Raw genomic sequence first — 144,179 nt, 5'->3', positions numbered from 1 at the left:
CTGACAAGCAACCCCCTTGCTCAGGCGTCTACCCATTGCAAAAAGTGCCAATGAGTTCCCGATTACAAGAACGCGCGCATCCTGTTCCGACATAATAAATTAACACGCGAGGTAATGGAGGCTTTTTATATTCACCACAACGGCACTAAATGTATCAGCAGCCCTTCTATAACGTTATCCGAGAGGGAATTGAGCTATCTGACCTCCCACGTGCCTTCCAGATAACTTTTGTTGATTGATAAGTGGTTCACTGTTTGTATTTATACGCTTTTCGTTCTTCAATAAAAAAACCAGTTGATAGCCAGCGCCTGTTTGTGCTAGTCCTTCGTCTTGTGTCCCGTTCGTGTGGCGCTGAGAGCGAAAATGAACACTTACCAACTCGCCCAAGTTTCCACCTTGCCACCATGTGGAGCCACTTTAGGCAGTCTCAAACTGTTCCGCCTCGTTCGGGCCATCTTTCGGAGTCGCACGGGGCCACATATACGCGGCCCGAGGGATACAGACGCCCACAATTGGCGTACACTTCCCTTCTTTTGTTAAGCTCTCAGCACGTTTTTTTTGCTTTCCTCTTTTTCGTTGCTTTTATTTCTCTCTCTCTTATTTTTTCTTCTGGCAGTAGCAGCGTGCGCACCTAGCCAACACCCTCTAAAGAACGTAAGGCCTGCTGGCTCACCCCCCCCCCCCCACCCCCCTGAGCTACGTCACGCAAAAGAGGCCTACATAGAAGTTCCGTGCAGCACATTTCGAAGCTACGAGCGATGTAGGGGTGTTGCAGATGAGGCCAGCAAGGTATACAATGGTGAACGACACCTTTTAGAAGAAGTCGGAGTGGGGGACGGCGGCGACGACAATGAGATCGGTTCCGCAAACACGTGACACTCCTTTGATTGCCTCGGGGAAAGCCATGTCGCGACATGCTTCCGAACGCACTTTTTTTCTGTACGCTGACCGTGCATGCAGTCTACGCCTTATGCTGCGCTTGCGGTTGTGTGTCCGTCGAGGTGATGTGCTAGTGCCCTCATTGGAGAGGAATGTGGATTATCCTCCTGCCAGGATATGCCTAACACGTGCTGCTTGCCCAATTGACGGATTAATTGCAAATCGGGGCCCGAAAACCACGTTTTGAAGTTTCCCCGGGTTGAAGAACAGGATGCCTGGATTAGGGCTATACCACGAGCAAATTTCGTTGTGTCATCGCGCTCCAAGGTAACATGTTTGGAACGTCTCTAAATAACAGTCTCTTCTGAAAAATAGGATAGACTGTAAACCGGAAAGCTTGTTACAGTTGTAAGCAGCAAATCCAGAACTTCAAGAGATAGCTCTATTGCATATTTACTGCTGCTATTTAAACAAAATTGAACTTCCCTCTAGATTTGCGAACTTCACCCGTGCGAGAGGCCTGCCACATCGACCAGCTTACAGAGAGCATCACAATACGCCGCTTTTGCACAGCCACAATCCCAACAATGTTTCCAGAATACCCGTCTGCAAGGGATGTCCTCGACTCAAAGCGAATGCGTCTTGAGTCTGCTGCTTTGAAAAAACGCTTGAAGAGTCTGCCGAAGTATTCCGAAAAGAATAGTAAGTGGATAAGATTATTAACTTGACAGATTATGTAACCAGCGAGATACATTCCGGCATATTATGTACGGAAATGAGCGCCTTATGCACTGCACATATTGAAGACCAGGCTCCAGGCATCAAACATCCAGTTGCAGTAAAAGCTAACATTACCATCACAGTTTACTTTGTAAGGACGCCGATAATGAAAATGGGCACCAATTTCTCCATTCCATCTGCAGCAAAACAGCAAGAAATCGGCGCCGGAGCTATTGCGAGCATTGAGAACAGCTGCGTCGACCTCAGTCGAAATCCCAAATCTGCAAACGAAGACATCTGCTTGCTATGCTGTAATTAAGTGGACGGAAGAATTAAGTGATATTTGTCTTGAGAGCAAAATTATAATAAATACATGTGTCCCAAAAAGCTACATACGAAGCTGTGAAGCTAATCAAGTGTGTTTCATTTTTCATTATAAATGCGCTCCAAAACATTGTAAGTACAGAAATAAGAAAGGTAAAGGTTTTAGAACCGAGGTAAATTTGGAAAAATGAACAAAGATAAATGTTTACTGAGAAAGACGAGAACGCGAGAGAGTTGCTGATATTATTACCTATAAACAACCATTACAAAGCTGGTTAATGGCTGTTGCCTCTAAATAAATGCCTCGTAAAGTGCCGGCTTTTTATTCTAGCGTTTAGCAGAATAAAAAGCGTGCATTGACCAACGAAAGATAATTTCTGCTAGGTGATCCCAGCCGCGATTCCACAAAGTACACCGTAAGTGGCGGCGACTGTGGGCCTCTTTTCGTAACGTCACGGGAGGAGTACTGAGGCCTTCTCAAATTCTCTAGAGGGTTTAGACCCAACGCGGCCTCCCTATTTCACCTGGTGTGTGCGTGTGGGTGTGTTTGTGTATTTGTGCAGGGAGTTCACAGGTACGCGACGATCCGCCTTTGCTTCCCTGATATGCCATAGGTGTCTGTTGTGTTCCGTTCTCCCGGCCCCCTCTTTTTTCTTTTCTTTATTTTTCTTTATTTCTGTTCTCTTTAAGCCTTCTGTGTGTCAAGTCCCATGCTATAAGAACGCTCGCCCATGCACTGTATGATAATTCTTGAAAAACGTCGGTCCTCCGATCGAAACGTTGAGAAAAATAAAAATGTTTTTATATATATATATATATATATATATATATATATATATATATATATATATATATATATATATATATATATATATATATATATATATATATATTGTGACGTAGTGGTGACGACAGTCGAAGCAGCGATGAAGACCGAAAAAAGATCTTCTAAAAGAAAACTGTTTATTGGGCTGACTTGCGCCGAAAATGAACTGAATCACTCGGCGGCGGCGAAGCGACAAGCGTGCTCGGCGGTCGTCGAACAGAATGCCCGCCGCTGTCGGCTGTGCTCAATTTAAATCTGATAGCGAACTTTCGAGATAAAGCCTGGAAAGTTACTGGAACATTCCGGAACAACGTAGAATCAGCTCTGCCTGGCTGCGATAAATCGAGATAAATCTATTCGCGTCTTGCATCGCAAACAAAGCTATAAAGTGGTGTGGCGGCAGATTTGAAGATTGAAGAAACACTGTAAATATTCGCGGCATAACTCCCCTCTCAAAGAAGCATCGACCCGATGCATTAAAACAATGCGACTAGTAAGAGATAAAACGGATCTTGCGAAAGTAGAGTATGGAAATGCAGCGTCTTTTAGCGCGCATAATACGGCTTCAGACGGACTACATGCTGAGCTTCTGGTCGTACGCGGCGTCGCTGGGATGCAGTCATTGCGTCATTGACGCCTTATAAATCCAGTTCACCTAGCCGACGAGAAATCTTGTACGGGCCGACATAGCGGCGCAAAAGTTTTTCACTCAATCCACGGCGGCGAATGGGCGTCCAAACCCCGACTTGGTTTGCTGGCTTGTAATTATTTATTTATTTATTTTTATTTATTCAATACTGCTAGCCACCTTTTGGTGGCCAAGACAGGAGTGGGGATACAATTGCACAGTGCTTTGTCAACAAAAAAAGGGGGGGGGGGGGGGAAGGCCTGCAGGCAGGCAGCGAAATTTCTGTGCACAACTCAAATAATGGACGAGTAACAAACACTCTACATTAAAATTAAAAACAAAGCACGACAAGAGCAACACTCCAGAATCGAACCAAACACCCTAACTTGACCGGCTGGGGTTGATTGGAGATAAAAATGTTTCGGCTGAAGATAAAGTGACCACTTCGCTAGGCAACGCATTCCAATCGGCTATCAATCTTGGGAAAAACGACAGCTTGTATGCATTGGTTCTGCATTTGGGCACTACAGTTGTTTTATCGTGTTTGTGCCGAGTTTGCCGTGTTCTGTTGCACTGCATATAATTGTCAAGAGGACCGGGGTTCAAATCCTGGTGCCGCGCAATTCTCCACCGGGTTTAAAAAAAAAAAAAACCGCGTGTCGATGGAATTGCATAACTAGGCCTGGAGTGCGGCCTTATCTCGGTGACCAGAACCGACAACGCACTCTCTCACCAGAACAGGATTTGGCCACCCTGGTGTAGTACTTGGCCACAACCTTCTATGATCAAACCAATTAACCCTCGGCCCTCAGTCCCCAGCGGCTGCAGAGCAACTGACCACGGCGGCGGTCAGACCTGTGACGCAGCGGAGGGTGCTAAGAATCTCTGGCTCCGGACAGGCCGCCATTGGAATCTGAACCTGGCAACGTTTAACGCTAGAACTTTAGCTAGTGAGGCTAGCCTAGCAGTGCTGTTCGAGGAACTAGCGGGAATTAAATGGGATGTGATAGGGCTTAGCGAAGTTAGGAGGACAGGTGAGGCGTATACAGTACTAAAGGACGGACACATACTGTGCTATCGCGGGTTAGAGGATAGACGAGAACTAGGTGTGGGTTTCCTCATTAATAAGGATATAGCTGGCAACGTAGAGGAGCTCTACAGTATTAACGAGAGGGTAGCAGCTATAGTAATTAGGCTGAATAGGAGGTACAAGCTGAAAGTGGTGCAGGCCTACGCACCCACATCCAGCCATGATGACCAGGCCGTTGAAAGCTTCTATGAGGACGTAGAATCAGCAATGAATAAAGTAAAATCGCAGTACACTGTACTGATGGGTGACTTCAATGCGAAGGTGGGCAAGAAGCAGGCTGACGACCACGCGGTAGGTGACTATGGGATAGGCTCTAGAAATAGCAGGGGAGAGTTATTAGTCGAATTCGCGGATAGAAATAATTTACGGATCATGAATACCTTCTTCCGCAAACGAGAAAACAGGAAGTGGACCTGGAAGAGCCCCAATGGTGAGATTAAAAATGAAATCGACTTCATACTATGCGCTAAACCTGGCATCATTAAGGATGTGGCCGTCCTCGGAAGGGTGCGTTGCAGCGACCATAGAATGGTAAGGTCTAGAATTAGCTTAGACCTGAAGAGGGAACGGAAGAAGCTAGCGAAGAAGAAGACCATTAACGAGTTAGCCGTAAGAGGGAAAGCACAGGAGTTTAGGATAGCGCTGCAAAACAGATACTCCGCTTTAACTGAGGAAGATGATCTTGATGTTCATTCAATGCACGATAACCTGACATCAATAATTACGGAGTGCGCAGTAGAAGTAGGCGGTAGGACAGTTCGAAAAGATACCGGGAAGCTATCTCAGGTGACGAAAGATCTGATTAAGAAGCGCCAAAACATAAAGGCATCTAACACTACCGATATTATAGAACTAACGGAGCTATCAAAGTTAATAAATAAGCGCAAGGTAGCCGACATAAGGAAGTTTAATATGGAGAGAATCGAGCATGCTATAAAGAACGGAGGTAGCCTAAAAACAGTGAAGAGGAAACTAGGCATAGGTAAAAACCAGATGTATGCATTAAGAGACAAGCAGGGCAATGCCATTAGCAATATGGATAAGATAGTTAACGTAGCCGAAGAGTTCTACACAGACCTGTACAGTAGCCAATGTAATCAGAGCACTAATGAGAAAGACAGCAGTGCACAGCAATGCGTCATCCCGCCAGTAACGAAAGATGAAGTAAAGAAAGCCTTAGAAGCAATGAAAAGAGTAAAAGCAGCTGGGGAGGATCAGGTAACAGCAGATCTGTTGAAGGATGGAGGGGACATCGTGCTAGAGAAACTAGCCACCCTGTATACGCAATGCCTTATGACCTCGACTGTACCAGAAGCTTGGAAGAATGCAAACATTATCTTAATTCATAAGAAGGGAGACGCCAAGGACTTGAAAAATTACAGGCCGATCAGCTTACTATCCGTTGCCTACAAAGTATTTACTAAGGTAATCGCTAATAGAGTGAGGGCAACGTTAGACTTTAATCAACCAAATGATCAGGCAGGCTTTCGTAAAGGATATTCCACAATAGATCATATTCACACTATCAATCAGGTGATAGAGAAATGCGCAGAATTTAATCAACCTCTATATATAGCTTTCATTGATTACGAGAAAGCATTCGACTCAGTGGAAACCTCAGCAGTCATACAGGCATTGCGTAATCAGGGGGTAGAAGAGCCTTATGTCAAAATACTGGAAGATATATATAGCAACTGCACAGCTACTATAGTCCTCCATAAAGTCAGCAATAAAATTCCAATAAGGAAGGGCGTCAGGCAAGGAGACACGATCTCGCCAATGCTGTTCACCGCATGTTTGCAGGAGGTATTTCGAGGCCTGAATTGGGAAGAGTTGGGAATAAGAATAAATGGAGAATACCTAAATAATCTGAGATTTGCTGATGACATTGCCTTGCTGAGTCACTCAGGAGGTGAACTGCAAATCATGATCAACGAGTTAGACAGGCAGAGCAGATCGATGGGTCTAAAAATTAACATGCAGAAAACCAAGGTAATGTTCAACAGCCTAGCAAGGGAACAACAGTTCACAATTGGCAGCGAGAGCCTAGAAATGGTGCCGGAATACGTCTACTTAGGGCAGGTAGTGACTGCTGATCCGGATCATGAGAGGGAGTAACTAGAAGGATAAGAATGGGGTGGAGCGCATATGGCAAATTCTCGCAGATCATGAGTGGCAGTTTACCAATTTCCCTCAAGAGGAAAGTGTACAACAGCATAATCTTACCGGTACTCACCTACGGGGCAGAAACGTGGAGGCTAACGAAAAGAGTTCAGCTTAAGTTAAGGACAACGCAGCGAGCCATGGAAAGAAAAATGATAGGTGTAACGTTAAGAGATCGGAAGCGGGCAGAGTGGGTGAGGGAGCAAACACGGGTTAATGACATCCTAGTCGAAATCAAGAGAAAGAAATGGGCTTGGGCTGGGCATGTAATGCGAAGGCAAGATAACCGCTGGTCTTTAAGGGTAACAGAGTGGGTTCCAAGAGAAAGTAAGCGTAGCAGGGAGCGGCAGAAGGTTAGATGGGCGGATGAGATTAAGAAGTTTGCAGGCAAAGGGTGGATGCAGCTGGCAAAGGATAGGGTTAATTGGAGAGACATGGGAGAGGCCTTTGCCCTGCAGTGGGTGTAGTAGGGCTGATGATGATGATGATGATGATGATTTTGGTGTGATTATTGACGATGACGAATAACATTTTAAGCGATTCATTTTGCGACGAGATTCCAAGGTGGTCTAAGAACGGCTAAGAAGATCAGATATCGATAATTGTCTTCCGTAGGCGCTGAAAATAAAACGTTCTGCTCTTTTTTGGAGACGCTCTATACATTTGGCATCCATTTTTGTATGCGGGTCCCGTACTACGTCAGCATATTCGAATAATGGACGCACTAAGGAAGTATACACTACAAGCTTTGTTTTAGTGGAAGCATGTTTTAGCCGGTATTTTAAAAGCCGTAGTCTTTTAGATGCTACTGAGGTTATGTTATTAATGTGTGGGCTCCAACTTGGATTCGAACTGATCGTTACGCTAAAGTACTTAAATTAATCTACCTGTTCAAGAAAGACGCTGTTAATCAATCAATCAATCAATCAATACTTTATTCAACATCATCAGGATGTTGGGTGCGCCGGCAAAAAGCCAGTGATGAGGCTTGACGAGGCCGACGCACCCTACAGAGGCAGTTTGGTAGTGACACACATAAATAACAAAAGAAAGAAAGAAACCAAGTTGATACAGAGAAGATCATGGATTAACATTCGAACATTTAGGGCATGAGGTAGTACAGTTATCAATCAGTTGTTCGTCAACTCTGATTCATCATTTAATAAATGTGGGAGAGTGAAGCGCAACATTTGACAGCCATAATTTGTGCGCGTCCTAGGTAACAACCATTTCAAACTTGTTCTAGTTGAATACATAGAATGTTTACACTGTAATCTTGACAGCTGTAACATAAAACAGTTGTTTTTAATGACGCTTGCCCTGTATCGTTTGCGAAGTAATGTTTTGTATAACTGAGGAAGTGGGATGATGCCTAGTTCTTCACAAATTGGTGCAGAATGTTCGAGTCGAGGAGCGTTCACAATATTTCTAACAGCTTTCTTTTGTAAACGATGCAAGCGGTTGATGTTAGTGAAAGATGTGGTACCCCAGACCAGTAAACAGTAATCAACAACAGAAGAAAAAAGTGCGTTATACAGCATTTGCTTTATATGCTTTGGCATAAAATATCGCAGTCGACATAAAATGCCAACGGCCTTAGACAGTTTGTTCGCCACAAGGTCAACGTGATCGTTCCAAGTCAAATTTTCATTAAAAAGAACACCAAGACTTTTGACAGTTGGAACTAACTGAATGGATGATGATCCCATCCTAAGAAAAAGTGGTGGCAATAAAGTCAGTTTATTGCGAGGTCTAAAAAGCACTGCTTTTGTTTTTTCAGTGTTTATGTTTAAGGAGTTAATTTTGGACCATTCATGTAGAGAGTGTAAGCAATCTGCTGCTTGTTGCTCAAGATCTACCAAGTTTGCGGCTCTGAAAAATAAGGAAGTGTCGTCTGCGTAAATGACATAACTTGGATGATTGCTTATGCAGACGATGTCATTGATGTAAAGGAGGAAAAGCAGGGGCCCCAGTATACTACCTTGTGGAACGCCTGAAAAGATATGCAAGGCGTCTGATAAACAGTTGTTTATTATCACCTGTTGCACACGAAAGCCTAGATAAGATTGAATTATTTGAAGAAACTTGCCGCGGAAACCATAGTGCTCGAGCTTAGCTAACATTATTTTATGATTGATGCGATCGAAAGCTTTAGAAAAATCGACGAAAATTCCTAGCGTAAGTAGTTTCAGCTCAAATGATTCTAAAATAAGTTCTTTTTGGGTTAAGAGCGCGGTTTCAGTAGAAAAATGTTTTCGAAAGCCATGCTGGCTGGGATTAATAATGATATGTTTGCTGCAAAAACCGTTTATTCGTTTAAACAGTATCTTTTCTAAACACTTTGAGAAAACAGGTAGAATAGAAATAGGTCGATAGTTTGACAGATGATGTTTGTCTCCACCTTTATGAATAACCGCAACTTTCGCAATCTGCATTCCTTTGTAAGAGCGCATCAGTGAAACTTTTTTCCTGATTATTGTCATTTGTTTGCACTTACTAGCATTTAACGACATTTTCCCGTTGTTGCACCAATTACTAACAGAACCTAAATAGTTATCTATAATTAGTTGGTCGCATTCGGAGAGAATTGTGTGATAAATTATGCAGTCTGCAAAAAACGAGCCTGCACAGGAGAATCGAACTTGAGGTCATTTAAGTATATAAGAAAAAGAAATGGCCTGAGGACTGAGCCCTACGGCACTCGTGAGAGCACTGGAGTGATCGACGAACTTGAACCAGAGATCTGCACGTACTGCTGCCGGTGGGATAAGTATGAACCAAGCCATTGCAGAATTTGTTTATTTTCTAAGATGTGCTTAAGTTTAAGTAAAAGTTTACAGTACAGTACTCGGTCGAACGCTTTTTCAAAATCCAGAAAAATGGCGTCAATTTGCCCTGCTGTATCAAGAGCTGAGAAGAAGTCGTTGGTAGTATGTAATAACTGTGTCGTAGTCGATAACCGACGGCGAAAACTATATCGGGACTCAGCTAAAAAGTTGTTTTCCTCCAAGAACGTTGTGATGTGCTTAGAAATGAAGTGTTCCAATATTTTACCTGCAGTGCACCGCAAACTTTTTGGCCTGTAGTTTGTGACGCGTAGCCTATTACCATATTTATGGACTGGGACAACTTTAGCTAGTTTCCTATCACTGGGGACCTCACCTCTATGGAGACTAGCATTGAAAATAATAAATAGGTATTTCACTCACCATTCCGCATACCTGTAAAGAAACGTATACGGAATGTCATCTGGCCCAGATGATTTCTTTATATTCAGGTGAAAATAGCGGAGAAAATGCCTGCTTCACTTATAGTAAGATCGGGTACATGAAGATTGCTTGATGTGAAATCAATTGTCCGGCCATCACCTATCAGAAACACAGAAGAGAAATAGTCATGAAACGTTGCAGCGTTTTTTTTTGGTTATCACTAACGTCCCCACCATTTATTGTCAGTTTGTTTACTGCGTCTTTTTTTTCTGTTAGGTGAGCTCAGAATTTACGCGGGTCGTTAACCAGAAATTTGTGCAGTTTAACATTAAAGTATTGAAATTTTGATGCTTTTATTTTGTTTCTTAAGTGTCTGCGAAGTGATGCCAGAGTACTGTGTCCGACTTTTGACATATTGTAGGAAAGGCGTTATACGCCATTCTCACAAGGTCAAAAGTATATATCAAAATATGTATTTTTTTCTTGTACATATGATATGTTTCCCTTGCGGTTTCACGCTGCTACCAGTCTCACATGACTTTCCTTTTCGTTCCTGCGCATGCCCGCTGCACTCTATATGTACTCGCTGCGCGCAGCAATCAACGTTGTTGAAGTCGGCGCTTCGTGGTGTCTCCCCTCGTGTCCGTGTTCGTCTTTGCGCTATGAATATAAGCGTTTTATACGGCGCTTTAAATGAAGTATTTCACGTGTAATCCAAGGGCTCTCACTGGATTTTTTTATTCCTCAGCGGGACGTACCGATGTACACACCTGTGCACCGTATTTTTAATGTCCAACCACAAGTCATTCGGACTCATGTCGGTGTCAATGTGCGCAGCAGAAAATTTGTCGTAGTCTTGTTCAAGAAGATCTAGAATACGTTCATTCTCAGCGTTATTAGTCATAAAATTGGTTCGTTGTTCTGCGTGTAATTCGACGTGCCATTTTGGTTTTGAAGAGCACCAGATCGTGGTCGGATATACCAGGCATAATAACCGTAAACTCGAGCCTTTCAAAAACATCAGATACAAACACAAGATCCAAAAGAGAACTCGTGGTCGCGGTGACCCGCGAAGGTTCAACCATGACCAGCTTCAAATTAAATGAAAAAGCAAAATCAAGTAGCAAATCAGAATGCCGGCATGAAGACGAGACGCTCAATGATTCCCAGTTTATCGTTGGCAAGTTAAGATCACCGCACAAAATGACATGCACATATCGCTCTTTGTGTTCATGCAGAAAATCATACAGTGTATCAAGTGTACTCAAATCTGAATTTGGTGGCCTGTAAACGGCGCCAACGAGAATTCTGTGTTTGGAAGTATGAAGCAGAAGCCAGACCATTTATGCACTACTGTCATGTGGTAGAAGTGTATAATCCGTTTCTTTCTTTATCACAATGGCTACGCCACCCCCCCCCCCCCCCCCTGGAGTTGCGGTCGTGGCGGACAATTTCGTGCAAAGCAGGTATCACGTCTTTATCAGGGATGTTACCATGCAGCCAGGTTTCAGTGAGCACTGAAACATCTGGCTCATACGTAAAAAGAACACTTTCCAGTTCCTTAGTTTTATTCAGAATGCTGCGAGCATTATTATTCAAAACATGAAATTCCAGTTTAACTGCATCAGTGCGGCTGTGTTTTCGATTTACACGACCATCTTTCCTTCTGTAGTTGTATTGAGTGTCATATTAAACCAAATGGAACTAAGTTATCTTGTGCTTCATTCCGCCGGAGCAGCTTACCATTTATTTTGATTTTATCGAACGACAGCATGAATTTGTCTCCCTTGGTTCTATTTTCAGCAGTAGCAATCCATAGTTTTTCCCAGATTGATTGTACCCGCTGTGAGAAGTCCTCCGATATACTTTATTCTGTGCCTTTCAGCTTTCTGCAATTCATGAGGATGTTAGCCTTGTTTCTGCCGTCCACAAGCTTAAAAATGACAGGTCGGCACTTGTCTTCAGCCGGGCCACCGATTCTATGAATACGCTCAATAGCCACATTTGGAACCTTCAGTGTGTCCGCCTGAATGGTTTCACAAATTATCTTCTCGCGGCTCTGATGGTTTCTTCTGTATCTTCTTTTATGCCATAAACAATCAGGTTGTTTCTTCTACTCCTATTCTCCAAATCATCTACCTTCAAAGGAACTTTCTCGACAGTTTACTGAAGTTCATCTACATTGAATGTGTAATCAGTCACGGTGACCGAAATCTCATCAATCTTGTGATCAATTGAAGACAGCTTATTACACGTATCGGTAAACTTGCTGTTAGTGTCTTTCAAAGTTTGTTTGAGTTCACGAACGTCCTCAATTAAAGTTAAAAGCATCTCCTCAGTATATGGTCCTGGATTCAGCTCTACATCACCGCAAGAACGCAGCAGGTTTACAAAGCAATGGTAAATCATAGTAGGCACATCACTCAAAGACCGTGGGCACGGCAGAAGCAAAAGGCAGACATTGTTACTGCGATAGACGTACGCAAGGCTATCGTCTCTCACCTGGACAAAAAACAGGAAAGGATTCGTGAGCGACATTGTCGCTATACCTCTGCCTCGCGCACTGGCCGGGATCCGTGAAGCGGTCGCTCTTTTACACTGCCAGGACGGTGACGTAAGCGATGTCAGCAAGGAATGTATGGCAGGTAGTGATGCCCAAGTGCACATCCTCAGGAACATGTCATTGATGTCGCATTTTTGAGGACTGGTAGGCTTGTCCATGCAGTAATGCTTCTCCGCTGTCGCAAGGGCTGCAGCGTGCCTAAGCGGTTGAAGGTGTCAAGCAGGTGAAAAGCACGGCCAGGACAAAAAACAGGAAAGGACTCGCGAGCGACATTGTCGCTATGCCTCCGCCGCACCCACGTTGCACCCTACGAAGACGCGTTGCGTCTTCGTAGTTTGTAGCATCTGGTGTCAGACCGCTGCTGATCTTTGATCCGTAATCGGGCAAGCCTTCGAGCTTCTCCTGCGCGTTGAAGGTAGGCGGAAACGTCGACGTTCTCTTCTTCTGTAACGTTGGGCAGCATGGCGTCTAGCGTGGTCGTAGCCTCCCTGCCATAGTCGAGTCTAAAAGGCGTCATCTGGGTGGTATCCTGCACTGCGGTGTTGTAGGCGAAGACGACGTAAGGCAGGATGACACCTCAGGTTTTGTTTTCGGCATCGACATACATGGCGAGCATATTGGTGATGGTTTTGTTCAGGCGCTCGGTCAGTCCGTTTGTCTGCGATGGTATGCAGTTGTCCTCCGGTGGTTGGTTCGGCTGTAACACAGGATAGCTTGCATTAGTTCCGCCGTGAATGCTGTTCCTTTGTCCGTGATGAGCACATCGGGGGCGCCCTGTCGAAGAAGAATGCACTCCACGAAAAATTTGACTTCTCCTGCTTTTCCTTTCGGCAGGGCTTTCGCATCGGCGTAGCGGGTCAGCGAGTCGGTCGCTATTATGATCCACTTATTTCCAGACGTTGACGTTGGAAAAGGGCCAAGCAAGCCCATGCCCATATGCAGAAAGGGCCTTGAGGGAGATTCAGTGGGGTTCAGAAATTCTGCTGGTCGTGTGGGAGGGGCCTTTCGTCGCTGACAATCTCGGCAGGTTTTCACATATTGTGCTACATCGCCAGACAGTCGGGGCCAGTAGTACTTGTCTTGAATGCGGCGGAGGGTGCGAGTAAACCCGAGATGTCCACCTGTGGGCTCGTCGTGTGAAGTGTGTAGAACTTCGCGGAGACAAGCAGGCACAACAAGGAGGTTGGCTGTTTAGCTCGCAGCAAAGTTCTTCACAAGGAAGTCAGTATGCACACAGAAGGAAGAGTGTCCTCGCTTGACTGAAGCAGGAGGGGTGAAGAAACCTTGCCTTCCATGTACTCGATGAGGCGTTTTAGGTCGGGGTCCGAGCGTTGCTGCTGAGCTAAAGAGCTGGGGCTGATGGGTCCCAGGAAGGCGTCTTCGTTGTCGTCCGGCGGTGGTGTATCTACAGAGGTTCGTGAGATACAATCGGCGTCAGAGTGCTTGCGTCCGGATTTGTACACGACGGTGACGTCAAACTCCTGGAGACGGAGACTATCGAACAAGCCGGCCAGAGGGGTCCTTCAAATTGGCAAGCAAGCTCAGCGCGTTGTGATCGCTGACCACATTGAACGGCCGTCCGTACAGGTAGGGGCGGAATTTTGACGAAGCCCATATGATGGCAAGGCACTCCTTCTCAGTTGTCGAATAGTTAGCCTCGGCCTTGGAAAGGGAACGGCTAGCGTATGCGATGACTTTCTCCAGCCCGTCGCGTTTTTGAATGAGGACGGCGCCTAGGCCCACGCTGCTTGCGTCAGTACGAAATTCAGTATAGGCGTTTTCATCAAAATCCGCGAGGATCGGTGGGGACTGTAAACGACGCTGAAGTTCCTTGAAGGCTTCCGCTTGCGGCTCTCCTCATTTAAACGGCACGACTGCATTCGTCAGTTGGGTTAGGGGCTCGGCGATGCGCGAAAAGTTTTTCACAAAAAGTCGGTAATATGCGCACAGTCCGAGAAATCTGCGCACTGCTTTCTTATAATAATAATAATAATTGGTTTTTGGGGAAAGGAAATGGCGCAATACCTGTCTCCAATATCGTTGGACACCTGAACCGCGCCGTAAGGTAAGGGATAAAGGAGGGAGCAAAAGAGGAAAGGAAGAAAGAGGTGCCCGTAGTGGAGGGCTCCGGAATAATTTCGACCACCTGGGGATCTTTCCCGTGGCTTTCTTATCGGCCGGCGGTGGAAACTGTTCAATAGCAGCTGTTTTCTGCGGGACTGGGCGTACTCCCTCCTTGCTAACGATGTGGCCTAGAAACAGCATCTCTTCGTAGGCAAAGTGGAACTTCTCTGCTTTCAAGGTTAGGCCAGACGACTTGATGACGTCTAGTACTGTTCGAAGTTATTTGAGGTACTGTTCAAAGTTCGAGGCGAAGACAACGACGTCACCTAAATATACCAGACAAATGTGCCACTTCAGGCCTGCCAGCACTGTATCCTTTACTCGCTGAAACGTCGCTGGTGCGGAACAGAGACCAAATAGCATGATCTTGAACTCCAATAGCCTATCAGGAGTGATGAATTCTGTCTTCTCGCGATCTCTTTCGTCGACCTCAATTTGCCAGTGCCGCTCTTGAGGTCCATTGATGAGAAATATTTGGCGTTGCAGAGGCGGTTCAGTTTGTCGTCGATGCGGGGGAGGCGGTAGACGTCCTTCTTTGCTATGTTGTTCAAGCGGCGGTAATCAACGCAGAATCGAAGTGTGCCGTCTTTCTTTCTCACTAGAACAACCGGTGCCGCCCATGGGCTCTTTGAAGGCTGGATGACGTCGTCGCGAAGCATTTCTCCGACTTGGCTTTGATTTTGGCTTTCTGGGGGTTTAACGTCCCAAGGCGACTCAGGCTATGAGGGACGCCGTAGTGAATGTCTCCGGAAATTTCGTCCACCTGGGGTTCTTTAACTTGCACTGACATCTAACAGTACACGGGCCTCTAGAATTTCGTCTCCACCGAAATTCGACCACCGCGGCCGGGATCGAACCCGCGTCTTTCGGGCCAGCAGCCGAGCGCCGTAACCACTCAGCCACAGCGGCGGCTTCTCCGACTTGGTCCCGGATGGCTTGTCGTTCTCGCGGTAACACACGGTAGGGGCTTTGACGGAGAGATCGGACGTGTTTTTCCGTTATAATGAGATGCTTGGCAATTGGCGTTTGTCGGACCTTCGCCGATGTCGAAAAACACTCACTGCAGCTTCGAAGCAGATTGCTGATTTGGTCTGGTCTGTTCCGGGGCAGGTCTGGGTTGATGCCGAAAGTGGGCGAGTTCTTTCGGTCAGGTGAATCTTCAGCGGAGGGGTCGGAGAGGGCGAAGGAGTCTCGCGCGTCGGATATTTCGTCGAAGAAAGCAACCGTCGTTATTCTGTTAATGCGCCGGTATTCTTCGCTGAAGTTAGTCAGCAGTACTTCGGCCTGGCCATTGCGGAAATGTGCAATGCCTCTTGCGATGCTGATTCCTCTGTCTAGAAGAAACTGCATGTTTCCCTCGATGATGGCTTTAGCGATAATGGTTTTCGTGGCGCCCACTGTCAAGATATCGCTTGAACGGGGCGGGACGCTCACTTCTTCCTCCAGGACACTCAGGGCAACATGATTTTCCAGAGTTTTCATCAAAGCGATGGCTTCGTTCGTTGAAAGCATGATCAGCTTGGATCGCAGGTCGATTATCGCCTGATGCTCATTAAGGAAATCCCTACCCAAGATCACTTCGCGGGAGCATTGCGGTAGCACAACAAATGTCGCAGGATAGGTATGTCCTTAGTCACTTGCGCTGTGCATCGTCCTGATGGCGTAATGAGGTGACCCCCTGCGGTGCGAACTTGGGGGCCATCCCAAGCCGTTGTGACTTTTCTCAGCTGCGCAGCGAATGTTCCATTCATCAACGAGTAATCGGCTCCTGTGTCGACTAGAGTGGTAACTTTCCATCCGTCGATAGTCACTTCTAAGTCGGAGGTCCTGGCTCTTGTACTGCATGTCATTCCCGACGTCGAGTCACGGCTTCGTCGCGTATGCGAGTCGTGGGTGGGGCGTGTGGTCGAAGCTTTCCTGGGTGACGGCGTCGTTTTGAAGGCAGTTTGTGTCATGGTCGAGGTTGTCATTTTGTCATTTTGTGCGGCGTCGGTGCAGCGAGTGTACGTTCTTCATGCGGCGTCGCGGGTGCAGCGTCTTCATGGCGCGTGGTAGGTGGAGGATCTTCGGCGTTTCTGTCGTGAGCAACCTAATCTCCAGAGGTTGCTGTCTTTAGTTTCCGCTACGGGGGCTGGGAGACCTTCCTCATACCGCGGCTGCGTAGCTGCGGCGTGGCGACGCAAAGCGCGAGGTTGACGGCGATGGTGAGCGCGAAAAGCGTTCGGCGTGTACTCCTCTCGACGCAGGTACTCGTCGATTTCCTGCGCTCTTTGGCCGAAGCCTGGTCGTTGGGCGTTAATGGCAAATTCTTGAAGACCGATACGCCGGTATGGGCAGTGACGAAGAATATGGCCGGCCTTACCGCAATGGAAGCACAACGGGCGGTTGTCGAAAGACCTCCAGGCGTCTCATTTCCTGGGGCTTGAGCGTTGCGCGTAGGCTGGGCGGGCGGGGGCAGAGAGGCGGCGTTCGGGAAGTAATGGTTCATGTCGGAGAGGACGTAGGGGTTGTCGTTGGGGCTGAGGAGTGCGTACTGCAGCGGCGTAGGTCATGGCCTGGGGTTCTGTGGCCGTCGGGGTGCCAAGTGCCTGTTGCACTTCTTCCCGTACCACATCCATCAGAGTCGCTGCTTGTGGCTGTGGGGAGGATGGCAGTAATCGGCGTAGCTCCTCTCGGATGATTTCGCGGATAACTTCCCGCAAGCTGTCGCTGGTGGTGGCCGTCATGTCCGAACGGATTGCACAGGCAAAGGAAGGGCGATTGTACTGCCGAGCTCGGACGTCTAGGGTCTTCTCAATCGTGCAGGCTTCTTGCATAAATTCCTCGACTGTTTTTGGCGGCTGTCGGATGAGGCTGCCAAAGAGTTGTTCTTTTACGCCGAACATTAAAAACTGAACTTTCTTTTCCTCGGTCATCTGGGGGTCGGTGTGGCGAAATGGGCGCTTCATCTCGACGTAACCACGGACTGGTTCATAGGGAAGCTGGATCCTGGACTCGGGGAGTCGTTCGGCTCTTTCTTTCCTCACGACACTGGTGAATACCTTCAATAGTTCTCTCTTGAATAGCTCCCGTGTCGTAAGGGACGAGTCGTGGTTTTCGTACCACGTGCGTGCAGAGCCATCCAATGGGAAAAGCACGAGCACAATTTTTGCCGCATCATCCCACTTGTTGAAGGCGAAACACGCTCAAATTGGTCCAACCATTCTTCGGTGTCTTCGCGGAGAAATTGAAATTTGGCGGCACCCGCGACTGCTGCAGTATGGTCGGTGTCGACATCTTCGGCAAGGTTGCGGTGCTCGTAGCACCGTCTTTTCGCTGTCTGGTGCGGTCTGGCAGGGTCCCCAACTCAGTCTCCTCTCCCTGGAGACGTCGGCTGGCTCGCTGAGCTGCTGGCTCGTCTTCGGGTGCGAAGCGCTGAGGACTGACGTCACGACTTGAAGGGGGCTTCCGGAACATTGAAGGCTACCCAGCACCTCCACCAGATGTCACGCAGTGGTGACGACAGTCAAAGCAGCGATGAAGACGGACAAAAAATCTTTTAAAAGAAAGCTGTTTATTGGGCTGACTCGCGCCCAAAATGGACTGAATCACTCGGCGGCGGCGAAGCGACAAGAGTGCTTGGCGGTCGTCGAACAGGGTGCCCGCAGCTGTAGGTCGTGCTCAATTTAAAGCTGATAGCGAACTTTCGAGATAAAGCGTGCAAAGTAACTAGAACATTCCGGAACACGTAGAATCAGCTCTGCCTGGCTGCGATCAATCGAGATAAATCTAGTCGCGTCTTGCGTCGCGAACAAAGCGATAAAGTGGTGTGGCGGCAGATTTGAAGATTGAACAAACACTGCAAATATTCGCTGCAAGATATATATATATATATATATATATATATATATATATATATATATATATATATATATATATATATATATATATATATATATATATATATATATATATATATATATATATATTGTAAACGTAGAGCGACGTTCGAAACGATTTATTGACGTTTCGACCGTGGATGCGAGACTTTGTCTCAGGAAGCGGCATCCTCGAAAGGTTGTTCTCGTCGGCGTGCCAGTGACCATTCTTCTAGGCGAATGGCTCATTATGCCCCTTGTGGCCGGAGAAAGCCGCCACGGTCGCTCAGTGGCTATGGCGCTCGGCTGCTGACCCGAAAGATGTGGGTTCGATCCTAGCCGCGGCGGTCAAATTTCGGCGGAGGCAAAATTCTAGAGGCCTGTGTACTGTGCGATATCAGTGCACGTTAAAGAACCCCAGATGGTCGAACTTTCTATAGCCCTGCACTATGGCGTCCCTCATAGCTTGAGTCGCTTTAGGGCGTTAAACCCCCATAAACGAAACCATTCTTGTAGCCAAGGATGGTTAACGAGCCAACAGAGGGCCTGATGGTCGGTGACGACGGTGAACGGGCGTCCGTATACATATTAATGAGAATGCTGCGTGGCAAAGACGGCGGCGAGGCATTCCTTCTCGGTGACCTCAGTAAGCCCTCCGGATTACTGAGGGAGCGGCTTGTATACGCAACAACGTGCATTTTGTTTTCGCAGCGCTCTGCGAGAAGAGCTCCAATTCTATCACCGCTTGTGTTGGTATCAGTGGTCGGTTTCAATCTCTGTGGGGGCGGGTGGATCACAGTGGTGACGTACAGGGTGCGATGTGAAAGGGAATTTTGGTTGCCGAAAGGCGGAGGCACCCTCTGGGGTCCACTCGAAAGTCACATCTTTCTAAAGCAGGCCTGTAAGGGGGTACGCGATGTCCGCAAAGTGATGAATAAAGCGGCGAAAGTATGAGCATAAGCCCAAGAAACTCCGCAGCTCATTGATAGACAGGGGTGGCTTCGACAACTCGACGGCTGCAGTCTTGGCTAGATCAGGTCTGGTCATCTTTGTCAACAGTGTCCAAGCCCTAACAACTGATGTTCACCGAAGTAGCACTTTATAGAGTTAAGTTCCAGGTCAGCTTTGCGTATACATACCAGTACGAGAGCTAAACAGTCGTTGGGCTCATTATATTTCTACCCGAAAATGACCACATCGTTTAGGTAGCACATGCACATTTCCCATTTCAAACAGCGGAGTACATAGTCCGCCAATCTCGCTGAGGTTGCGGACGCATTGTAAAGGCCGAACGGCATTATATTAAAGTCAAAAAGACCATCAGGTGCAATAAACGCAGTTTTCGCTTTGTCCGCTGGATGCATAGCGACTTGCCAATACCCCGGCTGAAAGTAAACAAAAGGAGGATGCCGAAAAAAGGCAGTATATGGCATCGTCGATTCGAGGTAGGGTGTATACGCCTATTGCTGTGACGGCATTCTGACGACGGCAATCAACGCAAAAACGCCATGATACATCGTTCTTCTGGCCAAGAATTACAGGAACAATACAGGGACTTGATAACTCTTGTATAACACATTTGGTTAACATCTCCTTCACTTGCTCAATGATTACACTGCGTTCAATCGGTGGCACTCGGTAAAGCTTTTGTTGGCTTGGATGCGAGGCGCCAGAGTCAACCCTGTGAAGGGTCCGAGACGAGGGGATGGAGGATGGGCCGCCAGGCTGTGAAAAGTCAAACACGGAGGATTGTCACAGGAGGATGGCCAACAGAGCACGACGCTCATGTTTGGAGAGCGAGTTGTCAATCTTGCGAAGTAACTGCGACTCGTCATGAAACTCTGGTGCTGTCGCGTCCAAGGCGACGGTAACCAAGGCTACAGATACTGGTGAGTCCTGGCTGCATGACGCTAGCTGCAATTCTTCAGGCAGAACTACTGATTATGTCGAATAATTCACTGTCCACAGTTCAGTGCGAACTTTGGTGACGAAAACCATGGCATGGGGAACCAAGATATTCTTCTTCATGCAGGTCAAATGGTTCGGCTCCACAGTCGCATCAAACACGTCAAGAGCGGTATCGGGGCAGGAAAACGGCATGCATAGAGCCTAAGAAGGAGGCACGACGGTACCGCGGTAACACAGAGCACACTCTCTCCGCTGCACCAGCCTTCCACAAGGCCAGGGGTGATGCGTTTGCAGACGCTGACTCACCGGTGTGACAGTCGACGTTAGGGCCACATATCTGCAAAACGCAGAGCCCAAGAATGATGCCGTGCGTCGATCGGGCGAGCACCGATATTTCCGTGCTGAGAACTGCCCCTCCAAAGAAACCTTAACACTAGAAACTCTAGTCGCAGGCAACGGTTCGCCACTCAGACAGCAAAACGACGTTTTTGTCTTACCGAAACAAAACCCGAGCCCTTCCACCAAGATGTTACGAGCAGCCGTTTAGACTAGGATGTTGAAACCAGAAAGGGCTACTGAAGCCAACTGGGTCCGCTTGCCAAGCAAAAGGGGCATCTACCGACTTCTCTTCATCTTTTGTGTAGTCAGCGATGCCAACCACGCAGAAGAGGCATCACAGCACCTTCCATAGAAGGGAAGTGACGCATCGATTGACCGCTGCACCACTGATCCAATAGTGTATGAGGGCGGCCATGGATCTTCGAATGTAAAAAAAAGGCCAATTCCGCATATATGTACATTAACCCATTATTTTTTTTGCGACAGTGTGGTTGCTGGCATAAAGCGTTATCTACAAATACAGATCGCTATCCGAACTACTGTCAACCGTTTATAATAAACTGCACATCTCCAAACAAAATTTTAACTTTAACCCAACGTTTCGAAGCCGACTCGGCTCTTTCATCTTTTCACCCCCCTCCCCCCTCCCCTCCATACTTAAAAGACGCTAGCTACTGCCCTCAGTCAGCTCTGATGAAGGAGCCGAGTCGGCTTCGAAACGTTGGGATAAAGTTAAAATTTTGGTTGGAGATGTGCAGTTTATTATGTCTTCAAACCCAACCAGACAGGCAAATCTGTCAAAATGTTTAGTTTTCATACTGTCAACCGTGAACACCGGATTTAAAAACTCGAACTGAGTTGAAAACCGAAGCGCTAGTGCGCCTATTTCGCATTTGGCCTAACTATTGAAATTAGCTGAAGAGCCGTAAACTACCGAAGCGCCGTAAAAGTGTTTCAATTCCAATGCTCAAAGCTGAAGCTAAAAAGCTCTGTGAAATCTTAATCTTGATAAAATGGCAAAAAGTATTGATGATAGTAAGCGCCTCTTCCTAGAAGTATTTTTTCAGCGCAAAGACTCATAAGGTTGGCGTACCATTTAGAGTCATCATATCTGAACAGGACCCTTGGCAGAAGTCAATCGCTGTGTTTTTTAAAGAAAAGCTAAATGTATTATCCGTTAATGACCCATTTCTTGCAAGTTCAGAAGAGGTCGTTAATGCTGTGAAATCATTTTATGACAGGAGCCTTCTCAGGTTTTCCATTGATGTCAAAGACTTATATTGCTGCTTGCCCTACGATAACCCACTCAGCATTGTTAAAGAATCCATCCATCATCACGGTGCAGTTGCTTTTCAAAATGAATCTGGGCTGTTTGTCGATAGATCATTGGAATTGCTACTGTTTTATCTCCGCTCGGCCTTCATTAATTGGCAGGGTACTCCTCATATTAAAAAACAGGGAGTGTGTATTGGGTCCTGCTTGGGCCCTGTACTACGTGACCTTGCACACTTAGATAGGATTCTTCAAGATCGACTTGCCACTTCATGTATGGTAAATGTTCTTAGATATGTTGATGATTTTTTATTCCTTAACGACTGTACACCTTCGCTCCTTGAGCAAGTCACAGCGGACCTCTTTGGCATTGTACATGGGTGTTTTCTCCCGCTAACTTTGACTATTGAAATTGCCAGTGACTCAGAGATCCGGTTTCTCGATATGCACCTCAAGCTCAAAGACAACCACGTTTGGTGGTGCTATTCACCTCGCGCTAACAGACCACTTCTGCCATACATGTCAGCTCATTCTAAAGTCGTAAAACTAGGCATCATTAACCTGTGCATGCAAAATAGTCTCGAAAAGTAATGCCCCTATCTTAGCAGCTACAGATTTTAAGAACAAGTTAGAAGATTCCTCGAAGCAGGGTATCCAAATGATATCAGTATTTCAGTGGTTGAAAGCTTGCTTAAGAAGAAACTTCAGGAAGAAGGAACAGTGACAGATAAAACGCAATGCAAGACAGCTGTCATCCCTTATATCCATGGTCTGTAGCACAATCTAATTAAGATAGGAAAAAAGCAATTGTTCACGTGGTTTTTTCAGCCCCACATAAACTAAGTGTCATGTGCAAAAAAACCTTAACCGCCGAACAACGTCCCCAAAATCTTGAGTGTAACATCCGCCACCAGAAAATATTTGTTAAATGCACAAAGGGCATCATGTACAGCATCCCGCTGTCCTGTGGGAAGCAGTATGTGGGACAGTTCGGTAGGAGCCTCAACGAAAGGCTTCGTGAACACAGCAACAACGTGACGTCGTTAACGGGCTGCAATCTGGCCGTGCATTGCAAGGAGTGCGGGTGCGTGCCATTTCTGGATAAATGCTCTGTCGTAGCCAGAAGCAGACATAAACTGACAATAGAAATCGTTGAAGCTACCCAGATAGCTACTTTGCGTGATCTCTGTGTCAGCGAGCCTACCATATTGTTTTTGAAACGAGAATTTAGATTCCTAGGTTTGCAACAACCTTCATCCTCTTTTGGTTATTTTTTCTTTTGATTTCTTCGGTTCCCAGCTTTGGCGCATGCGCTCAGTCGTTTGTCTCAGGTCCCGGTCGACACGGTCTTGTGTTTTTCCTTTAGGCGGAAGTTGGCGCTCGTGCTGTGTGTTCTCTCTTCGTCCGTTGTCTAGTTTTCGCGCTCCTTCTCTCATGGACGCTAACCGGCCAACTTACTTTTTGTCTTCATTTTATTCTTGCATTACAGGCACCTCTCAGCTGAAGTTACAAAAGATAGTCTAGGAATATTCACATCTCGTTGCAAAAATTACTCGGACATCCCTGTTGGCTACGATAGGGAGGCGCCCGGTCGCCGATGAGCCAGTGATAAGTCGCTTCCATCTGAGGCTTGAAAGCCGCGGCAACGTTACCGAACAGTAACCGATGTCAGAGGAAGAAGGTGATCCAAAATAGAAAACGGATCCTTTTAGAATACTGGTCATTGTAGCATCTGTTGTCAGAAATGAAGTGATGCAGCCGCGTGGCGTTGGTATTTAGCTCGAACATATAAACACCATTAAGCATTTCGGCATTACACACTCTTAGGGCCCGTTCATACTTGTCCAAAAATCCGGCTAGCAAAGCGGATTTGGTCGCCGGGAAAGGTTAGGACCTGTTCTCAGAAGTACTTGCTGTTGGGCTAGTTGGTTCATCATAAAGTTGAATGGCGCAAGGGAACGAACACAGGAAGACACAGACACACATAGACAAGGCGCTCTTTCTGTCTCTGTGTTTTCTTTTGTTCGTTCCCTTGCGCCATTCAACGTTATGACCTGTTCTCGTTGGTTGGCGCCCGGGGGGAGCAGATTCGCTGCTTCGCTGCTGTTTTGTCGATTTTCCACACACTTCCTGGCCATCACGCCACCGCTCGCAGTGATGATGTGTACAGTCTTTGCCAAAAGTAACCAGGCTGCATGGTTTGCTTCTCCTTCGTATAGGCGCCGTGCGCATCTAACTCCGGAGCGACACGCGGGCCGCTATCGGCGTCACGCGCGTCCACAGTGGGAAGGCGGTGCTTTCACTGAGATAGCAAGGCAAAATCGGCGGAGCGACATTGAGAAAGCAGAATTTTTTTGGTAGGCCAGCGAGGTTATTTCAGGCACCAATGAACATTGCAAAGAGTGCAAGAAATTGTTGCTCTGTTGGCTGCAACAGCACTTACCAGAATTAACATAAAACCAAGTTTTACGTGCCTCCTTCCAACCAAAAAGTGACAAGGAAACGTCGTTTTGATTCTAGAACGCAAGTCGAGTTTTTGCTTCCATTGAGATTCTGTATCGCACGGCTGGCCTGGTGAAATGTCTCTCGAAGATAAGAGATCTTTCTCTGTCTCAAAAATTTGTGGTCAGCAGGTAAGTGTGCCTGAAAAAAATGAAGACATTGTCTACTGCGCTAGGCAAGCGCTTCTGCCGAGCACAATCTGCGTCCCTTGCCTTGCGGCTGCTGAGAAACAGATACTTTCTCTTTTTGTCTTTACTACTTATATTAGCCCCGCCGCGGTGGCTCAGTGGTTAGGGCGCTCGACTACTGATCCGGAGTTCCCGGGCTCGAACCCGACCGCGGCGGCTGCGTTTTTATGGAGGAAAAACGCTAAGGCGCCCGTGTGCTGTGCGTTGTCAGTGCACGTTAAAGATCCCCAGGTGGTCGAAATTATTCCGGAGCCCTCCACTACGGACCTATTCGTTCCTATCTTCTTTCACTCCCTCCTTTATCCCTTCCCTTACGGCGCGGTTCAGGTGTCCAACGATATATGAGACAGATACTGCGCCATTTCCATTCCACCAAAAACCAATTAAAAAATTAAAAAAACTTATATTAGCTTTTGTGTTTATACTTTATATTTATGTGCTTACTATTTTCGGATTTCAGATAAAAGCGAAAGAGGGGCGTGGGATGTTTGTAGTCGCGGGACATGCTGCTAGCCTTTACGTCACAGCACACCACATCTCTGATTGATTCTTAGTTTAAGACTGCCCACCTTAGTTCCCGTTATGCGCGGAATCGTTTCTTCTTTCCACTGAACTTTGTTCTGTGTGCGCATGGAAAGGTCGGCAAGGTTCTCCGGAGTTACTACGACAAGTTTTTGATATATTTCTCCTTCTGGATCTCAGAGATAGGCTCAGACATATTCAGCAGACAAATTACACAATCTTACACAAAGTACACAAACCTTGCGGGAAAGTCCTATTTCTTCGTTATCAAAGTTGCGCCGTTCGGCATTCGAGCCACGATCGCTTGCCTCATTAAAATTGTTCTGTTATGGTTTCTTGATTGTTTTCGGTTGTAGGAAGGTTTTCGCACTCTCCGAATTGTTCGGCTCGCAAAAGCCATTCAGGCCGTAATTAATGCCTCCAAATTGTTGAGCACATACTCAACCTTCACTGGCCGCAGTCCCCAGAAATCACGAACATAGAACGTACCGCCCTAAAAAATATCTTAGACCCATCGCTGTCTGCCTTTTGTCGTAGCACGCAATGTACAATACCATGAGATAACATAACCTCAGACACATGAAATGTAAAAGCTTATTATTGTTCGCAAGAAAACGATTTCATAAGAGCTTTTAATACATTCTATTTAGTCTGATATAGCCACCTTTAAAATTTTTGGGTACACTTTCTTGCAGCTCAGTATTCTCTATGCTTGAGAGTTACTGGTTTTTAACAGTGTGTCGCTCCTCTCCAAAAAGCTCCCACAACAGCTGCATGTTTGTATTTTGCTGCAACGCCTGCCTTGCAGCTGTATGTTGCATCGACCAGGTGCCTGCTCTGTGACAGTTGTGTAAGAAAGAGGAACCGTCAAAACTTGCCAAAGCGAACAAACGAATATTCCCTCAAGTTTATTGATTTCGAGGGCGGGGGTCGCATGTCTGCGCAATGCATCGGGCCGACACTACCCGCCCGTTTCCGCCAAAATTTCTTTCAAATCGTGAACATGGCACGATTAAAAAAGACTGGCGACTTTAGCCAAGTTTCCTCCTCAAAAAACAAACTTCTCAGCCCAAAGGCAGACGGAACCCGGGTTCATTAAGCAGAAGCGCGCAGGTGCCTGCTGCTATATGGTCACGAAAAATCGCCTGCTACGGCGCGCAGCTACCTCACTCGGTACGCCAAACTGGCCGATGGTGGTGCTGAACGCAGCGCTGCCGGTGGAGGCGCCGGGCGGGTGCACGGTGCCTATAGTAGAGCCCTTACGGCTTCCCTACAGATGAAAAAGGTCTGGGAAGATTTCTTTTACATTACGACTGCTCTATGATCACTATGATATAAGATATCTATGATATTGGATAATTTTCCACTTGGAGTAGCATTCAATTTTAGCCTGGCGTTTTTTGCTGACGACGCTGACGGCACGAAAGTATCCATGGACGATAGACGTATAGAACTTTACTGTAAAAACCAATCGCCACGCAACCCATTGCCCCAGAAGGCAATGCCCCCTAACAAGAATGACTTTCCTCCGCTTCAAACGACCTTCCCGTCTACTGCGACATTGGCCTCCAAGGCTGCCGGGACGAGCACCGGGACTTCCCAGGACCCGGACGTGAAGACTCCGCGGGAAGAGATAAAGCAGCTCAGAGCAGCCCTTTCTACCACCACCTCTGTTCTATCTCCCCATCCACAACCCGCATCCCCTTCACCCACCCAGCCCGCTCAACCCGCCCAACCTCCCCCCAATAAAAGGAGACACGATGAGAGCCCAGTCCAGCCAGTAGACCTAGAAGCCAAATTTCAGGACTTCGCCCAAAACATGGAAGCCAGGCTTACAGAGCGCATCACTGCGCAGGTCGCTGCACAGTGCCAGATTATCATTGAAGCTACCATTAGCCGTCAAATGGATAGTGTCATCTCTAGCATCATGACCAAGGTAGAGGATCGCTTAATTCGCCTCACACATGGATTTTCAACGAACTATCCTCCCACAGTTCCACGCTCCACACCCCTCCTTCTCCTCACTACCCTATAACATGGCTCCTCCAACGGGCCATAATTCTTTACAGATTATTCAATGGAATTGCAGGGGATTTCGGCGAAAGCGCGATCCTCTGCAGCAAATTATCGCAAGTTCGTCATACCCAACAGACATCATCGCCATTCAGGGCGCCAATGTTTGCAGGAAACTGCCAGAATACGCTTTTATCCCCTCATACCTCATTGATCTTCCTCGGGTGGTCACATACTTCTGTAAATCCTTGCATTACGTGGAGCACTTAACTCCCCTATCGCTCACAGCCTTATTGAAATTGTACCGCCCACGCCTGCAAAATCACCCCTGTTGTTATTTAACTGCTACCTTCTCCCACGCCAGCCAATTAACCTACTCCCCTCAATTCTCAAATCCGCAACCCAATTGGCCGGATCAAACCCCGTACTTATTGCCGGCAATTTTAATTGCGCTCACGTGGACTGTGGCTATCGGCGCACCAACCACAGAGGAACAGATTTATACAATGAAACGCTGGCGCTCCACCTGACCATCTTTAATGACTTCAGCTTACCTACGCGGATTGGTAACAGTGTTACTGCCGATACTAGTCCAGACCTAACACTTGGTAGAAACTTGACCCACCCGCCGTGGGAAAGAATGCTTTCCACACTAGGCAGCGATCACCGCCTAATTCGCATAACGCTAAACTACCGCCGATCTCAGCGCAAATTTACCGTTAAGCACACTAATTAGGACAAGCTCCGCAAATTAAGCAGCGCAGCGAACACAGGCCCCCTTCAGCCTAGACATCTGAATTATTCAGTTGCAGAAAGACAATCGCCAACACACTCAAAAGCTAGACTCTACCCCAGACACCCCTGTTATTGACAGTAAGCTCACCCGCCTCCTCCAAGCACAGGACAACATTCAAAGGTGGAAAGCTCAGAACCACAGAAGGAGACCAAAACTCAAACTTGCCTAGATTCAATTCCAAATAGAACACTGTAGTGCCACTCTTTGCAAAGCTAACTTGGCTCAGGTTTGTGACGGCCTCCACGGCCATCTCTCCACAACCCGCGCTTGGCACCTGTTAGGCACATGCTAGATCCCACGCAATCGATATCCCAGACACGCCTTAGCATTCGCCGCCTCGCTCACTGCCATCGACAGGACACCGACGCCTTCCTCGCTCAAGTGAAATGCACCTATACCACCCCCTGTCTCCCTTGCAAGTACCACGATTACGCGGGCCCACCCCAGCCCGGGCTTGACGTAATTAATATAGATTCAGAATTTCGCGCCGCCCTATTAAATTTACGGAATACCGCTCCCAGAGACGATCAAATTACCAACGCAGCTATCCTATATCTTGACGATGCTTCTACCTCTGACTTAGTCAACTACTTTAACGAATGTTGGAAGGCAGGTACTCTCCCTGCCTGGTGGAACCATGGAAAAATCATCTTTATTCCAAACCCCCACAAGCCTGTCACCTTAGAAAACATCCGCCCCATTTCTCTTACACCCTTTCTAGGCAATAAGGCCTTCGAACACATAATTTTATTTTATTTTTTATTTAAAACATACTGCAGTCGTTGAAGACCAAGCAGGAAGGGCAATACAGGTCACAAAAAATGCAATTCAGCGCCACCATTCGGAAGCAATCAAAAAATATAAAACGAACAGGGTGCAGTGCAAACACATAATATAAAGTAGAAAAGGGGAAAATGAATCGGCAGCCAATAAAGCAAAAAAAGGAAAAAATCAGCACAGGGTTTTTCGTACACTTGCTTGAAAAACTATTACATTATCAGCGGAAAAAACATCTTTTGGAAGAGCATTCCACTGGGTGACAGTGCGTAGAAAAAAAGAATTTTTAAATCTGTTAGTACGTGCAAAGATTGGTTCCAGGTTGTGACGGTGTGAGTGCCGAGTTTGGCGACTCACACGTGGATGAATGAACAATTGTGGATTGATGCCAAGTTGGTGATTGTTGAGCAGACACAGAAACCGCAGCCTGGAAATCATTCGTCGGCTTTCTAACGTCAAAATGTTGTTAGCACTCATCAGAGACGATGGTGAATCTAATCGGCCATATGAATTGAATATGAAATGGACGGCTTTTCTCTGTACCATTTCTAGTTTGGTTACGTTTTTCTTCAAGTAAGGGTCCCATACTACACAAGCATACTCCAGCTGAGGTCTGATTAGGGTAGTGAACGCAAGCAGCTTAACATGGGAAGGGGCTGATCTTAACTTAAAATGAAAAAAACCTTGTTTCTTAAAGGCTGATGCACAGTTTTTATTAATGTGGCTCGTCCAATTCAAGTGATTAGTTATCGTCACACCTAGATATTTATACTCGTCGACCTGAACTATTGGATATTCGTTGATTTTGTACAAAAACTGAAACGGGGTTTTCTTATTAGTTACCTGAAGAAGGACGGAATTTTCTCGGTTTAATTCCATAGACCAAAGGCTACACCACTGGTGTACAGCATTAAGGTTATTGTTCAAAGCAATTTGGTCATAAGTACAACGAATAGTTTTGAACAGAACGCAGTCATCTGCAAATAGCCTGATACTGATTCTTGCTGGGCTAACAACCACCTTTTCCCCCAACAATACTCTCGGCTATCCTGCGCATCTATCTGCGCAGGATGGCCTACTTCAAATTACGCATGACGTGTTTGATGATACCATCCCCCGCCACGCTAAAGCTATCCTGTCAGTTGACCTCACCAAGCGTTCGACACGATGCCATCTTACGGGAATAATTGCAGGCTCTACAGGCAGGCCCTAAAACCTGCGACTATGCTCGCGCCTTTCTCTCGGGCTGCACTTCCTCCCTGCACATAGATCAGATTACCACACCCCCTTATACACTCGCAGAGCTCAGAACCCATCAAAGGGTGGTCCTTTCTCTCCTTTTCTTTAACATTGCTGTCATCCTCTTAGCTCACAAACTGGCTCTATTCCCACACCTAAAGTATACCCGGTACGCTGATGATATTACCACATGGACCACTCATGGCTCTAAAGGGGAAATTGAGGAAACTCTTCAGTTAGCAGCAGACACCATATCCTATCACGCGTCATCCATAAGCTCGAATGTCCCCCCCCCCCCCCAAGTCCGCGCTCTTCTTATTAGGCCAAAACCTGGTGCTAAGTCGCCCTTCCAAATCGCTTTAAAAGGATCCCCTATCCAAAATACACTCGCCCTCTGCATCTTTGGCCTCCGCTTGCAGGATTCTGGACGAAGTGAATATACCCTTAAAAGACTCAAGGCCTCCAAGCAATCCATGTTGCATCTTCTACGCCGAGTATCCTCCGTTAACAAGGGTTTAGACGAAGCGGACAATAATTAAAATATGGCGTGCATTTACGCATAGCCACATTCTATACGCAACCTCATATATCAAATTGAACCACACGGAAACCGAACACGTCAACGCCATGATCCGCCTTGCGACTAAGGAAGCCGTAAACCTACCTCGCAGCACTAGCACAGCCAAACGCCTTGCACTAGGCATACATAATACCATTCAGGAACTAGTTGACGCGCACATTCAGGCACAGCACCTTAGACTTGCCGCGAGTGGCACTGGCCGCCATACCCTCTCCTCCCTTCGCAACAACATACCCGCTGACCAATCAATCCTTATAGCCATCCCTCTACACATCCATACACCTCTCCTTATCAAACCCTTCCTCGAAACGTGCATCCCCTACATCATATTCCTCGCCGCGTAACTCGCGCTATAATGCCCTCCATAAGTATTACGGGCAAGCCCAGGATGCCGTTTGGGTAGACGCCGCATGTACAGCGCATGAAGCGGTATAGCAGTGGCCTACAATCCAACCCTACCCACCCCCTAACTCACCGTCTTCCCTCGGGCTCTGCGCCCGAAGAGGCAGAAGAGACCGCCATCGCCCTAGCCCTTGCACATTCGGACGCCCAGTGCATCTTCAGCGACTCCAAAACGGCTCTGTCCAACTTTGCCAGGTTCAGGATTCACACCCCTGTTTTTCCATTGTTGGACACCCCTACCCAAAATTTACAGCACAGGGTAGAGGTCCAATGGGTGCCGGCTCACGCTGGGAACCCTGGAAACAAGGCTGGCAATAAATTAGCCCGGGGTTTGATTTGCCGGGCTCAGTACAGTCTAGAGCCAGGATTCTCGAAGGAGCGGGCGCACACCTTTGCAGAGCTCACGCAAATGCCCCGTTTGGACCGTCGGACTTACCCCCTCCCCACCCCTTTCTTACGCACTCCCAACAGATCCTCTTCAGACGCCTCCAGACCCGCTCCCTGTTATCCCCTCAGCAGTTATCCCACTATTGTGGCACGGCCTCTGCATGCTCCCTATGCGGTGACCCTCCCGCCACTCTCCCACATCCTTTTCGGCTGCTCTGCTGACCCTCCCCCGCAGAGATAGCACGCCATCTCGAGCTGGGAGGACTGGGAGGTTCTGCTCACGCCTGCAGACACGACATCGCAGCTTGCTGCGGTGACTCGGGCTGCCGACGTCATGTCCCGACATGGCCTACATGATGCAGTGCGAGACCATGCAGTGGCCCATGGACCCAGGAGAGTCTACCTGCAGCAGTACAGTTTTTTGTCTGTCTGTCGCCGTCGCCGCGTTGCGGAGAGGGGGGAAGGAGGCATCCCAGTTGTGCTGCCTACAAACCCGTGATGTCACACACCTTGAGCGAGTGGAGCGGGAAAGCGTCTGGCGGCATCGCATGCGCAGGTCATGAAATTAAGCTGTGGCTTTGCTCAGCTAATCCCAATCGAAACCTGTCGACGTTCATTGCGGTCATTGGCGCCGGCCTTGACGAAGTTCTAGATTCCGAAGATTTTGAGGGAATGAAGGGCGCATAACTGGCTCCCAGGGTAAGTGGACGCCTCAATCGCTCTTTGAGGTACGTGGCCGTGGTACGAAAGAGATGTGGGCTGCATGTATTAGTGCTGGCAACGTTGTGGCAGACACGCGGCGTTTCAGCACTAGACCGCAGCGTTCATAGTGACCAACCTCTCGCGATCAACCGTTAACTGCCTGCCGGCGTTCATTCTGTTCATTGGCGTTGGCGTTGACAACGTTCCAGACTTCGATGATTTTGAGGAAACGAAGGCGGATAACTGGCTCCCTGGGTTGGTGCGCGGACGCCTCAATAGCGCTTTGAGGTACGTGGCCATGATGAGAGAAAGATGTGGGCTGCATGTATTAGTGCTGGCAGCGTTGTGGCAGACACGCGGCGCTTCAGCACTAGACCGCAGCGTTCATAGTGACCAACCTCTCGCGATCAACCGTTAACTGCCCGTCGGCGTTCATTCTGTTCCTTGGCGTTGGCGTTGACAACGTTCCAGACTTCGATGATTTTGAGGAAACGAAGGCGGATAACTGGCTCCCCGGGGAAGTGCGCGGACGCCTCAATCGCGCTTTGAGGTACGTGGCCGTGGCGAGAGATAGATGTGGGCTGCATGTATTAGCGCTGACAACGTTGTGGCAGACACGCAGCACTGCAGCAATAGGCCGCCGCGTTCATTGGGTGACCAACTTCTCGCGCCCATCCCACTCAATCGCGACACTCCGCAAGGTGCCGTCCTCTCCTCCATTCTCTTTAACCTAGGCATGGTCCGACTCGCCCAGGCCCTAGCCGATATTCCCGACATTCATTTCCTTTTCTACGCAGACGATCTCAGCTTGATCACCACTGGCTCACCACGAGAGGTCCAAACAACACTCCAACCGGCACTTAACACTATTTCCACACACGTCTCCCAAGCAGGCCTACAACCCGCTGCGGAGGAATATGAACTTCTACTCGTAACACGCAGTAAATATCAACGGACGATGAACCCCTCCATCTCCCTTACCCTCGCCGGACAGCGCATCCCCCGCGTCGAGTCTTGTGGTGTCCTGGGTATGCCACTGATCTCAGACACTTTCACTTCTGCCATTAATCAGTCCATACGCACATGCCACTTAATAACACACTTACTCCGCCGCGTAGTCTTAAAACATGCGTGCCTCACCGAGACATATGTCAGCCGCCTCGCTCAAGCGCTGGCCGTGAACAAATTTCTATACTACATCCTTTACTGCCCCCTTAGAGGCACACAACAACACAAACTAATCCGGGCCCTTAATACACTACGAAAAGCAACACTAGGGCTCCCTCCTCTGACATCTACAGGCACCCTGTACAGAACAGGCTTATTCTTGTACAGCGTCTGTGCGGGGTGGCTGTCGCTCCCTCGGGGATGACTTCATTGTGAGGTTACCCAAATCGACGAGAAATCTTGACAGCGGACTGCAGTAGCGCGTGTTGCTTGCTAAGCTGGTGGCAATGTCGCTAATCGGAACGCTTTAAACACGGGATTTGCTTAAAACGTAAGAAAGCCTTTGTGCGATTTGACGGGAGTTGTACACAGTTGAGAGGCATGTTTGCAAAACAAGTACCGCAAGGTAGAGCCTCGTTCGAACCGTGATGCGGTGCGCACCAGGCAGGTTGACATTTCTCCTTGCGGGCATGTCGTCTTTCTCCCGGCGTGCGAACAGCGGCACCTGCCATCTTGACCACCTCGTCTTCTTGCTTTCTGGCACAGGGCTCTTAATCCCGTTCTTGTGGGACCCCTTCATCTCAGATGCTGCCTCAGTTCCGCTGAGCTGTTTACGCGGCCAACCATCCTTGGTCATATATACCTTCACCATTGGCCCTGCTTGTAGTGGCTTCTTCAGCGGCCCATTTCACTGCCACTGCGCTTCTACACAGCTCCGCGGCGACCACGACAAGCGCCTCACGCTCAGCTTCACACCTGTGCGTACCTGTGAGTGCCCGTTACGTTGGAACCTACATCGCTCGTCCTGCCGTATGAAAGACCGTCGGCTGTGTAGGCCCACGTCCGTTTGACGCTCACCTCAGGGCTTTGTTTTATAGATCACTCTCAAACAGCTCCTCAGATCGCTCGGACGATGGTTCCGCGCGCTGCGGCTGTGCTCCGCGGTGGTGGTTGGTGGTCGATGCTTGTGGTGAGTGGTGCATTCAGGTTTAGCCACATTGATGGTCTGTAGCTCCGGGATGGGACAGGTTACATGTAATCCAAAAACGAGCCATAAGAAGCATTGCAAGCATCCCCCGCGACGTTACGACAAAACCCCTTTTTAATGCCTTCCACATAACTCCAATACGTGAGCTACGTAATGTCAACTTAATAAAACGATATAGGAGAAGTAATACCTATCGTAATTTTCTTGAAACTTTGTCTCAACTAACACATAGAGAACACACTTATGCCATAAGAAACCGCGATAAATGGTTCATTCCCCAAACACGAACTAACTATGGACGTCAAATGCTCAGCTACCTCTTACCATTATTGCTAAATGCTTTGTGTTAGTCTTACAAACCAGTATTTTTGCATCTTATTTCTTTTCCTGTTTTTGTCTGTTTTTATCTCTTTTTTTTCCGAGTCAGTTGTGTCTCGCTTATTTTTCCTCAAACGCAATTGTTTTGTTAGTTGCTGCCAATATATGTAATCAAACCTTGAAACCTTGTACGGGGGCGCAGGCGCGCAATCAAGCTCCAGTGAGAGCTTTTTGTCTGCGCCCCTAACATCTGGATGATGTAAATAAAGATTTGATTGATTGATTGATTGATTCGAGTGCTTTGCGTGTCTGGAACGGCAGCATGTGCAGAAGTGTCCACAGGCCCGGCGCCGCGGATGACCCCAGCAGCTGCCTTTACCTCTACGCCCCAATTGCTAATAGTTGTGCGCACACCTCGATCCCTCCGCGTCGCTCTGACCGTATTGCGTAGCCTCTCCGTCCTGTGAAGAACTTCTTTCCTGGATTATTCTACCGGATACCTCAAATGACACCTGCATCTAGGTTTTATCCATCCCCAACGCACATCCCATGAGCGTCGGAAGTGTGTTACTGGAGCGTTTATGTAATGTGTACTGTATAGCTGCTCTTTAATCCATCATGTGCGCTGTAATAGATTTGTTGCGTGATATCACTTTGGCTCTTCTTCGAAACCTCCCAAACTAAGCAGGTTTAAGAAAAACTTCAACCAGCGGAGGGGACCAGAAATTATACCTTCCTAACTGAGCAAAACATTTGCCTTGTTTTGCTTAATAAGACATCGTCGCCAGGCTGACGACACCCACTGGAGGGCAGAAACCCCCGCCATGTTACTCCAATTAATCCTCTCCTTTCCCAGCTGCGACCACCGTATCCCCGCAAACTTGTTTATTTCATCCGCCCACCTAACTTTCTGCCGCCCTCTGCTACGCTTGTCTTCTCTTGAAATCCCCTCCGTAATCCTTGAGGACCATCAGTTATCTTTCCTTCGCATTACATGCCCTGCCAAAGCCCATTTCTTCCTCTTGATTTCGACTAAGTTATCATTAACCCACTTTTGTTCCCTCCCCCACTCTGCTCGCTTCCGGTCTCGCAACGTTTCCCCTATCATTCTCATTCCATAGTTCGCTGCATTGTCCTTAACTTAAGCTGAACCGGTTTCGTTTTGCCACCACATTTCTGTCGCATAGTTGAGTACCGGTAAGATAGACCTGTTGTATACTTTTCTCCTGAGAGATATTGGTAAACTGCTGTTCATAATCTGAGAGAATCCGCCATATGCGCTCCACCGCATTCTTATTCTTCTACCCTCTCATTATCTGGATCAGTGGTCACTACCTGCCGTAAGTAGACGTGTGCCTTCACCACTTCCAGCACCTAGCTACCAATTGTGAACTGCTTTTCTCTTGCGAGACTGTTGAACATTGCTTTGGTTTCCCACGTGTTAATTTTTAGATGCAACGTCCTGCACTGCCCTAAATGGTTTTAAAGTTAATTTCCAGAGGCTACCTTTAAAACCTCGCTTTGGGCATGAAAAGCACGCCCTCAGCACTCCGTATCAGTTCTTTGAAGGAAATAATAAATATTCCCATTGCGCCCGTAAGAAAACCACGCTCGGCGAGCATAAATTACTTATGCCGTTTCGACGGAATGAAGTAAATTCCCATCCACGGATGCGCTAGAAGACAAGTGATTTTGTGCCCGTCTGGTCGCCTTTTTTGTACGTTCGTGTTTACTGTGTGGTAGGCGTCGCTTACATGGCTCGGGCACGCTAATGAATTCTCTGAAATAAACCTCTGCATTTGAAAGCAGGACAGTGAACAAAACGTCGAGGTACTTGGGTCAGTGAGCATGCCATGAACCGGCTAGTTCTATTAAAAAGTCCTATGGTGAGAGAGAGAGAGAGAGAGAGAGAGAGAGAGAGACTCTTTAATGAAGAAACAGATAATTTAGCCGGCGCTTCAATATCGCTGGCATGCTACTCTGCGTAGGGAGGGGAATTTGGGAGATAAAGACTGAAGGAGAGCAGCGTGGAAGAGGTGGAAAAAAAACGGAGATAAAATGCAGCCATGAAATGGGTACTAAGTGTCCCGTTTTGCGCTACTCTCACTTTCCATGGATCACCGTTACCGACTCGCCCAAGTTTCTACCATTGATGTAACCTATGGAATGATGGAGTGCATAGTCCGACGAATGGGCTGACGAAGTTCACTGCAAGAAGAATGCATGAAGGTAACCTGCAAGTGAATTTAGAGCTTATCGAGATGTCCAATGTCTTTTAAATATGTAAAAAGAAAGTTCATTGCAAGTCTCTGTTGCCTGAAGCAGGCTAACGGGCCTAAAACTTTGTCCATTGTTAGGGGCACTGGGCAGAGCTTCTGCATGCAATGTTCATAGTACGCACGCTCGTTAGCATACGCAGGGCACTCAAGCAGGATATGTTCCACAGTTTCTATCGAAGCACAGTTGTCACAATGCGGACTGTTCATTTGTCCAAAACGGTATCGCAGGCCATTTGTATATGCAGCATTCAGACGAAGTCGGTGATAAAGTGTTTCGAGTTGTCGAGGAATTCTGGGTGAGAGTCTTGATCTAAGATGTGGGTCGATTGAGTGAAGAAATTGGTACTGATGTGTCGGCAAACTCCAAAGCCGATACGTTTCTTCGTACGCAAAACATTTAGCCATTTGGGACGCATCAGATTTCGTGAGAAAACTTCGAATGTATCTCTGATGTTGATGGCCCTTACGGGCCGCTTCATCTGCTTTTTCATTAGCCATAATGCCACAGTGAGCAGGTACCCACTGAAATGTTATGCAGTGGCCTGAGGCAATAGCTAAATGATGGATATACCCAATGTCCAGGGAAACTAGCTGGTGATTCGTTTTCTTCAGCAGGTTGGCCAGGATCTGCAGAGATGCTTTTGAATCGGTGAAGATAACCCAACGGCCGGCGGTTCGGCGCAGGATGTAAGAAACAGCTTCCTTAATGCCGGGAAGCTCAGCTGTTGTAGAGGAGGTCCTCCGCTGCAGCCGGTAAGAAAGGGCATGGCCTGTTGAGGGCACATAAAGGCCACAAGAAGAAGTTTCTTTAGTAGTTGAACCATCGGTGAAGATATGGGTGTGCTGCGTATATTCTTCGATTAAGTAGGCGAGAGTAGCTTGCAGAAGTGCTGCCTGTGGCATGCGGCTCTTTGCATTCACACCTGGAACAGACTTCTTCACCTTTAGAGGAGAGAGTGTCCATGGAGGAAAGGCCAGAGGTAGTAGTTTCTGAGGCTGATTAATAGTAGGAAGGGGCAGGAGCTGCACTGCCTGGCCAAAGCTAGAGTTGCTGTGAGTTAGGTGGACACAGTGTAGGAAGTGCTTCTTCCCTTGCAGGCCATGGCGGAGATGGGTACGCATAGTTTCCTGGGCGGCAATTACCTCTAGTGGGAGACATCCTGCCTCCGCTACTGTTCCTGATGCAGAGGAACCCTTTGGGAGGCCAAGACATATTCGCAGGCAGTTGTTCCGTGCGGCATTGAGAGTCTTATTTCTTGATGTAGATAATCTTTGAAGCACTGGTAGACAGTAGCGCAAGGTTCCTTCAACGTAGGCTTTTTCAAGCAGAAGCATTGATCGGCAGTTGCTACCCCACCTTGTTCCCGCCATGAACCTGAACACTTGCGATGCTCCAGTAATCCTCGCACGGAGTTTTTTGATCTGAGGTGACCATGACAGATTATAGTCGATTACAACACCCAGGAATCGCTGAGATCGTACATATGGCAGCGATCGTCCGCCTAGCAGCGGATATCGGGTCATCGTTTTTCTTGTAAACGCCATTGCAACACTCTTTTCTGGCGAGAGACGAAGACCTCTGGAAGCCAGGTACATCGAAATGTGCAATAGTGCTCTCTGAAGACGTTGCTGGGTAATATAGCGCGAACGTGACACAGTCCAGATGCAGATATCATCAGCATAAATTGTTATGCGGACCCCTCGCGGAAGGTGTCTTCTTATGTGAATAAGGACAATATTGAACAGGAGAGGGCTGAGCACCACTCCCTGTGGTACGCCCCTCTCCACTGCGTGAAAGCGTGTTGGACCGTTTGGAGTGGTAATAAAAATTTGTCGTTCTTTTAAATAATGCCCAATCCACTGGTATAGCCTTCCTCCATGGCCAAGACTGCCAAAGGCTGCGAGAATTGCATGGTGAAAGACGGAGTCAAAAGCGGCCTTGATGTCTAGGAAAACGGCTGTAGGGATGTACCCAGCATGAAGGTACTCCTCAATTGATGATACGAGGGCGATGATATTGTCAGTCGCAGACCTGTTTTGACGGAACCCGTTCATTTCTTGGGGGAACTCATTTCGGCTTTCGAGGAACCAAGTTATGCGCTTGCAGATCATGCGCTCCATGAGCTTACCTACGCAGCTCAGTAGGGCAATGGGCCGGAATGATGCGTAGCTTGTTGGCTGCTTACAGGGTTTCAAAACGGGCACGATTTTCGCCAGCTTCCATTCCGTGGGGACCTCACCAGCCATCCAGGAAGAATTGTAATACTCCAGGAGTCGAAGACTGGAGGTGTGGGGTAGCTTTGCAATGGCGTCATAGGTCACCTCATCATGACCCGGAGACGTGTGCCTGTTTGTCTCTGCGATAGCTGTGGATAGTTCTTCCATTGTGAAAGGCAGGTCTAACGCTGGCACTGCTGCCTTTGGGATGCCTGTTTGACCATCTGCGGAGAGTGTCGAATGCCCTGACCCTGCCGACAGCAGCATGCAGTATTCTTCTGAGACTTCTTTTATAGATTTTTGTTCGTGAAGGGAGAGTGCAGCGAAGGGGTGGAGTTGTTGAAGTGGCGTGCGCATACCTCTAACTATCCGCCAAATATTGGTTACTGGTTTGCGCACATCCAGCGTAGAACAAAAGTCACGCCACTTTTGCCGACTGAGTTTATCCATGTAGCGTCGAATGTGACGTTGTGCCCGTCGGCATGCACGTAGGTCATCGAGCCTTTTTGTGCGCAGAGCTTTCCTTTCAGCTCGCCTGCGTATAGCGCAAAGCCTTTGGAATGTGTCATCATTTGAAGGTATGTTATCATTTTTAGCTGTAAGTTGTGTACTTGCCCTCAGGCAATACGCAATTGTCGATGCTAATTCCTCATTGCGAGTTGCCGCAGTAACTCTTCTGCTTACAGCGTCCTTGTATGCGTCCCAGTCTGTTGATTTTATAAGGAATTTCTTTGGGTTCCTCTGCGCATGGAAAGCCGATATGAGGATTGGGTAATGGTCGCTTCCACGTGTCTCCAAATCAGTGCACCAGCCAAAGTTGTGGGCGAATGAACTTGTGACAAATGTCACGTCGATGCTGCTGGTAGTCGTCGGGCCTCGGAGGTAGGTGATGCTGCCGTCATTTAATGGCTGAACTGAATGCTTGGAGAGAAGTTTTGCAAGCTTGGCACCTCGGGCACATGTATGTGAGCTGCCCCAAATTTCATTATGAGCATTGAAGTCTCCGCAAATAATATGTGGAGAGGGCGTCCTTGCTATCAAGTCTTCAAGTCTCAAAGCATCAAATGGCGTGCCTGGCTCAAGATATACTCCAATCAGAGTGTACTGTTGTCCGGCAATAACTGTGACAGCGCATACGTATTCATTGTCGCTGTGAGGCGGGACATCAACCGGTGAGGCCGGGATATCCTTGCGAAAGCCTATCAGCAATCTGCTGACGTTATCTGAATATGTGGTGCTGTTGGCGATGGTTCTATATAAAAAAGGGGCTGGCGCCTGCTCCTCACCGGACACTAGCTTCAATTAGGGATTACAATGAGGTAGTGATTGCGATAAAGCCGTTGGGTAAATAACGTTAATTAAACGTCCTATGAAAGGCAGCAATTTCGATTTTAGACATTTCTGGGGGGATTCTCAGATATCCATTTTTCTCGCGCGACATGGTTGATGACCAAAGCGCACCGCTGTGATTACGGCAGTGTTGCTCATTGTGAGTTGAACTGATATAGCGCAAAGCAACAGCGCGGACTCAGGATAGAGCGCCTGCATCGATCACGTTCGTTGTCTTGTGTCCATGCCGTTCCTCTCTGGCCCCGCTGAAACTTAACAGTAGGTCTCGTAAACATCCGACATTCAGTGAATGTTTCATGGTTATATGTGGGTAATTTTCGGCTTCTTTGGACGTTCGCTACTGATATTTTGGCATAACATGCCCCCTGAACTAGCAAGGCTTTCAGTAGGATAAAAAGTCTGAGGTGGAGCTGACCAAAGCACCCAGGTCGTGTAGTATTATGTGCTCAACATGTCTTCTCAGTGATGACAGTTTATACAGGTCTCAGCAGTTGAGTAACACTTGCTGTTGGGCTACTTGGTCTTCGACGATCAGTGATTAACCAGCGCAAAAAGACAGCGCACAAGTACGAGAATGAACGCAAAGCGTAAGAAGGACGACGTGGACGCCCACGTCGTCCTTCCTCCGCTGTCTCTCTGCACCGGTTCATCAAAGGCATGTTTTAAGCCCTTTTAGTCTTTGGCGCGCTGTGCTGTCGCTGCGGACATGTAACGCTCATGCTGTCTCCGCAGTCTTGCTCTGTTCTAGCTTACATGGCAACTTGCCTCCCACGAGAAAGAACATCTGGAGACAGCCTGTGCCTTTTATTTTAAGGAATTCAACATGCATCCTTGGGCACGATGACTTTCCAAGGAAGAAGTACTTGCGGGGAAGTTGCAGCGCTTATGCTACAATTTTATAATACTGAAATGGCCGGACACCTGAAAGATACACAAAACGAAAGACGTCAGATCGCCGATAAGAGAAATACTTTCACGAGAGAAATTAGTGCATATGATAAGTATATAAAGTAATTCCAAATGTTACTTCACGAATCGCTATCGACACGGACTTGCTTAAAATCAGTTGCTGGGCGAGTTGGTACTTCATGCTAACATTCACAGCGCAAGTCGAACACGGACACGAGGGGAGACACCACAAAGCGCCGACTTCAACAAAAGTTTATTGCTGTGAGAGCGACTATATATGGTGTACAGCGGGCATGCGCAGCAACGAAAAGGTACAATCATGAGCATCTGGTAACGGCGCCACATCGCAAGCGAACACATCATTTTCTGCACACGACAAAAAAAGGAAAAAACAAAAAGCTAAAAAACCTAAAAAGCAGTACGCGCACAAGAACGTCGAAGCCGTGTTCGTCTTGCGCTGTGAATGTTAGCGACACGGACAGCAGCATGGCGGGCTCAGTAACTAAGTCATGCAAGTGGCATGAACAGTGACCCGTGGATCTTGTTTTCTGTCTTGAACAGCGTACGGCTTCTGGGTCGCTTGCTGCAGCTGCAAGCTAGTTACCCTAAAGGGGTTTACAGCGCAAGCAGTCAAAATACAGGAAGAAATGAAGTGACAGAACAGAGCGCTAATTAACAACTGAGGCTAGTTGTGTCTGTCTGCGCTGTAAACCAATTTAGGTATGCACCAACTAGCCTGCAAAAACGTTTTCGCGAGTTACCCTAAGTTTGTTCTATCTTACCTTCCACGGCATGAAGAAAGCGCACTCCGCACATCTACCGCTTAGACACAGCACTACAAGGCCTCGATACCTTGGTTCGGAGAATAAGGTGACACTAGGAAGTCAGCACCGAGCCTGTCTTTATAACGTTTTATCACCTCACCTTAGTTTTTCGCCCTAAATGAATTGAAAGAATGCATTTAATTAATTAGTTATGGATACCTGTGCGTTCCAAACACGGAGGACGAGAGAAGTGAAAATCGTGGGAAGAGGTCATTCACTTACTATTCTCAGCTCTGGTGCGCGGATCGGTAGGGGAGAGGCTACCAAGCCACTCAGAGGTATCTCCGGCGCCTTGTGCCAAGGCCAGTCTGTTATCACGTGCGCTTGAACTCGGTGAGCAGCGTTCACAAATATGAAACCTAGCCTGTAAACCTTCAGGAGGCAGGTCGTGAAACCGGTGGACACTACGCTAGCCACTTCTTTATTCTGCGCCTGCAAATGAATTCTGAAAGAGGCGCAGACGGGTGTTCGTCTTCACTTGTAGAACAACGTATAGAAGAAACTTTGGCTTTGAAAGCATACTAAACCCAATGCTTCGCCTTCTGAACAAATTAGACGCATAAATTATTGACGTAGCACGGTCATCACTAAAGGGGAAAAGTATCGAGCGCCGATCAATCGTAAAAGGGCCTCAGAAAGGGCATCAGAAAGTCGCAGTTTGTCTGTTAAAGGACGCCAGTTCACCAATATCCTCCTGCAAGAATTGCTTAAATGCGTCTTGTGGAAGCCGACTTATATGCAGTCAAAATTTGAACTTACGTCTCTTTGCGTCTGCCCTTGCTGTCATCAATTTTCGCACGCCAAAACGTCGGCGCCCCTCCGCCTGTCCCTCCCCTACCTCCACCATCTGCGGCGTCCGCTGAGCGGCTTTGGTAGCGTGTGACGCCTGAACCAATGATAACCCCCGGCTGCTAACGTCACTTGCACGACGTGACGTCGTATGCCAGGTTTAGCGCAAAGCACTGGCACCGCGTGTAGCTGCGAGGTGCAGAAGCGAGAATTTTTACAAACGTATTGTGAATTTCTCGCTCGCTTTTTGTGGTCTTGTACGCGGCATGGACGCTCGGTGGCCTGTACTCCACTTAGTGAAAGCATTTTAAAGCCAAGCACAAACACCCTTTTCTATGGCTCTTTAAAACATAAGGCGTTTCAGGCCCGCTACAGGGGCCTTGTTCAGATTGAAGGAATGAAAATGAAGATTGATTACACTGCTATTATTACACGCGGTACGTTCGAAGAAATACAGAGAAAACCTCCTAGCTGAAATGTGTGTCCTCAATAAGCAGTTCTATACAATCAAAGAACATAGGGGGAAAAGTTCGTAAATTCCCTGCTGGCCACACCCCTTCACACTTCTGCTCTTGACAACTCCCGGTACGCAGATATTAATAGAAGAACAGACCAACATACTGGGCAAGCATTTTGCTGAAGATTCATGTTCGGCCAACTGCACAAACACCTTCCAGAAGCAAAAAGCAGCACTAGAAAAACAAAAATTTTTCTCCGTAGCAGGCACGCATGATGAATACAACCAGCCTGTCACACTGCAGGAATTAAAAAGGTATTATATTCCGGTGAAAAGACAACACTAGGACCAGACAACATGCAATACACTATGCGTTCCCATCTCTCCCAGGCTGCCTTGAGGCCCTTTTGAAACTCTTTAACAAAATATGGATAAATGGGAAAATACTTGTGGAGTGAAAAAAAGCAGTCATAATACCTTTTCTGAAACCCGGAAAACAACCACCAAGTCCTACCAGGTACAGACCAATAGTCTTCACCAGCGGCCTTGCTAAATCTTTCAAAAATACAGTAAACATTACACTGACTTTTGTACTTGAATCCCGGCAACTTTTAGACATACAATAATGTGGATTTTAAAAAGCATGTTAAACCACCTAGAAAACACCATTCGGGGCGCTTTCATCCGCAAGCAGCATTTTTTCAGGCATTCGTCCGCAAGCAGCAATTTTCTCCATGACTTCCACCCAAGAGAACAGCGTACCCCAGTGGTGTATTCTATGCGCGACAGTCTTCGTAGTAAAAATGAATTCCTTAGCTAAAGTAATACACAAGTCCATGTTCTATTCGGTTTATGTAACTTTAACCTAAGAAAAACAGTAGCTGTTGTGTTCTCAATTAAACGTGGCTTACAGATTGATCCTAATCTGTATTGGAAAAAAACTGCACCATAAATGTTTAGCGCCACTTTTAAAACGAAACTCACGTTTTTACCACACATTAAAAACCTTAAAATTAAAGCTTTTCAAACCCTCATTATCGAAAAATTCTCTCACGAAAACGATGGGCTTCTGACAGAGCATGCCTTTTAAAAGTCTGCCCCTCTCTGGTACTCTCTAAGTTGGACTATGGGTGTGTAGTCCTTGGATAAGCAAGAGCATCCGTCCTTAAACGATTAAGCCATGTTCATAACCTTGGTCTGCGCCTATCATCTGGAGCACAGAGAACATCCACGGTAACCAGCCTTCATGTTGAAGCTAATGAGCCCGCTCTAGAGGGTCGAAGAATCGCTATTACATGCACATACATCTTAAATATCGGTTGTCTTTCGAAACATCTCTGCCATCCCATTGTGACAAAATGCCCATGCAAAAGATTATTCAACAACAAACCAGGTTGGACCATTTTTACTGCGCTTTGAAGCTAAATGCGAAACGCAAGCTACACTAGATACCCTACCTAACATTGCTTCGAGACAAGACCATCGCCATGGCTGAGCCTCATCGCAGTATGGGACTTCACATTGACACATATAAGCAAAAAGCAAACAGTCCCTTATGACTTCGACCACACCAGAAGCTTGGAAGAACGCATATATAATCTGAATTCATAAGAAAGGAGACCCCAAAGACATAAAAAATTACAGACCGGTCAGCTTACTGTCCGTTGCCTACAAGGAATTTACTAAGGTAAATGCTAATAGAGTCAGGGCAACCTTAGACTTTAATCAACCAAATTATCAAGCAGGCTCTCGTAAAGGATAGTCAACAATAGATCGTAGTCACACTATCAATCAGATGATAGAGAAATGCGCAGAATATAAACAACCCCTATATATCGCCATTATTGATTATGAGAAAGTATTTGACACATTGGAAGCCTCAGCAGTCATACAGTCATTGCGGAATCAGTCCTATGTCAAAATGCTGGAAGATATATATAGGAACTGTACAGCTACAAAGTCGTCCATAAAGTCAGCAGTAAAATTCCAATAAGGAAAGGCGTCAGGCAAGGAGACACGATCTCGCCAACGCTATTCACCGACTGTCTACAGGAGGTATTCCGAAACCTGAGTTAGGTTCCTTGGTTCAAAATGAACGAACTATCCCAAAAAGAACTTTTACTGAATTGGAAACAGCTGGATATTAAGAGTTGTTTGAGAATACCTAAATAATCTTCGATTCGCTGCTGACACTGCCTTGCTAAGTCCCTCAGGAACTGCAAATCATGATCAATGAGTTAGACCAGTACGGTGGGTCTGAATATTAACATGCAGAAAACCAAATTAATGTTCAAGAGTCGAGCAAGGAAACAGCAGTTCACAATTGGCAACGAGGTGGAAGTGGTTAAGGAATACGTCTACTTAGGGCAGGTAGTGACAGCTGATTCGTATGATGAGAGGGAAATAACTAGAAGGATAAGAATGTGGTGGAGCGCATATGGCAGGTTCTCTCAGATCATGAATAGAAGGTTACAAATATCCCTCAATAGAAACGTTTGCAGGCATAGCGTGGGTGCAGCTGGCAAAGGACAGGGTTAATTGGAGAGACATGGGTGAGGTCTTTTTCCTGCAGTGGGTGTAGTCAGACTGATGATGACACTAGCACGTACTGCAAGAATAATTTGCACTGCAAGAAAGATTTGACAGCTATACTCAATTTTACACTGATCGCTCAAGAACAGAGTCATGTTGGAAGAGTAGTATATCAACGAAACAGTGAAAATATAATGAGACTGCCACAGTGCGCATATGCTTTTTTACTGCCGAGTGTTATGCCGTCTTCGTACGTGTAGAACAAATAGCAAGTACAGTACTTGTTGTTGGGCTAGTCGGCTAGGATCTATGCTAGCAGCGCACTATAAGGACGAGACACAAAAACAAGAAGTACGACAAGAAGAACAAGAAGTACTTCATGTTCTTGGGCCTCATCTTTAGTGCGCTGCTGGCATGGAATTAGTAAGAGTAAACATAAAAACAACATCATTTAAACTGACTCCCTTAATATGCTCAAAGCACTGCACTGTAGAAATGCTCCTGAAATCATAATAGGAAACATCATACATAATATTTAAACTCACGACACAAAAAACATAAAAATAAATTCTGCTGGGTGCCCAGCCATGTCGGAATAGTTGATAATGAAAAAGCAATTGCATGCGTGCGCAGCACAGGCACGATTCGGTCAAATGAAACCCGTGAACATTCCACATGGGGATTGTTTGAAACTAATATACAGTAAATTGAAAAATAAGCAGCAGGCTACATGGGAGGAGCAAGTAAACAAGGAACTACTCTATGTAAAGCCCATTTTGGGAGAATGGAAATCATGTACAGATAGGAACGTTTTACAGAAATTATTTTATGTCGTCTACATACTGGACACGCACACCTTACACAGAACATCATAGTGACAGAATAAGACAAAACTCACTGCGCAATGAGTGGCGATGACCTCACAGTAAACCACATTTTGTTTCATGGGCAAAATTTGAACAACTAAAAAAACGTAGTTTATAACGTTCTACAATGAATACACCCCTTACACCACACGTTGCTTTTAGATGATCAGGACCCCGCCGCGGTGGCTCAGTGGTTAGGGCGCTCGACTACCGATCCGGAGTTCCCGGGTTCGAACCCGACCGCGGCGGCTGCGTTTTTATGGAGGAAAAACGCTGAGGCGCCCGTGTGCTGTGCGATGTCAGTGCACGTTAAAGATCCCCAGGTGGTCGAAATTATTCCGGAGCCCTCCACTACGGCACCTCTCTCTTCCTCTCTTCTTTCACTCCCTCCTTTACCCTTCCCTTACGGCGCGGTTCTGGTGTCCAACGGTATATGAGACAGATACTGCGCCATTTTCTTTCCCCCCCAAGACCAATTATATGATCAGGAACTTGTTAATTTGTCATGTCTTTTTAATTTTATCAATGAAGCCAGCCTTTTGAACAAGCTCTAGGCATTGAACCGGGAAGACGACGACGAGACTGAGCGAGTGAACGGGTGGATGAAGACGAAGACGACAACGAAGTTCTGACTATTCTGAGTGCCGCTCGTAGCTGTTCCTTCGCTGATGTACATAGCTGTAAATATATTCTTTCCCGCAACATATTTGGTGGAGGTGCGCCTTTCCCCTACGTCTACCAACGACTCATCTCCGCAGCGGCCGACAGCTGCCTTCGCTCATCATTACCCAGGACGCCTGCCAGCAAACATCACCATCGGCCATGCCATCACTGTCCCATACATTAAGGAGCCTAAATTAGATTTTAATGGAAAAAGGTGTGAAGAAGACGACGCGAATTAACCGAAGAATAAAGAAGAGGAGAAGAAGCATTCGTTCAGGTGGAGAGAGATGTTTGGTGGAGAAGCATTCGGTGAGGTGGAGAGAGATGATTGGTGGAGAAGAGAAGAAGACGACGACAAGGCTTACGTGGACTAACACCGAGGCTATAAAAGGGCGAGTGAGAGCGAGGCACAGGGGGGAACAGCAGAGAAGCGGAGGCTCCGGCGGGTCAGGGATACATCGGCTGGAAGAGAGCGACGCCGGCTACTGCTCCGGTGAGCTCGCGTTCTACGACATCGCATCGTGGACTTCCTGCCGTGCCTGAGCCCGTTCCGGGAACTCAACAGAGGACGCTACCACCTGCTACGGCCAGGAGTGTCTCCAGCGCTGTTGCCACCTATCTGGGTGGTGCCCCCAACGCCAACCACACCGGCATCACCTCCACGGGCGCTTGGACCGGGAGCTTGTAGGACACCGCCAGCGACGCCAGCCCAAGCACGCCGAACGCCGCCTCGACGCCGGCTACGGGATCCATACAACGCCGCAGCCGCACCGAACCAACCGTGAGCAGGAACGCCGACCGCTAAAAGTAGAGCGATAGTAGTAGACGCTGGTAGCAGTGTGCCCGGGTCGTTTGTATTCATAGTCTTTGCGTTTTGTGTTAGGTTTGTTAGTCCTGTGTTCTAGTGTGTGTGTCACGCGGGGTGTATTAAATGTGCGTTTGTGTGGGTACACCCGTCGCCTAATCCATTCTTTCAGTCCGAGTGTTCTCCGGAGAGATCCGTGACGAAGATAAGTGGCGAGCCTGCCAGGATTCATTTCCTTTTTCTTTTCGTTTTGTCTCGGATTTTTCTGATCTCTCGACGGCAGAAAGGATGGATTTGGCAAGAACGTTAGAACTGGCGCTCAAGCTAGGGTTAAGCAAGGAAGAGGCGATGCATCTTTATGAGGAGGAGAGAAAGAGGCAGAGAGAGGAAAGGGCGCAAGCACACGCAGACGCTCGCGAGGCAGAAGAGCGAGAAAAGAGCTCGTGAAGGAGAAGAGCGCGAGGCGAAAAGAGCTTGCGAAGCAGAAGAGCGCGAGGAGAAAAGTGCTCGCGAGGCAGAAGAGCGAGAAGCTAGAAGAGCCGGCGAGGCAGAAGAACAGGAGAAAAGAAGGATAGAACGGGACAAGGTGTTTATTTTGTGGAAAAAGGCGCATGTCGCGGGAGGATATGAGGAGATCACATACAATGACCAGCGTTCCTTAGCGGGTACAGAATCCCCTAAACCGGCTAGAGTTTGTCCAAGAAAGCTGATGGCTCCTTTTGATGACAAGAGAGATGATTTGGATGCATATCTGCAACGATTCGAGCGGATAGCTTTGGGGCAAGGCTGGGAGCGCAGTGAATGGGCCACGGCATTGAGCATGTGTTTAGTCGGAGAGGCGCTGAATGTTTTTGGAAGGATGTCTGCTGCTGATTTCATGGACTACGTGAAAGTAAAAAAGGCACTCCTCCAAAGATTCAGGCTTACGGCAGAGGGTTCTCGTGAGAGATTTCGCACCGCGAAACCTGAGGATTCGGAAACCGCTAAGCCGTTTTCCTGCAGGCTATCCAACTACTTTGATAGGCGGCTTGATAGGTCAAACACAGAAAAGAGTTTTGAAGGTGTGCGTGACAAGCTGGTCACAGAGCAAATTTTAGCGTGTTGCAGCTCAAAGCTGGCGCTATTCCTGAAGGAAAGAAAGCTTTGTTCGTTGGAAGAGTTCGCCGACACTGCTGGCCAATTCCTCGAGGCTCAAGGGTTAAGGAATTTGAGTAAGGCAAACGAGGAAACCCAAAACACCCTAGATACAGATGCGGCAAAACCAAGAGCATATGGCAGTGCATCTAAGGCGCCAGTAAGGTGTTTTCTCTGCGGCAAGGGGGGACACCGTGCAGCTGAGTGTCGGACTAGTAGTGCTGCCCAAAAAACACACAGGTTGTGTGTCAAGGTTGTAAGAAGAGGGGTCATACTCTGGATGAGTGCCGATACAGGACGCAGGACCCAGCTGCATGCGTTGTCGGCTCTAGGGTAGAACTTATCACGCCACCCGAAATTCCACAGCTGAAAGGAGAGCAAACGCCGCTGCAAAATGAGGCAGTGAGTGGAACATCCAAGTCGAAAGCAGCAATGCCAGTGGTGGTTAGGAAAATAGGGGACCGTCCTATAGTGGTGCTTAGAGACAGCGCAGCCAACACAGTCTTGGTTCGGAGAAGCCTGGTGAAAGAGGAGGATCTTACAGGGGAAGCGTCGGCCGTCGCTGTGGTAGACAGCACAGTAAGGTACCTTCCTGAAGCCAGGATTCTAGGCTCCACGCCATATTATACTGGGCAGGTGGTGGTAAAATGCGTAGACCAACTCATCTACGATCTCATCTTGGGGAACATTACGGGTGCAAGAGGTGTCGAAGACCCCGATCCCGAGTGGAGGATGCTCGACGCTAAAGAACATCCAAAGGAGGAAATGCCCGCCACAGCTCAGAAGGGTGCAGTCAGTTTTTCCTCGGCAGTAGAGACAAGAGCTCAAGCGACAGCCCGAGCAACGCAGCGTCCGCTCTCTACGCCTGTTACGATGTGCCTAAGCGTTACACCGGGTGAAATTGGAATTAGGCAAAAAGTAGACCAGAGCTTGAAGGCCTGCTTCGAAAGAGTCGGGGAAAGAGTGAAAAGAAAGAAGTGTCCTTCGTCATTCGAATATCAATTGGTAAATGGTCTTCTGCACAGGGAGTGCATATTTAGTTCAGGAAGGCGGGTCCAACAGCTGGTGTTACCGAGAGATATGCGAGAGACAGTGCTACGCTTAGGATATGACGCCATTATGGCCGGACACCAGGGTGTTCAAAAAACAGTGTCTAGGATCACCGAGGAGTTCTTTTGGCCGGGTGTTCAGAGTGACGTTAAGCGCTTTGTTCGCTCATGTGATGTGTGCCAGCGCACAGTTCCGAAGGGAAGAGGTGGTCCTGTGCCTCTGGGCAAGATGCCAGCCATCGACCTACCGTTTCAAAGAGGGACTATTGACATTTCGGGGGTGGGATATGGTACCAGTAAACCCCAATTTCAATGAAGACAGAAGATAACGTTGGAGCAGACTTCATCAGTAGAGCCAACTGAACAGCTCTAGGTATCTCTGGCATGTATCTTGTTGTTGTGTTAATGTATCTCTGGGATTTATCTTGTTGTTGCTGCTGTTGTTGGTGTTATGTGATTTACAAGGGAGTGTGTTGCGGACACTGTAATGGGACCGACAGGCGCAGCGCAGCGAAGAAGCGGACGAGTTCAAGCGGGACAACGAAGAAGCAGACGAAGTGCAGCTGGGTTTTTCGAACGACGCCTGTGAGTGTGCCCGTCGTGTCGCCGGTCAACCAAGACCAACCGACCTGTGCTTCAAATAAACGCCTTGACACTTGGTGGAGGTGCCTCGGTTCCCGTCCCGGTCCTCATCCTGGAACTTCGAAGTGGAACGCTCCTCGTCTCCGCCACCATGCCGGAAGGTCCGAGTGAACCATCGCAGCCCATCCCTGCCACCGTACTCTGTCACGGGGTGCAGCGCCAGCGTGACCCTTCTCCATTTAGTGGCACCGATGACCAAGACGTCGACGATTGGCTGGCCTCCTATGAGCGCATCAGCACTTACAATCGGTGGGGCGATTCCGTGAAACTTAGCAACGTCTTCTTCTACCTAACGGACGTTGCCAACCTATGGTTTCGCAACCATGAGGCCGATCTTCCCACCTGGCCGTCCTTTAAAACGAGATTTGCCGACGTTTTCGGCCGCCCTGCCGTCCGGAAGCTTCGCGCCGAGCAACGTCTTCGTGCTCGATCTCAGCTACCTTCCGAGACGTTCACAAGCTACATCGAGGACATCGTTGACCTGTGCAAGCGTGTCAACCCCTCCATGTCCGAAGGGGATAAAGTCAACCACATACTTAAAGGCATAGCCGATGACGCTTTCCAGATGCTGCTGGCGAAGAACCCCACCTCCGTCGCTATCGTCATCCAGCTGTGCCAAAGCTTCGACGAACTCCGCAAGCAACGCGCATCTACGCGGCAGTCCGGCGCGCCTGCGGGGGGTCTTGCTGGCTTGGCCCTTGGTGGCTCGTCGGCTGAGCAGTCCCTGTTCCTGCAGCAGGTTAAAGACTTCATCAGCGAAGAGATCGCTCGCCAGCTTTCTCTGCTGCATCACATTCCCGACCCCGTCTGCCCTCCGCACGACCTGGCGCCATCTCTCACGCCCACTATCCGTCGTGCTATTCAGGAGCAGGTCGCTGCAGTTCTGCCATCCAGTCCCCCACCTCCTCCCGTGGCAGCGCCGCTCACCTATGCTGAAGCAGTCACCGGTACACGGCGCTCGCCCACCTCTGCCGCCTACCCTAGCAGCCCGGCCTTTAATGCTCCACCGCCGTCTATACCCCCGCCGCAGGTCCCTGTTCGTCGACCCCGCCGAAACCCTACAAACCCCTGGCGTACCGAGGACAATCGACCGATATACTATTCCTGCGGTCTTCCGGGCCATGTCGCACGCTTTTGCGGTCAGCGATCTCCTCGTTCTGGCGATTTCATGCGCAATTTCCGCTACGATTCCGGGCCGCCCTTGCCTAATGTCTCTTCTGCCTCCTCTACACATCGCTCCCAGTACCCTACTCGCCGCTCGCCTTCCCCTCGTCGACGTTCCATTTCTCCGATGCTCCGCCGCCCTGACCCTCTCCCAGAGGAAAACTGACTGCCGCAGTTCAGGAGGCAAGAACTGCGTGTTTTGCCAACTTTTTAAGTCCTCCGTGTTCTCCTGTTAACGTGATTGAGGTGTCTGTTGAAGGCGTCCCCGTTCTCGCGCTCGTCGACACGGGTGCTGCAGTGTCAGTAATTAGTGATGCTCTTCGCCGCAAACTTCGTAAGGTGACAACGCCGCTGTCTGACTTTCCACTACGTACGGCCACCTCTCAGCGCATCCACCCAATCGCCGCATGCACGGTACGCGTTTCTATCAACGACGTCGCCTATACCATCGAGTTTGTTGTGCTGACCGCCTGCTCTCACGATGTCATCCTCGGCTGCGATTTCCTCTCGACCCACCGTGCAGTGATTGATTGTGTCCGTGCGGAACTTGAGCTTTCTCCCCTGTGTGATGTTTCGTTGTGTGACCTACCTGTGCGCTCCGCTAAGCTTCTTGTAGCTGCCGACACCGACATACCTCCCTCCTCTTCAGCCCTCGTTCCGCTCCGCCCCGACTCTTTCCTCAGCGGCCCTGTTCTTTTCACACCTACCGCAGCAGCCACTCGCCATCAGCGCCTCCTCATTCCATTCGCCGTTGTCTCGATTTCCGATGGCCACTGCGCCATCTATGTCACCAACCCATTTTCTTGCCCGTCGTTTGTTCTTCGCGGCGAATGCCTCGGCTCTATTGAAGAACTGGACCCTGCTCTTGCTTCCGAGTTCTCCGATACCCGTGCCTGTTCCCCAGTTACTGCCTTAGCCTGTTGTGCGACAGCGCCCGATCCGATTTCCATCGACGTCTTTCGTCGTAACATCGCTCCCCACCTTCCGTCCGCTTACCGTGACCAAATCTTGGAACTTCTCTGCCGCTTCCGCAACTCTTTCGACCTTTCCCAGCCCTCTTTGGGGCGCGCATTGGCCGTCTCTCACACAATTGACACTGGTACCCACGCTCCCTTGCGTCAGCGACCGTACCGAGTCTTGCCGAGCGAGCGCCGCGTCATCCGTGACAATGTTGACGACATGCTTCGGCACGGCATAATACAGCCTTCTCACAGCCCTTGGGCCTCTCCTGTTGTCTTGGTGACGAAAAAAGATGGCTCCATCAGGTTCTGTGTGGACTACCGCCGTCTCAACAAGATCACACGCAAGGATGTTTATCCTCTACCCCGAATCGACGACGCACTGGATTGCTTGCAGGGAGCGGAGTATTTTTCATCCCTCCACTTACGCTCCGGCTACTGGCAGGTCCCGATGGCAGCGAACAACAGGCCGAAAACCGCTTTCGTCACCCCAGACGGCTTGTATGAGTTCAATGTGATGCCATTCGGCCTCTGCAATGCTCCAGCCACATTCGAAAGGATGATGGACACTATTCTCAGTGGCCTCAAATGGGAAACTTGTCTGTGTTACCTAGATGACATTGTCGTTTTTTCCAAAGATTGTCCTTCCCACCTGCACCGCTTTCAGCGCGTACTCACTAGCCTTACTGACGCCGGCCTCCAACTAAACTTGAAAAAATGACACTTCGGTGCAACGCAGCTCACAATATTAGGCCATGTCATCTCCAAAGACGGCGTTCTTCCTGACCCTGCCAAACTTCGCGCCGTCGCTGACTTCCCCAAACCAACCACCTTAAAAGAACTTCGCAGTTTTATAGGCTTATGCTCATATTTTCGCCGCTTCATCCGAAATTTCGCCAGTATCATCGCCCCTTTAACGCAGCTTCTTGCCGGCAGCCCGAACCTTTCGTCTTGGTCCCCCGCCTGCGATACCGCGTTCACCACTTTACGCCGCCTGCTGGTCTCTCCTCCCATCCTTCGCCATTTTGATCCCGCCTGTCCGACAGAAGTTCACACTGACGCGAGCGGTGTGGGCTTGGGCGCAGTTCTTGCCCAGCGAAAGCCTGGGTATCCGGAATACGTCGTCGCTTACGCCAGCCGCGCCCTCACCAAGGCGGAATCAAACTATTCTGTCACAGAAAAAGAATGTCTCGCCATCATTTGGGCAATTGCCAAGTTCCGCCCTTACATTTACGGCCGGCCCTTCTATGTCGTCACAGACCACCACGCCCTATGCTGGCTATCCTCCCTGAAAGATCCTTCTGGCCGACTCGCCCGCTGGGCTTTACGTCTCCAGGAGTTTGATATACACGTCATTTATCACTCCGGCCGCAAGCACTCGGACGCCGACGCCCTTTCTCGTTCACCACTCCCATGCGAGTCAACCTCTGCCCTCGTCTGTTCCTACGAATTCTCTTCGTTCAACATCCCTGATATGCTCTCCGAACAACTGCAGCATCCTTGGATCACCTCGCTGCTAAACTTCCTGAACACTCCCTCGCCGCATCATTCGACCCGGACCCTTTGCCGCCAAGCCCACCACTTCGCCGTTCGTGATGGCCTCTTATACCGCCGTAATTACCTCCCCGACGGCCGGAAGTGGCTGTTGGTCATCCCTCGACACCTCCGTGCTACAATCTGTGCCTCTTTTCACGCCGCTCCACAATGCGGCCACGCCGGTGTACTGAAAACATATGCTCGCCTTCGTCAGCGATTCTACTGGCGAGGTGTGTACCGCTACATACGTCAGGACATTCGGTCATGCACCGCCTGCCAACGTCGCAAGAAACCTCCCCACTCCGCCGCCGCTCCATTGCAGCCGTTACCTTGCCCTGGCCGTCCCTTTGACCGCGTCGGCATTGATCTTTATGGCCCGCTTCCAACTACTTCGGCTAATAATCGGTGGATCATCGTTGCCGTTGACCATCTCACCCGTTACGTCGAAACGTCGGCTCTCAAATCTGCTACCGCAAACGATGTCGCTCACTTCATTCTACACAGTCTTGTTCTTCGTCACGGCGCCCCGAAAGAACTTCTAAGTGACCGCGGCCGTGTTTTTCTCTCGGACGCCGTCGAGGCCCTGCTCAAGCAATGCCAAATCGTTCATCGCTACACCAGCGCCTATCACCCCCAGACCAACGGCATGACTGAGCGGTTCAACCGCACTCTGAGTAACATGCTCGCCATGTATGTTGACACCGCCCACTCCAACTGGGATCAAGTGCTCCCGTTCGTCACGTACGCGTATAACACAGCTACTCAGACAACAACGGGGTTTTCTCCTTTCTTCCTCTTATATGGCCGGGAACCTACGTCCACCATGGACACCATCCTTCCTTATCACCCTGACCCTTCCGAGACCACCTTACTCTCCGAAGCTCACCTGTATGCCGACGAATGCCGGCAACTTGCCCGCTCTTTCACCACACAGCAACAATGGGATCAGAAGCACCGTCGGGATTCCCCGGACCCTCCAGCGTCATACCCATCTGGCGCCCTCGTTTGGCTCTGGGTGCCTTCCTCCACTCCCGGCCTCGCCACGAAACTACTGTCTCGCTTTCACGGACCTTACCGGGTTGTCCACCAAACTTCTCCGGTGACTTATATCGTGGAGCCGCTCGTTCCCTCTTCGGACCACCGTCGCCGGGGGCGCGAAACTGTGCACGTTGAGTGCCTCAAGCCTTACTATGACCCGCCCATCCTCTCCTCTCCGTAAGTCGCCAGGATGGCTCCTTTTTCGGAGGGAGAGTAATTGTAATGGGACCGACAGGCGCAGCGCAGCGAAGAAGCGGACGAGTTCAAGCGGGACAACGAAGAAGCAGACGAAGTGCAGCTGGGTTTTTCGAACGACGCCTGTGAGTGTGCCCGTCGTGTCGCCGGTCAACCAAGACCAACCGACCTGTGCTTCAAATAAACGCCTTGACAACACGAACATGTTTATTAAGGACTCTGTGCGGACAGCGGCAGTGGTGTGTTAGTGTTCTGGAAACGCAATTTGGTGTGCTGTGTTAGTGGTGTGCGTTTGGTGTGTGGTGAAGCTCTGCGGTGTTGTGTGTGCTGGGTTCAGAATCGCCACAGAAGATAGTCGGTTGGCTGGATTGCTTGGAGATGAGGATGACGCGAGCAGTTTTTCATGAAAAAAACTCTTGAGAGAGGGGGCCCTTGTCACATATAATAAGGAGCCGAAATTAAATTTTAAAGGAGAAAGGTGTGAAGAAGACGACGCGAATTAACCGAAGAGTAAAGAAGAGGAAGAAGAAGCATTCGTTCAGGTGGAGAGAGATGATTGGTGGAGGAGCATTCGGTGAGGTGGAGAGAAATGATTGGTGGAGAAGAGGAGAAGACGACGACAAGGCTTACGTGGACTAACACCGAGGCTATAAAAGGGCGAGTGAGAGCGCGGCACGGGGGGAACAGCAGAGAAGCGGAGGCTCAGGCGGGTCAGGGATACATCGGCTGGAAGAGAGCGACGCCGGCTACTCCTCTGGTGAGCTCACGTTCTGCGACATCGCATCGTGGACTTCCTGCCGTGCCTGAGCCCGTTCCGGGGAGTCAACAGAGGACGCTACCACGTGCTACAACCAGGGGTGTCTCCAGCGCTGTTGCCACCCATCTGGGTGGCGCCCCCAACGCCAACGACACCGGCATCACCTCCACGGGCGCTTGGGCCGGGAGCTTGTAGGACACCGCCAGCGACGCCAGCCCAAGCACGTCGAACGCCGCCAGCAACGCCAGCCCAAGCACGCCGAACGCCGCCTCGACGCCGGCTACGGGATCCATACAACGCCGCAGCCGCACCGAACCAACCGTGAGCACGAACGCCGACCGCTAATAGTAGAGCGATAGTAGTAGACGCTGGTAGCAGTGTGCCCGGGTCGTGTGTATTTATAGTCTTTGTGTTTTGTGTTAGATTTGTTAGTTTTGTGTTCTAGTGTGAGTGTCACGCGGGGTGTATTAAATGTGCGTTTTTGTGGGTACTCCCGTCGCCTAGTCCATTCTTTCGGTCCGAGTGGTCTCCGGACACCACACGTTGCTTTTAGATGATCAGGAACTTGTTGATTTGTCATGTCTTTTTAATTTTATCAATGCAGCCAGCCTTTTGAACAAGCTCTAGGCATTGAAGCGGAAAGACGACAAGACTGAGCGAGTGAACGGGTGGATGAAGACGAAGACGACAACGAAGTTCTGACTGTGTTCTGAGTGCCGCTCGTAGTTGTTCTTCCGCTGGTGTACATAGCTGTAAATATGTTCTTTCCCGCAACATATTCGGTGGAGGTGCGCCTTTCCCCTACGTCTACCAACGACTGAGCTCCTCAGCGGCCGACAGCTGCCTTCGCTCATCATGACCCAGGACGCCTGCCAGCAAATATCACCATCAGCCATGCCATTACTCGTTCTTTCTGTTCCTCGTGACCTTGGGACATTTTCTGGCACTGACAACGTTGACGTGGACGACTGGATCCAGATGTACGAACGCGTGAGATCGTACAACTGCTGGGATCCAACGCTTATGCTCGCCAATGTTATTTTCTACCTAAAAGACACCGCCCGAGTCTGGTACGAGACTCACGAAGATGCCTTGACCAGCTGGGACGTCTGCAAGCAGAAACTGCGCGACCTGTTTGGACGGCCGCTCGGCCGAACACTCGCCGCTAAGAGGGACCTTGCATCCCGAGCTCAAACTACGGAATCCTATGTTTTGTACATTCAGGACGTGTTGGCCCTCTGCAACAAAGTTGACAATAACGTGCCCGAATCTGACAAAGTGGGTCACGTGCTGAAGGGGATCGCCGACGAAGCCTTCAACCTGCCCGTCTACAAGAATTGCACTACAGTCGACGACATTATTAAGGAATGTCGCCGCTTCGAGGAAGCTAAAAGCAGGCGTATTATCCAGCCGTACACACGCCTCCCCAACACGGCTGCCACTTCCTCATGTGAAGACCTGCTGCACCGGCAATTTCCTGCGCCTCCAGAAAATGTGACCCGCATCATTCGACGCGAACTCGAAGCCATGTCCTCTGCCTCCCCGCCCCTACATGATGGCGACAACCACTTGCCCACCATCTCTATGGTACAAGCCGTCGTCCGTCAAGAGCTTGCAAATCTTGGCCTCCAACCCGTCAGCCCCGTACGTCCTTCATCCCCACCCGACATCACTGCGATTGCTCCTGACCGACTTTCCCACTTCGCTCCACGTCGACGCAACCCTAACGACTGGCGGACACCCGACGACAGGCCCATTTGTTTCCTCTGCCCCCGTATTGGCCACGTCTCCCGTCACTGTCGCAATTATTGGTCCCGTCGTAGCGCATACAATCCTCTCAGCTCTCACCGCAACGACGAACAGCCCAACCACTTCACGCCCCCTCGAGCCCGGCAGAGTGTTTGAGTCAACGGCCAGTTTTCCCGCCCCAGCCGCTCCACGTCCTCCCTGCGTCGGCAGTCTCGTTCGCCCCTACGCCGTCGCTCCTCTCCTGGCCCCTACGCACGCTCGCAAGCGGAAAACTAGAAACTGCAGTGTCTGAAGGTGTTGCTGCAGTACAGCCCCAGTCCCAAAATCCTCGCTTAGCCCTCCGCGCACACCAAAATTTGCTCGCTATTCATGTCGATGGAGTCCCTGTGAGAGCCCTGATCGATACGGGCGCGCATGTGTCCGTCATGAGTTCAGCCCTCCGACGCCGCCTCAGAAAAGTACTGACCCCTGCACCCACAGCCGTTCTCCGCGTTTCCGACGGCGGAACGCCTCCTGTGGTTGGACTATGCACAGCCCGTGTTACCATTTTAGGCCGCCATACATCCATTCTATTCTCTGTTCTGGACCAGTGCCTTCATAACGTCATTCTTGGCATCGACTTCCTGTCTGAGCATTCAGCCCTCATCAACTGCGCTACCAGTGTTCTCCAGCCTGACCTTCCGCTTTCTGCTGAGTCACCGTCCCCAGTTGTACCTCGCCTTTGTGCTGTCGACTTTGTCCGTCTAACGCCTAAAGCCGCCACTTACATTTCTTTCTCATCTGTTCCTCCGGTCCCTGATGGTCCCTACGTAGTCACTCCGGACCTTGACGTCGCCCTCTCGCGAAGTATTGCGCGTGCGCACACTGTCTGTGTACAATGTCGGCCAACCGAGCGTACCTTCCGGTTCTGAACATTGGTTCGTCTATCCAACCACTCCCGCGAGGCATCTCACACGCCACGCTCTGCCCGGCTGCCGAATGTGTCATATCAGTCGTGGACACCTGCTTACCTTCTACTCATCAAAGCCTGTTGCCTGCGGCCACTTCAACCCAGAAACCAACGGAAGACTACGCCGACATGATGCAAGCTCACGATCTTAGGTGCCTTTTATCATCTTTTCGCGACATCTTTGACTTTGATGCCCGTGTTTTGGCCCTTACCTCTGTAGTGACGCATCGCGTAAACACTGTTGATGCCGCTCCTATCCACAGACGTCCGTACCACGTGTCCAGCGCTGAACGCACCATCATCAATCAAGAGGTGGACAAGATACTCGCAAAAGACATCATCGAGCCCTCGTCAAGCCCTTGGGCTTCACCAGTTGTCCTGGTTAAAATGAAGGAAGGCAGCTGGCGCTTCTGCGTTGATTACCGGCACCTAAACCGCATCACCAAAAAAGACGCATATCCTCTCCCGAGGATCGATGATGCATTAGATTGCCTCCACGGCGCCAAATATTTCTCTTCAATGGATCTTCGATCGGGGTACTGGCAAATTGCAGTTGAAATGGACCGCGAAAAGACCGCCTTCGTGACGCCTGATGGCTTATACCAATTTAAAGTCATGCCTTTCGGACTCTGTAACGCGCCGGCTACCTTTGAACGAATGATGGACTCGCTTCTTCGCGGCTTTAAGTGGTCTACCTGCCTGTGCTACCTAGACGATGTTGTGGTTTTCTCGCCTACTTTTGCCACGCACCTCGAAAGCCTCTCCAGTATTCTGACAGTGTTCCGTAACGCCGGACTCCAGCTGAACTCATCGAAATGCAAATTCGGTCGCCGCCAACTCACTATTCTCGGACACCTGGTTGATGTTTCTGGTGTGCGCCCAGATCCAGTCAAAATTCAAGCCGTCAAGGACTTCCCTCTTCCTAGGCCGTCGAAAGATGTGCGCAGCTTTGTCGGCATGTGCTCGTATTTTCGTCGTTTTATCAAAGATTTCGCCGGCATCGCTCGCCCCCTCACCGACTTTCTTCAGAACGACACCCCCTTTAACTGGGGCCCTGCTCAAGAGCACTCATTTTCCTCCCTCTTTCAATTGCTAACCTCTCCACCCATCTTAGCCCATTTTGACCCGTCGTCTCCCACAGAGGTTCGCACCGACGCCTCCGGATATGGGATCGGTGCCGTGCTAGCCCAACATCAACAGGGACAAGATCGCGTCATCGCTTATGCCAGCCGCCTACTTTCCGCCGCAGAGCAAAATTACTCCATTACTGAGCACGAGTGTCTCGCCCATGTCTGGGCTGTAGCTCAATTCCGCCCGTACCTGCTCGGCCGCTCATTCGCTGTTGTCACTGATCACCACGCTCTCTGTTGGCTGTCTTCACTAAAAGATCCCACCGCTGGGCTTTGGGCCTCCAAGAATATTCATACTCTGTAGTGTACAAGTCCGGTCGTCGCCACCAGGACGCTGACTGTTTATCCCGGTACCCTGTGGGGCCACCTGACTTAGAAGACGCTGAGAGCCTGCCCTGCTTCTTAGCTATCACTGCTCTCACCGATATCGCCAACGAACGGCGCCTCGATTCATCCTTACGCCCTATCTTTGATGGCCTCCGCTCTGCAAACCGATCTCCGTCCCTGCAACTTTATGTGCTCCAGAATGGCATTTTATACCGCCGCAATCTACGCTCCGATCGTCCTCCATTGTTGCTCGTCATACCCCAACATCTACGCTCTTCTGTCCTTGAAGAATTGTAAGATCTGCCGACAGCCGGCCACCTTGGCGTGTCCCGCACGTACGTTCGAGTGCGGCACCGCTTCTTTTGGCCTGGCCTATATCGTTCCGTCAAGCGTTACGTTGTCGCTTGCGACCTGTGTCAACGTCGGAAAAGGCCCTCCACTTTGCCTGCCGGTCTCCTACAACCCATCGACATACCTCCAGAACCTTTTCACCGTGTTGGCCTCGACCTTCTTGGCCCTTTTCCCACGTCCCTCTCCGGCAACCAGTGGATCGCTGTCGCAACTGATTATACGACTCGGTATGCCATCATGCGTACTTTGCCTACCAGCTGCGCTACCGATGTCGCCGATTTTCTTCTCCAAAACGTCATTCTTCACCATGGCGCCCCTCGTCAACTGCTCACCGACCGTGGTCGGTATTTTCTGTCCCGAGTGATTAATGATATTCTTCGTTCGTCTGCCACGCAGCACCAGCTCGCGACAGTTTACCATCCACAAACCAACGGGCTTACGGAACGGTTCAACCGCACGCTCACCGGCATGTTAGCAATGTACGTCTCGCCAGACCACCGAGATTGGGACGCTGCCTTGCCTTATGTGACTTTTGCGTATAACTCTTCACGGCATGACACAACCGGCTATTCCCCTTTCTACCTTTTGTTTGGTGGGCACCCCATCTTGCCTTTGGACACACTCATGCCGTCTTCATCAGTCGCCACCACTGCTTACGCTCAGGACGCCATCGCCGAGGCCTCGCTGGCGCGCCAAATAGCCCGTAGTCGGCTCCGCGCCTCACAAGCTTCCCAGAAGTCCGCCTACGACCGCCATCACCGGGCGGTCGAATATGAACCCGGATCACTCGTCCTTCTCTGGACGCCGTCACGCAGCGTCGGTCTCTCCGAGAACCTCCTTTCTCACTACCGGGGCCCTTACCGTGTGGTGCGCCGTGTCACCGACGTGAACTATGAAATTGCACCCCTTGCGTGCTCTCCACCGATGTCATCCATGTATGCCGCCTAAAACCTTATCACGACGTTCATACGTCGCCATCTAACGCCGAGACGGCGTCTCATCAGCCCGGGGGTCCTGAAGCGGGAAGACGACGACGAGACTGAGCGAGTGAACGGGTGGACGAAGACGAAGACGACAACGAAGTTCTGACTGTGTTCCGAGTGCCGCCCGTGGCTGTTCCTCCGCTGGCATACATAGCTGTAAATATATCCTTTCCCGCAACAGTATAAAAAGCCTCACCTTCAATACAAAAATGTAACCTTGTGTTTGGCGCATTATAGCCTCTGTTGATTTTGCGCCATTAAACTCAATATAACTACCTATATATGGGGTAGATTGCCTTCATTACGATTGGCCGTGTGTGTCAGTAGTAATTTGAAAAGTGTCCAGGTAAAGGCTTCTTCTGGTGTTGTTCTTTTCTTTTACAATTATCTTCGCGCTGCCTCGTAGTGGACACACGTGAAAATAATGATCCCTAAGGTGGCCGAAAGAAAATGTCAACAACCTAAGACTTATCTCGCTTACAACTTGTCTAGGAAAGCTTAACGAACGGATTATATAATTTCGCCTCCAAAATTACCTTGAAGATTGCGACTTGGTCCTTAAAACTATGCTCGGCTTTCGTCAAGAACTCTCTGCGCAAGACATCAGTCTGAAAATGAATGAGGCAGTACAACAGCAAATCGACATACGGTGAGATAACATAGATCTTGCCGTGGACTTAAATGCTGCCTTCAAAACCGTCAGCCACGACGCAGTCCTGGCTGGACGTAACAGTGTGTGCCGCGGAAGGAAAATCCACACCTACGTCAGAGCCTTTCTGATTGAGCATACGCCGACGATTGGAGTAGGTGACTTTAGAACTGACCCAGCAAAGGCACCCCCTACAATCACTGACCTCAATCTAGACGGCGTAGAAAACATTAACATGCACTTTATGCAGGTGATCTTTTTGTTTAACAAGAGCCGCCTTACCGATGGCACCAAAGAACTCCAAGAAGCAGTCCACGCTGCAGGACAACGCTGCTGGCCCGAAAAAATCGGAAGTGATACGAATTGAGGGCAATGAGGGCACGGCGGGACCGCACGGACGCAGCAATGAACCATTTTCTGCTATTTGCACAGGTCACGCTGTGGACTACGATAGTATTTTCGACAACGAATTCTTCCAGCGACCCCCCCCCCCCCCCCCCCCCCCGCTGGCTCACTGTCGACCACAAGCACGTGGAACTGGAAGCAGTCATGTCATCGTGACGCAAGCTGCCCCACCCCCTAAAACAACAGCGCTACCGCTTTCCGTATTTAAAGGGAGCTACGCTGCTGGAATCTTCAGAGGGCACGGCGGGACCGCCACGGGCGCAGAAATGAACCATTTTCCGCTATTTGCACACGTCAAGCTGTGGACTACGATAGTATGTTCGAAAACGAATTCTTCATGCGACCCCCCCGGCTCACAGTCGACCACAACCACGTGGAATTGGAAGCAAGTCATGGCATCGTGACGCAACTTGCCCCACCCCCTGAAACAACAGCGCCACCACTTTCCGTACATAAATGGAGCTACGCGACTGGAATCTTCAGAGGGCACGGCGGGACCGCCACGCACGCAGCAATGAACCATTTTCTGCTATTTGCACAGGTTCGTTCCAATCACTGTATGCATTGTTTTCTTAGTGGCAATCGATGCATCGTTGTCCTGCCGTGCCCGGCAAAGTGCATTTCGATGCTTGAAGCATCGACCGTTATTTTGCTCTTGCTCGCTGGAGACGTGGACTAACCTGAACCTCATCCCGATGACATTAAAAAGTTGTTACAAGACATGCAGGCAGCTCTGCAGACTTCTATAGATAATGTTACCGCCTCACAAAATCAGCTCGAAAAAACAATGAATGAAAAGTTCACTGAACTTAATGATACCCTCAAGGTTCTAGCTCAGCACACTGAAGAACTAAATCTTCTAAGGTCTGAGGTCTCCTCACTAAAAAAAGTTGTCTCTGCACAACAAAAGAAACTCGTTGATTTCGAGGAGAGAAGCCAACTCCGTAACCTAATAATTTTTGGGCATCCTGAGGAAGTCGATGAAAATCCTACCACCTTGAAGGAAAACATACTTGACGTAATCTTTAGCCGTAAGCTGGGTGAGACAGTTACGAGCGTCGAAAGGGTGCACAGACTAGGTTAAAAGAATGGTGATAAGCCTAGACCAGTCATACTAAACTTCTATGACTACAGCGAAAAGATGCGTGTGCTGCAACACTGTTCTAAGCTCAAGGATTCCAACATTTCAATTTGTTATGATTTTTGCACGGCCACATTAGATAAACGCGCCAATCTTTGGAAGCATGGTAAGCAGTTTCACTCTTTGGCCAAAAAGATATCTCGTGACTACGATAGACTTCGTGTAGATACAGATGTCTACATTTGGGATGAAGTTGACTCTAAAGTAGTGAAACTGCGCCAACCTAATAGTGCTAAAGCGACCACATGATCCGAGGCCAAATCGCTCCGCTTTTCTTTATTAAATGCAAGAAGTCTTGCTAACAAAGCAAGTCAACTTGAAGACTTTTTCTTCGTGATCCCCATATACTGGCAGTTACTGAAGCGTGGCTGTCATCCCAAATCACTGATTCTGAAATTGTGCCCCCTTCCCATAAGATAGTGAGGCGAGATCGCGATGGTCGAGGGGGTGGAGTGGCTGTGATAGTGAAAAAAGAAATTGAATGCGTCTTAGTCGATCATATTACAGATCACGAAAGCTTGTGGTGTAAAATCAGCTATCGCGACTTTTCCACTCTACTCGGCGTCCTTTATAGATCCCCCCAAAGCCCGGTATCCTTCATCGCAAAACTGACTGATCATCTTGATGTTGGAGACAAACCGGCGCTGCTCCTAAGCAATCGCGCCCGCGCGCGGTAAAGTAAAACAAAAAACAGCGGGGAAGAACCCCCGGGGGCACACGGTGCATTTCACTCAGCTCACCGTCGGGGCGCCAAAGTAAACATAGACACCCGCGGCGTCTATTCTTCTCGAATGTTGGAGAAGTTTTTTGCTTGTTGTCGGCGGAAAGGGGGTAACCATTCGCGCCAAAGGATACCCCCCCCCCCCCTCCCTCTTCGCTCCGGCACCGATGACTCAGCGTGCCGCGAATGACCTAGATTGTTCTAGAAGGTGGTTTGCGCACTCGACCAATGGTGTCGCGCGCCCGGGGCAAAAAGGAGGAGTTTGTGCGGTTAAAGCTGCGTGTATGTGCATGCTTGCCTTGGCGCGAAGAACAAACGGACGCGGTTCGCGCCTATAAATAGAAGACACACTCCAAGCAGCAGTGGACATCATCGAGGCATGCGCATGGGATTCCGGCCTCACTTGTTCTGAGCAAAAATCTGAACTCTTTGTGATCCGTCGTAAACAAAGAGGTAGGCGTACCACGACATCCCCCCCGCAAATAAACGTCTATTTTAATGGACGATCTGTCAAAGAGGTACAGACCATGAGAATACTGGGGTTGTATTTACAAACAAATGGAAAAAATACTGACACACTCACTAAGCTAAAACGCACGGTAGAAGCGACGGCGCGATTACTCCGCCGCATAGCTAACCGCAGACAAGGGGTGAGGGAAAGAGATTTATGCCGCCTAGTGCAGGCCTTTGCGCTGAGCAGGATACTCTATGCCACCCCTTATCTGAAATTTTCGAAAGCAGAAAAGGACAAATTGGATAGCATGATACGGCAGGCCTATAAGGCTGCGTTAGGACTCCCACTAAATGCCTCAACCGAAAGGCTTATGAGGTTAGGAATACATAACACCTACAATGAACTGAAAGAAGCCCATTTAATGGCTCAAACAGCGCGATTAGCCAATTCCAGAACTGGCAGGAGTATTCTTACCAGGCTCGGAATTAACTTTCAACCTACGAATAACGATGCTAAAGTAGACTTACCCCGCGCCTATAGGACGGCCCTACTAATCAAACCACTCCCCAAAAACATGCACCCCTTACACCATGAGGGTAGAAGACAAGCACGAGCCAAAGCCTTACATAAGAAATACAGACAGTGCGCTGTAACACTTTATGTAGATGCGGCAGAATACAAAAATACCAATGCCTTTGCAGTTGTGGTTGTGAACGAGAATGGTGACCACATCGTCTCGGCGACAATCAAAACGAAATCCTCTGAAACGGCAGAAGAGGTGGCTATAGCCCTCGCCCTAGCACATACCCAAGGGAGCATCATCCTCAGCGATTCCAAAATGGGTATCAATAATTTCGCTAAAGGGCGAATTACAAACACCTCCCTTAGAATCCTTACCGCAACCAAATTCTCACCAAATTATTCCGAATTGATATGGGTCCCAGCCCATTCGGGGAATCCGGGGAACGAGGCAGCCCACAATAAAGCCCGAGGTTTCGTCGACCGGGCAGTGGATGAGTCTGGCTCCCTGAATTTCACGAAGGACTCAATGATCACATATTATGATCTCACCAATCATTTTAAACTAGAGAGGAGAATTTTCCCCCCTCCAGACAAAAGACTTACTAAAGAACAAGAGGTTACGTGGCGTCGTCTACAGACGAGATCGATACGCACCCCATCACTCCTCGCGCACATTTATCCAGATCTTTACAACCCAAACTGCAAACACTGTGGCCAACGTGCTACCTACGATCACATCCTGTGGGACTGCAAAATAGAGCCACCTCCGGGTGATCTAGTTACAGCTCCTTCTCTCGAGCGGTGGGAGACCGTGCTGGCTAGCTCTGACCCCAGAACGCAAGTTTTGGCGGTGGAGTTGGCTGACAAAGTCGTCGAGGGCTATGTACTCTCGACCACTTAACGCGACCTCTTGCCAAGCTCTTCCCGGCGAATAAAATGTTTTACAATCAAAAGTGAGGGGCTGCAACCGCACTGGCGCGATTGTCCGGACCCGTGGAGTATCTGTTATGGGTCCAAGTTGGACTTATTTTTTTTGGAAATGTGGCGGAGAGTTTGAAGGATGCTTCACTCCCGCCCCCGGTTGGCCCGGTGTTGCACTACCTCCGGGATTGCCTTGTCTTTAGCGCGTCATTACTATCCTGACTTTCTATCCCCTCTTTCAACTCTCCTTCTGTCTGCACGTGGTAGCGATTGTGGCTCGGCTTGAGCCAGTGAGCAGGCCTGTGCACTTTCTTTATTCCTGGCAGTAACAGACAGACAGCCGTCTGTTAGCCCGAGCCGCTGTTCAAGCTTCCGAGAAGCGCGCCCGCTCGACTCCTGGGAGAACACCACTCGCCCAGCGACGGACCAGCGAGGCAACGTGGGCCAACCTGCGGGACGGACCCGTCGAGCTCCTCAGGTCGTCGGACTGCCGCAGTGCCCGGTGAACAAATTGTGTTTTGTTTATTTGTCTTTCTCTGTGTTAGTGCACTTTAGGTGCAAAGATTTTGTTGAATTGTACCTCTCTCTATTGTGACTTTGCATGAGTTGCATTGTATTTGTGAATCACTTTGTGCTCGTACGAGTGATTGTAACTTCCTCTGTATCGTCTCTCAGCTGTATAAGCTTTGTTTTGTTTTGTGAACCTTTGGCTCCGACTCATTCTCGGACTTGCGACCGGCAAAAGCTGGACACCAAATGACCAACCCCTTGTCACTTGGTAGCTGGTCTCCGGCTGAGTTTGCCACGCCGTGTCGAGGGCATCTCCTCTGTGACCGAGGCCACTACCCCCACACGCTCTAACGGTGTCTGGGAGCGCACGAAAAAGTGCGCGAAGTGGTGACAGACCTAATCGAAAATTTGTGCGAGCCGGTGATTTAAACTTGCCCGGTATAAACTGGAACTCTTTAAAAATAACAGAATCGCATGATGCCGAGAGTGCACGTCTTCTCCTTGATGCAGTTTTTTCTCATGACCTAACACAGCTGGTTATTCCTCCCACACGTGTGACGGAAACAACTGCAACGACCCTTGATCTTATATTTCTTTAAAATTTTGCAGAATATTCTAATGTGTCCACCACGAAAGGCATCGCTGATCATAAGTCAGTCCATATAAATTTAAACGCACATGGGAGCAAAGTACTGCCCTCTCTGAAAACGTTTCGTGATATTTCAGCTGGAAAGGACGAATCGGTTCTTGATACCTTGCACTTTAATTTTCCCGAGTTTGAACACGGAGGGTGCGTCTCGCCCCTTTGGAACAGGTTCAAGACTATGGTCATGGAATGTATCAACATATATATTCCTGTCCGGCGTAAGAAAACGATGCCTGGCATCACAACCCTTGGATCAGCGGTGATATCCACCTGAAACAGCGCTTAGCACGGAAACGGAAATCAAAGGGTTGTGAGGCTTACCTGCGTGCTCTCAAAGAAGATGTGGTTTCCAAACTGCGAAATGCGTGCAAAAACTTCTATGAGAATACCCTTGGTTCTTTTTCATTCGCCTGGCAAATTTTGGCGCTTTCTGTCCGGTAGTAAGCAGAGTGCCGATCAGCTACGTATTAATGGTAACGTTAATTCAGATTTTAAAGGCATTGCTAATGAATTTAATATTACGTTTCAAAGAGCATACACTCAGATTTCTACATCATCATATCGCCCCAGTGTTAATGTATTTCCTACCTCTCTTAAGATGCCGAATTTAGTTCTAAGCCGCGAGGGCATACATGCACTTTTATTAAATATAAAAACAAAAAAGTAAAATGGCGCCGATGGCGTTCCTAATGCTTTTCTCCATCGGTACTCTGAGATCATTTCCTACTACCTTTACGTAATTTTTAATGCCTCACTTGATCAAAGTTGCCTGCCTAGTGACTGGTTAGTCGCAAGAGTAGTGCCAGCCTTTAAGTCCGGTGAAAAGTTAAATGCTGGAAACTATCGGCCTATTTCACTTATATGTACGTGTTGCAAGTTGCTTGAGCACATAATAACTCATCATATATCCAAATATCTTGAATCAGTCAACTTCTTTGTCGAATTTCAGCATGGGTTCCGTAAAAACGTGTCCACTTCAACGCAGCTATTATCCGTAATTCATGACTTTTCTCTGGCCATTGATAATCGCGAACAAATAGCTGCAATTTTTCTGGATTTATCTAAGGCATTTGATTGTGTGCCGCACAACTTGCTTATTGAGAGGCTAAAAGAAATCGGGATGCCAGACATTCTTATCAGTTGGTTGCAAGCGTACCTACAGATTCGCAGACTGTTTGTTGAATGTGGTGGAATGAGGTTTGAGTGTCTGCATGTTCTGCCCGGTGTACCGCAGGGATCTGTGCTGGGACCACTTTTGTTCCTTATATATATTAATGATATTGCTCAAAATGCTGATGAAGGTATCACTGTAAAATTGTTTGCCGATGATTGTGTCATTTATTCCGTCATCAAGAATTCTTCCTGTCAGCTACAACTAAATACCAATTTATGTAAACTCGCGAACTGATGTGAAAAAAGAGTGATGAAAATCAATTTTTCTAAAACTGCGTCAATGGCAATTACAACAAAGAAACATCCCCTACATTACGCTTACAAAATTGGAGATCAATGCATAAATGCAGTCTAGGCCTGACAATTACTACCAATCTTTACTGGGATATGCATCTCAATGATATATGCTCGAAATCATTCAGGAAATTATGCTACCTACGCAAGAAATTAAAAGGGTCCCCATCGAGCATAAAACTTGTAGCATATCGTTCTATGATTCGACATGACCTAGAGTACGCCTCTATTGTCTGGAATCCGTATCATGTAAAAAAACATCGAGCAGGTGGAGCGCATCCAACGTCATGCAGCCAGGTTCATCTCATCCGATTACCGGAAACGTTCTTCCGTTACTAATATAGTGAGGCAGCATAAGTTGGAACCTCTCCAGATGCGCACAGATTGCAGGTTAAAATTTTTGCACTTACTATATCATAACAAAGCAGGATTGCCACGTGATTCGTATTTACTTTGTGCACCACAAAGATCATCAAGGCTGAACCACACAAGTGTGATAAGGCCATACAATGCCAGGACTAAGCAGTTGCAAAAATATTTTTTCCCATGCACAATCGATCAATGGATTCGCCTGCCTGCTTCGGTTGTTGAATGTACTAACATTAATACCTTTCAGCGTTCTTTGCAAGCTTACCTTTTGTAACCCTCTCCTGCATGGGCAGCACTGCCGCCTGCAGTATTTTGAAATAAAAATAAATAAATAAATAAATTCATAAGTCCCGCTATGCGAACTTTATCAGACTGGATCTCCGGTTATACGGGGCATCCTTTGCGCTTGTACAAACAAAAGGGTCCTGGGATGTCGCTTCAGTCTATAGGGGAGCAGATTGTATCATCAAAGTACTGTCGAACCCAGTAGCACAGGGGGCCCGGGTGATTTTCCAGTTAGCCAGAAGCAAAAAAAGAGGATGACACGCTGAAGCTAATGCGGGTCTTAATATTAAGCAGAGCCCTTTCTAGCACCTCTACCAAAATTCCAAAATCAGGGTGTTTAAGAACCTTATGTGAAAATACTGGAAGTTATCTATAGCAACTGTACAGGTACCATAGTCCTCCATAAAGTCAGCAATAAAATTCCAGTAAGGAGGGGCGTCAGGCAAGGAGACACAATCTCGCCAATGCTGTTCACCACCTGTTGACAAGAGGTATTCCGAGGTCAGAACTGTGAACCGCTGGGGATAGCAGTTAATGAAAAATGCCTAAATAATGTGCGATTCGCTGATGACATTGCTTTGTTGAGTCACTCGGTAGATGATCTGCAAATCATGATCAATGAGTTAGAACGGCAGAGCAAAAAGGCGGGTGTAAAAATTAACATGCAGAAAATGAAAGTAATTTTCTACCGGAAACAGCAGCTCACAACTGCTAGCGAGGTGCTGGAAGTGGTACGGAATACGTCTACTTTGGGCAGGTAGTGACCGCTGATCCGGATCATGAGAGGGAAATAACTAGAAAGATAAGAATGGGGTGCAGCGCATGTGGCAGGTTATCTGAGATCATGAATGGCAGTCTACCAATTTACCTGAGGAGAAAAGTGCACAACAGCTGTATCTTACCGGTACTCGCCTACGGGGCACAAACGTGGAGGCTAACGAAAAGAGTTCAGCTTAAGTTCAGGATAACGCAGCGAGCCATATGATAGGTGTAACGTTAAGAGACCGGAAGCGGACAGAGTGGGTTAGAGAACAAACGCGGGTAATGACATCCTAGTCGAAATCAAGAGGAAGAAACAGTCTTGGGCAGGGCATGTGATGCGAAGGCAAGATAACCGCTGTCCCTTAATGGTAACAGAGTGGATTCCAAGAGAAGGCAAGCGTAACAGAGGGCGGCAGAAAGTTAGGTGGGAGGATGAGATTAAAGGAGTATAGACTGTTGTGCTCGCGCTTCCTTCCTGCTGTGGAATTCGGTGAAGTTGGGCATGCGGAGGATTCCCTGAAGACCACCACGAGGGTGGGTGAGCCCTCTGGGGGAGACGTGTCTGCGCGCCGCCGCGGTCACTCCACTCCGTGCAGCAACCGACACTTGCGCTGCTCCTGCTGCGATCAGCATATTGCAACTCTGCAGGACTGCCAAAGGGAACGACGACAATAACGTCCCCACGTGTTCGAACAGCAATGCCAGAAGCAGTGACGATAGCGTCCCCAAGTGTTCAACAGTAATGCCAGCGAAGACCATAAGCGTATTCCTTCCGGTCCTCGCCACGACGAAGTGCGGTATCAGTGTGGTCCCCTTCAGTCACGCGGGATTTGAACAATTGCCCGAGTACAAGCTCTTTCGACACCTGCTTGGAGACAGCCTGCATTCCTGTGTCATGCAGGTGCCCTCCGGACGCATGTGCGCGGCCACCTGGAAGTCGCGGGGACGACAACGTGACCGGGTCCTGTTCCCTTTCCCTCGACCGAGCTGCGAAGAAACATCGGGACCGCCCTGCCGTGGGTGGTACCCTCAGTGCCATCGTGTGATTGGACATAATTCTTCTAACTGTATTCCCCAGCTAGAGATCTGGGGAATACGAAGAGTATTTAAGGAGCTGCTGGTTTGGTGCCTAGAGAGAGCCCCCTTCTTGAGAGGTATCAGAGACTCCCGACTACTAAGAAGCTCTCTTTACTGAGAAGCACTCTAGTTGCCCGTGCTTGTACATAATGTAAATAGTCCTTGTATAAAGTTTTCCAAGTTTTCTTCCTCCGATCGTCCTCGTCTCTTCTCTTGCCCAGTCACGCTACCTGAATCCCAACAACTGGTGGCAGCGGTGGGATGCTGCTACCTGAATTCCAACAACTGGATGGCAGCTGTGGGACGTCCACGTGAAGTTACCGGTTCCAACGGACCTCGGCAGCTACGGGACTCACAGGCGTCAGCTATACCTTGGCAGGGTGAGTGCCCAATGTTTTCCGTTCATTTTGCCCGATCGTACTAGCACAGGCAGATGCTAGGTGCGGATTCCTGTTGTCTGGGAAGTTTATTTAGGGAAACTGCTTTGTCCACTTCAAGCTAGGGCTTTTGCCTTAGTGGGCTTGCCTACGCATGGTGGAACTCACGATGGAGAAGTTAAATGTGCAGTACCTGCTCGAAATTCGCAAGGAGCTGGGGATTTCGCTACGTTGCGCGAAAAGAAAAAAAAGAAATTCTAGAGGTTATGCGGCAGGAGGAGGTGACTACTGAGGAGGTCGACGAGGCTTTGGAAACGATTGTTGGACGCAAGAAAGAAAAAGAAGAGCTTCGATTGGCTCAAGAAAGACGGAAATTGTGCGAGCAGAAAGAAAAAGAAGAGCTTCGGTTGGTTCAAGAAAGACGAGAATTGTGCGAGGAGAATGAAAAAGAAGAGCTTCAGTTGGCTCAAGAGAGACGGGAGGTCCGTGAGGCAGAGGAAAAAGCGAGAGAACATGCTCGAAAAATGAAGGAGCTCGAAATCGCGTCAAACGGAGGGAATATGGCGCGTCTTAGCCCTGTAGCTTCGGTAGAGGAGCAAGAGAGGCAGAGATTGCAGGATCTCGTCTCACCATACCGCGTGGGAGGCGATATTGCACTCTTTTTGGTAAATTTCGAACGCGCATGCGGGAAGGTGCAAATCGACAAGAGCGCTTGGTCTGAGAAGTTACTTCCTCTCCTTCCGTGCGAGGCAGCCGAAGTGGTGGCTCGCCTCTCACGGGAAGAGTGTGATGACTACGTGGAAGGTACAGAGGGCACTGCTTAGAAAGTAGCGGCTTTCTGCTGAAGCCTTTAGGCAGCGATTCAGGCAGGCAAAGAAAGGCGGAGAGTCGCATACTGACTTCGCGTACCGGCTTAAAGTCAACTTAAACGAGTGGCTTAAGACCGCTGAGGTGCACGGAAGTCATGACAAGGTACTGGAGTGCATCGCACTAGATCAGTACTATAGCGCGATTCCAGAAGATCTGAGGATATGGCTGCCAGATAGGCTAACAGCTATAGACCTAGACCAAGCTGCACAGCTCGCAGGCGAGTATTACGTTCGCCGAAACCTCCAAAGCAAGGCAGGGTACGATAACAGGTTAAGAAAGGGAGAAACCTATTTAAAGAGAATCCCCGACCGAAGGGTGCCACCAGCACGCTGAGACCGCCGAACAGAGGAACCGGGATCAACAGGAGGAGGTAGCGAAAACAAGATGGAGTCACCCAAATCTGCCGATTCGCTGATACAGCAGGCACCTGGAGCTCGCGCGTTTGAAGCGCGAAAGCCCATTATTTGCTATAATTGCAACAATGAGGGTCACATCTCAGTGAACTGCAAACTGCAAAAGATGGCGTTCGCGTGCATGCGAGAGTCGGAGGAAAACCTTAAATTGCTAGAGCCATACATGCGGGACGTGGTTATAAATGGCAAGAAATTCAGGGCACTGCGGGATTTAGCGGCTATCATGGATGTTGCTCACCCGTCCTGTGTTTCCTCCACGGACTACACCGGCGAATGTGCCTGGATTAAGCAGGTCGCCGAAGAACAGAGTGCATACTTGCCTATAGCGAAGGTGACCCTAAAGAGGAATTTTGGCAGGCTAGACAAAGAAGCGGCAGTTAGCGCAAACTTGCCGACACACTTGCCCTACCTGTTTTCGAACAAATCCGAGCAGCTGCTGAAAGAGGAAGGTCTCTCTTTCACCTCCGGCTTGGCTTGCATGGCGCTAACTCGTTCTCGAGTGCGAAAGCTCGCAAAGAAACTCGACTGCGCTCCGATAAACGAGCAGGCACCGAACCACTCTCCCGACCAGCCGGGGGATTCTTGCAGAAAAACTGATCCGTCTAAACCGCATGAGCATGACCATGAAGGTGTTCCCGAACAAGCGGTAGCTCATGAAATCCAAGGAACTGCCGATTCCGTAGAGAATGGGGCAACAGGAACCAACGAGAAGGGTTCGACATTAACAACTGCTTCGACTTGTTGGGAAGAGTTGACTAAGGTTGATCGGAAAGCACTTATTACAGAGCAGAAAAACGATCCATCGTTAAGAGCTCTAAGCAATAAGGTGAGCGAGGGAGTCGCCAGAAAGAAAATCAGCTTTCATGAGAAATCAGGCCTTCAGTACGGAAATACTGCGACTCGAAGGGACGCGCATATGCGCAACTCCTAGTGCCTGAGAAGTACCGGCGGCAGCTTCTAGAGCTCGCACATGGAAATGCATGGGCGGGCCACCTGGGCATAAAGAAAACAAAAGCTAGATTAGCCCTCGAATATTACTGGCTTCGCTGCTGGAAAGATGTGGAACACCTTGTTAGATCTTGCGACACCTGCCAGCGGGTCGGCAAGTCGACGGATAAATGGAAAGCACCCATGACACTAGTTCCCATAATTACAGGGCCCTTTCGGCGTCTTGTAATAGATACTGTCGGCCCACTGGCAGCATTCAACTCTGGCTGTCGCTACATTCTGAGCTCACTCTGTGTGTCAACCAAATTCCCGAGGCCATTCCCTTGAAGGAGCTAGTTCCGCATGTGTTGTAGACGCCCTTTTGTCAATTTTCTCTCACGTGGGGTTCCCTGCAGAGAACAAAAGCGATAACGGGAGCGTGTTCACAAGCTGCTTGACAACAACGTTCTTTGAACGGTGTGGGATTAAAATAATTCGCAGTTACATTCACCAACCTCAGTCAACTCCAGTCGAGCGTATGCACTCAGTGCTAAAGCGGATGCTTAGGTGTCTGTGTTTTGAGCATAAGGGAGATTGTGAAGGCTGCATTCCAGCAGCACTCTTTGCAATCAGATCCGTACCCCACGAAAGCACAGGATTTAGCCCCGCTGAACTAGTATACGGGACTGACTTGAGGACCCCATTGCGCATGCTAAGGGAGTCATGGGAGGGTTACGGAGAACTGAGAGGATCCCTGTGTATTGGAATACGTCCTGAAACTACTGGAAAGACTTGCGAAAACCAGAGACCTTGTGGAAGCAAATGTCAGAGCTGCGCAGTCACTGTCTAAAGTGTACTACGACAAATCGGCACGCAAGCGCACCTTTCAACATTGTGACCAGGTGATGTTGATGCGTCCGTCAAAAAGGAACAAGCTTGAGGTGCAATGGGAAGGGCCAGCTAAGGTGGTGTCCAAGCTTTTGGACACCAACTATGAGGTCATGTTTAAGAACAAACACAATCGGATAATCCACAGTAATTTGATGAAGCCTTATGTGCAGCGTCAGGCCATGGTTAACATGGTGCTGAACATGCCAGAGGAAGAGATCTCAGACACACCTTATGTCATACATGAGGATGAGCTGGCAGCGAATGAGCTGCTAAATTCAATCGACAGAGAGCCACGTTTGACGAAAAGTCAACGAGGAGACATGAAAACGTCGTCCGCGACTTTGAGGCGGTGTTTTCAAACAAGCCAGGATAAGTAAGAGCGAGTGGTGTAACGTACCTTGACTCCAGGTATTGGGGCGGGCAAAATTGAACGCCACGTCGGCCAAATAAAGTCACGTATTCCCGTTCTGCGTGCCCTCTAAGCACCAACTTGATTTCATTTAGCCAATTTTTTTTTCCTATCCAAGTTCTCCTCGAGCGGGAGCACACGAGTTGGGCAGGTGCCCTGTCAATACTACGCGTCGTGAGACACCATGTGTTCATTCAAGCAAAACATTTGATCTCTTGAAGTTTTAGTTGAAGTTTTTTGCGAAGTAAAGTTCTGGCCCTGAGTTTTGGTCTGGCGTGATGAGTGGGTTCTAAGCGCACGTGCTTTTATCAGCTGTGGTTTGGCGTGTGTGATCCCTTTTGGCTAGCATTGCAGAGAATTTCCAAAACGGCCATCTGACGAGGGGAAGCGATGCCAAGCTTCGGCACTGAAGGTCATCAGAATACTCCCAAAGAGCATCTGATTCCTGGCACCCTCAGTAAGCCGAGCTACGTGCTAGCAGTTCATCTTCCGGGCGCAATATCTGGCGGCGGGGGTGCTGTTGTGCTCGCGCTTCCTTCCTGCTGTGGAATTCGGCGAAGTTGGGCATGGGGAGGATTCCCTGAAGACCACCGCGAGGGTGGGGGAGCCCTCTGAGGGAGACGTGACTGCAGGACTGCCAGAGGGAATGACGACTCCTGCATGGATGCATAAGACCGGCATAGCATCGTCTCCGCTCTGCTCTTTATGTGGTGTGTGCGGGGATATCGAACGTTATATTATGTACTGCCCAGAGTACAACCCGGAAAGGCATGTGAAGTTCGCTTTATTCAAGAAGACAGGAACCCGTCACAGCACAATTCAGGACATTGTCTAACCGAGTGGAAACCATATATGCAGAAGGGAGGCTGCACGCCTTCTTTTAACATTTCTGCAGGACACGGATCTTGCTTCTAAATGGTGACAGCAGGAACGGACTATGGCCTACTGTGATGGAATGTGTGCCTAGATGGTGTCTTCCGGAGTGGACTACGTTATACCGTGAGTGAATGTGTGTATGGATTGTGGCACTACAATGGCCTATGTTCTACTGTGACTGAATATGTGCATAGATGGTGACTTCTGGAGTGGACTGTGATGTGGACTGTGTGGACTGATTGTGTGCATAGATGTTGACTACGGGAGAGAATGTGTGCTATTTTAAGAGACTGTGCGCATAGCGGTGAAGATGCGAGAGGCTTCAGGACATTGTTAATATAGAAGGGACGCTACGGTGGAGCAATTGCTGGCAGATAAAGCAAGGCTAACCCCACCTGTAGCATTCAACACCTCAACTCAACTCAACTCAACGGAACGACGACAATAGCGTCCGCACGTGTTCGAACAGGAATGCCGGAAGCAGCGACGATAGCGTCCCCTAGTGTTCAACAGGAAGGCCAGCGACGACCATAAGCGTATTCGTTCCGGTCCTCGCCACGACGAAGTGCGGTATCAGTGTGGTCCCCTTCAGTCACGCTGGATTTGAACAATTGCCTGAGTGCCGCACCTTCGACAGAGCTTCCGCGTTCCGGTCACCAGTACAAGCTCTTTCGACACCTGCTGGGAGACAGCCTGCATTCCTATGTCATGCAGGTGCCCTCCGGACGCATGTGCGCGGCCACCTGGAAGTCGCGGGGACGACAACGTGACCGGGTCCTGTTCCCTTTCCCTCGACCGAGCTGTGAAGAAACATCGGGACCGCCCTGCCGTGGGTGGTACCATCAGTGCCATCGTGTGATTGGACACCATCTTCGAACTGTATTCCCCAGCTAGGGATCTGGGGAATACGAAGAGTATTTAAGGAGCTGCTGGTTTGATGCCAGAGAGAGCCCCTTTCTTGAGAATTATCAGAGACGCCCGACTCCTAAGAATCTCTCTTTACTGAGAAGCACTCTGAGTTGCCCGTGCTTGTACATAATGCAAATAGTCCTTGTATAAAGTTTTCCAAGTTTTCTTCCTCCGATCGTCCTCGTGTCTTCTCCGGCCCAGTCACGCTACCTGAATCCCAACAAGACACCTAACTTTTGTTTCCCTGTTTTCTACTTTGTAATGAGGTGTAAGGCATTATTATACACAGAATACCATGTGGTGTCCTCCTACGACTTCTAAATATTTTATAATCGCATTTCTTTCTCGTACTGTTTCTGTTTCGGTTTCAACAGCCGAAAGATGACTGTGAATTCAAATAGAGGTTATAAGTCACGCGAGGGATAAAAAACTAATATAATCGGCGCTTCTACATTTGGTGTCATTCTGGCTCTTGAGGAAAGCTGGTTTCAGCACTTTAGTGAATTAAAACAATAAAGCAGCGATTATATCGCAGTTTTTCTATGCCTCACGTGTCCTGAAACCTCTGTTGGACTTCACAGCCATCGTTTAGTTTTTGAAACAGAAACAGAAACAGCATGACAGGAAAATTCAGTTATATATTTTTTAGTGGTCGCAGGCGAATACCACATGGTCATTCATGCATAATACTGTCTTGAGCATTATTATAGAGAAGAAAACATGCCACGAAAATTAGGTGCCTATACTCCTTTAAGAAATCTACGGGCATACGGTGGGCGCAGCTGGCAAAGGACAGGGTTAGTTGGAGAGACATGGGGAGGCATCTGTCCTGCAGTGGGCGTAGTCGAGATGATGATGATGATGATGACCAAAATTACAGTCTAAAAGCGCGCTACAAGGTGGAAACCATCCTGCTGAAAAACAGATGAGTCTAGTACAATCAGTTTGCAGCTGCTGCTCACGAGGTGCTCAGAGTCAAATATGAGTATGTGCTGTAAATTAAAAACAGTGCTGTATAACTATAGGCACATGGATATCAATCACTCTTAACTGTTTTACCTCAATATGTGGTGAAAAAAAATAATTCGGCAGCTGTTGCAGTTTCGCGTTGCACGTTCTGTGAGATTTTTTAAAATTCTTTTCGCTTTTTAACCTGCCGAGAATGTTAATCTCGACGTTGTGCTCCATCTTGAGATCGAAATTCTTCTGGAGCTAACTGAAGGACCGGTAGGTTTTTTTTCTCACCGGTTTGATCATTTCTTGAGGTAGCGATAAAGCTGACGCACCTAAAACGACGTCGAACAGCTTGCTTGCATGCCATACCTGTGCAGTCTACCACCCGGTGAAGCCGCCGGTCGTAACCGGCTACACAAGAGCCATAATTGATATTCTCTTTGCTAAGAGAATTTCACTTTAATATGTTTTAATTTGGAATCAATGTACTTGGCTACAAGCAAAATCCTCAACCAAAACAAAAGTGGGAACCAGAAAGGTGAAAGCCCTAGAAGGGCGGAGGAAATGAAAAATTGTCGGAACATAGAAGCTGCAGTGATACTCACAAAGTGTTTCGCTCCCATTCCGCTTCATATACCGCATATCCTCCTAAAACTAATGAAATGTTTTCGTGCTTGAACGTGAACTGGCCCTGCAACGAGACATTAAAATACAGAAAGGTTCGCGATTGTCTCGTTTTTTTTTTTCATTTGCTCACTGTGCACTGCAAGTCTTCCCTAAAACAAACTCCGCACTTAAGCAGGAAGTGTTGTAAACTCTCTTCGAACGTTCTCCGCTGCTGCAATGCAGTTTGCTTGTTTGAGCTAGATCAGTGCCGTTTAATGAAACGAACCTCAGCATTAGACTACGTCGTCCTTCTTGGAGACTAAGTGAAGAGAACTTTGTAGCTCAAGTAGCAATATTATTGTTTGACTGAAAGTCGGGGAGAAAGAAAAAGTGGTATTTTTTTACTTTACAGAAGAACTAAAACCATGGCCGCGACGAATGGCAAAAAAAGAAGGACAACCCCTGACTAACAACTCAAGGTTTATTTAGAAACACAGGCATTAATGCACTCCCAAACAGGAGGAACATGTGCCTCCCTAAACGCTTCTAATCATGAAAATCAAATTTTTTAATCTCACAGTCATGAGGGAGCATGAAGCTGTGCTTACGCAGGCGTCACCATTCACATGGATGTATGTAATAGGCCTCACATATTTGTCTTTTTTTTGGCTCATATGAGTGCAAATAACTTTGGTTTCTTTTAAAATATCCTTGCAGAACTTCTTATCGAGGAAAACAGGAATATGGTTGGAAAGGTTATTCCTGTCATGTAAGGCAAGGCTAGACGACGGGGACCATTTAACGACGTATTATGTGGCGTTGACGGTGTTTACACAATTTCTGGTCTGTCCGATATAACTCTCACCACCAGAAAATTCAACGTCATATTGGGCATTTACATGAGCCGGACAAAAGTCGGGTCGCGTAGGCTGTCCGGCTGACAACCGGTTGTTGGGCTCATGTATACGCTAGGAGGTCGAGCTAAGTGACCGTCGAGTCGAGCTGGGCCATCCCGACTGCAGGGGGCGGGATGACTCGACCTGTTCATCTTTTCTTTTAAAGCGCGTCCTGGCCCGATTGGAAGGAGCACGTATGCGCTGCCGCGCCGTCTTAACGCCTCCTCTCCGGCCTCCTCTCTGGTCTGGCGGCGCTGCGTAATCCTGGGCGTTCCTCCTCCACTTCTAGCGCCCGCGCGTGGTTTGCTTGCTCGATGCTAGGGGTAGCGGCGATCTCTTCCCCGCCGAAAACGGTTTCTTATAAACGCGTCGGGCTGGCCATCCCGACATCTGGCGTGCCCCGAGTCGGTCTGCCGAGGTCGGTTTCATGTAAACAAGGCTATACACTACTCTTTCAGCACATGGCACGAACTTAATCTGCCGGATTAACTTGCAGGCTACACCAACGGTTCTTTTTTTGTTTCTTAGCCTTTGCTCTAAAATCTATTACGACACATATTTTTCCAAGCTTTTCCGCGGGTCAGAATAACACAGAAGTACCATCTTTGGTGCCTACATTTTTTAATCTATGGTACAACTGATGAACGTATGGGATAACCGCATGCCTCTTCGTACCTAACGACTCAGATGAATGGACTTCTTGAAAGACTTAGACTTCAGTTTCTTCAAGATTTTATTGCATGCAAGCAAGATTATCTCTTTCCGGAAAAGCTGCCGATATGAATCCGTCAACCTGCTCCCGAAAACTGCTCTTCCGTTCCATGCACACATAATTATAAAAGTGCTCATCCCAAACATGCAACTTTACGCCGCCTAACAGATATCGAGATTCTTTGCAAGGAACTGTACTGTGGAATCTGACAAGACATCCTGCGTTTCTGCTGCGTATGTTTTACAAAATGATGCGTGTGATCACTAATGCTTAAAAATAGGGCTTTTGAGGTAACGAGAACCATTTTGCCGCTATTTAATACACCACTGTTGGCGGCCGCCAAAAAATAGGCTAATCATGCTACTAGTGAACTCATTACTAAATTCTTATAGACGAGTTTTCAACCATTACCGATAGGCATTTGACTGAAATTAGACATTTGTAGTCGGGCGTTAGTAATAGCCATCGCACTTTTTAGAATTTCGGATACGCGATTAACCTCGGCGCTGTGGGCGGACATATTTTGGCTATTTCGATTATAAAGTCCACTGGAGGGGTTGATTGGCCTGCATGCTTTTCGAAAGCGCATGTATTTTGGTATAAAGAAGCTAAATATTGTTCAGCCACTGCGGCAAGGGCAATCATGTTTTCTAAATTCTGAAAACTTATATAGCTATTACTAACGGCCAGCTAGAAATATCTAAATGCAATCAGGTGCCTATCGGCATTAAAAAGATTAACTAATAGAAATTGGCTAATCACTTTACTAGTTATAATGGTTCGCCTGTATTTTAACGTCCGTAAAAACTAGTATTACTATGCCTAAAAAAGCTTCTCTTAACCGAAAAAGCCTTATTTTTAAAATTAGCGATCAGCTTCCCTGAAACACCTTGCATAATTTTAAGGTAAGCCGTGTATTCAGTTCAAGTTTTTTGCCAGTATCTGGAAACATATATTCGTCTCAAAGATCCATGCCCAAAACCTGCGCCGAAGTCGGCGCGAAGTTGTCCACCTTCTAACCTTTGTGCCTTATAAAAGCTCCATTCAAGTGAAAGTGCGTTTTCGTTATTCTTATGCGGGGATCTGTTAGTACCGGCGAATTTACACTTGCCCCAATATCCCTTTAAGACATAACAGCGCTGACTACCAATTAATATTATCAGGAAAATAGCGTAGCTTCCATAACAAGCAGGCCCATGAGAAAAGAGCTCGAATCACTCAGATGCACAACCGCCGCGGTGGATGAGTGGTTACAGCGCTCGGTTGCTGGCCCGAAAGACGCGGGTTCGATCCCGGCCGCAGCGGTCGAATTTCGATGGAGGCGAAATTCTAGAGGTCCGTGTACTGTGCGATGTCAGTGCACGTTAAAGAACTCCGGGTGGTCGAAATTTCCGAAGCCCTTCAGTACGGCGTCTCTCATAGCCTGAGTCGCTTTGAGACGTTAAACCTCCATAAACATAAACTTAGATGGACAGTAACCGTTGAAACATTTGCATGCACGCGAGATAGACAAACTAAACACCGTTGATGAAAGCAAGAGGCCTTGCCAAGCACGAAACGCCGCACACGTGCCTGTGCAAAGGAAAAAAACTCGAGCCGTAAAGAGCCTGCCTAAAGTCTGAGCATGGTGAACATAATTGATTGGATGGAGGGCATAAGAAAATTGGCGCACAAGCGATAAAAGGGCAAATTGAGAAATTTATTTCAAGATAAAAATGAAACGCAACAACAAAGCCGAAAGCGGGTGAAGCAGGGCAGAACACTCTTCGTCAGAGTGAAGGCAGCGTGACGCGGGTAATACGACTAAAAGTGAATCTAAATTTCACCTTGGGCGATTTAGACCAAAATAGATGTCGAACCAGCGCATGTGCCTGTCTACTCTTCTGTCCAGTCTGTCAGAGCTGCCTCGTCGTACCGTTCAACATGAACCAACCAGCCCGACTCATCCCTCTGCTTATAATTTAGCGTGCCCGACATAATGGTGACCGAATTTGGCCCGGGCATTGCCAAAATTTAATCATCGCGATATTAGAACGATTTCACGCCATAATAGGTTGAGATAAGTTTTGGTTTAAAGAAGAGGTTTAAACAGTAAATTTAACCAGCCGAATGGTGTATCATGTCTACCAAAGGTACACTAATGTGCCTCATGTCCACCATGATGGCTTGCCCTTTGACGGTTGACCTTTGACATTTCACCTTAGATGAATTTTTTTCGAGGCAGCGCTAATGTCAGGTCACGTAACGTGACGTCAACGTATGGCTAGTACATAAACACCGCCAAGCCTCGCATGCCTCATTAGTCATGGAAGAAGTTTCGGGACCGTCTGTGTAGCCATGCCAGCGCTATCGCTCGACCTTTGGGCATAACCGTGGTTAAACTCTGCGTATTTTTTTTTTGTGGCCGTCTCTCGTTTTAGTAGCGATTGCTACATTACGGTAGCATTTCCAGCCTTCAGCGTGGCGGTGACGCCGCGCTATCACATGGATGGGCGCGTGGTGCGGAGCAGCTGCCGGCGGCGCGGCACCGCGGCTCATCACTTGGTTCGTCACGTGGTTGGTCACGTGACCAGGTTCCACTCGACCAGCTGTAGCTATCGCGTCACTGCAGGTTTAACCATAGCTAAACCACCGCTAATTTTTTTCTAACGTCCACAGGAGACAAATGACCGTCTACTTGCAGAGTGTTGAGAGTGCAACACAATGTTGCCGTTCCATCTACTCGATAATCAGCCTTCGAAACGTGCTTGATCGGATAACTGAGAACTTTGCCTCGCGGCAACCGCATGCTGCATAGATACGACAAAAAAAATACACATTGGTGCGCGCTATGCTTTCTGAAAGCAGGGAACACAGCTGTCACGCCACCCTCATTATATTTATGACCATGTTCTTAACCTCTTAGTTGCTTTCTCTCTGAAATAAGGATATCTTGACAAGTGTCAGCTTCTTCTTCAAATACGTCTTTTATTACGATCGTTCATATTACCAATACATCAAGCATGAGCCGTCACAGTATACCCCGACAGGTAAGAAAATCCTCGATCTAACATTCATAAGTGAGGCTACTCCATCAGAAAACATTTTTTCCGAAATTGCTGAAGATTCAAAGATGATGTTTCTGCGAGTTGACAACCATTCCAGTTGATTCCACAGCGCAAAACACAGAAGAACGAGTTACAGAACGAAAGAGACGTACGCTTACTAACAGCTGACTTTATAGATGCGCTCAGATTGTAATTTAAACGCCATGTTCAAGTAACAGCCAAGTGACCGTGAAATGGCAAAGGGCTGATTAAAACGTTTCGCGGTTTTCAGTGCACAGTTTTTAAATATAACCTACACAGAAAGCTTGCGCGACCGTCTATGCAAGTTTCATAAAAGCGCACTGTAAAATAGATACCAGTAAGACACAGTACGAGACACAGTAAGTTACCTCGTCTTCCCTGCATCCACTGTGGCAATGCCTGGAAGACGAGGTATCTTATTTGGCTCGGGTAGTGTTAGCCCTAAATGATAACAACGTCTGCAGAAATATAAATTTTTGCAAGAAAAATATTGCAAGGAAACATTGTTATAGAATCAGCTATCCTGTAATAAAATTCCTACTGTAAAATGCAATATATGAGGTGAAAAGCAGACAGGTGTCAACGAGCACCAATTTCCCCACCTGTCAGCGGGAGCCTGCTCTTTATGTCGGCAAGCGTAGCTGACCATCGAAAACATTTCTTGCGTTGAAGAGACACTTTTCAGAGCAAAAGTTGTTTCAAAAAACTGTCATCATCATCAACCTGACTGCGTCCACCGCAGAGAAAGGCCTCTCTCATATCTCTAATTAACCCTGTCCTCTGCCAGCTGCTGCCTCCGTATCCTCGAAAATTTCTTGATCTCAACCGCCCACATAACTTTCTGCCCGAACCCTCACCTTTACATAAAATAGTTGTCCCCACGCAAAGTGCCAGTTCCATGTCCAGTCGCTGCGCTTACAGATTTTGCAAAAAGAAAAAAAATCGTGAACTAGGAAGCGGAAACCTCTCCTACCAAAAATATGGGGAGGGTCAGGCTGGTTTCGACAAGTATAACGGGCTGATATTTGAAGGCTATATTTCATGAAGTGGAAGTCCCTTCCGCATGCAACGCGCGGCCACTACCAGATTTCAAAATCAGGCAAATACAATCCTCGGCGACTACTGTTAACATAAGTGGCGCATAGCGAAGTACTTTGAGCTTACAGAAGATAAGCGTCTTTGAGAGTGCTAAGACGAGTGTCGAGAATGGTCGCATTATGAGCTGAGTTTTAGATTCACAAAAAACTTAGATCTGTTCTTTCGCTTCACAGGTTGCTTGTAGACAAACTCTTCTGGCTCAAAGAGACGCGGCAAATAGACTTCAGGCCAAGCAGCCAGCAGACACTCTGCTCAGGTTACTTCGAGTCAAGCCCCTTCAGATGCTTCAGATGTTAAATGAACTACCTGCATAACGTGACGAAATCTCATATGATCGGGTAGCAAGTTCACATTAGTACCAAAAAAAGGGAAAACGCCGACCAATGGTTTGCGTCAAAAAATCGATGTTTCGGCGTCGATACGGAAGCCTTGTTCACTGAAAACTTTGCTCGCAGAGCGCCGCTTTAAGACCGTTTCAATAATCGTCCGAAGCATCTTGCATGCGTAGGCGTCGGATTGCCAACGTTGCGATTAAGCGTCTTTTTTCGTCGTCTGTTTCTGCAGACACTCAGGATACTGGCGTGAAAGCCCGTTCCTCTTTTTGGCGATGACGGAAGTCTGTTCCCAGCAGATATCATAGCTAATTCGGAGGGCTCTGTATGTGCACTCAAACCGATCTTCTTGTTTTCGACGTCCTTCATCTGTAATTTCAAGGGCCTTTCAAAATTCCGCCCTCGCCTATGTAAACATGGTCGCATCTAGCGCAAGGAATCTTGTACACGACGCCGGGTAATTTTTCTCTTTTTAGTTTTTCCTTCACGCTCACCAGCTTGTGCAGTAACTTGCGGCTGGGGACGTGGGCGACGTGAACGTCGTACGTGCGCAGCACACGTCCCAGTGCTTCACTTATGGCCTGTATATATGGGATGGTGACACGTGATCGGCAATGTCAGCGGTCCGTATTTTCTGGGCGCACTGAGCGACACTAGACCACAAGTTTTTTTGGGTAGCCTCAACTGGCCAGCTCCCGGCGTACTTCCGTCAGGTCTGAGGCATCGTCGAGGACAATTTTGCGGGATCGCTGAATTAATGAGGCCGAAACGGCGCATTTATGGCAGGTGCACGGGTGCGCAGAGTTAAAATTCAGGTGCATCATCCGGTGTGGGTGTACTTCCTAAGGAATCAGACGGAAAGGTTGCGGTCGTATCGTTCCGCTGAAACGTCCAAAAAGGCATTCTTGCTACCGTTCCGCGCCGACAGCAGATGAGTTCCTCCTCTATTTTTTTGGTGCATGATCGACAGGTAGATATGGCACAACGCCTGTGCGAGGGAGCAGTCAGTACGAATGCCATATTTTTGCACGTAGAACTGATCCATCAACCAGATTACGGTTGGCTGTAGGTAAAACACGAGGAGGGTCAAAAGCTGATCAGTGATCCTACCTTAGGCGTTCAGAAAGCTGACTTCTCATGAGCAATTAATTCGTTCGTGGGCGACGGTAAGGAGGCCTTCATGCTCAATACTGTAGTAGAGGTCTTCGACATCGACGGAAAGATTAGTGATTACCTTGTGTATCTCAAACTTGAGTCCGCCCACAACTTTCAATGAATTGCTTACAGCAAACGGGTGAATGCGGGGCGAAGTGCTTAGGTGGCATTGTGCATAAGGGGCCACTTGTGGTAGCCAAGTGCTCTTCTCAGAGCTGATTGTTCATATAGAACAGTTTGGTTTGTTCGCTTTTCCTGCAAAGAAGACTTTGAAAAACAAACAACTTCAGCTTTGCAGTTATGTACACGCGTAAAAAACGGGGACAAAGAAGTACTGGCCAACACGAGCACTTGTGTTGTCCAGCGCTCGTGTTGTCCAGTCCGCTTAACGTAAAAGCGCAAAAAACAAGGACGTAGAATAAGACACACAACACGAGCGCTCGTGTTGTGTGTCTTATTCTACGTCCTTGTTTTTTGCGCTTTTACGTTCAGCAGCGATGGCGTAGAGGTAGAACATTCGCCTCGCGTGCAAGAGGACCGGGGTTCAAATCCTGGTGCCGAGCAATTCTCCACCGGGTTTTAAAAAAAAAAGAAAAAAAAAATCCGCGTGTCGATGGAATTGCATAACCAGGCCGGGAGTGCGGCCTTATCTCGGTGACCAGAACCGACAACGCACTCTCTCACCAGAGCAGGATTTGGCCACCCTGGTGTAGTACTTGGCCACAACCTTCTATGATCAAACCAATTAACCCTCGGCCCTCAGTCCCCAGCGGCTGCAGAGCAACTGACCACGGCGGCGGTCAGACCTGTGACGCAGCGGAGGGTGCTAAGAATCTCTGGCTCCGGACAGGCCGCCATTGGAATCTGAACCTGGCAACGTTTAACGCTAGAACTTTAGCTAGTGAGGCTAGCCTAGCAGTGCTGTTTGAGGAACTAGCGGGAATTAAATGGGATGTGATAGGGCTTAGCGAAGTTAGGAGGACAGGTGAGGCGTATACAGTACTCAAGGACGGACACATACTGTGCTATCGCGGGTTAGAGGATAGACGAGAACTAGGTGTGGGTTTCCTCATTAATAACGATATAGCTGGCAACGTAGAGGAGCTCTATAGTATTAACGAGAGGGTAGCAGCTATAGTAATTAGGTTGAATAGGAGGTACAAGCTGAAAGTGGTGCAGGCCTACGCATCCAGTCATGATGACCAGACCGTTGAAAGCTTCTACGAGGACGTAGAATCAGCAATGAATAAAGTAAAATCGCAGTACACTGTACTGATGGGCGACTTCAATGCGAAGGTGGGCAAGAAGCAGGCTGACGACCACGCTGTAGGTGACTATGGGATAGGCTCTAGAAATAGCAGGGGAGAGTTATTAGTCGAATTCGCGGATAGAAATAATTTACGGATCATGAATACCTTCTTCCGCAAACGAGAAAACAGGAAGTGGACCTGGAAGAGCCCCAATGGTGACATTAAAAATGAAATCGACCTCATACTATGCGCTAAACCTGGCATCGTTCAGGATGTGGCCGTCCTCGGAAGGGTGCGTTGCAGCGACCATAGAATGGTAAGGTCTAGAATTAGCTTAGACTTGAAGAGGGAACGGAAGAAGCTAGCGAAGAAGAAGACCATTAACGAGTTAGCCGTAAGAGGGAAAGCACAGGAGTATAGGATAGCGCTGCAAAACAGATATTCGGCTTTAACTGAGGAAGATGATCTTGATGTTCATTCAATGCACGATAACCTGACCTCAATAATTACGGAGTGCGCAGTAGAAGTAGGCGGTAGGACAGTTCGAAAAGATACCGGGAAGCTATTTCAGGTGACGAAACATCTGATTAAGAAGCGCCAAAACATGAAGGCATCTAACACTACCGATAGAATAGAACTAACGGAGCTATCAAAGTTAATAAATAAGCGCAAGGTAGCCGACATAAGGAAGTTTAATATGGAGAGAATCGAGCATGCTATAAAGAGCTGAGGTAGCCTAAAAACAGTGAAGAGGAAACTAGGCATAGGTAAAAACCAGATGTATGCATTAAGAGACAAGCAGGGCAATGTCATTAGCAATATGGATAAGATAGTTAACGTAGCCGAAGAGCTCTATACAGACCTGCACAGTAGCCAATGTAATCAGAGCGCTAATGAGAAAGAGAGCAGCGCACAGCAATGCGTCATCCCGCCAGTAACGAAAGATGAAATAAAGAAAGCCTTAGAAGCAATGAAAAGGGGAAAAGCAGCTGGGGAGGATCAGGTAACAGGAGATCTGTTGAAGGATGGAGGGGACATCGTGCTAGAAAAACTAGCCACCCTGTATACGCAATGCCTTATGACCTCGACTGTACCAGAAGCTTGGAAGAATGCAAACATTATCTTAATTCATAAGAAGGGAGACGCCAAGGACTTGAAAAATTACAGGTCGATCAGCTTACTATCCATTGCCTACAAAGTATTTACTAAGATAATCGCTAATAGAGTCAGGGCAACGTTAGACTTTAATCAACCAAATGATCAGGCAGGCTTTCGTAATGGATATTCCACAATAGATCATATTCACACTATCAATCAGGTGATAGAGAAATGCGCAGAATATAACCAACCTCTATATATAGCTTTCATTGATTACGAGAAGGCATCCGACTCAGTGGAAACCTCAGCAGTCATACAGGCATTGCGTAATCAGGGGGTAGAAGAGCCTTATGTCAAAATACTGGAAGATATATATAGCAACTGCACAGCTACTATAGTCCTCCATAAAGTCAGCAATAAAATTCCAATAAGGAAGGGCGTCAGGCAAGGAGACACGATCTCGCCAATGCTGTTCACCGCATGTTTGCAGGAGGTATTTCGAGGCCTGAATTGGGAACAGTTGGGAATAAGAATAAATGAAGAATACCTAAATAATCTGCGATTTGCTGATGACATTGCCTTGCTGAGTCACTCAGGAGGTGAACTGCAAATCATGATCAACGAGTTAGACAGGCAGAGCAGTTCGATGGGTCTAAAAATTAACATGCAGAAAACCAAGGTAATGTTCAACAGCCTAGCAAGGGAACAACAGTTCACAATTGGCAGCGAGAGCCTAGAAATTGTGCCGGAATACGTCTACTTAGGGCAGGTAGTGACAGCTGATCCGGATCATGAGAGGGAGATAACTAGAAGGATAAGAATGGGGTGGAGCGCATATGGCAAATTATCGCAGATCATGTGTGGCAGTTTACCAATTTCCCTCAAGAGGAAAGTGTACAACAGCATAATCTTACCGGTACTCACCTACGGGGCAGAAACGTGGAGGCTAACGAAAAGAGTTCAACTTAAGTTAAGGACAACGCAGCGAGCCATGGAAAGAAAAATAATAGGTGTAACGTTAAGAGATCGGAAGCGGGCAGAGTGGGTGAGGGAACAAACACGGGTTAATGACATCCTAGTCGAAATCAAGAGAAAGAAATCAAGATAACCGCTGGTCTTTAAGGGTAACGGAGTGGATTCCAAGAGAAAATAAGCGTAGCAGGGGGCGGCAGAAGGTTAGGTGGGCGGATGAGATTAAGAAGTTTGCGGGCAAAGGGTGGATGCAGCTGGCAAAGGATAGGGCTAATTGGAGAGACATGGGAGAGGCCTTTGCCCTGCAGTGGGTGTAGTAAGGCTGATGATGATGATGATGATGATGATGATGATGATGATGATGGTAAGCCAGCTGGTCCAAATTCGGCCGTTATTGTCCAGTCCTTCTTTATCCCTGTGTTTTGCGCCTGTACATGATTGCAACGCACCAACTCGCCCAAAGGTCTGTGAACTTCAGCTTTGTCTGTGGGCAGTCTGTGGCATGTGTGATGGTTTGAAGGTTAACATGTTTGAGCAGTCTGAATGCTTTTTTGCTTGCTAGGAACAAACAAGGAGTATTTGAACCGCTTTTCAATTCCAGTTTGGACTTTTTCCTGGAAGGTATGATGACGAAGCCTTCTTGTTTGCCCGCTTGCAACAAGGTCAACACGTCGTCTATCATGCAGCGCACCACGTTCTTGAACGGAGCTCTGGTTCTTGAGGTCGTACCGTAGGTACTATGTAGACAGTCCGCACCGCAGCTTATTGCCGGGTTCCTATTCTTTTCGCCAGACCGACGAGAACATTCCTGACCATGGCTAGTAGCTGTTGGCGGGAGGAAGAAGGCTGATAGAAGAACTTTGACTATTCTTTAGGATGGTGCTCAAATCGCTGACATGGATAGTTCCTACAAAACAATGACGTTTTTTGTTAAAAGCGAACTTCTGAGTTGCTACCTTTGATAGGCTGCACCTTAATGTTTGTCACAAAAGTTTGGCGGTTTGGGGCGCCAGTGTTATGTGCTCTTGGTATCAGCGCCTATGTCTGTAATGGTCGATGCCTGCGCGAGCATTCTGTCGCAAGGAAGGGAAATTGCCATTTGAGATCCTGGCCTTGTTGGTGTATGTGGGCACCTCTTCGGGTCGCGTAAATTGAGGACGCAGAGTCCTCGGATCCGACCTACGGTTCCAGGTTATGTGCCGGAACTTTAAAAGTATGACAAAAAATCAAAACATGTTTCGTTATAAATGTTTATTTCACTTCAAAGTTCAGAGTCATCCTTTTATTGGTTGAAATATATTTATCAACACCGACTTCCCAGCCTCCCTACAGTGTGGTATAGTATGCAAGCTCCCCGGGTTTTACGTGTGGTAAGGCTTCAAACACATGACATCGACTTTACAATCACATTTTTCGTCACGCGCGCTGGAGTCCTGAGGCTAGTGAGTAAAAATTATTTTTCTTGCAGAATGCAATGCGGTAAATGACGTGGAATTTCTGAAATGGCTTCCAGAGAAGACTGGCGGGTCTTGCTGTACGCACACAGCGCACAAAGATTAAAGCACGAACCGCAACCCTTGCGCAGGAAGGTTAGACCTCAGTTAACTATACGCTAGCGGGCGCAAGCTTTTGGACAATAAATGTTAGGATTTAGTGCGCGAAAATGCTGTGTCCTACATGTAGGACGATAGGCATTTACGGGTTAGGCGATACCGGGACGCTCTGCAGATATTATTTTGCGACATCATGTACAAGCCTGAAGACAGGCGCCAATAACGACTGTACAGGAGACTCTGGCATCAGAAAACACCATTCTCTTGTTTTACTTGCAACGAACCGCAATCTACTTCATGGAGGAATTTTACGCGTAGAAGTGCAGCATTTGTACTGAGTGCTTGGTGGTACCGGCCTTGTGCGAAATCTACCTGTCGGCCATGGACAAAGCAATCGAGATAAAACTAACCGGCCTGCCAGTAATAAATCTATAAATGTGTGTATACCACTTTCTCGTTATGTTGGAAGATATCATGTCGGACAAATGTAATGGGATTCCCAGCAACGTCATCGAGGTGTTCACCATTTCACTTGGAGGCCCAACGTTCACCATGCATGTATGTAAAGCAGCACAAAGGCGTAAGAAGAGAGAAGAGGGACACAACAGAACAAACAACGCGCATTTATTTGGCGTGGCGGCATATAAATGCTCATAGGGAAACTAAACAAATGGATGACAACCACCGCAATGAGTATACTCATGCGCCAGAAACCGCGCAAGACAACAGTTGCTATGTTATACATTTCAAGGAAATAAAGGGGTTTCCCGACAAATATATGGACGGAGCACTTACAGACCGGCTCAGTGGCTGTGCCACAACGCTGCCAGCTAACCCTATGGTCTTCACCGTGCAGGTGCTGATCGTTGCAGTCACTTGCATGTTGCCCGCTCTGCTGACTTCGCCCTGGAGTGTGCCGTAGGGGCATGCGCCGGATTGGAAAAAAAGCGAATAGGACACTGGCATTGTGACTGCCATCGCTGCTGCAACACGTGCGCAAGCACCATCCGTGGATGCCTGTGAACTCTACCGACGTTGGGCGGCCCAATCGACAGGAGCAGCAATCTACAAGCAGCATATTAAAGGCCAGCGACCTTCAGCAACACTTTGTGGGCTCGGTGGCTAACCCTATGGTTTTCGCTTTGCAGGTTAGTAAAACGGAATCCCTTTCTTAAAAAAATCTAGCAATTACGCTCCTACAGCTACCGAGTTTACAGGTCTGCCTTGCCATTGTAACTGAATGCGTATCCGTGATTCATCCATTGCTGTTACTGTCTGGGGACATTGCAACCAACCACGGCCCTAACGATAATGCCGCCGTGCTGAGTGAAATACAGAAATTAAATGCCGGTCAGGACACTCTGATCGCGGAAATGCAAGAATTGGAGCACCAACTCCCAGCTAGAGATAAGAAACTTCTTGATCTCAGCCAAAGGACGGCTCAAGTACAAAGTCAGTACGAAATCCCATTGGCTCTGCAAACAGAAACTTGCAGTGTCAAAGGTGATACAGCTCGAACTACCTAGCTCATATGCAGTTTAAAAACTGTATTGATGATTTAGAAAACCGATCCCGACGAAACAACCTAATATTTTACGGCATACGCGATACAAACCCATCTGAAACCTCTGCGCAATCGGAACAACTATTCAATGATCAATTCAATAGCCTTTAGAACATAATTTTAGACACAAAAGAAATCGAGCGCGCTTATAGCATTGGTCGCCACTCTGACAGCACAGACCGTCCAATCATCGTAAAGCTCATGTACCACAAAACCAAGAAGCTTATCTTATTTGACTTATATGTATGTCTGCATTTTTTACTGTATTTTTTCCTTGCTTTTGTTTTTGCTTGCCTTCATTGTATTTTGTATTTTGCTCTTCACATTTTTCCACGTTCAAGATTTTGTACATCATGTTAATTCGCCCCCCCTTATGTAATGCCCTCGGCCCTTAAGGAGAAAATAAATGAAATGAAATGAAATAATGGACAGAAGTTGAGGGTACCGATATTAGTATCGGTGAAGATTTTTCACGGCCTTTTAGAACTGCTCGCAAACACCTTGTTGCGCTGGCAATAGACAAAAAAAGTAGCTTTTTGCCCTTCCCTTCAAAACCCTCTTCATTGAAGCCAAGCGCTATTACTACGATGCATCATCAGAAACAATGAAAGAAATCTCATAGCCATCATCTCCTGATACCAGAGTAAGAAACTTCCATCCCACGCCTCAGCACAAGCTTTCATTTTCCGTTATCTTTAATAACATTCCTAGCTTTCTTCGGAAACGCAATACCGTATTCAACCTCATGCCATCATGCGATAGTAACCTGTTCATCCTAACAGCCCCTTGGTTGACCAGTGATGTTAGCGACCATGAAATACAGACAGACTTTCCCGGTTTTGACATTTATCCCAAAGATCGTAGGAAACACGAGGGGGGGGGGGGGGGGGCTAATAGCAGCAAGCCAACAGCCTAACGCTCATTTTCTGTTATTCGGTGTCTAACTTTACAAACGTTGATTGGTGTACCCAGACGGCTGTTACACTTAATCAAATTATTTTCTTGGCGTATGCCTTAATTTTAACCTTACGCAACTCATTACGGAGTCGACAGCTGTAGTAAAATACTCCGCCAGTATTCTAAACCTTATACTAACAAACCATCCGAAAAGCCTAACGTCTATTTGTTTCTTACCAGAGATCAGTGATCCATGCCACATTTTGCTTTGCTGCAACAGCGCTTGTCACTCACAAAAAAACTATCGCTCTGTACGAAAAAGAGAACTATGAGCCCATAGATAATGAACTAACTGCCTTTCTTCCATCTTTTGAAACATCATTTCATAACAAATCTCCTGAAGACATCTGGCTTACCTTTAAAACTAAGGTACACGAACTAACAAACAAACTCATTCCCAAAACCACTTTTCGTGAAAATCGCCACAAACCATGGTTCACAAGGTCCACAAAACGAATAGAAAATGGGAAAAAAATCTTTTCCGCGCAGCCAAGCATAGGTCGAGCACTTCTGCATGGAATGAATACTACGCAGCCGAAAAAGCTTATCTAGCAGCCATCCACAACGCAAAGTACTTTTTTTTTCTGAAATGATTTGCCTAACATCCTACGTCACAGCCCAGAAATATTCTGGGAAATAATACACCCCGAACAGCCCTGTGAAGTTATTCTCACTAAATAATGCGATGAAATAATCGAAAATGCTGACAGTGCTACCATTTTCAATCAACATTTTCATCTGTATTTACTAAGGATACCGGCATATTTTCTGTGTCTACCCTTCCCAAAAACATAACGAATAACACGCCAGCCATAATATTCTCTGTTGATGGTATCCTTTCCCAAATTCAAAATATTAAATTCTCATCATAAGCTGCCATCGACGAAATCAACTCAAAAGTGTTAAATAATATCAAACATACCTCTGCAAAATTTTTGTGCCTCATATTCTTGCAGTCATTGTCTACAGGTATTTTGCCTCACGACGGGAAAGGTCGTTCCTGTCCACAAATCAGGTAATAGAATTCCCCTTTTAATTATCGCCCCATCTTATCAACCAGCGTACCGTGCAAGGTCATGGAACATGCCATATACTCACGAATCCATGAACTGCTTAGACACTAGCAACTTCTTTCATCACTCACAACATGAATTTAGGAAAGGATTATTATGTGAAATACAGTTGGCACTTTTTCTACATGACCTGCATGCAAATCTTGACTGTAACTTCCAGACGGACGCTGTATTTTTAGATTACGATAAAGCATTCAATAAATATCCCACCAACGCTTGCTGCTAAAACTTTCTCTCCTAAATTTACACTCTCATGTCTCAAGATGGTTAGAACAGTTTCTTATTAATCATTCTGAATCTGTGCCCATGAAGAGCCAGTCGTCTAGCCCCGTACCCGTAAGCTCAGGTGTCCCACAAATATCTGTCCTCGGTTCTATTCCTTCCTTAATATACATTAACTATTTAAACTTCCATGTGTCTTCCTGAATCCGCTTGTTTGCTGACGACTGCGTCATTTATCGTACAGTAACTAACATTCCTGACCAAAACGCTCTTATGACTGACCTTAAAAGTGTACAAGAGTGGTGTGATGAAGTGGTTAATGACAACCCTAACAAATGTAAGCTCATGTCATTCAACCGATGGCTTAGACCTTTTCGTTCTACTTCCACATAGACAACCTACCAATAGAATCTGTGCGAACATTTTAGTACTTAGGCATTACACAGTCAACTAACCTGTCCTGGAATGCGCACATTGTCAACATCATTTCATCGGCCAACATAAAACTAGGTTTCCTCAAACGCCACATAAGCCATGCACCAAAAGACTTGAAATTACTAGCATATAAGTCACTGATAAACCTAAACTTGAATATGCATCAACCTTCTGGGATCCCCACCAAAACTATCTTAAGGCTAACCTCGAACGAGTTCAAAATCGCGATGTTAGATTCATTCCTTCCGTATATTCTAATGACATCAGTGTATGGTCTTTAAAAGCTGAAATTAACTTGTAAATTCTTTCCCATCGCATTCCTAGCCTCTGCCTTTTTCACAAATTCGTCAACACTTCATTGTACGAAGCATCCCACATCGTACGCCGCATGCACATGTCTCAGCGCACTGGTCATCCGCTTCAAGTTGTCCGTCCACGCTCCCGTACTACTGTATTTCGGCCTCCTTGTTTGCCCGAGCAGCATCTGACTGGAACGGCCTTCACCGCCAAGTCTCAGCCATCATTACCTGTCCATCAATATTCCGCCAATAGATAACGCAGCTGATGTTAGATTAAAACCTGATGTATGTTATATCTGTAGCCCCACCCCTTATGTAATATACGCCGGAATAGGGGTCTTTAAGGAAATAAACTGAACTGAACAGCAATCACCCACTCCTTGATCTCTGTGGCCGCAATCATTTCTCGATGCAGCTGATCTTTATTTCTTGCAACCACTTGACACCTTTCGAAGTGCAGGGTGCACTTCCAATCACGAAAATGGATACCAAGATTACGAGAATCTGCATTCTCGACATTTTTAGGCTGGTGCCTGAGTCTATCATATATGCGCTTCCCCATCTGGCCATTATAAAGACCATTAAAATATAAAACGTCCATCGTTCAAAACCAACTCACTCAACAGTTCATGCTTCCACCAAAGAGTTTCCAAGCGACTACAAGACAAAGCTTTCGGGCATGCATTAAAAATCAAAATTTAAGATTTTGGCGATGTTTGTCTGTCCGAATCTTCTGGCAGGATGCGTTTTTTGATCTATAAAGCGTAAAGAACGGAACAAAACATCAAGATTGACAGCAGGAGGCGCTTCGTCCTGTTGTCTACCTTCGTGCCTTTTGTTCTGTTTTGCGCCTTACAAATCAAGAATGTACCGAAAAAGCCCAAAAGCCAGCTCTTTTGACCTCTGAGAGGAGGCCCACCCCATTGTGGTCGCCTGCCACCATGTTTCGTGGCTAACTATGCAAAACCTTTACGGTAAAACGGTTACGGCCGCGAGTTTGTTTCGACCCGTGGAGGCGCGAACAGATCACCTTCGCTGGATACTGTTTTAGACGGCTCCGTCATCGCCGCCCTTAGCGAAAACTAATACGTTTGGTATACACGGCGGGATATTAATTAACTATTTTAAACATATTTTGTATTGATGAATGCTCTGAAAAAATGCCGCAAATTGGTTCCTGAAATTTTATGCTTGGTATTCGAATTGTTAAAATTTTCCAAAAATACGTCACTTAAAGCATGTTTCTAGCACGTTTCAAATGTGTGAAATAATATGTATGCGACTTTAGTATCTTGTCAACGTATTAAAAGTGTACTTGCGTATATGTAAAATTAATTCGTCTTAAGTACACTTCAATTTTCACAAACGGGCAGTCATTTTAAACATATTTGAAGCACACTTTTAGCTGCTGTAGAAGAATCTAGAAATCGCGTGTCGGGAAATGGCCTTTGTATGTTGGCTATGTATCTAAAGTGTACTTTCGTAAATACGAAATTAATTCGTCCAAGGTATACTTTGCAGCACACTTCAAGCTGCCGTTCAACAGTTAGTGCTCGTAATCTTGTTTCGAGAGATAACATGTTGTCTATTTATTTACAGTGTACTTTCGTAAATACGAAATTAATTCGTCCAAAGAATTCCTCAATTCTAACAAATGGGTAATCCGCGTCAGTATATTTGCAGCACACTTCGAGCTTCCGTGGAACAACTATATAGTGCTCCAAATCACGTTTCGGGCAGCAGTGAAAACTCTGCCTTTTCTGTCGTCCATTTGTTTATGGTGACATCTAGCAGGATGGCAATCATCACTTATGTTAATTACGTGTGGACAGCTCGATAGCATTATACCGGCAAGGGCGCCATGCACACCTCTGGGCACGAACATGCCAGCAAAAAGGACCCCGACTGGCAAGGCCGACCGGCTGCCACAGAGGTCCATGTATTTGTTGGTTGACAGTTCGGCTCCTGACCGCTGCCTGACGCAAATTTAGGACTAGCAGTTCGGTTCTAGACCGTCTGCAGATTTGAAAGCCACCATTTGTAACGGCGCTGGCGTCGCCAGCACCGCTGATGAAGATGAAGGCTGGGAGCGCGACCTCGCTCGCGCAGAACAGAACGCATTCGGCAACCGGCCTGGACAGGAACATCGACAGCCCGCTCCGCCGGCTCACCAGCGGCGGCTACCGGGACCTCCAATAAATGTGGATCACGTACCACATCTGGTGACTCCGGACGACAGCTTCGACGCACGCAGCGCCGCCTCACCGTATCTGCACTCCTGCCCGTACTGTCCCTCCACTTGGCCTTGCCGCTGCACGCCCCTTGTTCGCGCCCTGTTTTCGGCAGCTTCTTGCCGCCATCTACGCGCCTACCATCGCATCCGGTGAGCTCCTCCAGCCGTATCAGCGCTCCTTCCTTCCTCGGCTGCCCGGCCTGCCTGTGTTTTATGCCAGGGAACCCGTTTTGTGGCTGGCGCTGCTGGACTAGCACTTTCACGTCAGCCCGTGTCCAGACTGCTGCTGCGCTATCAGCACGCCAGCCGCTAACTCCCACCCAGTCTCCTGGCAGAGTTGCGGTTGCAGCCTCCTGGCCCGGACATATACGCCGATTTCAAGAAGGATCTGACGGCGTATTTTGGCTTGGAGCCCCCGCGGACTCTCTGCGCTGCTGTTCCGGGCTCAGACTCTGCGCCACTACTCAACTCACGAACACTGGCCTAGTCTCCCCTCATAGCTGTTTCGGCTTTCCCTCTGCCAGCTACTACACCGGAGCCGCTCCCACCCCGGTCTCTCGCAAGTTTGCTCCACCGGCTCCTACGGACGGCCATCCACTCGCAAGCTCCCGTCCCAGGGCGCCTTCTGCCGTGCCCTGCTTACCAACCGTGGCACCTGCCCTTGAACCATCACCAGAAGAGTTCTCTCTCGACCCGCGCCCCAACTCTCTTCAAGTCGCACGTTCGCCTGCTACCTCAAGCCCAACCACAGTGAGCCCATCTGTCCTTCATGCCGCGGGGCGCGCATGCAAGCCACACCAGAACCTTGTCGCGCATCACGCGTCACCCGAAACGACTACCACGGATCTTTGCTGACTTGGCGCCTTCGCAAGTGACTGTGCCTCCGCGAAAGATGAGAAAACGATCGCAGGAGGTGCCATGCATGCGACGCATACAACGTGCCCCGTCCAACACCGCCAATGGACTCAGCACTACTGCTTCCTTCCCATTCCGAGCCCGAAGTCCCGGAATTGTGCCCTCTGTTCCCAGCAAGCGGCCCCAACGCCACAGAGGACTCGCATTCGCAAAGAGTCGGTACACCCCGTCGCCCACTTCGAATTCTTCCCTACAAAGCAACCCGTGCCCCACGCAGCGGAACTCAAGCCCAGTGCCGTCGCCAGCTGCCGAGGCAACGCCTTCACTTCTACGGCTGCGGTTTCTCCACGCCATACTTTCGCCCGAACCGACTGGGCACGCGCACATCGCATATCTCCCGTAAATCCCCACGTGGATGCATTTTCTGTATTGGCATTTCCCGTCCATCTTCAACCCAAGTGCCGGCCCCACCAGTAGGCCTTACGAATGAAGCACGCCTAGCTCGCCTCCAATTCATCGATGACTTTTTCCGCCTGTTACTTGCGTCATCAGCCTCATCTTTTGTCTCCCCTCGCCCTTTTGCGCAGCAGCCAGGCTCGGCCGCCCGACGACCTTCACAACCTCTGACCCGAACTTCACTGACATGAAGGAATTTGTAGATACCTTTTTTATTTATTTTTCTTTTATCGCGCATGGCGCTAAGGGAAGCACCTGTAGTGGCGCTGATGAAGATGAAAGTGGGAGTGCGACTTCGCTCGCGCTGAACACAACGTATTCGGCAACCGGCCTGGCCAGCAACATCGACAGCCCACTCCGCCGGCTCGCCAGCCGCGGCTACGGGGCCCCCGATAAATGTCGGACACCTACCACACAGAAGAGTAGAGTTGGGTTTGTTGGTTTACGATCATGTTGGGAACAGCGCTAACACAGGACGGAGCGAGAACACAACACAGAGCATGTGTTGCGTTCTCGCTCCGTCCTGTGTTAGCACTGTTCCCAAGATGACCTACCACACACTCCGACACCTCTGCGACAATTTGAGGGCCCACAGTTTTTCCGCAACAAGCGTCTCACCGGGAAAGGTAATGTGTCTCTTCTCCGGAGCTATATATAAGCCAAGCCAAATAACACGCTTTTCGGAGCTAGCAGTTCGTGCGTGCTGACGCCACTTTTCGTAGGCATTTCCTGTGTGGCGACATCTTTCCGGTCCAGGTCCAGTCACCTGACCTTCCACTGTCAGACTTGATAACGCGTTTTCTGTGGAATTGTTTGTTGTGGCCAGTTCAGTCATTACTTCTGCTCTTGACAGCATTGATCAGTGCCAGTGAATCCGACTAGTACACCTTTTTTAAAGCCGAAATGAATATATTTTTAATACAATAATTGTATATTTTTAGTATATATTTAATGAGTGTATTGTATTTAATGTATATTTTGTATATTTTAATGTAATATTGTAGACTTTTAGTGTATTTTTAATGTATTTAATCTATATTTTTAGTATATTGTAGTGTATAATAAATATACTAAGTGGACAGAAAATGCATTTTTGATGCATTTGTAAGAATGTTCTAAATGTTGCTCCTGGCATACTTCGAAAGCATTCGTATTGCAATTTAAGCATCATCATCATCATCATCATCATCATCATCAGCCTTACTACACCCACTGCAGGGCAAAGGCCTCTCCCATGTCTCTCCAATTAAACTTATCCTTTGCCAGCTGCATCCACCTTTTGCCTGCAAACTTCTTGATCTCATCCGCCCACCTAACCTTCTGCCACCCCCTGCTACGCTTACTTTCTCTTGGAATCCACTGCGTCACTACCTGCCCTAAGTAGACGTATTCCGTCACAATTTCTAGGCGCTCGCTGCCAATTGTGAACTGCTGTTCCCTTGCTAGGCTGTGGAACATTACCTTGGTTTTCTGCATGTTAATTTTTAGACCCATCGATCTGCTCTGCCTGTCTAACTCATTGATCATGATTTGCAGTTCGCCTCCTGAGTGACTCAGCAAGGCAATATCATCAGCAAATCGCAGATTATTTAGGTATTCTCCATTTATTCTTATTCCCAACTGTTTCCAATTTAGGCCTCGAAATACCTCCTGTAAACATGCGATGAACAGCATTGGCGAGATCGTGTCTCCTTGCCTGACGCCCTTCCTTATTGGAATTTTATTGCTGACTTTATGGAGAACTATAATAGCTGTGCAGTTGCTATATATATCTTCCAGTATTTTGACATACGGCTCTTCTACCCCCTGATTACGCAATGCCTGTATGACTGTAAGCACAGGGACATGAAAATACAACAGTAATATTCATTAATACCATGTGTTCGAAATGCATTTTTAGCACGGCCCTATTAAGGACGCAGACGGACAGCCCCCGTTTCTTCTAGTTTCTCGTGCTTTGCATTGGATGACGTCGTCTTCAGCAACTTCCATCCGAGCGAAATGGATCCAGAACACCACCGCTGTCACATTGCCCTCTAAAAACGACCGTCGAACCGAAACCGAAATGGCACTCTAAAATTTTTCTGGGCTAGCAAGCGTGAGAGACGATGATTTTTTGCAGGCTTGTTGTAAGCATGGTGTGTTTTCACGCTTAGCAAGCGTGAGTGTGGTTGATTTTTTGCACGCTTGTTCTAAGTGTACTGTGTTTTCACGCAGAGAAATCACGCTTCCTCTGCATTACTCACAGGAGGCGTAACGCTAGCCAAGCGTGAGTGGAGGAAATTTTTTGCATGCTTGTTTTAGGCGTGGTGCGCTTCCAGCGCTCACGATTGCCATGCGTGACTGGCGATCTCGCGAACGCTAAACGCGAAAGAAAGGTTTTTCACTTACTCGATGGGGCATTTTTATGCTCTGTAGGCCGTCAAACATCATTTGAAAGGAAGCTGAAAGGAGGTAATTCTTGTTGTGCCGCATATATGCTCTTGGCGGCTGCTTGTAAAATGCTGATTATAACCTTTAAATAGCTAATTACAAAGATTGACTTTGAATTTTCGTCTCGCGGCTCTATGAAAACAAGAACATTGCGCTGAAGAAGGTTAAAGATAGCTAGCTTTTTAGAAAATCAGAATGTGATTTATAGTACAAGTACAAAGCAAAAAATTAAGACACTTCTTCAATAATTCGTTGTCTACTCTCACCATTTTGTACTTAAGGGCACATATCGCTTGCTTGCGCAATGCTCAAAACCGCCAACTCGTCACTGTGTGCTATATTCCCTGAAACAGCAATGCCTTCACAACGACGCTTTTTCTCGCGTATTTAGCGAATAACAAGCGGGTTTCTAAGCACTTAAAAAGTGGCCTATCTACGCTCATTCACTGTCGTCGCCTTTACAATCATAGCATGAGCTTGAAAGTTCTAAGTAAAAAGTGAACATTTTGCTTTTATTGAAACTCTGTAGCTCATCAGAACAACTTCCTACATATGGACTGCGTAGCTAATGAAAGTAGTGCAATAGGAGGTCACCTCATTTCAAGATCGTTTCGGAGTTGCATTATAAAAATACCCAATCCGTAAAGTTGGTAGGTTTTATATCATGCCAGAAAATAAGATTAGAGAGCGCAAATTTGTCTAGTTTTCTGACGATCGAACCAAAGCTCCGTTGAAGGTAGTGCAAGAAAAATTTTCACGAAGTATCTTGCGCAAGTGTGCCTAGCCAGCCCAACAACTAACCCTCTGATGTGCATTCTTACGGCGTCATCACCTATATGTTTGTAGAGAAAATTAAGTAAGGAAAAAAAAGCAAATCTGAGGAGCACTATACGAAATCAAACCAAAACGAATGTTAAATATCACTAGAACCTTTTATTGATCATAAGTTACAAAAACGCTTCCCTGGAAGAGAAATCCGAGAAAAATGTATGAAGCAGAAATTAGGCTCAAGATGAATCCTTGATGCAGTTTTAAAGGAGCGCGTGAACACTGCTACGTAAAGTCATGCCGGATCAAAACGAGAGCCCACAAAAGATGTTTTGTTGGATCGCGCTGTTTGCTTTTTATTCCGGCCAGACTGTATACTTCTCTCAAAGTGGAACTTCGACAACAAAGTCCCGTAGTCCTTTTTGCGCACATGTAATTTCGACAGTATCGACACAACCTACCACTGCTTGAATAAAGTCTCTGTATACATAATGCCGTTTACGTAATGCCATCTTTTCGTCTAGCTTCGAACAACACTTGCAGCGATTGCGCATTGTCCTTCAAGCCCTTCAGTCTGCACAACTAACGATCAAGCCAGAGAAATCCTCGAAAGCGATCCTCGTACAGTGGCAGGACGGCGCAGAGCGAGTAATCGCCTACGCGAACCGCACACTTTCTCGATCGGAACGGAACTATTCGACGACTGAAAAAGAGTGCCTTGCCGCCACCTGGGCTCTGGGTAAGTTTCGACCTTACATCTACGGTCGACCGTTTCGTGTTGTCAGCGATCATCACTCGCTATGCTGGCTGGCCAGCATTCAAGACCCTTCTGACCGGTTGGCCAGATGGAGCCTTCGTTTACAGGAGTACGACGTTACGGTCGTCTATAAATCGGGTCGGCAGCACCAGGACGCGGACTGTTTATCACAAGCGCCCGTGGAACCGGCTACGCAAGACATCCCCGAAGATTGCCCTGTTCTTTGTGCCATTAGCATCTCCCGTATGGCGCAGCTTCAACGAGCAGATCCTGAGTTGGCGCCACTCGTTAAGTATCTGGAGGGTTTGAATTCTCATGTACCTCGTGTGTTTCGCCGTGAACTACATACCTTCATTCTGCGGCGTGGAGTCCTCTACAAGCGCAACTTTGACAGCAACAAAGAGACGTTTCTGCTTGTTGTGCCATCCCAGTTACGCTCCGAAATCTTAAGCGCTTGTCAAGACGAACTATCCGCCGGCCACTTGGGGGTTAGTCGCACACTGGCAAAGATTCGGCTTAAGTATTACTGGCCCAATTTACTCCCATCCGTGCGTAGATACGTAACAACATGCCGGGATTGCCAACGGCGCAAATCTCCTCCTCTGCAGCCAACCGGCTTTCTGCAGCCCATAGCACCACCAAAGATCCCTTTTCAGCAAATTGGCATAGACCTCTTCGGCCCTTTTCGGAAGTCGACCAGAGGAAACCGGTGGATTGCGGTCGCGACAGATTATTTGACCCGATAAGCTGAGACCACGTCACTTGCAAACGGTACTGCTGCTGAAGTCGCCGACTTCTTCGTCCACAACATCGTCCTGCGTCATGGCGCTCCTGCAGCTATCATTACTGACCGTAGAGCTGCATTTACGGCCCGCTTCAATCAGGCCGTACTCAAGCTCACGCACACCAGCCATAGACGTACAGCAGCCTACCACCCGCAGACAAATGGCTTGGTAGAACGCCTCAACAGGACCTTGACCGACATGCTTTCCATGTATATTGATATCGAGCACAAGACATGGGACGAAATTCTCCCATACGCAACATTCGCGTATAATACCGCGCAGCAAGAGACGACACAGTTCACTCCGTTCGAATTAGTCTTCGGTCGACAGGTTACCACCCCCCTCGATGATATGCTACCCGTGGACCCCCCTGACAGTGAGAGTGAACTTGTCGACGTCGCCACCTATGTTCAGCGCGCGGAAGAAGCACGGCAACTGGCCAGACACCGCATTCACCGTCAGCAGCAGATCGATGCTGACCGCTACAACCTTGGACGCCGCTACGTTACCTACCACCCAGGCGACTATGTGTGGGTTTGGACGCCCGTTCGTCGTCACGGGCTGTCCGAAAAGTTACTGCGCCGCTACTTCGGCCCTTACCTTGTTGTCCGCCGCCTCAGCGACGTAACGTACGAAGTTGCACCAGCCTCGCCAGCTCGTTCATCGCACAACGGCAAGCGCAGCGACGTTGTGCATGTGGTGCGAATGAAGCCGTACTACGAGCGACCCCCCCGAGTGACTTTCCGGCTGCATGTAGTCATATTCCGTGATGTCAGACTCGTAATGTACCTCTTGAACACTTTTTCTCCCCGCTATTCGGTCTGACGGTAACACCGCATCGGGGCGATGCTCCTCAAGAGGGGGCAGTGATACCAGGATTGGAAGTAGAAGAAGAAAGAGATCGCAGCCTCTAGAAGTAGACGACGCTGAAGTGTAGGTCCGTTTCTCTGGTGCCCTCGTTCAGCCGCTGCAGTTCCTTTTCAGTGTAACAACTGTTACAATATACGCACAAACGAAGCACCAAAGTCTTCTCTGAGATGTGTCGGGTTGCAAGTTAACGATTGCATGGGCTCTTTTGAGCATGCCTGCTGCTTCTTGTCGCCCCAGGAAATGCACGGGCCAACGATGACTGCGTGTGAAACATGGCAAAGATAAAATTAACAAAGTTAGGTGGTACCTGATGGAGTGAACCGTTGACAAATCTCACTTAGTGAAGGAACTACAAATTTATAAAAGCTATTACACTGGCACAGCCTCACATTGCGATTGCGGCGTTAAATCTTCGTTATTAAGTGCTTAAAAAAGAGTAGTGTTGGCAGAATGAACAAGTTCAGAATTGCGCATGAAACTGCGGTTGTGATAAACGATTTTACTCACCGTTGAGATTGGGGCAGTTAATGTTAATGCGAGCCTTGGCCAGAGTACGACATCCAGTTTCGCCGCTGCTTCGTTTCATGGCTCATCACACAGCTGTCCTTTGCAGAATCCCTTCTTGGTCCCGAGCGCATTAGCTTGTGTGTAATGAGTTCCATCAGACAGGACAGTTTCAATAACTTTAGTCGTAGTTTGTGAAGAGAGCGCTTAGCTCTGTTAAGAAGAAATACCGTTGAAAAAGCTGGCGAAATGCACACGTATAGAAACTTACTATCAACAGCCGGGGTGGTTTCTCCCCAGTAGTGTCCCCCCGCCGTCGGTTCTGGACCCTGTTTGTCGCATTTTTCAGCAGGTGGTGCAGACTAGTCTGAACAAAGCAGTACAATATTAGCTTGTGCCCTATCAGTTTTTGTTTCTAAATGGCTTTGATCGCATGCGTTCGTCTTCTACAGTTACGCACAACATGGAGTTGTTTTGTGCGCATCACGTATGTGAGTATGTCATTGATATGTTCAACCTTCAACAAATTTACGCACTACAAATAACGCCAGATTCTATGTCTGTTTCTAAAGCACAGAGTTGAATCGTTTAAGGACGCAATGCCTCACAGGATTTCATCAATAAGTCTAGCAGCAAACTTCATTCTGAGCAGGAATTACGATATACACTACCATCGATTCCAAGCTGGCGGTATACCAACCAGCTCCAAGGAGCCGTTCCAGTTTTTCTTGACTTCAGCTCTGTTGCAAAAGCGAGGTGCCCGCTTCGTGCTATTGCAGTGCGCACTTACTCTAGCTTATCATTTGGCTTGCCGAGGACGGCAGAAGCGAAGTTTATAAACATATAGGTTCAGAATTGCAAATTTTGTAGTATAGGAGAGTTCGTGACATACCAGAAAAACAAAAAGATGGTCGAAAACCGTTTAAATGATTGTCATAAAAGTCCCTATTTTTGAATTCGTTAGTAACTGTATTTATATCGAAATAATATGCGCTAGGCACGGGGTCTGAAAAATATTTGTCAATTAGAAAAAAATTATTAACCTAGAGTTCTTTGTGACTACGTTTCGTTGTATCAATAAGACTTTCGTCGCGAATTTAGTGAATGACATTCCTGAGATAAGCTTTTAGTCGCAGCATTCGGTACCAAACAAAGCACAGTCGTTTTGTTGTCACGGCATTTTCGTGGATCTGCAGTTAAATGTGCAAGTCCGAATTCACGGCTTTAACACGTCTGCTCTTCTTGAGCTGCTAAGAGAAAACGGCTTTTCTGCCTGTTCGTATGCTGTCATTACGGGAACACAGCATGACCGCTACGGTGCTGCATCTTGGCCGCAGCGACAGCTAACATCACCGCTCGCAACAGCACTGACTCTACGTTCAAGACCGCATGCCTATTTGTGCTGCCTCCCAGTAATGCAAATATTAATTACACACGACTGCGACTTCACCCAGCGGACTGAAATTCGTAAAGGTAACAGAACTGTCTCCATCAAATAAAGGTTAGGTTCTAGTCCCGCCCACAGTCACATATGATTTCAATACAATACTGTTAGATTGATGCGTCGCGCACTGTCACAAAGCAAGCGAACCCCAGCCGCGATGTGCAGCACAAACAGGCACGTTTGCAGTGTGGCCTTAACGCGCCGGTTCTGTGTAATGTGACAAGTTTCAACGGGTCGTAATGTTCACTCCGACTGTGAATTGCGGTATGCCATATTGATCTCATTTTCTATGCGCTCCGCGAAGAACGGTGGGAGCAGGCGCTTTCTACCCCCGCGCGCAAGCAGCCAGGCGGCTCAAAGCACTCCGGTGGTACTATTCCTCTCCCGAAAATGGCCACCGACGCGAACCTCAACGCGGCCGCAAAACTAAGGCGCCAAAGAGCCAATGCTAACGAGCGCAAGACGCCGAGACAAGCGGAAACCGTATGGCGAACGAGACGACTCACAGCGACGGCAGCACGAGCACTCTCTTTTCTTCTTGTCACCTCTCCCGGTCGACCACAGGACTCGAGTCAAATGGCAGCTAAGAACTATAGGCCTGACCCTAAGGCGAAGTTCGGAGGTACATAAGAAGATCCCTTAAACTTTGCTCCCAAAACGCCGTTGCTCGGGAAATAGTTCAAAAACATATATTGAGCGCCGACATTCAATATAATTTGCTTACCTAGATATTTTAAACGACCGTGAATGGCCGATGAGCGCCCACAGTTCGCAGAGAGCGGCACCATGTCGTACGTGAACTCTGGGAAGTCGCACTCTGTGTTCTTGCGCCTACTGTCTGGCACACTAAGCAGGTCAACCAGAGTCAACGTATTATAACATTGTTGCTTCTTCGCCACTCTTCACCATCAGAATCGAGCACGCCACACAGCACACGTTTGAAACGCAGGCACGCACGACGCACATAAGAGACTGCTATGGCCGGTGGCTCCAACGGCTCTTACAGTCAAAGCATGTTTTCCCGCCAAAATCACTGAAGCGAGCGCCATATTTAATTGCCTCCTCATTAAAAAAAAGCAATCAAAGGCAACCAAAGGAGCAAATCAGAAGCGAGCAACGGTGGCGTCGCCTGCCTCAGGTGGGGATATGTATCAGGATATTCACGCTAAGAAAACACCCGTGCGGCCGCTCCCCTTGTCCTCCTTACGCATATATATATATATATATATATATATATATATATATGGAATCTTGCATCACGCGTAAAAGAGAGCGAGTGAGGGTTTCCTGAACGCGCGTCACGCTTGTGTGTACGAAAACAACGCTTATGTTCAGTCACGTGGTGCTCAAAACGAAGTCATGTCGCCGAGGAGCACGCTTCAAGCTTAAAACTGGGGAGTGGCAGGACTCTATGTGTGAAAATATTTGGCCCAAGCGCGCTAAATCGCCGGTAAAATCGGCTATCGGCTTCGTCAGAATTTTACGTAGCACAGGCTTTTGCCCGAACTGTAGTTTATACCCAAACTCTGTAACAGCCTCAGCAAGTAGGCTAGTAGTATGAAATAAATGAATTTTCGATCACATAATTGCAACCAGCCGGTACGTCCTAAGGAATAGAACGTGTCGCTGTGCTTCAGTTCAAATAATTACTGCTTACCATTCCTTTCATGGCCTCCAAGGGGACATTCATGTTACAGTGACTTTCCCAGAAGATGAAGGGTGCGCTGCCCGGCTCTGCGGTGTAAAATACCCGCATGAATTTGGGCTGCGCGACTGGCTTATCCCCGGGAAACAGTAGCTGGCCATCGAGGTACACCTGGAAGATTTAGAAAGAGCTCTGACATTTGCCTCATACGCTGAGGTACCGAGTGGAACTTCTGCAATGGAAGATAGGAAGAAAGAGTGGTTTTCAGGAGGCAAAGAAAATGTACCGTCTTTGCCAAAAGTAACCGGGTAACAATGGTTTGTCTCTTAGCCGCGTAGCGAAGCGCTTATGACAGCCCCTGAGCTCTGATCTTTGTAAAGTAAGGTGAGCCCTTGTCCTCACGTTTTGTCTCCTTTTGGTCTTTTGGGGTGCCGTAAAGTCTCCACTATACGAGTGAGAAGCACAAACCTGTTGCTTGGTTACTTCTTGCAAGGGGGGTATGTCTCAAGCTAAGCGATTTGGCCTAACTCGTGGAGGGATCGAGTAAACTGGGCAGAAGAATTTATGATAAACCAAGTGATGTGAAGTGAAGCTTACTTCGCTTCTTTTATGATGAAGCAAACAAGCCAGGAGAGAAATTTTTACTGACACGTGAGAAAGACTTGTCCCCAGAGCAATAACGGCAACACAACCGCGACCTAATAGAATCATATTGCAGTACAACAAATCCTGAGGTTACACTTAAAATCCTGATTCACTGAAAATGGAATGGTTATTCACAGTGAGAAAAATGCCCTGCAGAAAACAAAAGTATCTACAGAAAACTACACAAAGCGGGCGCCAATAAAATGGAGTGCTCACGGATTTCGACTACAGGGTATTACAAACGGTATTGATTATTGCAAGTAGGGACATGCAGTTCCGGAGAAAAGTAGGAAACAAATAGTACTAGCGTAACCAAGAACACAGAGGGAACTATCTAATTAACATTGGACGAGATATGTTGCTAAACTATAGATTACTGTTGTCTGTGTTGGCTCATACTTAAACAACGCGAAGGACGAGACACATAGGAGACGCCAGAAGAGCTTTGGTGCCGCCTTCTTCGTAAACAATATTTCGCGCTAGTTTAAAAATGAACTTTCACCAAGTAGCCCCATTCCTACACATCCTTGCTCGGGTGTGTCTTTTGTAGTAATCTTTCAATGTGTCCAGTATTTGGCGATCCAATTTCTCAAAGGCAGATTTGCTAGGAGATTTGCATACTTGACAGTGCAGGCGAGGTAGATTGTAGGGTTCATTAGAAAAATATTTTTCCGCAAAGATAAGTTTTGCCGTGATATAGCCTATGCACGCAGACTGCAATTTTTTTATATCTGTTCGATACTTAGCCGACTATGGTTTATCAAAATTGTCGTGCGCTTTGTGAAATGTATGTTGCTTGGAAGTCAAACGGCTTCTTTCTACAACGTGTACATTACTGTTAGTGATTTTGGCTGCCCCCTCCCCTCACACAAGAAATAATATTGCCAATAAAATAGGACGACTAAGAGCAAACCTGTTTTTTACGACCACTCATACGACGGTAATAAATTCACTAACGAGATGAGGAACCTCCATCCTTGGACATGGCACACTTCGGAGGATCTTCCAGATGTCACACTTAGAAAGGAGGTGCTCGACAAAAATTTGACCCTGAAAATTCAAAGCCCTTTCCAGAACAAGACATGAGTGTCCAAAAATGATGTGATAGGTGCTATCATTCCTCTTATTTTCTACCCGCGATTAGGTGCTTAGTTTCTCTCAAAGTTAAAAAACTCATTTAAAATAAACCTGCGGGAGAATGCTTCTTGCCTATATCTCAGAGGACCCTGAAAGTGTGGTTCCATAAAAAAAACATTTTGTTAAAATCTGCATAGATAACTAGATCTCTGTACGAATATTGCCCATACTATTTTCGTAAATGTGGACTAAGACGGCCTAAGATAGTGCCTTGCTGCACTGCGTTATACTTGTCAATCAGATTTCAGAGACAAAACCATTTAGCTTAGCTCTGCTGTTGCTCATGTTTGAGCAGGCTTTTGAGCAGTTTAAAACCTATTTCTTTATTTCATTGTGACCTAGTTCCTTTTTGGTCTGCTGCATCTGATATTTTTTACGACACAGATTGACACAGCGCAACGGAACTAGGACGACAAGAACCACGAAACACATGACGGGCGCTGACTTATCTGATAGCTAAAAAAACAACTCTCATACCTATTCGAATCAAAGAACATGCATGTGTGCTCAAAAAATTTATGTTTGTATAGAATACAATTTTATTTATGTGAATGAGTGAGGATTTACTGGTGTTATTTCTCCGAATCAGTATTGCAACGCAGAAATAACTGCCTTGTTTTAAATATTTTAACTCATACGAATATTAGGTTGATATGTACTGTCAAATTAAAGCACACTTTTATAATGGAATAAGGTCGCTGCTGCTTCAGTCTCTCATTTCTCCCACTTTGTGAATGGCGCTATCACAACCTGTTTCATATAGGGAAATAAGTTGGCTATGTCCTTGACTGAAGGGCACTACGACGACAACACAAAGAGGAGGCACACAGGCGCCTGTGTCTCTTATTTCGTTCAAGGTCGTCGTAGCTCCCTTCAATCTAGAACACACGAACTCGCCTAACAGCCTGCAGTAATAGAACAGTAAAGTTTGAGCAAGAAGCTGGGCTAGTATGTCGACAATAATTTCTAAAGGTCGGCCTGCAACGTCGTCTACACCTGGAGGTGTTTATTTATGGAAATAATTAAGTCACTTGCTTTAGTCCGTACTGCCCTGGTTTGGGTTAGCTGGTCCCGAGCTGAAACTTCTTCTGAAAACTTCTGAAAATATCTTCCGGCGTCCTTTGCAGGTTTAAAAGTGTTATTCAAAGAAAAATCCTTTTAATATGCTCCAGTACCGCTCTTTTCGTGTGCTATGATATTCTTGTCTGTTTGGCACCGCACTTAGAATGAATTTTATTACGTACTCAGTGGCTGCCGACAAAACAATTTTCTCAATAACAAGTTTATGAACGAAATTTTTTCGCCTATTGTTATATCGCACCTTAACAAACAATATTTCCGCAAACTGCTGCTCGGGATGCTAGTACTCTTCAGTTATTAATTGTCAAAAACTTGTACCTATGGCTTTTATAGCATTCTTAACTGCTCGGTGCGAGCGCGGAGGGAGGCATTTAGTTTTGTGCCACCATGGTGGGAAATGCGAGTACTTCCCGCTGTTAAGAAGTGAAATCCAGGGTTCGACGGAAACCCGTCTGGTCGTGTATGTTCATGGCGGAAAAATCTTCAAGCGCCGACCAATCGTTAAAAAGATGACGTTTCGGCCCCGGCTTACGGGGGCCTTGTTCACAATGAAAGACAGGAGTGAAGGGAAGTTATATAGGTTTCATGGTATGACTCAAGCAGCGGGAGTGTATCGGGGTAGATTGCCTTCGTTGCGATTAAGCGTGTTTGCCGTCGTCTGAATATAAAAAGATTCAAGGTAAAGCCTTGTCGTCTTGCTCTTTTCTTTTCCGATTATCTTCGTGCCGTCCCAGTCGATGTCATGGCCCTCGGAGATAGCAAGGTCAGCCAGTGCGTTTGTTGTCCCGCGCTTGTTCTTGACATCATTGTGGTGCTGCTGCAATCTTTTCCGAAAATCACCTGTTTCACTTCTCCTTCTTTGTATTGCATTTCACTGTAACCATCGCGTGTCGGAGCTTCCGCGTGGGTACATGTGCGACGTCGACTTCGTACGACTGGAATATGCGGGATAAACTTTCACTTACTCCGGTGGCGTAGGGTTTCGGAATCCTTTTCTTCTTCTCTCGCTGGGGTTGCTGTGGCGGTGGGTGAGCTAGGCGATTCTCGGATTTTCGTATAAAAGAAGTGGGATAGCCCGAAGCCATCAGGTCGCGGCGAACGGTGTCAAGATCTGTCGCTTTCTCTTCCAGCGTAGAGCAGAGGTTCTCCGATCGGCGGACAAGCGAGGCGACAACGGACCTCTTGTGACAGGTCGGGTGTACGGAACTGAAGTTGAGGTACATGCCAGTGTGCGTGTCCTTCCGGAATACACTGAATGATATTCCAGGGCCGTTGCGTTTCACCAGAACGTCCAAAAAAGGCAGACGGCCATCTACTTCCTCTTCCGTAGAAAACTGTATGGCCGGTTCCATGCTGTTCAGGTGCAAAAGAAATGTACTCACAGCCGATTTCTTGATTATGCAGAAACAGTCGTCCACATAACGAAGAAAGACTTTCGGGCGCTGCGTGAAGCATGAAAGGGCGCGGGACACCAGTGACTCCATTGACAAGTTCGCAGCGGTGACAGAAATTGATGCTCCCATAGCCGTACCACGGACCTGTTTGTATATGTTCTCCTGTAACGTGAAATATGTGTTTGACAAACAGAACTGAAGAAGTCTGCTGAGGTCTGGAACTTCAATGGGTGTTCTTTCCGGTAGGGTTGCATCCGCCTGGAGCGCATCTGTGCAAACCTTTACGGCCAGGTCAGTGGGCACGCTCGTAAACAGTGACTTCACGTCAGATGACGCCAAACTTTCATCGTCCTCTATGACCATGTTGCGAACCTTTTCAATGAAGTCGTGTGAGTTGTGCACGTGCATTTCGCTTCTACCAACCAAAGGGGAGATAACACGATGCAAATAGTTCGGCAGCTTGTGAAGCCGGGAGCGGGCGAAATCGACGATTGGGCGCCTTGGGTTGCCTTGTTAGTGGATTTTTGGCAGTCCATACAGAGCGGGAGCGGAACCATTGTGGCAGAGGAGGAAGTTGTAGAGGGACTTGTGTTGTGGCGGGGCAAAGGAGAAGACGTCAGCCAAAAGTTTCTGCAAGTCCCTTGCACCTTTGAAGTGGGGTCCCGACTTAGTGGCAAGTAGGTTCTCTCATCTTCCAGCATGCTCGTCATCTTGTTCACGTACTATCCTTTTTCCAAGACGACCGTTGCGTTTCCCTTGTCCGCGGGCAAGATCACGATGTTCTCATTGCCGCGCAATCTTTTTAGTGCTTTTATTTTCTCGGGCAGAAGAGGATTAAGTCCTTCATGCCGGTTCAGCTTGGACAGCACGCTGACGACACGAGTGCGTGCCTCGTCGCGACGGGACGGTTCCACATTGTTGACCGCAGTTTCCACGGCGCATACCATCTTTTTTATGTCCGGCTCCGGTCCCAAATTGAAATTGAGACTGAGGCTCAACACTGAGAGCTCAGCGTCGTCCAGTTTATGTGACGAAAGGTTGTGCACAGTGGTGCGGTTAGCAGTTCTGGAAATGTCCATGCGACGAGGTAGTAGCCTTTGAAGCTTTCTCTCGTGCTGTTAACGCTTTCCTATGGCGTCAAGACACGTATATCTCCCCTTCTGCCCATTTATTGATATTTAAGTATCTGGTGATGCGGGCAGCGTCAGAAAAGCTGACGAATGGTTGACATCTTACTTCCTGCCAAAGTGTCATTATCTAGTGTGCCCGTAGAGACTGGAAAACGGTATTAAAAATGGGGTGATATATAACACAAGATTACATAAGAACGGCACCCAGCGTCACAGAGTTTTAGCAAGGAAATAGTCGAAATATGGTGAGAAAAATGACAAATAGAGAGAATGAAGAAGGTCTTTTGTCGCAAACATTATAGCTGTGACAAAAGAATGATAGACAAAAATTGTTAATTATAAACACTTAAAGGGTCTGTCCTCACGAAACGACAATTTTCGGGATTAGGTATTGCAACAACTGGGTGAAGATGTTTGTTTCCTGATCAAGTAATACATAGTGCAGTGATAAAATAATCGAATGAGGAAAAAGCTTACGGGTGCTTGGTTCTCGCAGAGATATGTATTCATCATGTGTGTGCGTTCGTTAAAAAAGAACTGAGCCAGCGTTCCATTGACACGTGGAGCATAAGCTTTTGCGGAGCATATCAGCGAAGCACAACGCCCCCTGCCTCCGCTCCCTTCCCAACAATATTCGCTTTTGGTTTTGTGCCCCAGCCTAATGATTCCCTGCATTCTACCCTTCTTAGCGTAGACGCTACATCGCCTAAGTGATGACTTCCACGTATTCTCGTTTCGTTCCCTGCTCTATATCCTTGCATGACGCATCTTTGAAGTTAGCCACGAGAGTTTGACTTTCGTAAACTTCTGAAGCTCTCAAGTTCTTCTTACCTAATGCTTCCTATGAGGCGATTCGCAGTGATTATCGGTACTTCGTGCATCGTCACTGAATGTATTTTTGCCGCCTTGCGGGTTTTTAATCCTAAATAGTTGAAAAATAAACCTGCGCGCAAGGGCGAATAAGGGTATAGGACGGTATGGACAAGCCGACTAAACTTGCACTTGCAGCTAATTCTCTTTGCACACGTCCCTACCTCTCTAAATTTTGTGATGAAACGTCTCTGGGCCCCACGACACGTCTCTGGTTCCTGTTGTTGGGCAACCCCAGTGCTCACTATTTCATGATGATGAAGATTCTGCCGCTAATTACACAGAATGAAGCTTTATGGACTCCGTAAGTGCCACGCTACGTGGCTGCGAAACACGCCTCTATAGAAGGTTTCGACTAATTGTAGTCGCAGAGCCGTCTTTCGAGATTTAACTGAATAAATTCATCGGTGGATTTTCTCGCATTCTTGCACTGTGAAAGAAACAGATGTGCTTCACACTTCGACAGCAGATGCCGCGGCTCGCAACTTCGTTTACTTCAATTTTTATTTTATATTCTAATAAATCACTAATAATATTAATAACCCACCTCAATAGAGCCCGCTTTTCGGCGATACTCAACGACGTGTAGCCCCAGGGCGGTGAACTGTATGGGATAGACTGTGACCGGCGTCGGCTTCTCATCATCTATGTATCCAAAATCGCATTGCTCCGAGAAGTCAACCCTAAGGTATGTTTTTTCATGCCTGTTGTAGAGACCGTAGTAGATGGAGTGCTTGTCCCTGGAATACACAAAAAGACAGGATTCTCTTTTGACTTATTTCCGATTTTTTTTTATTGAGGAGGGAAAGGAAAGGGGGTACTGATGACCGCCCAAAAACTTTAAAATTCATGTTCTTTATTGCTACACAAGTCGTCTCCCGAGCGAGCTTCAGACAGCCTCTTCCCGCCTCACTTTCCCTAAAGTTTCATACATGCGTGGAACCTTCAGAATTATGTCTACCGATGTCCTCATCTGCAAGGCGAAAAGTGGCTCCACAAATTTTTCGCCACAAAGTAATAATTCCTGGCTTAGGTTTATTCAGCCAAATTTTCGAACATATGTAGTCGACGCAAGCATCTTTCAGATGCACGTTTTGTAGGTTATTGTATCCATCATTATCCGTTCCTTCAAATAGCAGTAAAACGTAAGGGGCAAAACCGTGCCGAATGGACTCACTAGGTGCGGAAATGAGCTAGATGGAGGAAAATTATTTCTTCACAAGGATCAAACTTTGTCCTACAAGGGCAAGGGTCGGGTTAAGCAAGAGCATATTAATCCTGCTGAGCAGGCCGACTTGGCGGGCCCTAGCGCGCACCAAACCCTGTCGGTGGCATTGTCCGCTCTTCAAGCGTATTCTAGCGAAGCTACTACACGGCGTCTTAGTTTTGTGAGTATGTGAGCTACAAAGAGGGAACATGTACCAGAGAGAGGCGGATAGACTGCTGTGCTCTACTGAGCCACAGTGACGACGGTAATCGGGTTTCCAAAGTGTAAAAGCCATAAATTTATTTACAACGAGGCTCGCAATGGTAGCTGTTCAAAATTTTACGCTTCGAAAATAGTTATTCACCTTACTTGTCAGCATCATTCACGTGGTTTCTAATATCCGCGAACTCCGGTATTGCTATGCTGTAAACAACAGCTCAGTAGGTCAAGAAGCCTATCTTTATACATTACTGACTGGCTTCAAACAAAGCGTAAGCCGGATTCCTCAAAGAATAAAACTACAATAGAGAAATAGCAACGGCTGGAGAGAAAATGCAGGCGTGGGCCGTTTTCACTTTCACGCAGCGGTGTTCGTACTGTTGAGGGAAGCAACAGGTATGCTAGCATTCAGTGTTCCTAAAATTAGTTCATTTAGTTTTGAGACTGCAGTTTAAGTGTCTTTTTAGCTTTCATTTAAAGCTGACAGTACCTTGAACCCTCTAATAATCGTTCAGTGGAATCCAAATTAAAATTCATACAAATCTGAATACGTACCCTCGCTGTGGGCCTTTATATTCAAAAGCTGTTATTAAGGTAGACCCATTTATAAATGTACCTGCGAACTCCATCAGAAATTTCTTTTCGTCAGCTCTGTGCCCACTCTGTAAAAAACAATGGATAGGGCCATCTTGTCATCCTTGCGTAAGCGGTCGTGACAGGTACGGCACCTATTTCAATAGGTCTGTAGTTCATATTTTATTTTCAGTGGCCTTTACACAGCGCATCAGCATTACCGGATTTGTGCGCTTTGGGGTGGCAAGTAAATAATGTTTCCTGTGAAGCAGGCCGTAGTGAAGGGCTTCAGAGTGTCTGAGGCTCCTTTGGGTGCGCGGAATCTTCAGAGCAAAAATGCCTTCCCATTTCGGCTGCACTGAGATGCGGTTACCGCAGCCGGTACCTCACACATCAGCTGGTGCTTAAGAGACACTCGACTTTTTTCTTTATTGTCGGAGGAGCCTTGAACAAAAAGCAAAAGGCCTTCGACAAGACCTCTGAACTTATTTGCCCTGCTTATGAAGAGAATCAGGAGTGCTTATCTTTATAATAAAAAACACCGCCAACCCAGATTTTAGCGCTTGTCCTAATCCATTGCACATGCCATTGAAATAGTGACTGTGAGCCGCAGATATGCCACACCGACGCCCTCCTCCCGAACCCCATTCTAGGACCCCTGCCACATGAGTCACGTTCTGGTTCGCCATCGGGGCGCGCAGCAATAATAATAATTTGTTTTTTGGGGAACGGAAATGGCGCAGTATCTGTCTCATATATCGTTGGACACCTGAACCGCGCCGTTAGGGAAGGGATAAGGGAGGGAGTGAAAGAAGAATCGAAGAAGGAGGTGCCGTAGTGGAGGGCTACGGAATAATTTCGACCACCTGGGGATCTTTAACGCGCAGATCTTTTTTCGACGCTGCGGAGAGGGAAATGTTTAGGGGCGCAATTAAAACCCGAACATCTTTAGCACCAGGTGAAAATCTCCTCTGCTTGCTACAGACCTCCGGTTCAAATCGCGCTAGCGCTGAGGGCCCACGTAGATGCATGACATTGTTCCTTTTTCTGGAGTACAATTGTAGAGACCGCTGACGCCATAACAAAATTTATCTTACTTGGAAAGGGGAAACTCCTATTTGGTGAACTGTTTCCCCGAAGCAATTTGTGAAATTCGTGCATTTTTCGCTAGGTTATTTTGTCGTATTCTTTTCTTTATTTCATAGACGCACCTGGAAGTCAGCAAAACGACGTATACAACTTCGTATTTCAAGAGTAATGGTAAAAACAAAGAGCGCGTTTTTTAAAGAGAAAAACTAAAAACCTGTGGTGCGGGGAAAACCAGCCAAGGCTGCGCCACTTCGCCGCGCAGCGGTTTAAGGCCGCGCCGTCCACCGCTTGCTCCCGCTTCGTGGCGACAACGCCAACACACGGGATACTTCTCGCGCAAAGCGTGACAGCAAAGCAGCGGCTGCCGTTAGAACGAATCACATTGTGCAACATATTTAAATACGTTGACGCGTAGTTTGCAGTGGGCAGGGCATGTAACGCGAAGTCAAGATAACCGATGTTGCTGGGGATGACAGAATTGATTGCGACAAAAGGCAAGCACTTGAGTCAGGTGGGCGGATGTGATTACGAAGTTTGACGTGGCCGTTGCTAGCAGAAGACAGGGTTAATTGAAGATATATGCGAGAGGCCTTTGTCCTTCAGTGTACGCAATCAGGCTGATGATGATGATGATGCTTAGTTATTACTACTCGGCAGGAGTCCTTGGCTATTTCCTCAGTGCGGGCCACGTTCCATCAGACTTTCTCAGACTCTGTTTGAAAGACTCAACTGATGCCACGATGCCAGTTAACCTTACCGTATAATAAGCATGGGCTCCAGATTTGTTCCTCCCTTTTAATAGAACCCTGATCTGCTTCGTTGTTCCCCGATGCAACGGCGTGTTGAAAAGGGCCATGGCGACACGATTGGCGATCTTAGCTTGGCCTCCGGCTGGAAATTAGCACTACGAAGAGAGGAGCTCTGAACAGAGTGAGCCTACGGAGGCAGACTTCAGCGCCTGCAAAGAGCGCGCAAACTTGTGGCGCTAGTGGGATCCGCCTTTGAATGGAAATGGCAGCACAGGACGGACAATGCGCACTTGAACGCGCTCGGAGTATTGTGTGTGATGTTCATTGCTACTCAAAGGGCGTAAATCAGTCGTGCAGAGAGAGGAAAATTCCGGTGCGTTTTCACATCATATCAAAACTCTTTATTTAGCGTCTCTATTTATTCAATCCTTTTGTGCAGTCTTTCACAGTACTCACCCGTCTAGGGACAAGGCCTGAGTAATTAACAGTTCAATAGTTCAATCAGACCGTGTTCGAATGAAAATATTGCCGCGAATATTTGCAGTGTGCTCATTTATATATAATGTCCAAGAACGGAGATTTACTTATGATCGCTTCACGAACGCACTTTTCAGTTATTAATCTTGCTTCGGCAAAAACCTTCCCTTTTCCTTTCGTTAATTTCAAAAGCACAATCTCCTGTGTGAGTGCCCTGCTTTGGCGACCGACAGACGTGCGGTGCGTTGTGCCTTGGACCGCCTTGATCCTCGCCCTTTAACGCAGTATAAGATCCTGGGACCGTGGCCACGGCAATCAACTGGCCTCAAAGCCTACAAGGCACTTTTTTGCTTCCTCAGGGTGACTGGTTTGAGGGACCAGTTGTGATTTTGCCCCATCTCTTTCTCTTTTAAATCTCCTCATTCAACTTCTCTTGTGCAGGGTAACCAAACAAAAAGACCCTTGTGGTTACCATCCCTGCCTTTCCTCTTCCTTCTCATATATATATATATATATATATATATATATATATATATATATATATATATATATATATATATATATATATATATATATATATATATATATATATATATATATATATATATATATATATATATATATATATATATATATATATATATATATATATATATATATATCTCAAAAGCAACACCATCTGTGATGAGCTAAAGATGATAGAGTGATAAAGCAGCCGATGTAAATTTTCTCGCCCTGAACACAATCAAGCATCTGCCAGCCATGGCAAGGTCTAAACGTTTCACATAAACAACGGTGTATATATGCTTGTGTAGGCCATGGGAGATCTGAAAGTGCCGGAACCAAGGTTAACAAATGAGCCATAGAAGTTACGTTGTTCGTCGCACTACACCGTAGGTCTAGAAATGTAATACAGTTCCGACTTTCCTTTCTTTTTATTGGTGTCCACGCAGTGCCTCCTTTTAACATTTACAACATTTTGCGACACCTCTTGAGTCCGCTTTTGAAAATATTTTTCTATGATTTTTTCTTCGCTCACCTCTGAGAGCAATGAGGCTTTTGGCGTGAGTACGTCCAGTTTACACCCCTCCGATAATAGTGCAAGTGGTCGGGCCAGGTGGTGTTGCGTCGTTTTCAGCAGCGAATATCAGCACGAAAAAGAGCACTGGAAGACACGAAGGCAAACAATCGCTGAACATCAACTTTAGTTCTGAGAATTGCCAAACCACTTCATATACACCCGCCAAAACAAAACGCCCGCAAGGACTGCAAAAAATGTAAACTCGTAATGAAAGGTAAGTGTCACAGGCAAAAGCGAAAAAAAAATCAAGGAATGCGACACATGGTACCGCCAAGATTTTATACCGATATGGTCATCAAGCCAAGCCATGATTTTTAACAAAAAGGGATCAAAAGAGTTGAGAATTGCGTACCACTACAACAGTCCAAAAGCTAACACGGCTAAAACATTTGAACAAATTTTTTTCACTTCCTTTCTCTTTTCTTTCTAAGGCAACCCGCCGCGGTGGCTCTCTGGTTATGGCGCTCGGCTGTTTACCCGGAAGACGTGGGTTCGATCCCGACCGCGGCAGTCGAATTTCGATGCAGGAGAAATTCTAGAGGACCGTGTACTGTGCGATGTCAGTGCAAGTTAAAGAACCTCAGGTGGTCGAAATGCGCTGTCTTCAACACCCTTTGTCTCGGTGTTTACTGTCTACCAAGGAAGTTCGATATATGAGGGGGAATGTCTAAGAGCACAGTGGAATATCATCGCTTCATACATTCACCTCACCTATGCTGTCGGCTCATTTGCACCGCCATTTGACGCGGCGGCTTGGAGAGAAGGCGTTGATACCATATATTTTTCTTCTTTATTCTCGCTTTGCCGCAATGTTGTGCGCTGCGTAGCGTTTGCACCTCTTTCACTCTACTGGTAACGCTCAGCATTCACTGCTCCGTTTTATAGGCATGGACATTCCTCGAGGCAAATTGTTGGTATTGAACAAAAATTTTGTGAACTGTTTGAATATACTACTTAATGTTCAAAAGAAAGTTTTCTTTGTTTTTGCAACACTGTGTACGATATGCGGAACGCTGACACGCCGAGGGCCAGAGTGCGGCACCAAAATAACATCGCTCTTTCAATGCCGACAACTTTACTGACCTCTGGCAGCTTCGCTTTTTGTTTGCCACTATTCTTTTCGAAAAAAAAAAGATGCAGTGACCCACATTGTGCTTTAGTTGCATGGGCGTATTTCCTTGTCAGCGGGCGTAGCACAGGAAACGTAAGGGCACCGCTTAACTAAGGCAGGAACGCATCATGCCCAAAGGAACCCCGCCATTCAAAGAACTGCAACCGTTTCGCCGAATACAGGATACTCTGTTTGCCCTTGGGGCTTTGTGCGTGGTTTGTTTACGGCATAATTTTACGAACCGTCAGGTATGAATCAGGAGCTGAAGATTCCGACCACCAGCACCATTTTACGACACCGCCAGTAGCAGCCCTTTGCTCAAACTGCGCTGGTGAGGAGCAGGCGAAAAAAGCAAACTTCTAGCTACCGAGCCTGAACTATTTTTTCTTCAGGCGCCCCACAGAGCTGATGGCTGTTTTAGCTGCCGCCTGTTTAACGACAGCTTATGCTTACTGTGCCTAAATAAGCCAATTGAGGGAATGCTGAACTCGTCTAGCGTAAAACAGAATTTGTTTGCCTGCAACAATTATGGGCTGCGCAAATGGGTTTGCTAAACTTTAGGGCTGCGCTAATGTTGCTCATTTGCTCGTCCCGCTCTTTCTAGATTTGCATGACGGCTTAAACCGCATAGCAACCGCAATGAGCGTGTGGCGCCGCTGCGGTCCCGACTTGAAGCAAACAGGAACGCTTGGGAAACCCCGCGTGCAGCAAGCTCCTTAACGAGCACCCTGCCACCCACGGAACACGCAGCGCGCGTCGCGTGCTCCGGTCAGGGAGAGCGCTCGTTCGCTCGTGGGTGCACTGGTGCCCCCGTAACGGCCATTAGGGAAGGCTGAAATGGGGCTGGCCAGCCTTAGGACCGTGCACCCTCGGTCTACCGCCCCTACAAAATTTTTTTCGAAGCGAGAGCGCACACCAATGTGGACCGCAGTTTTGCCTCGAAGCGACGACCTGTACAGGCGGCCGCCAATGTTTTTGGTACACGCTGCCATGAAAGGACCGAGCTTTATTGTGCATGTTTTAGTGATTTCAGCTAAAGGAAGTCTTACTGCTTTTAAAAAGTTTCTGTTTCTCTCCGGCCGCTGCACCGCCGATGTGCGAGTTAAGATGGTGTGGGACCAGTGGGCACCGAGAAAAAGAGGTCTCATGGTTTCCTGCTCGCGCCAGTATGCTCGTACAGCTGCTTCAAGAGGAGTGGCACTAGGAGCGGCGGGGCGGTCCATCCTTCGAAGGTGCTATCGATCGAAGTTCGATCAATATCATAGCGATAGTGGCACAACGTGTATTGTTCTGAGAAAGTTTGTACTTCTTGCTCAATAGATGCTCATATAGATTCATTGTTTAGCTGCATTGATCCGGATCGCCTTTATAGAATGGTAAATCCAGAACATTTGAGTACAAAGACCAAGATAGCAAAAGAGAAAAGCGCCCAAGAAAGACGAACTTGCCAGGACAGAATATGTTGAAGGCTTTCTACGAACACGGCATAAATCTTACTAATTAAACTGCTTACGGAACATTTTTCCTCTGCTGCGCTGTAGGAATTCGCGGCAGGACGATGCTTTCCCGAGACGGTGCCAAGCTCTGCGTTGTCTATGTGCAACGAACGACAGCTCGGTTCACCTGTCTCAACCCCTTAATAAAATACCCATAAGCACCCAACCGGGCTGGCTGACAGGCTTCAGAGAAACTTTGCAAGGGCGGCTTCCTTCGTGGGGTCGCCCTCCGTGTTGTCATCTTGAGCATAGGCTAAACTGGACCCACCGGGTATGCGCACCCCAATCGGTTACAGCAGTTACAGTGTGAACGGGCGCCTAGACTACACGGCGCGTTATGCTATAGAGCCAATTGACAATGCTGAGCAGTTTTTGTGTCCGCTCACTGCTAGAGCCCCAAATGCGCGGAAGCGCTCTCAGTAAGCCTGTCTTGAAATAGCGCTGCCCATTGAGGTATTGCCCATCAAAGAGGAAGCGTTTGGGGAAAAAAAACTGCTCGTAACTAGTTGCCATTGGCAGACAGAAATGACGGCCGATTTGAGCATTTAGGCCAAATACAAATTAGGTGCTCAAGCATTTTAGTTTTCTCTTGTGTTTTGGTGTTCAGATCATAGATAATGTTCAGAGATAATGGGTTAATGTCCAAATATGGACATTCCTGGAAGTCTTCCTTTTCTCGCGCAGTGGTGCAGCGGTCAAGCGATACGCCACTGTCCTTCCATTGCAGGATCTGCCATCGGTGGGACTTAGGCTGCTTGGGTTGGGTTGTGATCCAGAATGCTCTTCATGGGCAGCCTCTTGCGATTAATTGAGCAGCCTTCCACAAAACAAGCTTCATATAAACAAACAAATAAACAAACAACGGCTAAATGCGGGAAGTGGCCGCTATAATTGCTAGCGCGGTAAAAAATCGAGTGCAAGGTGTCACCCTTGAACAAAAAAAGTATGAAAGAAAGTTGTGGCCGTCAGGGTAGCCAAATCCTGTTTTGGTGAGGAAGTATGTTAAAAACTGCGGTAGCAACAAGCGGGCTCGGCGATCGTCGAACAGAATGCGTGCCGCTCTCGGCGGCGTCAAATTTACAGCTGGCGATTATCCATCGAAATAAGGTGCCAAAGCAACTACAACAATCTGGAACAATTTGGAAACAGTCTCGAATGGCTGTGGTCATTTGTGATAAGTGTATTCGTATCATAAACAAAATAATAAAACCGAGTGCCGGCGACTCTGAGCGTGAACGAAGAAACTGTTCACGACAATACGCTAGTATACTTAATTTGTGCTTCATCGACGCGAGTGACTGGCTAACGCCTAAGCGTTTGTTTGACATACTGCGTGAATTAAGACGAAAGACAGCTAAAAGACTGAGCCCTACTGATAGCTCCGCCAGAAGACTGGCGAACGAAGCTTCGTCATGGCAGCGGAAGTCACTCGCTTCGATATTCATGAATAACTTGATCCATTCTGGGTTTTAGAGCGTTTAAAGCATGCTGGCGGCTTTACCATGGGTGTTAGCGAACGTCTGATTCGTATTGTTTTTTTGCTGGCAAGCACTTCTTTGTTCTTGCGACAGACGAACTGATATGAATTCTCAGAGACTCTCCACCCAAATGTTTGCAGCATCTTCGGTTTATGCGTGTTTAGATTATCGAGAAAGCGCACAACTGTCCCTTAGCCTTGAGAACAGCTGGTTGAGCTAGCCAGCAGTAATGGACAAAGGGTCAACAAGGGCCGGAGGAAGAACTCGCCCTGCTGCCGAACGTTTCGAAAACGGGGCTTTTCTTTGTTTAGCTGATGTAGACAAATCCTGTCGTTGAAGTACTTGCTGAATGGTTACAGCTCCCGTCTCGACCCTGGTTAATTTCGTTTTATGTTCATGAATGTCATCATCTTGCCTTCTCTCTACTGCGTATAACTGTCATACCTATTCCACTGGCAGTACTCGCAAAGCATAAATAATTATTTATTGAAAGCAAAGTGTTAACCCTAAACATTCCAGCCACCCTTTTTACCCTATTAAAAATTCCTTAGCATGCCTCGAGAGACGAGCGCGAAGAAAAGGTTATAGCGACCCGCGCGGCCGGCAGCGGCCGAGGCCACTCTACTGCTATCTCCTCTCCGGCAGCCCTCAATAAATGCGGCCGCGGTCGCCTTCTTAGGCCACCTCCACAAGGTGAGAAACAGGAAATAATTATCCATCTCTAACGAAAATATGCTCTGCTAGAAATACATGCAAACCTATTCTATTATTTTCATATTGATTTTGGGTCATGATGCCCCTGCCAAACCAAATGCTTTCTAAGTATGGTTGGAGTCAAAATTCGAACATTCTTTAAAGTTGCAAAAATGAAATTTTTGCTCGCTAGGTATATTTTGTGGCACGTCAATATTTTAATATCAGTACGACTTTAAAAAACTGTCGCTAGCTTGCTTCAGCGCATGAGACAAGTTAAGTGCAGTTAATTAGCTCTCTTTCCAGTCGGTATTCAAGTTCATAGTGTTCCAGCGCAACGGCACACGGCCAAAGAAGGGAAGAAAAAGGATGAACAAAGCAGTTTAAGTTCTTCGATGGCAGAACGAATCGCTGACCCCCAGGCGCAACGGTTTGGTCGAAGACCGCTAAGCACAAGGTGCTTCCTCATCCGTAAGAAAACTGGGCATTGTCATAAGATTGGTGAAGAGGTCGATGACGTCACAAGGTCGCCTGGCGTCACCTAACAAGAAGAGACATCTCCAAAGCACAAGAGCGACGTCGAAGTGACGTCAGAAAATTAGAAGTGTTCCGACACGTGTACTACTTGCCTTATATTATATACACCCCCCCGAGAGAGGACACAACATCTTCCCCGCTGTGGCGTTTCTGTTGCAATTACTTGGGCCGCCATACTGTCGCACTATAGCGGAACTCACCTCATTGAAACCTGGGGGCGATCCATTACCAAACTGATATTCGCAACTCGCGTCAGGCACCGGTAAGGGCTCGAACTCTCAACAAACATGGGCGTCTATGGGAGTCTGCTGGCTCTGTGAGTCCGGGCACTTTTCGCTTCCAGACTCGGGCCCGGATGTGCGAAGGGCGCACTTCCCGGGCTAATTATATTGCATTCTCCACTGCTAATTAATTCAGTGTTGGATGTCTCGGTGCTCAAAGTTATGATAAACGAGATGACGGCAGGGAAGGAAGTGTCTTGGCTGTTCCCCGAAACACGATTTCGAGCGCTAGGTTCTACTGCGGGAGCTTGAAGTGTGCTGCAAATACGTTTTCCAGGGCTGCCCATTTGTTAGAATTTAAGTATAATTAGGACGACTGTCATATTTACGCAAGTGAGTTTTAATTTATTACCATCATGCTAAAAGAGCATACACATTTTTTCACGTATTTGAAAACGTGCTCGAAGCATGCTTTCAGGTTAAAGATTTTTGGAAAATTTGAAGGATATATTTCTAATCTCAAAGCGAGAATTTTGACGAACTAATTTCCTACATAACTTTAGCGCATTCATTAATGGTAAATGTATTTAAATACAATATAAATATGCTGCCGTATACTTGAAAGGTATTAATTTTCGCTAAAGGTTTGCTTTCTGTGCACACGGCCTTTTGCATATGCACACCAAAGAAGGCGGCAGCTGGACGGTATGAAGTAAACTGTTTTTTTTTTTTTTTGCTGCGTGCTCCGTGTGTGTTGCTGCCACTGCACTGATCCTTAATTGTATTTTTAACAAATCCAGATCTCATGATGCATTTTGAATGGTGGAGAAGCAGGCCGGTGATTTGAATTCTAGAATAAGAGAAAAGCTCACTGATGTCAGTAATGGGTGAAGATATATACATAGAGAGAGATCTCAGAATTGTTTACGCAACAGCACTCAGGCGCCACTGGTGAAATGCCTTACGGCTATACGGACTCGCATCTTCGCCCTGTTCCCAATCCAGCGCCCCTTTCGGACACTGCATATATCGAGCCCTGTTTTAACGTTCACACTGCTGTTTTTGCACTACTGAGAATGCGCCTATGCTCTTTGTTTTAAGGGAACTGAGCTGTTGTATTTGCTCAGCGAAGAGAAAGCTAGCGAGATAGCAGATTGCATTCACATTGGGAAAGGAAGCTATCGCTAAGACCTACTGCGCTTACTTTGAGAGGTATTGAGGTTCCTTTGCTGGACTACACGTACATGAATGCTACGGGAGCAGATGAAGAAAGAAAATAAACAAATGCAAAATAATAAAGAAGAGACGACTGCTGCGCGTTGTATGTGTTCAGTGCGGTTTTAAGTAGTGTGTTTTTGGTTAGATGCCTTCAGATATTCTCTCTTACTCATCGTCTGACTCGATAAGTGGACATGATCATTGAAACCACTGACAGTCATCATCGCTCGCTGAACGTGACAGTATCTTTGTGCTGTCTACTACAAATCTTGATTTCTTTGCAATCCGTGCATGTCTTGAGATTCCTTATCTTTCCCAACGCTAAACGCACTTAGTGGAAGCACACCGCATATTTTTAATCAGTTTACTTGGTGTATGTTCTTTGCCGCCTTCATACCACTGAGTAATGTTTTTCCTCTTTTTTCCTTCCTATTAAGGGAATGCCTCCTCTGTTTGGGGACGTACTGGCGGCGAAGTTAACTGGACGCAAGGCATCGTCGGCGGACGCATTGTACACCACACACGCGAAGCCGATTCGCGATTTATCGAAGCGGCAACTGCGACAGCAGCAGCGCCGCAGCCACGCCTCCCAAAGAAACGAGAAGAAAGAGTTGGCGCCTATGCAAATTCGCTGCTCCGGGCCCCTCCCCTGCGGCCCTGTTTGTGCGCATAGCTGCGGGAGTGCGGTCGGCTCTCTCTGCCTACGCTTTTGCTTCTGCGACTGCTGAGCGTGGGTTGCAGCCTAATGGCATGTTTGCTTAGTCGAAGAGCAACTATCCCCTAATGGCGAGCTGCCAGAGAGCGCCGGCATGACTGATGAAGTGCAAGCCTCTTGAATGACAGTCATTTGGAAATTTGAGTCGCGCACCAAGAACAGTAGGAGCGCTGCCTACCCCTCAGCCTGTTTAACATGCGCAGCTTAGTTTGTGCGGTCATTGCTTGTTTTTTGTCCCATATGCTCCTCTGCCGTGATTGTTAGGAGAGATGGCTTCTCCTCTAACTTTCTTCAAGCTTAGGGAGGTGATGCTTATGTTTTTTATTATCTCAAGGTGGTTTAGATCCTCTTCCACCGACGCGAACAGGCATGTCCAAATTAGAGTAGCGCCTATGGCTGCACCTACTGCCCTTCTCAAGGTAGCTTAATTCATGCGTTTCGAATGCGAAGGAGCTTGTCAAAAAAATATATATACTGCCACGGTAATACTCCAGAAGCAACTGATGGCAGGGCGTGCGTAGCTTCCGGGCTTCGCACTTTTGCGTTCGGTCTGCAAATGAACGTAAATTATGGGGGGAAGGTCTCCACTTAAACCGCAGACACGTGTTCTTTCTTTTCTGATTTGTACGACGCCCTGCTGTCTGAAATAGCACAGTTATTTTACCTGTGGCAAGCACCTTCTACCAACTCGAACCGGTGGACGGAACCTACTGATCCGCGCAATAATTTACCAACACGAGGTATTACTTAAATATTCCTGGAATCTTGTCCACGATGGCATCAATCACGCAGAAATCATTCTCCCGGTCTCATGGCATCCAACGCTTTTATTGGGGGTTTTAAGACTTGGCAAGTTATTTCTTTATTCGAGCCGTCCAGCGCTTAGCCATTATAGAGGGGAGTGGATTAAACAAACACACAAATGTTACATGAACGCATATATCATATATCAATACCAAATAATAGGCAGAATTATACAATAATAAAGCAAAATAGGATCACTTTGTTTTTATTATATATGTTATTATCAACCAATAATTATTAATTATTAATATTCATTTTTATTAATTGAAGCAGGCAGCGATAAATAGGACTCCAGGACCGTTCCCCTCCGCGTACGTTAGAGGACTGCGCCACGTGCTAACAAAGGGAGAGCGAAGGCTGCACCCCTCTGCTGCTGGTACACTTTAGCCGAGTTGGTCCCGAAACGTTGGGCAAATTTAAAATATTGGTTGGCGTCAGTTTTCTCTCAACTAGAAGCATTCCGCTATGCAGTGCGAGAAGCTGGGCATGTTGGTACTGGTTCATCTTGATTGACAACGCAGAAAAAGGCAAGACACGTGAAGGAACACACGACGACCGATAACAACAAATGCGTTTATACAAAACGCTCGGCATAAATACGAGGCAAGAAAAAACAAGACAAAGAAACTAAGGAACAAAATCAGATCAAAGATTAGCTGTGACACTCTAGGAAAGAAATTTCTTTCTCCGTCAGCGGAAGGCATGGCTCACTGATATAGCGATCTGTCTTGGCGATGTGGCATTCTTCAGCAATCTCCCGAGTCTTTTTATTCTTATTATTAAAGATTACCGATGTTTGCTCCAATAGGGCTTTACAAGTTTTATCAATTTTCCGGTGTTTAAGCACATGACATGCGAGGTGAGTGCCTGTGCAATTCTTTATATCTCAACGGTGCTCAGTGAGGAGCGTATTGAGGCAGCGAACGGTTTGGCCGATGTACACCGCACCGCCCCGCGTGACACGGGAATCTTGTAGACAACATTTGCGCACCTTCGTCTGCAGAATAGCATAACGCGGGCTTCGGTATTATAGGCAGCACAAGAGTGTTCTTGCACACTTCCAGCCTCAAGGCGCGTTTATACTCCGACGTAACGCGCGCGCGCGCGCGGCACGGCGACGTCACGTCGGCCAAAGCGAGACCCTCTATACTCCAACTGCGCTTGACCGCCGACGCGTTCAGCGGCTTCGGCGCATTCAGACCGCGCTGGCGGAGATTTGGAACATGTCTCTATTTCGTGCCGAGTGCCCCAGCCGCCGCCGACCCGGCCAGACCGGTTCCGCATGCTCCTCGGGGCGGCGCTGCTTCGCAAACCTACGAGAGATGGCGTGTCGAACGTTCTGCGCAGCCTGCGCATGCGCTGCTTCTGGCGCAGCCACTGAGCCGCGTCGGTGCGGCCGGACTGTAGGAGGGCGTAATTCGCGCCTGCGTGGTGTCGCCAACCTGACGTGAATGACCACCGCCGGCACTCGCCCGCGCGCCGAGGAAGTCGGAGTATTAACGCGCCTTCACTGTTCAATTGCGCTTGGCTTGAAGCTCCTGGTAATAAAAAACGTAGTATGTCGACAGCCACGGAAGACGGTGGCACTGGTGAACACTTTCAAGGTTAGGTTAAAGCAACATAAGCACTTCCTAAGGTAGAAGATTGGACAGCCGCCCCTATAGCTAAGTTCGTAGAGAACCCCACGCGAAATTTGGAGGTTATGGGTTCGGATCCCACCGGCGGCATGTGTTCTTTTCTATTCTTCCTAATCAATTGCCTGTCGGCCTTCAAATAATTGCAGTAATAACTTCCTATAGATCAACCTCACAGGCTCTATGGAAAAAAAGTTGGAAGGGACACCTAGGCTTCGCCTTAAGGATATGTCGCGACAGAGTTCATGAGTTAATTTATGCTCATATATTTGCAACTGGTCATTTTCAACTTACATTCATAGGTCCCTGGGAGTCCCTACGCCACATCCGGAATGGTGCAGCGGTTAAGGGATGCGCCACTGCCCTGCGATGCAGGTGCTTCCACCGCTGAGGCTTGCGCGACCCAAGTTGCTCTTCCCGAGCAACCTCACGCCATCAATCATTAACTTAGCATCCACTTGCCATGGTGTCGATTTATTCACAATCCGGTGGGCAGCTCATGATGACACCAGAAGGTCACGTGACCTAGGTGGACCATCTAGGTTGCAAAATCGCATTCTTCTGGGCTAGTTGGTATGATTTCATTTGTTTGTCAGCGTGAACTTTGGGACGCAGGGAAGTAGGGAGACACATTGAAACGCAGAACACAGCGCTCTGTTAGGTGCTTCAATGCACCTCTCTACGTCTCTGCGTCCCCAAGTGCACGCTGGCCCAGAGGTGACAGCAAGGTTGCTTCTGCGGCAGATGGCCAACTGGGACACCCTATTTTTCGTTCACAACGCCGGCAGCGCCGACACCGACTTTTCTGGGCAACGAGGCGTATAGCGTTTCTGCTCTAAAATCATAAAAATATAGAAACATTGCTTTATGACTTCCTAGATTTCAGCGCCTGTTCGCTCGCTTCACACGTAAGTCATGGCATGAGCATTATTTCCAAACTCATGTCTGCTAAATAGTTCAGTAAGACGTTCAGGAAGGTCATTTATATATAATAAAATAGAATTGGTTCAAGGATTCAACCCCAAAGGAAAACATTTGTAAGCAGGCATATGATCAGATAGTACTACAAAAATACCTACCACCTGTCTTATGTTCGATTTGTAACAGTTAATAGGGGATAAGCCGGGAACAACAATTCCTACTTGACTTAGTGTTGCAGTTGACATACTGTTAGATTTGGTTTGGTTCGGTTTGGTTTAATAAGATGTTGTCGTCTCAAAGCAAATGAAAGAGAGACCGTTGTTGGGCTCCGGATAATTTCGACCAGCTTGTGTTTTTTAATGGGCACTGACATCGCGCAGTCCACGGGGCTCTTGCATTTCGCCTCCATCAAAAAACGCTCGCCAAGGCCTGGATAGAACCCGGTTTCTTGGTCAGCAGCCCAGCTGCATATCCACTGAGCTCTCACGGCGGCTATTAAATTACTGCGAATAAAAGAATTGATTGCTTTGGTGAAGTACATGAAAACTGTTGCAGCGTACTTCGTCCCGCGCCGCGGTGGCTCAGTGGTTAGGGCGCTCGACTACTGATCCGGAGTTCCCGGGTTCGAACCCGACCGCGGCGGCTGCGTTTTTATGGAGGAAAAACGCTAAGGCGCCCGTGTGCTGTGCGATGTCAGTGCACGTTAAAGATCCCCAGGTGGTCGAAATTATTCCGGAGCCCTCCACTACGGCACCTCTCTCTTCCTTTCTCCTTTCACTCCCTCCTTTAAACTTCCCTTACGGCGCGGTTCAGGTGTCCAACGATATATGAGACAGATACTGCGCCATTTCCTTTCCCCCAAAAAACCAATTAATATTATTAGTTCGCTGTGTTATTGGTTGTTTAATACTGTCGGTAAAATTAAGCAGAACAAAATCAGTAGCGTATCCAGCGGAGAAACAGAAATGACAGGCTATCAAAGGGAATAAATGTTTAGTAACTCGTTTTGTATGCTTGTTAAATAAATTTGCTAAAATAAGAAAATATTGGGATTGCGATCGGTACGCAGTTTTAGATACATGTAGGGCCACCTTTCCTGAATATCGGAATCACTTCAGCTCTTCTAATAAAAACATCTGAGCTGAAAATAAGGATAATATTTGAAGAAAAAGGACGAAATATGTATTTTTCAATGTAAGCGCAGTGTTTATCATCTAAACCAGGCCCAGTCACTTTAATTTGTGAATAGTATAGCTTAGTAATCTGCGACTAACTGATAACATCGCCTTGCTAATTCACTCAGGAGATGAACTACAAATCATGGTCAATGAGATACACATGCAGAGCAGAACGATGGGTCTAAAATCAATATGCACAAAAAAGTAACGATAAAAAGTCTCTGAAGGGAACAGCAGTTTACAATTGGGAGCGAGGTGCTGCACGTGGGAAAGGAATACGTCTACTTAGGGCAAGTAGAGAGCACAGATGCGGATCACGACAGTGAAATAATTTTAAGGACAATAGATTAGAGCGCATTTCGGGGTCAGGATCTCTCAAGTCATGAATGACAGTTTACCACTCTCTCTCTCTTGGGGAAAATATGTAATAGCTGTATATTACCTGCACTTACCTGTACTTACATATGGCACAGAAACGTGGAGGGTAACGAAAAGGGTTCAACCTAAGTTAAGCGCAACGCAGCGAGCCATGGAAAGTAAAATGATAGGTGTAACTTTAAGAGACCGGTAGCGGGCAGAGTGGGTGAGGGAACAAACGCGGGTTAGTGACATCCTAGTCGAAATGAAGAGGAAGAAATGGGCTTAGGCAGGGCATGTAACGCGAAGGCAAGTTACCCGCTGGTCCTTAAGGCTAACGGAGTGGATTCCAAGAGAATTTAGCAAGCGTAGTAGGGGGCGGCAGAAGGTTAAGTGGGCGGATGAGATTAAGAAGTTTGCAGGCAAAGGGTGGATGCAGCTGGCAAAGGACATGGTTAATTGGAGAGACATGGGAGAGGCCTTTGCCCTGCAGTGGGCGCAGTAAGGCTGATGATGATGATGATGATGATGATGATGATGATGATGATGATGATGATGATGGGTCATACGATGGGCGCAGCTGGCAAAGGACAGGGTTAATTGCAGAGACGTGGGAGAGGCCTTTGCCGCAGGCGGATGTAGGCGGAAGCGGGCGGAAGCAGAGCGACTCCGAAGGGCTGCGCTCCGGTTGCTACCAAGACGTGCATGTTTCATCTTTTGTGGAGCTCATATTTCGAGTTATAGATTGTAGCTATGACTGTAATTGGCATTCTGCGCACAAGTATACAGTACAAGCTTGTGTACTACGGCTGACCGCAGTAGACCTGCATCGCGCAACGATCATCGCGCAGTGCGGCGCGTTTCATGCATGCATCTCACGATGGTGCCTGTCTCCACCTAAAAGTGAGCTACCTGCATAGCGCACGAAAGAATTTGAAGTTGAGAATGTGAAGTCACATGCGTATCATTTACTGCTGTCTTGGGGGTTTGTCGTGCTGTCCCGGTAGAGTAAAATTATACGTCGGCCCTTTTACCTCCTGGGCTGCTGATTTGTCTCGCCCATCTCGGGGTAATGAATGTGCGCGGACTGGCGTTTTCGCATCTCGTCCTCATCGAGTTCGATGACCGCGCTGATCGGCAGCCGCAGAAAGACTCCCGCTAACTGACGTTGGAGAGAAACGAGCATGGGGATTGATAATCGAGTCAGGTTACGAACCTCTGAGTGAAGTATGGAAGCGATCACTAGTGTCGAGATGTTGTGTGCGTTGTCTTGCCTTGAAAATTATTGCAGATTCACTGCACGATCCTTTTTCTTGAATTAGTTTTTTTTTCCAGATGCTCATCAGTCAAGCAGGTTATGTTGCTGGGCTAGTTGGTGGTTGTCGAACATCATGGAATCGCAGCTGTGGCCGACAAGAACACAGAGAGGACACACACACACAATTTCGCAAGTGTGTGTGTGCCCTCTCTGTGGCCTTGTCTGCCACCGCTGCGGTTCCATGATGTTCATCAGTCATCACACTCACATGGGCTGGAAGTCGTCGAATTGCTGAATAACTTCAAGGAGTGGCCAGAAATCTGCAGTGCCCTAATGGGACCCATACTATTGCAACGTACAAGCCGATCGAGTTTGCGTTTGCAGACCAGCCCACAATGCGTCAAAGACTTGATGCGGCACCACGATCATAAAGCCCATAACCAGGTCAAATTTAACGCGAAACGACGGTGAATTTACCATTGCTGTTAAGACATGGTCTCTGTAATTTCAAGGCAATGAAAGCAGCTTGTTCAACATTTCGCGATGCGATAAAAGTAGAAAATTCATGTGTGCTGCGCTTGTATCCCAAGCTCAAATTGATACTGGACTTTCTTCCGTGCGCCTACCATCCAAGAAATCGGTTGAACATATCCGAGAGCTCGTAATTGGTACATAGGCTTTACGGTTTACGCAAGACGTCTACTGGCAATATAAACCCTGGTCGCCTGGAAAGCGGTGTAAGATAAACATGTCGCAACCGCATTGTTTTTGCATCCTTCCCGAACGCACTCTCGGCGATCCGCTTCCGATTCTGAACTTCCGATTCCGAACTTCTCCACTTCCGGAAAATAGGAATGGGCATAAAAAATGCACCAGAAGGAGCCCTCCTCCACGATGAAAAAACAAAAAACGCAACTACACAGTACCGCGCCTGACCCGGTGTGTGTCTGATCACAAAGGTTTCGCTTTGCTATTTGTAGGCGTATTTTCTGCACACTGCGCAACCTTGTAGCTGAGTTTTTATATCCACTGAAAAGGAATAGTTGTAGCGCAAAACAACTAAGGACGAGGACTGAACACAAAACGAAAGACGCTACTCTCAACATATTGTTACTGGCAGAGGAATCAGTCATTTCATACACTGATTCCATGTGCAGAAATTGCGGACATGTCAAAGACTGCGAACATGCGCAATGCCAGGGTAGCTGTCGATGACACACCCTCGTCAGATAAGCCTGTCTAAAAGCTTGCGCTCATTAGAGTAGAGCTTAATCGAAGAACTACTGATACAATCAGACACCTTCTTCCTCATTTGGAATGCCTCAATCAACACCCGCTTCGAGTGATCATTGCCTCTTACGATTACTCGTGTCTGTTTTAGTAACGGCACGCCTGTCCCCGGCCGATCATAAGACTTATATAATGAACAAGGGCGGCCGACATATGCATGAACCGGAAGGTGAAAGCGCAAATACGAAAAAAGGGGCGGGAAAATTTATGGAATGAACATATCAAAAAGCACAATAACCAGCAAAAAAAAAACAAGGAAAAACACTGGCTAAGCAACATCGTGGCCTAAAGGCGGTGTCAAGAACACTTTAACAGCAACAACGAGCGAGCCAAAAGGACCCAAGCAAGCGAAGCAAAAGCAGAGGTACAAATCTAAAATCAGAGAAACCGTCATACAATGCTACGGATGCCACAAAAAGGCTAAACACAAACGAATAAAACCTAAAATGAAGCAAAATACATGTCAACGCCAGGAAGGCAAAGAGGTAAAAGCAGTCCACATGTAAAACATAATTTGGACGATTACAACTTATAAGCCGCGCCAAAAGCATGAAGAGAAGTACGCGCACCGGCTAACATAACAAAACTTCGTGTGTAGACGAAACGTGGCAGGTGAACATGCAAAAAAACAGGAATATTTAGACATCGTCAAGGAATCGCATTTCTTTCTCCCGCATGTTTTTTTCTTCTCGTGTCTTCGTCTGTTTCTGCGCTGGTCATTTCGAATCATGTCCCACCAACTCGCCAAATCGGCAATTTTGATTGAACGTCCAGATTGTCCAACATACACTCTTCCGCAGTTGATTCAATAAATGATTCCAACCTGGCAGCCACCATAAGTAAATTTGTGGTTCGGTCGGCATCCTCTTGCGCTTCGTTCACCGTTCACCCTAAGCCATAGGCTTTTCAGTTTGCAGGGAGCTGAAAAAAGACTAGAATTTTCTATTTGTTTGCCACCTTTTTTAAAGTTGTGGCCCACATTGTAAGAGTGCGGAATTACTTGAGGCTTTTTCTTGACTCTGCTTTCATTCCTTTCCTTACCTACTGCATCTACTGCTGGCTCCTTGTTCTAAATTTTTGCAACATTGCTTCTGACACTGCAGAAAAAAAGGGTTAAAGGAAAGCCGGCTCATAGCTGCCTAGAAATCTTTAAGTCGAAGCTCTCCCGAAAGGTGTGAAAAACATGAATTATTACTAGCTTCTAGTAAACAAATGCTTGCAACAGCCCTTTTCACAGTCTTGGACTGGTCTGAATCTTACGGCATAATTTCCTTTCTGGCGCGAGTCTTATAGCACCAGCAAACCAGCCCTTCTAGAACGAAAATATGAAGGTCCAGGAACTACAACTTCAACATAAATCTTCAATCTCCCCTCTGTTCCAAGCTTGAACTGTGTAAACTCGCAAAAAGTTTAGCTGATTCCAGTAAAATTAGCCTGAATATTTTTTCACTGCAAAAAGCCATTAATTAGAGTTACCTTTCCGCAGTATTGTAAGTAAACGGGACACCTGGAAATCATTGCTTATCAGGTATCCCTTAAAAACTGAACACACTGAGTGTAAAGGTCCGTTTGAAACTAGGACCTCGCGTGATGTAATATTTTATGTAAAGCAATGCATTTGGCAGCATGTTATCAATCGATGTTGAAGATTTATACTATTCTATACCCACTAAGAGCTGTTTACTTCGGTTCTCGAGTGCATCAAACAGAATGGGGCGGTAACCTTTTTGTCTCGATTATAATTTTATCTCAGGGCAACGATTGTTACGTTTGAAGGCAAATCGTATGTGCCAAAAAGTGGAGTATGCATCGAGTCTTGTGCGGCGACTGTCTTGTGCAATATTTTTCTGTCTTCTATTGACAAAGGTTTAAGTGACGCGTTCGAGAAAGACAAAATCAAAGCTTTTAGCTATTCAGATTATTTTTGTTTGTTATTTTAAGAAAAAAAGTAATCCCTTGACCTACCATGACACTGTGGTGTAAGATTTGAACATTTTTTGACAGTTTGTAAAAGGGTTAAACTTTAAGCATGCGGTTCCGGAGGATAACAAGTTGCAGTTCGTGGACGTGCAGATCTCGGTTCTGGAAGAGCTCGCTTGTTTTCATCCAAAAACAGGGGATCTGTATCGGTTCATATATCACCACCATCTTGGCGACTTGTACCTTGCCAAGCAGGCCAGCCAGAGCACTCAGCACAAAGCTGAAAAATTTACTGGTTCTTAAAATCTTTAGGTACGTGCATGATTATCTTGTTTTATTAGACAGCCACGAAGATGGTTTCCTGCGGCAGGTTGACTGTGTGTTGACGATTTCCAATCAATGTTTATCACCCCTGATTTTAACTAATTAGATCCCGAAGAATGGCTCCATTCGCTTTCTCGAGCTCAGGTTGCAGTTTTCACCAGAGCACGTTTGCTGGTCTCTTGAGCCAAGGGCCAACAAGCCTGTCTTACCTTATGACTCGGTGCATTCGAAGCTAATCAAGAGAAACACTGGTCATTCCGCCTTCAACAACGCGTTAACCAAGTCCTGTGAGCATTCTCTAGAGACAAGTTTCCAGAATCAAGCCCAGAGAATGCTTCATTCCGGGTACCCGGCATTGCATTTCTCCTCAATAGCCAAAAAACTGCTCAGCGCTATGCAAAGCAACAAGCCCAGTACGTCCAACGAAAGAGAGCAGAACAAAAAACTGTCACTCATTCCGTACATTCACCAGGTTTCCCACAATTTAAAAAGAATCGAGAAAAAAGCGGGAGATGAAGGTTATTTTTTCTGCTCCTCACCGCCTTTCCAGACTGTGCAGGCGCGTAAACAGACCAACCGAACGAAGCAAAGAATGCACAATAAGACATAACGACCCGTAGGTCCCATGCGCCACAGGAGCTGTCTACTCTATCCCTCTGTCCTGTGGCAAAGAATACGTTGGGCAGAAAGATCGCTGTTTGAACAAAAGGCTGCAGGAGCACAACTTGAACGTGAAAGATGAAAAATCAAGCAACTTGGCCATCCACTGTCGTGACTGCTCACCCTGCAAGAGCCACCCTCCAATCTTTGCGAACACCAGAATCTTGGCAAAAAACAAAAACCAGCTAACACGGGAAATAATTGAAGCAGCAATCATTGACAACCTGAAAGCAGGCTGCGTCAGCGTGCCTTCAGTAGCCCTTTTAGAAAAAGAGATCACATACCTGTCTGGGTCAGTATGATTGTACTGTTCTCGAGGCCACCTTAACCGTTTTCGGCACCCATCTCAGCTCTCATCATATCTATCTTTTTTTGGCCTGTTAATTGTTGCCTCACTTACTTCATCCTTTTACCTGCATTTAGCGCCCCATTGAATTTCTTAGCCGTTATCTTTGCCTCAGTTAAGCCTTTTTTATTTTTTAACGGTTTTATTTGCAGCTCCATTTATTTTTGGCTGTGTTAATTTTTTTAGCCTGCACACTTGTTATAGGTTTTTATTTTTTTCATCAATTTTTTCGTGTTAATTGTTGCCCCATCTATGCCAGTTTTTTTTTACTTGATTTTATATCGATTCTTCGCCTGTTTTTAATGTCTCGCTTTTTTCCACTTATGTTTATGCCTGGCGTTTTCCTTGTTACCGTTTTTGGTGCGTTCGCGTTTGGAAATTCTTGACCGAGCCTTGACTGCTATGCGTTTTTTCGTGCTGGTGTTTCTTGTCGGGATCGAACACTCCCTGAATGCACTATCAAAACGTGACTGAGACTATCCCCGTCGTATCTGTGCAGTAGATGCGCTTGCGTGTTAATGCCCTTCTGTTACATATAAGGCACGGTTCAGACAAGTTCAAAATAAAGTTGAGAGTTCAGCGCAAGTGTGTGTTTGTGTCCGCCCTGTGTCCTTGTCTGCTAGCGCTGCGATTCCATGATGTTCGTTTGTTGGTGCTATAAGCTTCGCAAAAAAAAAAAGAAGAAATTATGCCCTAGTATTCAGCGCTGTCCAAAACTGTGAAAATGGCTGTTGCAAGCATGTGTTTACTAGAGGCTATTAATTGTTATGCAGCCATGCCGTCCACGAAAGCTTCGACTCACAGATTTCAAGGCTGCTATCAGATGGCTTTCCTTTAACCCTTTTTTCTGCAGTGTCAGAAGCAATGTTGAAAAAATTTAGAACAAGGAGCCAGCAGTAGATGCCGTAGGTAAGGAAAGGAACGAAAGCAGAGTCAAGAAAAAGCCTCAAGTAATTCCGCACTCTCACCGTGTGCGCCGCAACTTTAAAAAAGGTGGCAAACAAATAGCAAATTCCAGTCTTTTTTTCAGTGCCCTGCAAACTGAAAAGCCTATGCCTTAGGGTGAATGGTGAACGAAGCGCAAGAGGATGCCGACCAAATCACAAATTCACATATGGTGCCTGCCAGGTTGGAATCAATTATGAAATCACTTGCGGAAGAGTGTCTGTTGGACAATCTGGACGTTGTTTCAATAAGCGCTTACGGGAACAAGAAAGGTGCATTGAGCAGGGGACCGGAATGAACTCGGTTTTTGAGTATATATGTCTTGTGATCGGCCGGGGACATGCTCGCCGTTACTAAAACAGACACGAGCAATCGGAAGGGGCAATGATGAGTCCCATCTATTCAGATGCAATAACTATCAGTGGCCGGTGGTGACATTTCTCACAGCGGAACGTTATTCCATCGCTTCCTTTTCTATCTACGAGTATCGATCACTTTGCCCTGCGCTGGTAATCGCGCATAATGCTCAAACAATTGGACGCCAGTTCTCTTTTTCACCGTGACGCTCTAGGTGTGCAGCTCCTAATCTATATTTTGCTGCTTTTACCACAATTTTTGTTTCTCTGGCTGGATTAAACGAAAGCCGGCTGTTAGCAGGCTATAAATCTGTGAGTCGAAGCTTTCCTAAACTGCGTGACAAACAAGATTTATTAATAGCGTGATGCAATATATGTTTTACATTATATCCTGGAGCACTTTTCGCAAGCGCGCTTAGTGTTCTTCCTTGGTCGCGCCTAAAATCAAGATATCACCTATGTATACCCGCATACCATCATCATGAGCCTACTACGCCCATTTCAGAATAATGGCATCGCCGTTTCTTCACACTATCTCAAGAACCGAACCAGACGGACTTCTGTCGAAGATATTTTCGTACAAAGTCATCGCCTACATCGCTCCAATTAACCCTGCGCTACGCCAGCTTCGACCACCTATTCCCCTAAAAATTCTTAATCTCATCCGCCCACCTTGGTTGCAGCCGTCCCATGTACACTTGCGTTGTCTTGGAATCCACTCCGTTACCCTTAAGGACCAACGGTTATCTTGCCTTAATTCGCATTACATGCCATGCCAAAGCCAATTGGTTTCTCTTGATTTCGACTAGGTTGTCATTAACCCGTGTTTGATCCCTGACCTACTCTGCCCGCTTCCGGTCTCTTAACGTTACGCCATCATTTTTATTTCAAAAGCTCGCTGCGCTGCCTTTGACTTAAGTTGAACCCTTTTCGTTAGCCTCCAAGTTTCTGCCCCACATAGGTTAGTACCGGTAAGATACAGCCGTTATATACGTTTCTCTTCATGACTATTGGTTAACTGTCGTTTATGATCTGAGATAAGCTGCCAAATGCGCTCCACCCCATTCTTACTCTTCTGGTTAATTTATTCTAGTGATGCGGACCTTTTGAACACTAGTTTGATCAATAACCTAGGAAGGGAACAGTAGTTTACAGAAGCCTGGCACCAGTCAAATATTTCGCTTAGAATTTTCTGGAAAGCCTCAAGAACCGTTAACGCCCGAATGCAGCACAAAGCGTGCACATATGGTTGCCGTGGTGTCATCTAAATTTACTTACTTGATGGAAGCCCGATTTCGCGTCGAGGCGCGATGAATACTTGTTTTTTGTCGGTTGATGTCTCTAGGGTCCCTGCCAAATCGCAGTTTTCCGTTTTTGTTCCGTGCGATGGCCAGCGGACTCACCCAGTCTGTAGGTTTCGGGACCTTCTCATTTGTAGGTTTCTGGACCATCAGTGATGCCTCTTCGTTCCGTACGCTCCAGCTCCTCCTTCAATGGCTACTGCAGCGCCAATGGCACTGGTCGAGCTGGTTGGACCACCGTTGCCGCATGTACCAGCACGGCGGTTTTATACTGACCTTCCACGCTGCCGGTACCTGAGATACGTAGATGGTGCCCTTGAGAACGTCCTCGCTGTTTCCAGCTGTAGTGCTCTCTGTGTTTGCAGCGCCCACATTGCGCGATGCCAGCCCGAAGAACTGCCTTGCTAGCAGTCCAAGTATAGCTTGGTTTCCCTTCTGGAAGATGTAGAAGTTGATGCCATTAGGCCAACCGCTTATAACCACTGGTAGCGTTGCCATGCCAAGATGTCAGACGACACCACTGCTGTATGACCACAGGACCTGAGAGCTTGATTACAAATCTGGTGCTCTCTTGCATAGTTGGTAGGTATAGTACGGCAGCAGGTCGGCTTACGATGCTTTCTCTACTTTGAAGTGAACTGTCTGGTCAGCAACTTTAGCATTCAAGACCCTCTCCGCCTTAGTGTCAATGCTCGATACCTACCGCTTCGTGGACAAGGCCGAAACACATATGGCTGACGGGTTTGTTGCGGTTTTCTCCGCATAAAAGGTACATTTCAATTATTGTGCATACGGAATCTTTGAGCGCCAATAGGTGATTAGCGTACAGGATACAGCGTTTAATGACAGCGCAAACGGAACCTAGAGCGCTATTAATCTCAGTGCATGAACAAGACAGCAAAGCAGCCAATTACCCCCCACTGGCCGAGAGGTGAGTTACGACACGCCCCGTACAACTCGCAGCCAGCTTACGGCCGAAAGGAGACAGGCACCGAGGAAAGGACCGGCCGGCAAGCTTTTTCGAGCGCCATCGCGTTTAGGCTAATTGCTCTCCCTACACCTGACGTTGATGGGCCATGTACACTGGTAATCTGCGAAACGAGATGAGCCTCCAATTAAAAAGGCGACTGACCTCCCCTGCAATAAAGTTCGGCTCGCTTCCAATCAAGCCGCAATCAAGAAGGCGTCTTTGTTAGCAGTCTGCGTCGCTGCGAAGAGAAGAACCCGACTGTGCCGAGTTCGTGTTAGCATCCTGCACCCAGGCCGGCTTTGAAGCATTCACCCTCGTTAATCCCCGGCTCATTTGGTTCTCTCCGTCAGTGCGCGGCAATTCTGTTTTTGTGCTGGTGGTGTGTGCTCTGCGCAGCCAACTTCTGTACTGTGCTGTGAAAGCCGGTAAAAGCGAATAGAGAATAATTTGTAAAAACATGGCATTACTGCACTGTATATCACATGAGATTCGAAAAATGTGCTTCAGTCATTCTACTCAAATGTGTTGCTGCTAAGATACAGCCGCTACCTCTTGCTTTGTGACTCTGCATGCTTAAGCGTTAACCACACAAGTCGGGTATGGCTGTTTCACCACAGGGTCATAATCTGCGTAAATATGCGTCCCGGCTTACCCTTGCTTTGCGAATCACAGCATACAGCTATGGACAGATATCACATTGCCTTCTTCGGTTGTTCATCGTCTTTACAAGCGTCAGACTGCTATGCATCCAGTGAAGGCACCTCTAATCAATTACCTCAAAAATATATTTCTCCAATAACAGTGCTGTTGTTTCTTATACGACGCGCTGCAACAAAGGGCCGCGAACTTGAGGCAAAGGGTTAATCTCCAAACAGCCCATTGAATCCTACCTTCGGGATCTGCAGATTCTAGTGACTAGAACCGGCATTGCAATTAAGAAACCTGCACGTGTGTCTTGAATATAGCTTTGCAGTACCGGGTCACGCAAGGAAGAAGAAAGAAAGGACTTCATCGAGCAAAAGGTCGTAAAGAGCTAAGTTGGCGTACAGCAAATACAGACTACTTGAAAATATAACCGCAAGGCCAAAAAATCATTGTTATGCAGATGTGAAATCCGGGTAATTTATTATCTCTTGCTGTGGGAGTTGAATCTGAACACGCAAAAGAGATTGCTAATTTGACTGATGATATCTCTTTAATTTAGATGCGTATTTTTTGGCTGTACGCTGCGTTCATCGTGCACTACCCTGTCCTATTTGACCGTCTCGAATTGATTTCATTAATTTTATTGCATACATTGCTTGGTCACATTTTTATGCAAATGGCACACGGTCGTAGGGAACACTCCGTCAAATTAAATGGCGATGATTTGGTTTGGTTTATGTGGTTTAACATCCCAAAGTGACTCAGGCTATGATGGACGCCGTAGTGAAGGTCTCCAGAAATTTCGAACACCTTGGGTTCTTTAACATGCACTGACATCGCACAGTACACGGGCCTCTGGAATTTAGCCTCCATCGAAATTCGACTGCCGCGGCCGGGATCGAACCCGCGTCTTTCGGGTCAGCAGCCGAGCGCCATAACCACGGAGCCACCGCAGCGGCTTAAATGGTGAAGAAAGCTTGAATAGCCCCATTATTAGATGGGTACCGATTAAATTTCACAACATGCACGATACTTACGGATATCTCTGCTTTTCCCAGTCTTGCCATGCGTTGCATGTCGCGACGACGAGTAGACTTAGCATGACGATGGGTCCAAAAAGGCACATAGAAAAGAACCCACAGAACAAGAGACAAAATATTGAAGAGTGGCAATTTGGGCTACTTGGTTCATGTTTTTGTCTTTCGTGTTTTTCGTGTTTTTGTCTTTGTTTCTCTGTCATCGTCGTTTTGTTTGCGCAGCTTTGGTTTTCCAAGTCTTGCCAAATGTTATGGAAAGAATTGATAGGGCTACCGGCATATTGTTCATTTTCATTTTCTTCGCCAAATATAGAGGCACAAAAGCTTCCATCCTTCTTTTACCGTTGCAACTGCTTGAGAGAAGCTTCTCGGGCTCGAGTT

The 144,179-nt window shown here is 47.5% G+C and overlaps 2 protein-coding genes across 2 annotated transcripts; one reads left to right on the top strand and one right to left on the bottom strand.

Moving 5' to 3' along the window:
- Positions 1–41,167: 41,167 nt before the first annotated feature.
- LOC144104995 (uncharacterized) lies at positions 41,168–119,064 on the bottom strand. The gene is made up of 7 exons (XM_077638218.1): positions 118,834–119,064; positions 116,970–117,076; positions 115,536–115,728; positions 108,745–108,903; positions 79,298–79,383; positions 42,285–42,507; positions 41,168–41,250 (listed from the first exon to the last, which is right to left on the bottom strand). Exons 1-7 carry the CDS (start codon positions 118,930–118,932, stop codon positions 41,218–41,220), a joined length of 900 nt encoding a protein of 299 aa, XP_077494344.1. The 5' UTR covers positions 118,933–119,064; the 3' UTR covers positions 41,168–41,217.
- LOC144105048 (uncharacterized) lies at positions 57,504–63,709 on the top strand. Its single transcript, XM_077638259.1, has 2 exons — positions 57,504–58,433; positions 63,626–63,709. The coding sequence occupies exons 1-2, from the start codon at positions 57,504–57,506 to the stop codon at positions 63,707–63,709; spliced, it is 1,014 nt and encodes a 337-aa protein (XP_077494385.1).
- Positions 119,065–144,179: the final 25,115 nt, after the last annotated feature.

Source organism: Amblyomma americanum, chromosome 9 (genome assembly GCF_052857255.1).
Source record: "Amblyomma americanum isolate KBUSLIRL-KWMA chromosome 9, ASM5285725v1, whole genome shotgun sequence".
Lineage (NCBI taxonomy): Eukaryota > Metazoa > Arthropoda > Arachnida > Ixodida > Ixodidae > Amblyomma > Amblyomma americanum.
The sequence above is the reverse complement of the archived record's forward strand: the minus strand, read 5'-3'. Positions and strand labels throughout refer to the sequence as shown.

Bases quoted from the DNA above. Each gene is read 5' to 3' on its own strand.
- LOC144105048 (XM_077638259.1), top strand. From the start codon at position 57,504: ATGACCCAGGACGCCTGCCAGCAAATATCACCATCAGCCATGCCATTA. The intron at 58,434-63,625 runs GTCTCCCGTCAC...CTGAAACAACAG, and splicing joins TCTGCCCCCGTATTGGCCAC to CGCCACCACTTTCCGTACAT.
- LOC144104995 (XM_077638218.1), bottom strand. From the start codon at position 118,932: ATGGCCCTTTTCAACACGCCGTTGCATCGGGGAACAACGAAGCAGATC. The intron at 79,384-108,744 runs GTAAGCAGTAAT...GTCTCGTTGCAG, and splicing joins TGGAGGCCATGAAAGGAATG to GGCCAGTTCACGTTCAAGCA. The intron at 42,508-79,297 runs GTGAGTATCACT...CGCCTCTTTCAG, and splicing joins GAATGGGAGCGAAACACTTT to AATTCATTTGCAGGCGCAGA.